This window comes from Phyllostomus hastatus, unplaced genomic scaffold, assembly GCF_019186645.2.
Source record: "Phyllostomus hastatus isolate PE091 unplaced genomic scaffold, TTU_PhHast_1.1 phas_contig_98, whole genome shotgun sequence".
Classification (NCBI taxonomy): Eukaryota; Metazoa; Chordata; class Mammalia; order Chiroptera; family Phyllostomidae; genus Phyllostomus; species Phyllostomus hastatus.
In genome coordinates, this window is record NW_025333999.1 from 1,743,946 (window position 1) to 1,869,829 (window position 125,884).

The following is a 125,884-nucleotide window of genomic DNA, read 5'->3' on the forward strand; positions in this document are numbered from 1 at the left end:
AAACACCACAGAGAGCTGTGGGTGTTTAGAGCAGTCACCCAAGAAATAATTCGTGTGAGCAGTAGAAGGAGGGAATTATTTTCAGTAATTTAGTAAAAAAGGATAAATTTTCAATATCTTTGTATTGCAAGGGTGCCTGGGAGTCTTTTTGGCCATCCCTAGCAGACCCTGTACCCCATTTTCCTATTTTCAGGTTTTATTTTTGTATGTTTATTTCTAGCACGTGTTGTGAAAGAGTGGGGAACAAAAGTAGTCACTGTAAGTTTTTATAAAGGACATAGGAATTTAATATTTTCCTTTTCTTTTTGGAGTGGCAACTTGTAATGGAAGTGTTTCATTTTAAGGGGTACCAAAGGAAGTGGTCTTTTGACATGATAAAATATTTTCCATCTTTTGATCATAGTATTACTATACATTTGTGAGAACTCAGAAGTACACCTAAAATAACTATAAATATATATATACTTGTATGCATATGTTTAATTCTATTTTACAGAAAGTTAATGGCATGTTCACTTTTACATGATAGAAGAATGTTAACTCTCCTGAACCTTAATTTTTACATGCTCAGTTCTTTCTACCACTGTGGGGTCCTCGTTAAGAACTGAAGGACTGGGGATGAAGGGCACGAGGCACAGCTGGCCTTCCGTGCAGCCCTGTCTTGAGAAAACACGCTCTGCAGTTACATGCGACCTCATCTTACACAGGTAACTAGGGTTGAAGTGATAACGATTCCAGAAGCCGTCTTTGAGTTTTAATCAAAGTACTTGGATCTCTGGATGCACTGTGGTTCTAAAACATAAAAGTGCATCCAAAATTCACATATAACCTAACTTGACCTGCATCTGTGGATTCCAGCCACCAACTGATCCTTGAACAATGTGGGTTTGATTTGTGCCAGTCAATGAAACTAGGCAGGTCAGCGGACAAAAATCCATAGAAGGGGTTACGCGTAGCTCAAACACACGTTCTAGGGTCAAAGGAATTTCATCTTGGTCATCCTCCGTCAAACCCCTCTGGCTCACACAATGCAGTTGTGCTGTTTTCAGACCAGTAACACTCACGCATTCATTGGAAGTCAGGGCTACTGACCTGGGCCCACATGCTGTCATTCCACTAACATTAGTGCCAGTCAAGATGTCTCCAAAGCACGTAAAATGTACGTAGCAGACAGCTAATGCTTCAGATGTTTCCTTGAAGGAAAACTCTCTGCAGCCATGGTAGCTGATGACCAGTTTGCTTTGGTCTGTTTATTAGCAGCCAGGGAGAGTTCTGTTCCCTAAAAGGGCTTAACGGCTTGCTGCATGGGGGTAGGCTCCACCAGCAAGGCTCCACCAAAAATACCACAAATAAGACAAAAGAGTAAAAGAAACACTTAACTTTAGTGAAATAATTGATCAGAGTTTGGAAACCACCCTGGTGCACTTTCCTGGATCTCTCCAACCCTCTGAAATAACAGGACTCAAATACTACTGAGGCTTTGTCATTGTAAGTACACATTGCTTGTGGTTTTGACATGGGTTTTCAATTAACATTCAAATTCATTTAAATGAGATGTGGCTTTATTTAGTTAACAAACCTCAGGAGAGAACTTCAATAAAGACGTTGACCTCATTTCTGATATTTGACTCTTAACTGGCTCTGGATACCTGCTCCGCTTGCCTCGCACTTACAGGTAGGTGAGTTACAGAGGGTGACACTGCCTCTCCTCCGTGTCAGACCTGTTTTATTACTGGCATAGCTGCAATTACACCCGCCACCTTAGTTTTTCTACATTTCTCACATGTTCAGTTCTCTACCAATCCATAGCTGTCTTCTGCATTAAGTGAATATTTTCGAGTGTAGCATTTTCTCCACTTTATATAAACATTTTTTAAAGGTTGCCTCGCCAAACATATAACTCAATTTATTCAAATGAGCCTTAGATATATACTAGCTTAATTCCAGTGATACATGGAAAGTTTACATCTATGTAGCTCTCTTTGCCTTAGGAAGATCTGTGCTATTATAATGCAGATTATATCTATTTATGATATAACCCAATAATATATTCCTACACTCACCATCTGTAGTCATTTCCTTAGCTCAATACAGCTTTGCTTCCACCTATGTCCTTTGTGTTTTTAAGGCAAACATAGGGCACACATATTACTGTCCTACATGTTGTAGCCCCTACAGCACATTACAATGTACTATTCTATGCAGTTTCTTTAACAGAAGAAAGGAGGAAATGTGCACTGATTGTGTCTTTCATAATTAAATAGTCACACATGTGTTTTTGTTTACATGGATATGAATTTCCATCTGGAGTCCCTTGCTTTCAGCCTGAACAACAACTTCAGTAATTCTTGGAAGGCAGTGGGTGTGGGGGAGCTTTGCCTGCAGAGCCCGCCCCCCCGTCTGCCACGGATGACCATAAATCTACCAAGACATGATCTGCTTGGGGAGGAAAGGTGGCCGATCTCTCACAGGAGAAAGACCAAGAGCCTTTTCCTCAATGGCTTTTATTGGGTTCGTTTACACAGGAATTCAGGTAAAGCTCATTAATCATTACCAGGAAGTAAGGATCAAATAACAAGGAACTCTGAGGGCCTATTTTGAGTCAGGGTCAGATAGCTAAAGAGCTGTAAAAACTTTAAGGAACATACTTACTTCTTGCTTGGACCCTTATCAGTTAATTGAGAGCATTCTGAACAAAGCAGTTTTCACAGGATTTTACATATTCTTTCTTAGGCCTGATCACCTGGGGAACCCACCCTTTCCAGCAGAGCTGCACCACCCTCTGTCATTGTTTCTGGTTTAGGTGGAGCAAGGGAAGTAAGGCAGCCAAGAGATTAGGAGATTTTCTCACAGACAATGAGGACTCAGGCTATGTTAAAGTCAAGGCAAGGGTCCATCACCTGCTTTTGCTGTAGTCCCCAAAGTCTTTCCTTCGGGGGCCTCCCATGTGATCGTGCCTGTCTTAGATCATTCCCCCCTTGGGGAATCTTACCCGTCATTGGCTAACCAACCAAGCATTGGGGGCCAGGCAGGGTGAAGTAAAAGGAGCAGAAGCAGTGCTCCTGCCAGGGAGATAAGCTTTTGTCTCCTTGGTGGCTTATGGTCCAAGGTTGCTCCCTCAGCCTTAGCCTTGGTGGGGGTAACAGCTTCTGTTACTAGGCTGGGTGGTTCCCAGCATCTCCCCCTTTTTTGTTTTTAAAATCAATTGTGGTTGTTAAGGCTGTGAAATCTATTTTGTTCAGAATGCTCTCAAATGATAAGGGTCCAAGCAAGAAGTAAGTTTGTTCCTTAAAGTTTTTACAGCTCTTTAGCTATCTGACCCTGACTCAAAATAGGCCCTCAGAGTTCCTTGTTATTTGATCCTTACTTCCTGGTAATGATTAATGAGCTTTACCTGAATTCCTGTGTAAACGAACCCAATAAAAGCCATTGAGGAAAAGGCTCTTGGTCTTTCTCCCGTGAGCGATCGGCCACCTTTCCTCCCCAAGCAGATCATGTCTTGGTAGACTTATGGTCATCCGTGGCAGACGGCGGGCTCTTCGGGCGAAGCTCCCCCACATCTGGCACCCGGGACAGGGACCTGAGGATATGGGACCTGCTTTGACCAGAGGCTACGAGTCATCGCCTGGACGGCACACCTAAGAGGACGGAAATTAGTGCTTTCATCCCCCCAGGGACAGGGGCAACTCCAGTAAGGCCCCCAGGTGTGTTACAGATAAGAGGAAAGGTTACTGTTGTGCCGCCCCTTGAGCGGTTTTCTTCTCATTTCTTTCCCCTGCACTCTCTCCCATGAAAGGAAGTCTTGCTTTCTTTCTCCCAAGCATTTGCTGCACTTTGTGGGCACGGGTCGAGCAGTTAAGAGCCACAAGGGCGCTCGCCGCTAGAAGTCACCTCTCACCACAGTGAGAGGTATAAGTTGGGACTGGGCTGGGTCAGAACACTAGGTTTCCTGCCAACTGCAAGAAAAAGCCCACACAAGGAGAGGCACACTGTAAAAGCATTCACAGTCCCATCCCCTGCAGCACGACCCCCACCTAGGATTTAGGCTTGGGGGGGAGAAAGCAAAGACTTTTCCTTTAATCAGCTTTCTTAGTGAGGTATCTGTGAGCGGTTCAGGTTCTTGCTGAGCGCCCCCCCCCCCCCCCCCCCCAAGAAAGGCACTTCCTCCCTCCGGCTCTAGATCTCGGGCGTCCCTATGTGAGTGGGGCCTCACGGAGGTGTCTGAGGTCTAATCTCCGAGATGAGTAGGGGCCTCATAGGAAATTCCATCTCCTGTAATTTGACTTTTGGCTCCTCCAGAGAAGCACAATTTAAGGGTTGGTCACCCAGTGCTCAGCCCTCCCAGCTAGCTGGTCTGGACGGCTGGGAAGAAAAGCCAAGATCCATTAGCAGGATTAGGGTACCCGAAATATTTGGTACCCCTCTCCCAGACCGCCTTCTACCAATAGCACGTTTTTGACCCACTACACTCTCTTCACTAGCAAGGAATAGGAACTGAGGGTGCAGGTGGAGTGAAACGGAAACTAGTTTGGTAATCGCCGTGCTTGAGGCGGGAGGAACTTCAGAAAAGATGTTTTTATTTGTTAAGGAATTTGTCTAAGGGCTTTTACAAATCCTCAGCCATGGGCAGTGGGCTGTCTGAAGAACAAAAGCAATATTTTAAACAAAATCAGCAGCTTCTTAAGGCTTCGGGCTGTAAGGTTAAAAAGCAGAACTTAGTTAACCTAATTCATATTATTAAAAAATATTGCCCCTGGTTTCCCGATAAAGGGTCTTCAGATTTGGAAATATGGGAAAGGGTAGGACAGGGATTGAGGTGGCACCAGGAAAGTGGCACCCCTATTGGGCATCAGAATCTTTTTTCTTGGGGAATTGTCAGGACTGCTTTGACACCCATTCATATTCCTAACCCAGATACGAAGAGTAAAGGGGCAGGAAAAAATCCATGTCAGACGAGGGCGAGGGAGGTCACTTCTATCGCCCCCAGTCAGGAAGATATAAATCCGCCCCCTAAAAACAAGGAGGTACCTTCCCCTCCTCCTACTCCTCCTTCTGCTCCTAGTTGGGAGGAAAACTTTAAGGATCAGGATCCCCCTGCTGACTCTTCCACCCCAACGGTGGCCGCCATTCAAACCCCTTTGCTGGTAACCACCACCGTGTCTCAGTGCCTTGAAGACACAGTCAGGAACAGAGACTGGCAGTCCCTTGCCGCCTTTCCTGTCATTACTCGGCAAGGCAGACAAAACCCGGTGCATGAACCTTTACCTTATGAGATGTTCAAAGACTTAAAGAAAGGTATAAAGGACAATGGACTCCAATCTCCTTATACAGTAGGATTACTAACAGCCATGACAGAAGCATTTCAAATGGCTCCCTGTGACAGGATTGCCTTGGCCAGGACAACCCTGTTTACCAAACATTAAGGTAAAAGACAGAGAATTCCACAGCCTCTTAGAAACAGGAGCTGATGTGTCTGTTATTTCTAGTCAGTACTGCACCCCAGAGTGGCCGTTAATTGAAACAGACATTTCTATAATTGGAATAGGGAGCATATCTCAGTCCCACAAAAGTATGTGGACTCTTAAACGCATTGGTCCAGATGGGCAAGTTGGGCGAACTCAACTTTACGTCCTTCCCGCCCTACTTAATATCTGGGGCCAGGACCTCCTCTCTCAGTGGGGAGGACAAATCACCCTGCTGCCTTTTCCTTAGCGGCCACTGTCCAGGCTTCTCCATTAACCCTCACTTGGTTGTCTGACACACCTGTGTGGGTTAACCAGTGGCCGCTAAAGAAGGAGAGGCTAGAGAAACTTAAAGAGCTTGTACAACCACAACTAGAAGCAGGGCACATAGAACCATCTGGTAGCCCATGGAACACTCCCATTTTCATAGTTCCCAAGAAAACAGGGAAGTGGAGACTTATACATGACCTTAGAAAAATTAATGAAATCCTACAACCCATGGGAGCCCTTCAGCCAGGAATTCCAAATCCAGCGTGCATATCAAAAGAATGGCCTCTTATTGTCATTGACTTAAAAGACTGCTTCTTTACCATTCCCCTAGCGGAAAAGGACCGAGAGAGAGACTTGCCTTCTCAGTCCCAGTACTTAACAACTCCCAACTATTAGAGAGGTTCCAGTGGAAAGTCTTGCTGCAGGGCATGTTAAATAGCCCGACCATCTGCCAGCATTTTGTTCATTAGGCCATTCATCCAGTGTGGTCTCAGTTTCCTCAAACTATCATTTATCATTACATGGATGATATCCTAATTGCTGCAGCCTCTCAGGAAGAGCTAAAGCAAATTTACCTCTGTCTTGAGAACAATGTCTCCTCAGCAGGAAGCAGGACTAGTTATAGCCCCAGAAAAGGTGCAGCATTATCAGCTTTAGCCTTGGGGGGTGGGGTGGGGTGGGAGTTACAGCTTCTAATACCAGGCAGGGCGGTTCCCAACAAGTGGGCTGTCAATATAGTCTCTCAGCTTTTGTTGATCTGAGAAGGTCTTGATTTCACCTTCACTTTTTACAGGGTGGTTTTGGTGAGTGTAGGATTGCTGGTACATTGCTTTTTCCACAGCACACTTTGAAAATGTTATCCCTTTGCCTTCTGATGACCCCTCCCTCCTTTTATTCCTGAGTCACCAGCTGTTAATTTTACTGGTGTTTCTCTGTAACAGTTGCCTCATTTTTCAATTGCTGTTTTGCCCACTGCATGATTTCTAATTTCCTGATTCTTTGTCTCATCTTTTTGTTAAAAACTATACGTTATATGGCTGTAAAATTGAAACATTAAAGAAAAACCACAGACATTTTAGGTAACATTGTATATAGCAGCTTTGGGTACCAAACCCCTTCCTTCTGGGACTTTTTATTGTAATTTGCTTATTTGTTCTGTGGTTGCCTGGATTGTTTTAGCCAAGCTTATTTCCTCCTCTGTTGAGAAGCGGAGCTGGTGCATTAAATTAAGAATGCACACAGTTACTTGTATCTGCTGCACAAGGGGGCACATGCCAGTCACACGGGGTGGCAAGTAGCTCCCTTAGGGTCCAAGCTCCCACTTTGGGGCAGTGAAACTCCAGGGTGTTTTTGGTAAAAGGTGCAGTGTCCTTGGTACACTCCTGAAAAGGAAGTAGAGTCCCAGGATTTCTTACTTACAGATCTGCCAAGTGAGGGGAGGTGGAGGGGTGACGTGAGCCAGGGCAAAGGCGGTCCTCTGCTCCAGGTCCCTAGAGAGCAGGAGACGTTGAGCAGGGTGGCATGCACCCTTTACTTACAAGGTGCTTGGGGAGGGGTCACTAACTTTTTACGGGCTTAGCTCTAAGTGGTTATTTCAAAAGGTGCCCTGGGAAGAGCACAATGGGAACCGATGGCAGAGACCCTAAACTCAAGTCTTTATTGAAATGTCCAGTTCTAAGCACAGTTCTCAAACTGTAAAATGCCTAAGCAGTAACTCAGAAAAATAAATGTTTTTCAAAAAGTTGTTTTTCTCATCACTGTTAACCCCATGATGCCTACACATTCATCTGTAGGGAGAATCATGGGCACTGTCTGGACACTGGAGATAGGAAATAGCACTGGTTACCCAGTGCATAAAATGAGCAAAGCACAAATCCCAGTGAAAAATATCGGTGCACAAGTGATAGTTTGTCCTGTCCGTGACCACCAACCCCACATTTGTTGGGGTCCAGCCAAGAAAATATGTCAAGTCCCTTGGATAACATTAAGGTAAATACTTGATTGAAAACTTGGGTGAGATTATGGAGCACTTGGACCTGTTGGACCATCTTGTGTAAATTTAAATTTGTCTGGAATTAGTAAGAAACACGTAGCAGGTGGTGCCCTTGCAGATACCTCCTTTCTCAGCCGTAAGTAATTTGAAGCATGCAGTTGTCCAAAACTACCTGTGCTCAGGAGTTGTGTTGTTGCATTAAGGCCCAGCTTTGGTGTAACAGCCCTAATTATCATCGACCATAATAGTTTGTTGAGGAGTGCCCAGTGCAGCAGGGCCTCACCCAGTCCTGGGGTGGGGGGGATGGTAGCAGACCTACTCCTAACGTAATAGAGACGAATGCCACCACCGAAAGAGACGGGTGCAGGGGTCAATTGCTTGTATACTTCTCTAATTATCTACTTGGACACACATAATAGACAACAGTGGATGCCTCTCATGGCCACTGGAGCCCAAATTAGTTCACCTTGGCTCACTGCAGGGTCTTGGCCTATAGTTATAGCCCATCACCTCCAGAGTTAACACCCAGTGGGGTCTCATGTAGAGACAAATGGCAAACTCACCCAACCACAGACTGGGTGTCTGCAGGGGAGTCTGACGTTGGCAGCAGCCACAATTTAGGGTGGGAATTTGCAGCAACACTGCAGCCACAGTGCAGGGCAACCTCACGGAGACCAGCAAGCAGCGTTCCTTCCATAGGGACAGAGCAGTCAGGGAAAGGAAGTGAGTGAGCCAGTGGTGGCCCCAGTGTGTGTGTGCTGTGGGGGTACAAACTACACCCATGAGCCCATTCTTGGTGTCAGTTGTGTTGGCTGGTGTATTAAATAATGAACATGTAGATTACGACCTGCTGAATGCCCACATGGAGGCATCAAGTAGCTTCCTCTCCATCTCAGCTCCAACTCTGGGGAAGTAAAAAGTCTGGGGTCATTTTGATTGAAGGTGCAGTGTCAGTGTACTGACACAGAGCAGGTGGAGTCACCAGATTCCTTACTGACAGACCCTAGAAAGGGGCGAGAGGGGTGGGTGGGCACAGTGAGCTGGGGAAAGGGCAGTCCTTTGTCCAAGGTCACATCAGCAGAAGATAGGCAGCAGAATAGCATGCACCTGTTACCAAGAGGTGGTTAGGGAGAAGGTCACAGACTTTTTGCAGCTTGTTCTAAGTGGTTATTTTAATTGGTGCCCTGGGAGGAGCTAATTAGGAACTTGGGGTGGGATCCTAACCTCAGGTCTTTAAGTAAGTGTGGGGACTCGGTGAGGGCAGGGCCGTCACGCTGTACTATGTCTGGGCAGCCACTCAAAATGTTTTTTTTTTTTAATCACAATGTAATCTCTGTTAAACACAGTTTTATTATAGAAACTCTTGGATGTGGAAATAGAGGGCAAGAATATTGACAGTCCTTTTCTGTGATTAACAGTAAAGACTCCCCATAAAGATAGATGTATACACATGGTGCATTTTTATGGTCGTTAACTCTCTTCTGTACATAATATGTGACCATGTGTTTCAACGTGGGTCTCTGGAACTTGAGAACTCTCATTGGTTTGAGCCACAGATATTTGGGGTGTCTTTTCATGTTTAACATCATTTGAGAGGATTTTAATATGTACGTTTAAATTTTAACAAATTGGCATTTTCTTTGTGTTGCTGTTCAGATTGGTGTGCCACATACCTTATTAAATCATGCAGTTCCTCCCAGTTAGAGAAGCCCACATGTATCTGTACTGTACTAACCCATCCTGAGTTTACTCTCTGTGCAGGGTGGTAACTGTGCACGTCCAGTGCGGTTCTTGGTGGAAACTCCAAAAAGAGCTATGGGTGTTTGGAAAGTAATCATGCAGGAAAAAAGAAGGAAGTAATCATCCAAGGAATAATTGAGGTGAGTTGCAGACAGAATGTATCATTTTTGAATAATGTCCTAATTTATTGTAAAACAAGATATGGGAAATTTTAATGTCTTTTTAGAGTGTCTGGAAGCTCTTTGTTTCAGAGATGCACAAATCCTCACAGCCCACTTCCTGCTCACAGGTACATTTCCAGGGGCTCGGACTTCCAGCACATGCTATGGAAGAGGGGCGAGGAGAAACAGGTGCTTTGAGCTTTATGAAAAAACATAGGAAATGCAATCATTGCTATGTGTTTCTTTTTAGTGCTGACTGTGGATGCAAAAGGGTTCTAAGGAGGGTAACCTCACAGGGTGATCTGATCATAGATTCCTTACTGGGCAGGTCATGGAGGGTAGCTGTGTCACAGGCCTATCACTTCTTCAGTAAAAGGCCATCTCTGCCTTAAGTAAGCGCTGCCCATTGTTTCTGTGCATCTAGGTTGGCATGCCTTTGAAATAAGTGTGACCACCCTCAAGACAGCACATAATACTGTTAACTGTCCTGTAGTCCAATCCCCACCTTGTTTCCTCTCACTTCCCTGTAATTTTCTTTATAATTCCTCCTTAATTTTAAATGCATTTAAAAACTGTAAAACTGTTACTCTCCAGTGCATTTGAGATATTGCCTCTCATGATTGTTGTCAGTTTGGCTGAAATAAACTGTTATAAAAATTCTCTGCAGGTTTGGACAGTCGTATGTCAACATGACATGCATCGGAGGGCCTGCACAGAAACAGGCACCGCAAGAGTGTCCTGCTGGGGAGATGGAGTGTTCCCCACCTTTTGGTGGTGGTGTTACTATGCACTTGTGAAAACTCACAACTACACTTAAAATAGTATTTGTGTATATTCAAAATAATAGAAAACAAATGAAAATACCTTCATGTTTTAGGAAAATGTTAAGCTCTGTTGAAGCTTGATTTTTATGTGTTCATGTCTGCTTTCCACAGCTGTGGGACCCTCCTTAAGAAGAGCAGAAGGACTGGGGGAGAGGGACTCAGGCCCCAACACGCCTGTCTTGCAGCCCTATCTTAGCTGAGAAAACAGCCTCTAGGGTTTCCCCTGTCCTCATCCCGTGCACATAAAGTTGGAGTGAAGTGAGAGAGTTCCCAGGTCTGTCTTTGGGGTTAAATTGTGTTTCCCATACAGTTAAGTAGAAATACTGTGGTTTTGAAAGAAAAAGTCATATCCCACAGTTTTCCCCACGTGGAATCTAATTAGAGGCCCCGGTTGTAACCAGTAGGCCTGCTCTCTTTCTCTGATTTTGTGCAATTGTGATTCAGTTAATCCTGAAGAATTTATCCAAACACAATGGGTGGTATTAGCAATGGCACAGATGCCACCTTTTCCTGCCCTACTAGTTTATCATCAAGAGACATCCTGTTACCTAAAACACCTTGAGCAAGTGAATTTGCTTTCTTGAATAGCTGTTGCTTTGGCAATAGATTCAGCGGTTTCCCCTAAAGTTTTAGACAAATTTCTGACCATATATTTATTTGTGCTGATAACTCACCACGGAAGAGAATTATAGGGAACCAATCTGCTTGGCGTGGCAAAGGTAGCCCAGCCCTATTGGAAAATTGACAGGCGCGAGTTGGCACACAGGAGACAAACCCACAGATGGGCTTTCCCGTGGGAAACCAGGCCTGCATTATACTTAGGCTGCATTGAGTCTTGCTCTTGCTAGAACTCCCTCACCCTGAGTTGAAGCAGCAAATGCTTACTGCATGTCTTTAAAGTAACCTCCTGGAATCTGTGCTAATTCTCCCAAGGACAGAGTGTAATCAGACCAATCACTTTTATCATTCCCTTGCATTTGCAACATTTTTCCTTGCTAATCTGTAAGAAGTAATCAGTAATCATTTCCTTTGTTATCTGTAAAAAGTAATCACCTAAAGCATGAACATAATGAATGAGAACCTTCTTTGATGTATGCTGTTAGAAATCAATAAAAGCCTGTCCAGGCAAGGACTGAGGCACTCTCTCTCTCTCAGAGAGTGGCTGTGCCTTCCCTTTTTCTCCACAGGACTTCAGTAGCCTGTGTGAATTTGTTTGTCCTATCCGCAACACTGCAGACACTGCTGGCCAGAGTCTGCATCAAGAATTCTCAAAAATCTCATTCTCACCCTGTCTGGGTAGCTCATCAGTTGGTTAGAGCATCATCCTGATACACCAGAATTGTGGGTTCCACCCCCCATCAGGACACATACAAGAATCAACCAATGAATGCATAAATAAGTGAAACAAAAAACAAAATAGATGTTTTCCTCTCTATCTTAAAAAAATTAATTAAAAAAAATCATTCCTTCACTGTGAGAAACTACCAGGCAATTCTTGTTGTAATATGTGATAGCAATTTAAGAGTGATGTCCAACACTGAGTCTCTTCTTAAATGTGTAATGAAATATGCATAAGCAATGATCTGACGATGTAATAACTTCCAAGTTGATAAGGATTTAAGTAATGTGGCCCCCATAGATATTTCTACTAAGTGCAAGTAAAAAGAAATCCTAATGGGACACAGATCATAGACTTGTGATAACAAGACTGATTGAACCAAGGATCTGAAAAATATGACTATTTAAACCTTGGCTGGTGTGGCTCAGTGGATTGAGCACCAGCCTGCAAACCAAAGGGTCACCAGTTCTATTCCCAGTCAGGGCACATGCCTAGGTTTCGGGCCAGGTCCTCAGTAAGGGGTGCGTGAGAGGCAACCACGCATTGAAGTTTCTCTCCCTCTCTTTCTCCCTCCCTTCCCCTCTCTCTAAAAATAAAATAAACTCTTTCTTAAAATGTGAGCATTTAAGAAGGTAGGTGGAGTAAAATTATATTGGCTTAAGTGGTAAAAGTTGGAAAGAAACAACTGTGGAAACCTGGAATGCTCAGCAGACTTAATGTTCCATATTGCAAATGTTACCTCTTAAATCTCTGCAGGTTCGATCGATTAGGCAAGAAGTTCTAGAAGGAGTCCAGAAAAGTCTCACCTCATATGAAAATTTAATTTTATAATTAGTACTCAGAGTTGGGGGAGGAATGCTGAGAAATTAGTAATTAAATGTGCTAAAGGATTTATAGGTTCCTGAACAAAGAAGGGGTTCCAATGACAAATCCAACAGTGTTAAACTTCCTCCATACATGAGGGGTTGGGATGGGAGGACTAGGCAGTTACCCTTCCGGGGGAAACTAAAAAGAAAAGGGAAACAGTAACTGTTGTAGCAGGTGTTTGGTCTCCCATATTAACAGCTTTTATATTCCTCATTTGAACAATGGAAAGGGGTTGATCAAAATATATACAGAAATAAAATAAGTCCAATAACTAGCATGGTAGTTGTACTCTGCAAAGAAAGGATTGTTGGGGTACATTCCAAAGCCACCAAATACTAAGGTGGACATGTTTTAGTAGGGAAACTAGCATAAGAAAGGCACTAAGGGGTAGTAATACTGAAAAAATTTCCTGAAAGGTAAGTATCTGAATTTTAATACCAACACACAACACACAAGGGTTTTGGCGTCCAGGCTCTTGGACATATGAAGGCTTCCAGGTCAGTTAGCACAGCTACCAGCTTCGTTACTCTGTGTGTGTGGTGAGAATGCTAAAGATCCACTTCTTAGCCATTTATATTCTACAACTCAGTATATGTATATGAAACCATCATATAATCTTTAAATACATGTCTATTAGTCAATGATATCTCAATAAAGCTGTGGGGCAAGGGTTTCCAAGTGCATCTCAAAACTGATCTAAATTAAATTTCCTTCCAGTGTAAACTGCACCTGAGGATGTAATGAACACACTTCACACCCTGTGATTAGACTGAGAAGAGTCCCTGAGCCAAGGCTAGGGCTTCTGGGTTCCAACTTCCCACCAGCGCCAAGTGCTCTGGGAGTCTTACTAAGAGGACCAAATGAGAGGGGATGGGGAAGAGAAGGGTAGAGGGCTCCATGCTGTCAAGAATCAAGGATTAAAATGAGGCCAGACACGTCATTACAGATGGTGAAGTCAGATTGTGTCCATGTTTCTAAACAAAGACAGCTCCAAGAATGACTCATAGCCTTCCACCAAGCCCTTGACCCCTAGGCGACATAAGATGATCTTGTTCTGTCAATCAAATATAAATGAATGAGGAGAATTTGGCTAGAAATAAATAATAAAGATTTATTCAAGGATCTTTTAGTTTGCAACCTGGAGATACAGTCAGGCAAAATCCCAGGAGCATCCAAAGGAGAAAAAAATAATCAAGAGTTCTTAAAAGTCACACAGTGGAGAAAAGTCTGTCCTGTATTCTCAGTCCTAGGTTTGGTCCAGGGGGGCTATCAGTCAGATATCAGGGGGCCTGGGGGAGGGATGCTAGGTGGGCTGGAGGATGGGCGCCAGGAGGTCTGGTGGCCTGAGTCCTTTGGAAGGTAATCCTAGGGTTATCTGCCAGTAAATAAATGTCCGGGTACTGACACAGGACTGGAAAGCTCAGAAGTTTAAGTACCCAGGCAAGTTAAGACAAGAAAAAAGATCATTTCCTCATGTCTCAATCTTCATAACGTTAATAATTGAGCAGCTTGGTTAAAGTGACCCCCATTTGTACTTTTTCTATCTTCCCTCTTTTCCTCGGTTTCCATCAGTCCTGGCCTGGACCACCCTCCGGTCTGTAATTAATCCGTGCATCCGGAAGCTGAATCGGGAATACCCTGTGCACACTGATGCCTCAGCGGGTGACAAAGAGCTGGAGAAGCAACACAAGCAGCCCCAGGCAAGGAAAAACTTCTCTTTCAAGTGTAACGTTCCTGGCTGAGTCCGGTTTCCCCCCACCTGCGGGTGCATGTTCTCAGAAAAAGAGTCTTCCAGCTGGCTGTCAGTCATGCATGTGGGGCGTGGCCTTGAGAACTGTCTAATGAGGGGCGCAGCCGGGGTAGGTGGGTGGGGCGTTGTGCCAGGCGCGCAAGTCCCTTTCTGCTCCAGGATTGCTTAGGTGCTGGTGTCGCCTGTCTTTAATGGTCCCTGGAGGCTCTGCAAAGCCTCTGTCACGGTGTGATCTGCTCTGATTGTGGAGCGGAGGGAGGACTCGGGGACACACAGAAACCTAGACATGGTGAGTGTGCGCGGGCCATGTGCGGAGACTGGGATGAGTGGGCTGGTCAGACCGGCGGCGGTGGCCAGCGGGCCGCCCTGCAGTCACCGCCCTGGTGTGCGGACCTCACTCCCCTGCCGCATGCAGCGTGGCCACTTCGGCCCCAGAGCCTCGCTGGGCAATGCTGCACTCGCAGCCCCGAGTTTCCCCAAATTGTGCAGTGACCACAGGAAGGGTCATCAGGGAACAGTCGGCACTCTGAGGGGTTCGAGTCTTGCAGGAGCTGTCGTCTGTGGGGTGCACAGTCCCCCTCCTTTCTTCCTAAGGGGGACTATTTTCTCCTTTGTTTTCCAAATGTTTGGGTGAGAGGGTCTCAGATCCACGAACCTGTGCCCCAGCCTAGTTTTTCCTGACGGCCACCAAGTCTCTAGTTACTCAAATCCTCCTCACATTCCCAAGCCAACTTTCCCTCTCCGGGTCGCAACGGCATCGTTATGAACTATTTGTCCTCCGGGATACATTTCAAACGAACCCAATATTTTAATATTTTATCCTTTTCCTACAGAGACATTTTCAGAGATTTGTATTTGTTGTGGGTATTTTATATGAGAGAAAGCCTAGAATAACCACCTGGAATACGCTGAAGAATACCGGTTCCTCTCCCCAGGACCGCTCGCGGGCGCAGCCGTCCCTTGGGGAAGCCCCTGGCCTGGAGGCTCCTGTCTGGAATTCCCCTGGGTGCTAGGTCTCGTCAGCCCCGCCCCTCCTGGAATCGCCTCCATTTGTTCATTCATTTAAGTTTACGTTTGCAACAGGGGTGAAACATTTTGAATCGGAGTTTAAAAGACTATATAAAATATCTCCCAAGAGCCAGGAAAGAAGTAAATTTCAGAAAAAAGATCCCAGTACTACATTCCATTTGTACAGAATTCTCCCTTCATACTTCCTTCCCCGAGCACGTGTAGTAAGTTTGTGAGGTCTGTTTTTTGTTTTTGGATGTTTTCAAGTAAAATGCCAGGGCATACAGAAGTGTTCAAATCTGATTAATTATTTAGAAGGCTAGTAATTTCCCTGGAAATAAAAATTAACATCTTTTTCCTGAAAGGGATGGTTATTTGTGTGTGTGTGTGTGATTTAGTTGAACTATTAAAAGTGCTTCACAATTTTCTTTCTTTCCACATAAATGGTGGTTTGAAATAATTTTGCTGGATGGTTCACACACCGGGTTTGTGTCATTTAGAATATCAAACAACTCCAAGTTGGAGCAGAATCCTGAGGTCAGTGATCCAAGCTAAGCCCTAACTCCACACCTTGAGCCTGCAGCGGGAAGTGCTGGAAGGCCCAGTGGTTCTACCTGGGGAGCCTTCCCCTGCAGGTGTCCTACCTGCTCACACTCCCCATGGAAGGAGCCCGTGCACTGAGAAGCTGCAGCCCTAGAAAGCTGGGGCGTATGTGCACATGGGGGAGAAGGCAATGCTCTTTCTGAGGGTTTAGTTGTGGCTCCCCAGGGCCTGTTTCTAGACATAGGGTGGAGTTTGCATCCGCAGTGTGGGTGCGTTCAGTGTAATTCGTGCACATTGAGAAAGTCTGTGAAAGGAGTCTGTGACCTTGGTTAGGGTCTGTGCACTTGGAGTTTATTTGGGTCAGAACCTGATGCTGAATCCAGCTGAGTGTTTCTTTGCTGTGAGCTGAAGCCCAAGGGAGGGAGCATTTCCATTATTCCCCAGGGAGAGGAGGGTGTTGGAGCTCCCAGAGTTCACTCCTGGGGCTGCTCAGGTGTCCTCCTTCCCCTTGTCCCCAGGGACTGGCCCACTTCAGGGGCTCTGACTCAATCTGGAGAGTCTAGATGTGGAACCTTCTGAAAGCGGCTCTCCTCCTGCCCTGTGGGAAGCAGGCTGCTCTTCTGAGCTGACTCCAAACTTGTGTTTTTCCTTTGGATCCTTTATCAACTCTAGTTTCCCTGAGCACTTGGTAATTTTATTCCCTGTGAGGGAAGTAACACTTTTCGTATCTTGGGCTTAAAAATGTAAATTGATTGAGAGGTAAGAGGTAGATGTTCCATGTTCATAAGGCAAGTAAGTAGTGAAACTAAATAGAGTTTTTGTATCTTTAGGCTAGAGAAGCTCAAGATATGAGATGAAAGTATTTAAGCTCTCAGGTCCATTTTAAATTTTTACATCAGTGTTTGTAAATGATCAGAAGAAAACTCATCAAAACTTCTGTAAATCTTTAACAATTTTACTATGTTTAAGTAGTGAAACCCAAACCTGAATTGCATCACAATGTACTGCTTATTTCTGAAAATACTTCCATGTGAGATTAAGGCAAAAAATAAACCAGGATGCAACTTGTCCTTTCAGTCAGCAAGAGGTTTAATTTTTTCACAAGTATGGTTTACACTATTGTATTATTAGTGCTTAAAGGAATTAAATCCTAGAGTGGCTACCTATGAAAAAAAGTTACAATGAAAGAAAGTCTAATAGATGGTAAACCATGGTGTATATACATTTCTTTTTTTATCTTAAATAAATCTGCAAGATAGAAAAGTCTAATTAAAGAAGACTCACTGCCCACATATCCAGGTCCCTCCGGAAATGTTGCTCCAGCCACTCCCAAATACAATTTTTATCATTTCAAGAGTCTCCTGTTAGTGTTTTTTTTTTTTAATTTAAAAACAAGTCATTGCAAGTGCCTATTTTTCTTACCCACGTTTGTCCTTGTAATGAGCAGTCAGACTCACATTGTTTGGTGTTAGCTGACTGCTAAGCCGCCCCCTCCCTGTCCCCGGTGTCTGCACCTGGACAGGCGGATGAGGAAGTCCGTGCTCCCTCCCCTGGCACTGGCTTCAGATTCCAACCACACAAGCCCACGTGTGTGTAGAACTCTTGCCCTGGCCCTGCCCCCAGCCAGGATGCTTTGCTTGACCAAACTGTGTCAGGCTCCTGAATCTTCTCCCAGGGCTATCTTTACACTTGTTGTAAAATCCAGTTTTAGCAGGAACCCCGTGAGGGAGGCGAACCAGAATCCCCCGCCCTCCTATCTGACCACCCTCCGTATCTGACCAGGTTCCTCCTCCTCCACCATCAGGTGACGTCTGATCACCCTGGCCTGTGTGCACCAAGAATCCTGTTAGGTCGGTTTATCAGGAACCCCTAACCTCTGATTCTTCTCTTAGCAATTTTCATGCAGTGGCCCCACCCTGCTGTCTGGCCATAAATTCCCACTTGCCTGTGCTGTTCTCAGAACAGAGCCAGTCTCATCTCTCACCCACCGTGAATCCTGCCACAGGGGTCTCTATACCTACTGCAGCAGTTCTGAACAAATTCTGCAGCGCTTTCTTTGACAAATATTATTGACTATTTCTTCTTTATCACCCTATAGCCACAATAAAACCCCAGGTCCATTCCTTTTTTTTTTCTTTTTAAACTCTGAAGCATTTCAGAGCTGCTTGAGAGGCCACTCTGCTCTCCTCAGAGACCTCAGTTATGTGACTCATAGAGCTTTTTCTACCCTGTCTGTGTGTGTGTGTGTAGGGGGGGCACCTTGCTGGTGACCATAACTGTCGTCTACATGAGCAGCGTGTCCAGACAGGGGCATCCCGGGTCTGTCTTCCCTTACTCGGACTTGCTCACCTGCTGTGCTCCTGCGCTGGGGCTGCTGGGGGCTGGGGAGCTGGTGCTGTGAGCTGTGCTGCCCCGAGGCCTTGCTGGGCCCGCCCCGCCTCAGTGCTGTGTGCTGCCCACCAGAGTGGGCAGGTTTTGGAATTTCTAGGCATTTGGGAGCAGCAATGTGGGACTGGGTCCCTCCTTAAAGTGGTCCTGGGCTGATATTTTTGTTGGGGCCTACCGGTGTGTTAGAGTGAAGCTGTGACAGAGGCTGAGATGGCCCCGACCTGTCCCAGGGATGGGGATGGGAGAGGGAACTACACCCTGTGCAAGAGGTGGGCCCATCCCGTGGTCACTTCCAAAGAGCAGCTGTTTAGAATGAGAGAGAGAAGCGGGGCGGAAAGGCAGCCAGCAGGTGGCGTGCTGAGCCCAGCCTGCTAGGATGCCAAAGGGCTCCCAGGACCTTAAGCAGCTCTGCTGCTGCTGCTGCTGCTGCTGCCCCTGCATCTGCTGCAACACGGATCCTGAGCCGGGGCCACACTGTGGTGCAGCCCAGGGATCAGTTCAAACCTGGTTTCAGCCTAGGTCCTTAAATTCCATAAAGCAACCAGTTTTCATGGAAAGGCTCTTAAATCTGATGCATTGGTTAGAGGCTCTCAGGAGAAAAAAGTTATAAATAGCAGGGTAGAGAGGCACCTCCACCACAGAATTATATACAGAGCCCACTGCTCCCCAAAGCAAGGAAAGAGGAGAAAGGAAACAGGAAAAAAGACAGAAACTAAACTAAGGTCTACAATTTTACTAATTAGAAATCCACAGTATACTAAAAAGGTTTGTACAAGGAAAGAAATGAAAGGACACTGCCTGGTTTGAGGGCCTCCCGCATCTGTTCCGCGTTGATTTCGCCGTTTGCTGTAAGGCACTCACTCCCAAGCCGCATACAAGTCCTCAGCGCCGGGACTCACACTGCAGTTTTGACTGGGACTCTAGTAAGTGCGGTCCTGGTGCCCTGGTGCTCTTAGGGGAGTTGCCCAGTATAACACAGAGGACGAACAGGTTGCTTCACCTTGACCATGAGCACAATTCATCTTCCTTAAATTCCTCATGGGCATAGCACCCATTGTCCTAAAATATTTTACACACAGCAAGGAGGCTCTGAAGCAACGATCATAAACTAAACTTGTATCGTCTTTGCAACTCTCAAACAGGCTTCACAAGAAGCCTCCCCCCACCCAGGGTCTTACCCCCAGTTACTTAGTGTAACGCAGTGTAATGTAACCGGGTCTGGGAAGATTGCAAAGTTATAAAAAGCCTATTTAGGCAGAAGCGATGATCTCCAGTGCTTCTCCTTTAACCACTGGTCTGATCCTAGCCCGGAAAGAATGGACGACATCTCCCACCGCAGCCACACCAAATAAACCGCTATCCCCAGTCCTCAGCATAGTGGACATTACTGACTCCACCCACTCAGCAACTGGTAAATACCCTGCTTCACAGATTTGACTCTTTTTGTTCTGTTCGGTGCCTGTTTCAGCAGTCAGCTGCACTTGGCCTACACCTCTCTGGGGACATGGTGCTCCTTTACCTGGTTACCTGCAGGGATCTCAGCACCACTGTCAGTGCACAAGCCTGTGCAGGCAGGGTCTGAACTGCAGACACCTTTCTTCAGGAGCACAAATGAGACATGGCACCAATGATGTCCTCCTTTGAGGACATTCATTTGACCTCACACAGAACATACAAATATTGAGCAAAGGAGCTTGAAAACGCACACAGTTCCACTGACCTGCCCTTGAGGTAAGGTCTTGACATCTGGGTTCAGTTTCTGAAAATTCTTGGTAAACAAGGGCTCCTCCCTCTCTGACATGTGAAGAAATAGTGATTATCCAGACCTGACTGGTGTGGCTCAGTGGGTTGAGCATTGTCCTGAAAACCAAAAGGTTGCCAGTTCAGTTCCCTGTCAGGGGACATGCCTGGGTTGTCAGCCAAGTCCCCAGTTGGGGGCTTATGAGAGGCAACTGATGGATGTTTCTCTCCCTCCCTTCCCCTCTCTCTAAAAATAAAATAGATAAAATCTTTAAAAACATAGTGATTGTCCCTCTCAGCAAACACGTATCATGGTTGTTTTGGTGCTCTGGAGGCAAGGATTTCTTGTTTACAAACTTTACCTAAGCCCATTTGTACTGTTTTTGCAAACCGGCTCACCTTCAGTAGGCATCCCTGCCACAGGAGGCTCTAGACTGTGTTCACACGGCCGGGCAGCAGGCTCCCTGTAGGTGCCCTCGGAGTCTCCTTCGCTGTAGGGGGCTTACTGACATCTTCTCTCGCCTCCTGGAGTTCCCCACGATGGCCTTAAGTTGTCCACAGGCTTCTGATGTGAGAACGCGCCCTCCTCAGCCCAACAGTATGTGTCAAGAGAACTGGAATTACCACCGCACTGGCCTCTGCTGCAAATAGAGGCTCCCCTGGGCCCCGAGCACGTGAGCCCCCACCTAGCTGCCCGTTTTGTCTTAGGTCCGGAAACAGCACCCACAAACTCATTGAGCTACCAAGGCCTCCACGAGCCATGGTGGAGCCACACCTGAGCACTCTGGCAAAGCCCACCTGGGGGAGGGTGTGCCTGCCCGGTCCTCTGTCCCCTGACAGGTGCCAGGTTCTGGAAGGCGTCACTTCTCACCATTCAGTATGATGTTAGCTGTGGGCTTGTCACATGTGGCTTTTGTTATGTTGAGGTACTCAGATTGGTTCAGAATATTATCATTAAAGAATGTTGAATTTTGTCAAATGTTCTTTCTGCATCTGTTGAGATAAATGTCTTTCGTTTTGTAAATTGAGTAACACATTTAGTCATCTGCATATGTTGAACCATCTTGCATCTCCAGATAAGTCTGATTTGATTATCTGTGTTCTTATGAGGCTCCTGAGCTTTTTCAGAACAGTTATTTATAATTTTTTGTCAGATAATTTTTAACATCATTTACTGTCAATCTTCTAATTTTTAGTGTCATTTTTTGTTTAGATTTTTTTTATGCACCTTGACAAACTCCTATGGTGTGAAATTTGACTGCCACTGGGAGAGAAACACTTTTACTAGTCCACTCCAGTAGAGATTCTGAGACTTTTCCAGATTTTTTTCCTATGGATGTGCCTACTTCATGCCTTTGGGTTTCTCTTTAGGAAAAATTCTTAAGACTATATGCCTTTTTGGGATTGCTCAAAGCCAGGCCAGGTCCTGAGAGTCTCCTATTTGTTCTGCTGAGGGAATTCCCCTGAAATGCTCCAATCCCACTGAGTTTATGTTTTCCTCCAATCCCACAGAGTTGAGCCAGCTGATTGTGTGTGTTTCTGAGCCATCTGGAGCAGGCCCATGCAGCTGGCATGGGTGGGCCAATTGGGAGTGTCTGCAGGGATGGCATGAGTGGGCCAATTGGGAGTGTCTACAAGCATTGCATCCCATGTAGCTAAAATCCAAGCCTCCTGATAGAATCCCCAAGCAGTGAGTTGGGTCTGTAGCCATTGGTTGAGTCCCAAGCCCAGTTGCAGTGTGTCCTTGAAACTCTTCCCTGGTCCCAGCCTTCCAACCACTCAGCAGTGCCAATCCCCTTAGTATTTTTGATGCAGTGGGAAATTGGTGAGCCTCGTGGGTTGTGTCCCTACTGCTGGGGAAACCAGGTGCTTAGTCACAACTGTCTCAATTTCTCCCAGTAGGGAGCAGTGGGCTGAGGGGTGGTGGCAATGGGCTGTGCCACTGCCTTTGTGGGGAGAGGATGCTGGTAAAGTGAAACTGCTCTTCTTACTTTAGTCATGGTGCCTGTTCTCTCCCTCCCTCTCTCTCTCTCCCTCTCCCTCTCCCTCTCCATCCAGTAGTGTGTAGGAACTTCTCCACTGGACCCTCCAACTTCCACAAAAGTTCTGTCTTCCTTGGCTTGTTGTCAAAATCGATGTACTCTGGGTAGATGACTATAGAAAACTCCTATCCAACTGACTTTCTGAAGTCATCCTCTTACTGAGCCATGTATTATTTAAAAGTATGTTGTTTAATCTCCAATTATGTAGAGGTTTTACAACTATCATTGTTATTGATTTCTAGGTTAATACCTCTGTTGTCCCCAATCACATCTTGCATGATTTCTCTCTTTTCCAACTTGTTAAGGTGTGTTTTGTTTTATAGAATGTGTCCTGTCTTGGTGGATATTTTACCGGAACCTGAGAAGGATGTGTATTCTGCTGTGTTTGGATGCTATGTTCCATGGATTTTAGTTAAATCCACTTGTTGGTGGTGCAGTTTACTTTAGCTGTTCCATCCTGATTTTCTGCCTGCTGGAACTCCTCATTACTCGTGGGGGCGGGTGTCGAAGTCTCCACCTCCCCCAGTGGATTCATCGCCTCTGCAGTACTCTCAGCTCTCCCGCGTGCATCTTTACTGCTTGCACTGTTGTCATGTGTGTGCACACGTATGACTGTGTCCTCTCGAACAGCGAACCCCTTTATCATTATGTAATGCCCCTCTTTATCTCTGCGTTTTTCTTGCTATGAATCTGCCTTGTCTGAAGTTAGTACAGCTTTGCCAGCTTTCTTTTGTTCAGCATTGTTGTGGTGTATCTTCTTCTGTCCTTTGCTTTTCATCTTTACTTGTAATGTGACTTTACGTGTGATTCTCATAGATCACTTAATTGTTATTTCATTATTTGCTGTGGCAGTTTTCATCTTCCCTTTGTTTATTTAGACTATTAACAAATTTTAAAAATATGTTGATTGATTTTAGAGAGAAAGGAAGGTGGGGGGGAGAGAAAGAGAGATACATCAACATCAGTGTGAGAGAGAAACAATAATTCGTTGCTTCTTGTAACCACGCTGACCAGGGATCAAACATGCAGCCTAGGTATGTGCTCTGACCAGGGATCGAACCTGCAGCCTTCTGGTGTATGGGATGATGCTCCAACCACCTGAGCCACACCAGCCAGGGTGACCATTGACTTTTTAAGTGGTTATTGATATAGTTGAATCAATCTCTACTGTATGTTTGACTGTTTTGTATTTTCCCCTGTTCTTTGTTTCTTTCTGTTTTCCACTTTTCTTGTGTTATTTTTGCCCTCTATTGAGCATTTTACCTGATTCCATTTTTTCTCTTCTCAGTGTATCAGTTATATATTTTTTTACTTGGGCTCGAGTTCGCAGTATACATTTACAACTAACTCAAATTCTCTCTGAAGTAATACTACACCTCTCTACTGGACATGCAGGGTCCTTGTAACAGTATTCCAAATTCCTGCCTTCCTGTCCCTTGTAACACTGTTGTCCTTCATTTCACACAATCTGTGAGGTGTAATTACTGAGTATGTTGTTGCTATGAATACTTTGAACAAAGTGGTATCTCTTGGATTAAATGAAAACAGCAACATCATTTTATATTAGCTTCATTTATTCTTCATTTATTCTACCTTTATCTTTTACCTTCTCCTAACATTTCTTTTAACTTTTTTTTTTGTAAAGCAGGTGTCCTGGTGACAAATTTCTTCATTTTTGCTTATCTTAGCAGGTTTTTATTTTTCCCTTACAGCATAATTTTCTTCAACACAGAATTCTGATTAATTGGTTATTCTTTCAACACTTCAGTTGCTTACAAAACTGTCTTAGGGCTTATGTGGTTTTTGAGAACAATTCTGATTTCATTCTTATCTTTGTTTCACTACAACTAAGGTTTCCTCCCTCCGCTTTTTCAACATTTTCACTTTGCTTTGATTTTTCTCCAGTTTGAATGTGGTATTTCTAGGTATGTCGTTATCTTGTTTGGTGATGTCTTAGCTTCCTGAATCTGTGGTTTGGTTTCTACCCTTAATTTTGGGGAAATCTCAGTCATTATTAAGTCATTTATTTTTTTCTGTTTATAGAAATTACAGTTTATAGATTAAGTAAAATGTATCACAGCAATGCTCCAAGGAGCCCAGAGGAAGGAATTGTTCCCTTTTTGTTGTGTGTTCCCATATGTGCATGTGACACTTTTTGTGACTGTCCCAAGGCTCTTGGATTCCTGTTCTGCCCTTTTGTTCATTTACTGTCTGTGCATTTCAGTGTAGGAAGGTGGTATCGACATCTCCTCAAGCTCGCCAATTCTTCCCTCACGATTTTCACTGTAGTGATGAGCCTGCAAATGAATTTTTCGTTTCTGTTCTTTTTTTTATTTCTAGCACTTCCCATTTGGATCTTTCCTTGGTTTCCATATCTGCATATATTATGCATCTGCCCTTGAGAGTTGTCCACCATTTTCATTAGAGTTCTTCGCACATCAGCCGTGGTTGCTTTGGACTTCTGGGCAGATAATTCCAACATAGCTGTTGCATCTGAATAATTTTTTTCAGATGTTCTTTTGCTTGTTTGGTTCATGGGACAATGCTCCAATCTGCTAAACAACATTGGCCAGGGCTGCGTCTTTAATTCTTTTAGCGTGTTTTGTAGTTTTTTGTTGAAAAAATCTGTATGATGTACTGTGAAAAAGGAGCTGAGTGAGGTTAAGTTGGCCTTTAGTGTGAGGTTTTATGTTTATCTGACTCAGGTTTTGTCTGCGTTTTCTATTTGATGTCACTGTCAGAGTCGAAAATATCCTTAGGTGTCCTTGGTCTTGTCTCTCTGTTATTTCAGAGTCCTACCGAGGCCTCTTTTATTTTTAATTTTATTGTTCAATTACAGTTCACATTCATCATTGTTTTGTAAGAGTTTCACAGAGGCTTCTACGTAAGTTCTGACACTGCAGCCCTTCCAGGGCGCGCTCTGTGCTCCCCCGGAGCGCTGCCGCTGGAGCGTGGTGCTGTGGGTGGAGAGGCAGCGTTCTGCAGTCCTGTGATTTGGGTCCGTATTGTGATGAGCCTGGGCTGTGACCTTCTGTGGTGCAATGAGGAAGATGGTATATCTTTGTCTATGGTTCCTAGCAAAGACCTACTAAAGCCCTTAGACTTCCTTAGTGATAAATGTGATAGGAGTGTCTCATGTTCTAATGGGGTGACTGTTTGCAGGTCCCTGACAGCTGCATGGGGGTTGGTCACTGGGAAGAAAAAACTTTGATTAGAGGCTTAGAACTTTCAGCTCAGCCCTCCGCCTCTGGGGAGGGCAGAGACTAGATATTGAGTTACTCACTAGTGGTCAATGACTTAGTCAGTTATGCCTGCATCTGGAACTCTGTTCCTACCCTAAACCTCAGGATTAGGAGAGACCCGGGTTGGTGAGCACATCAGTTTGCTGGGGCCAGTGCTATTAGCACAGGGCATGGACACTCCCACCCACCCTCTACCCCCACCCTCTGCACTTCGTTCTGATGACCCTTTCCTCTGGCTGTTCCCGGGTTGTATCTTTTTCAGTGAACCGATACTAATATGTAAGTGCTGTTCTTAGTTCTTAGTCATTCTAGTGAATTAAGAGGCATTCGGGTGTGTCCTGGATTTGTAGTTGGCCATGGAGAAATGTGTGTGGCCTTGGCCTTTATTTATGGCCACTGTATGACAAGTGGGGAGTGTGTGGGACTGAGTCCTTAAACCTTGGACTCTGTTGTTAACTCTGGTTGGTGGTAGAATTGGATTGTAGGCCACCCAGTTGGTGTCAGGGAGGTGGAGAAATGATTTGGAGTTGCTGACTCTGACTGATATGCAGCTTGTAGATAAACAGCACATTTGTGTAAGAGTCCTAGGAACTAACTTCAAAAGACACAGACCCCGGCCTTCTGGCATCTCTGCTCCGGGGGATTTGCTGACCTTCAACCGCAGTGCCAGGATGGCTGAACCAGGATGACACACACCGGACGGTCACTTGCCTTATCGGAACGGGCTGTGCTCGTCTGCACGCAGAGAACTTCTCAGTCTCCTCCCGTGATTTCTTTGCTCTGCTCCCCTCTCCCTCCTTGTAAAAACCTCTCTGCCTAGCCTGAGATGTTGGGAGTGATCCCCCCATCTTCCCAAGGAGATGGGCTTTGTGACATGAGCCCCCATCTTCCAGGTGGCTGGCACCTGAATATAAACCACTTTCCTTTTTACATGAGCACCTGTCTCTGACGTATTGGCTTTTCTAAGTGGCAGGCAGCCGGACCTGCATTCGGTTACAATGGTGTTGTTTTTTCCGCAACCTTCCTTAGACTTCCAGGACAGTTTTGACTAGGACTTGTGAGAGGGGACATTATTGCCTTATTTCTGATCTTAGCAGGAAAATATCTAGTTCTGTCACTAGGTTGTGCCACCACATTATCAGTTCGACTTCTACTGACTTTCTTGGATTCTCTCCAACATGGTACTTGACAAAAAGTAAGCTGAACTTGCCCTGACTGGTGTGGCTCAGTTGGTTGGGCATCATCCCACAGAGCAAAATATCCTGGGTTCAATTCCCAGCCAGGGTACATGCCTAGGCTGTGGGTTTGGCCCCCTGCTGGGGGCATTCAAGAGGCAACCATTTGATGTTTGTCTCTCACATTGCCCTCTTTTTCTCCCTCCCTTCCCCCCTCTCTAAAAATAAATAAATAAATTTAAAAAATAGAAAAGTAGGCTGAAATCATCTAGGAAAAATCAGAAATTCTAGGGTTAGCTAAGCATGCCAGCAGGAGTCAGATAAGGAACCTAAGGACCACCACCAAGAATGGGCTTGCACCAGAAAAATGCAAGATGGCCCCTGAAACCCCTTCTCAACCAAAGTTTTGGCAAACTTTTCTTTATTAGCTTACTAAAAATTGTGCGCAGGGATGGAGATTTCACATTAACATAACACAGGTGATGTATGGCTGGGCGTGTTTCAAGCATATTTGAGAACTGTGTATGCTGCCTTAGAAATCTTTCTACCCTTCCCCAGAATCCCCACCCGTGAACCTGCCTACCTTCCCCCCAACCTTTTAATATTTTCTTAAATTTCCAGAATCTGGGAGAAGGAATCATTAGCATTTGATTATCTTTTTCCATTCCATGGCCAGGGAATAAAGTTTCTGACTTGCTTTACCAAATATGTCTTGTCCTATTGATGTGAGCGGTGCTAGGCAGAACGACGAAGATTTGGGGTCTCAGACAGTTTCTTACCAGTAAGTACATTGTAGATGGGCTTTCTCCTGAAAAAGAGGTTCTCCTCCATTCCTAGTTTGCCATCTTAAACGGATTTGGGTTTTTGTTAAATGTTTTTACATTTTCATTTTCTTCTTTTTCATTCTTGATACGAGTTGTTTCTGTCTCCCCCCCTTTAGCTTTTAGAGACTTCCCTGAATTTTATTAAACTTTTCAAAGAAGCATCTTTTGGTTCTGTTAATTTTTTAATTGATTTTCAATACTTTATTAATTTTAAAGATAATTTTATGTGCTTAGTTATGTGTTTACTCTGGGTTTATTTTGATTTTCTTCTTCTAATTCCATCAGAGAGAGGCTTAGATACTTGACTACAAATATTTTTATTCAATCATATGCCTTCAGTGCTACAATTTCTCTCTAGGGACTGTTTTTGCTGAACCCCACAACTTTTGATAATTTGTATTTTCATGTCTATTTATTACAAAATGATTTTAATTACTTTTGAGAGTTCTTTTGTCCACAAATTTGTCAACATCAGAACATTCAAACCTACTCGGAAAGTTTAATAAATGTTTGTTGGATTTTATTTGAGCCGACCGAGGACACACCTGGGAGCATGGTTTCAGGGGTCCGAGGAGATGCTCTGGGCAAGAGCAGTTCTGCTGCTCTTTTTGTGCATTTTTGGGAAATTTTTGTGACTGATAAAAAGTACGTTAATTTGGAATAATATGCAGGCAACAAGCTCCTGTGCTTCCTTGAGGGGTCTGGAGAAAAGGATTGGTCTGGCATTTTAAAGGTGTGCTAACCTAGATGCACACGAAGAGGGGACAGGGCTTGCTTAAGGCAGAGGTAAAGATTTCACTGAAGAAGTTGTAGGCCTGAAGAGTGATCTGATCATCCTGTGAGGTTACTTTCTGTTGCTGAACTTGTAGGATTTACTACATTAGCCCCGTATTCATGCCCAAGCTGTTTAGGAGTGTGTTGTTGAAGGTTTAAGTAGTTGAGGTTTTCCCTGGAGCCTTGGTTCCTCATACCAGCTGTCAATTTGGCAGAGAGGGAAGGAACATCGATTTCTGCCCAGTCAGGGGCACGGCTGGGGCAGGTGGCTAGGGACACACACATCACAGGCTGGATGTCAGAACTGGCTGGTGACAGCGTGACCCCTTCTCTCATTGGTCCCTGGTGGCTTTGTGCCTCTGTGACCTATCAAGTTCGTGGGAGTCCGGGGACTCAGGGAGACCTAGAAAACCTAGAGTGTGTAGGCCCGGGTTCAGAGATGGGGACAAGGGGAGCCAGTTGGAACCATATGGAATGGCCTGTGATGGGACCACCTTCCCTCCATCAGATCTGGAGTCTGCAGACCCAAGTCCTCCAGGGGCTGGCTCTGCTGAGACCTCGGTCCCCTTCAGCCCACAGCCTGGGGGCTAGGCTGGCAGCCAACCCCTGGTGTCCTGTCCGGTCACTGTGCTCAGTGACGTTGGCTCCAGGCCCACATCCTCTCTGGGCAGCTCTGTGCTTGCAGCCCCATATCACCCAGACTGTACAGCAACCACAGAGAGGGTCATAAGGCAATTAGGACTGGGCCTCTGGCTTTGCATGAGAAAGCAACTGTGGTCTGTGACGTCCCAGTTCCTCCTTCCTTCCCAGGATTTCCCGTTTTCTCCTGAGTTTTTCAAGTGTTCTGGGAGCAGAGTCTCAAATCCATGACCCTGTCACTGCGGTTTAGCTCTTCCTGGGTCTGGATATAAGTATAAAATTCTGGCTTCCTTTCTGCATTCCCAAATATCTGTCTTGGAATCATAATATCAATTCTTGGTCCTCCAGGGTGCATTTCAAAAGGACCCATATTTTAATTGTTTATATATTTTTAACAGTAATAGAATGTTGTCTTTTAATTTTTTTTTTGGTCTGTGAATATTCTACATGAGGAAAAAGTCATAGGATTACTATCTGAAATATTTTGTGTGAAATCCTTTTGCCTGTCCTCCCGGGATCTATCCTCAGCACAGAGGATAGATCCCTTCCTGTGGGAAGGCATTTGAGTAGAAGTTTCTCTTTTTTTTAGAAAATTTTCTGAGTGTTCTCTTTTGTCAGCACTTTGGGCTTGTCACCTTGAAAAACTTTATTGACTGATTTGTCTCATTTTTTTCCCAATAGGAATAAAAATGTATTTAATGAAGAGAGCTTGAAAGCAGTATAAAATAGTTCCAAACAGGCACAAAAGGTGAATTCTGAAAAAATTAAATATTTCAGTATTACATTTTTATAGTGTTCTGTAACTGTTTTTTTCTTGAGAATATGCAGTAAATTTCTGAAGTTTGTTTCACTTTTGAGTTGTGAGCAACAACAACAAAAAGGTTTTGTGGAAAGTTACCTCAAGGGGCGATCTGGTCACAAATTCCTACCTGGGCAGCTCCTGGTGGGTAGTCACACCTCAGTCCTCTGACGTCATTAGTAAAAGGTTTTAAGCCAGCCCTTTTCATTGTTCTTGGGCATCTAGATTAACACACTTTAAAGTGCCAGAATTAGTACTGTAGTCCAATCCTCCCTTGCTTTCTCCTGTCCTCTTGTGATCTTCCTTATATCCACTCCTCAATTTCAAATGCATAAAAGGAGCACTTTAGATCTTGATTCCTGGCAATTGTTTTCAGTTTTGGCTCAGATAAGCTTATAAAATTTTTCTACAGGTTTGGCTGTTTTTTATGTAGACACGGTGTTATAAAATACAATTCCAGCCCTGACTGGCATGGCTCAGTGGTTTGGGTGTCAACTGGCAAAGGGAACAGCTGCCCATTCTATTCCACATGCCTGGGTTGTGGGCCAGACCCCTTGCTGGGGGAGAGCGAGAGGCAACCAGTCAATGTTTCTCTCCCTCTCTTCCTCCTTTGCTTCCCTTCTCTGTAAAAATAAATAAAATCTAAAAAACAAGAAAACAACAACCAAAATACAATTCCAGGGCTTCCTTTTGCAGAGCAGAAGTGTTCAGGTAGTTTCATGAGAAAGCAACTGAGCCCTGGGGCTGGGGATGCAAGCGCAGGGGGGTTGTGTGGTGGTGATGCCCTATTGTTCTTAATGCCTAAATATTTGACATTCAGAGTGTAGTGTGTGCACACTGAGAAAATCTATGAAGATCAGGTGCTCTGTGTGTTGGACAAATGGTTTATGAATTGGAGAGTTCATTTGAGTAAGAACTCAAAACTGAATCAGGCTGAGAGTTTCCTCACTGTGAGAGTGGTTGCCCGGGGGAGGGAGTGCTTCCATGCTTACAGGAGAGGAGGCTGTCGGAGCTCCCAGGGTTCACTCCTGGGGCTGCCCAGGTGTCCCTACCTGCCTTCCTCAGGGACTGACCTGCTCCCCGGGGTTCTAGCTCAGATGGGGGTGTCTAGACCTAAAGTTTGCAGTTATGTTTACCTACCTGAGTGTGGGTTTCCTTGTGAACTGTAGGGAAGCTGGCTGCTTATCTTGATTTCAATATTTGTGTTTCTTTTTATTGAATTCCTTTCTCCGGTGAATATTGCAGCTCTTTGATGTGGTTTCCGTCAGCATCTGGGCTTCTAATGTATAAGTTGATTGAGCAATACCATGTGAGTAAGGCAAGATAATTATGGAATCAAATAGATGTTGGTTCCATTTAGCAAAACCCTCCCCCAAAACCTGAAGATGTGGGATGGGTGTTTTTTGTATTTTGGGGGGTCAGTGTTTGTCCATGTTTCTAGAGAATTTTGATATTGAAAAGGTTTACCATTTCTAAAGCAAATGATCACGTATTTCAAAGGATGTGAGGAAAAAGCAATTGATGTTCTAGTTTCACTGATATGAGGGAAATGCCTCAAAACCTGTAAAAATGTATGAAAATCATAGTTTTTTTTCAGGGCTTCATTGCAAACCCCTAATGCATTACTATATGCTCCTCATTCTTGAAAATACTCCAGCGTCAAATATGAGGTCTCTCCAGAAAAAGCCCAGCCATTGTTAATATAACGACAATGGTTTGCCCAACATGATGCAACCTGGCAGCCAGGGAGAGTGGACTGGAGTGCACCCGTGTGAACAATGCCGACTTCACTGCACTAGTCAGTGGGGGTGGTAGATGCTGTTAAGTGAGCATGTGTGCTGTGTGGCGATCACATTAAAAATGACTGAACGAGTAGAGCAGCGAGTCTGCATCCAATTTCGTGTTAAGCTTGAACATTCCTCTGCAGAAACTATTTGGATGATTCACAAGGCTGCAGCTATGGGCAACTATGACTACATGCCTGCACATGCATCACATCTCATACAGAAGTTTTTGGAGGAACATCAAATCACCTAGGTGACTCAGGTGAGTCACCTCTGTGACTTCTGGCTTTCCCCAAAACTAAAATCACCTTTGAAAGGGAAGAGATTTCAGAACATTGATGAGATTCAGGAAAATATGATGGGGCAGCTGATGGCAATTGAGGGAACTGTGTGAGGTCCTAAGGTTCCTACTTTGTTGGGGACTGAGGCGTCATTGTCCTATTTACAGTGTTTCTGGTATCTTTTTCAATAATTGTCTCTATTTTTCATATTGCATGGCTGGATACCTACTGGAAAGGCCTTGTATAGTGATGGGACAAACTATTATAATGCCTTGTGTCTTTTGTGAGAAAGGGACTGGGAAAGTTTAGATGATCTGCTGTTTTATATCCATTAATGTTTAAAGAATTAAATCTTGGAGTTGTATTCTATGTAGAAAAGTTGAATTAAATTAATTCTATAAAGCAAAGGTTAATTAAACATACTGATTAAGCATAGAAGGTATGGTATATGTAAATATTTTTCATTTTTTAAAAATAAATAGCATATTGGAAGGTTAAATTTCTAAACTAGGAAACTAAAGAAGACTCCCTGCCCACATAGCCTGCTCCACCCTTGTGCTCACGCCATCCTCCCTCAAATAATCAATTTTAGTCCCTTCTAGGATTTACTTAGTGTTTCTTTATATAAAACCAAGCCGGTGAGAATGCACATTTTCCTTTCTTGTATTTGTTCTTGTAATGAGAGTAGATCCAAATGTTCCATGTTTGTTTACTGACAACTTAAGCCTCAGCCCTCCCCCACCACCTTTGTATCTCTCAGGCTGGTAAGAACCTGGCAGCTCCTGCTCTGTGATTGGCTGCCTGCTGGGGAGCCACACCCTCACCTGTGAGCTGTGCTGCCCTTTGTTGTATTGGTGACATCACTGAGCCTGGGTTCTCTGTATGGAGGACTCCGGGTTGACATTTTAGGTAATTCCTTGTTTGTTTGTTTTTTTTTGGTGAGCAGGAGTATGGGAATGAAGCCCTCCTTACAGTGGTCCTGGGTCAATGTCTTTGTTGGAGCTTTTGTCTTTAGTGTGATGGCGTGACTGAGGCTGGGGTCCCCCCAACAGCAGGGCATTCTCAGGGGGGTGCGAGGATGATTGCACCCTGTGAAGGAGGTGAGTTCATCAGATGTTCACTCCCTAAAGAGCTGTTATTTTAGAGAGAAAGGGAGGAGACAGGGAAAGGCAGCCCATAGGTGGCTCCCTGATACCAGAGGGCTCACCAGGTTTCCCTAAGCGCCTCTGCTGCTGCACCTGCCCCGACTGAAGTGCAGATCCTGGCCTCCGGGCTATTGGGGGCCATGCTGTGGTCTCACTGGGGCACAGCAGAGGGCCTGGTGGACCCCACTGAGCCTGAGTTTTCTACACGAAGGATTCTGAGTGTAATTTTTGAAAATCTGTTGTCTTTTGGGAGTAGAAGTGTGGGAATGGGGTCTTCCTTACAGTGATTTTAGTTCGATGTTTTGGTTGGAACCTGTCTGTGCATTTAGAGTGAAGATGCCACTGAGGCTAAGTTCTCCTTGAAATGTGGGTGGGCAATAGGTGGTCACTAGGATAATTATACCCTGGGAATTTGGTGACACCGTCAGATAGTTACTCCTTAAAAAGCAGGCTTTTTTTTCTGTTTTTTTTTGTAATTTCTGATTTATGTATGTTAAAGTATAGTTTATACACTACTATTACGTTATTTTAAGGTGTATAATATTGAAAACTTATATACTTTAGGATTGATCAGCAAATAAGTCAGTAACCATCTGTCACCTTTCAAAGTTATTATAATATTATTGACTATATTCCCTGTGCTGTATATTAAATTCCTGTGACTTTGTTATATAACTAGAAGTCTGTACTTCTTATTTCTCTTCATCTTTTCCACCCATTCCTCTGTTCCTCATTTCCCTGGCAATCATCATTTTGTTCTCTGTGTCTCTGAGTTTGTTTCTGTTTTGTCGATTGGTTTTGTTCTTTTTACGTTCCCCACATAAGTGAAATTATATAGCATTTGTCTGCAAGACACATTTGAGTTCCATCCGTGTCTTATGATTATAACACCTACTCTTCTAAAATATTCCTTACTAAGCAGGAGAACTCCTAAGCAATGATTCATGAATTTAAATTAAATTAAATGCCTTTGCCACTTCCAATGTGGCTGCACAGAATGGGACTTTGTGGCGTTTGCTCAGTACAATGAGATGACCCAGTATAAGTTAAACAGGGCCTTCAGGGATTGCAAACTGTTGTAAGCAACATTTTAGGAAGACTTGATTATCTCCAGTTATCCTTTGAAGAGATGAATTTGGCCTGTGCTTGGTACTGGAAAGAAAGACTAACTCCTCATACTGGGTTCTCTCACCCTTGAGGCTGTGGTCACACCAAATAAACCCCTGCACCCAGTACCCAGCTGAATTTACTAACTGTCCACACATTACAGATTGGCACACATTTTGTAGGTGAGCCTGTTCTGTTTAGTGTCTATTTCAACAGTCTCTCAGCTGCAGTGGGGATTCACCTTGAAGGGACGGGATATCCCTCGACCTGGTCACCCTCAGGGAAGGAACCTCAGCTCTGTCAGCACAGACAGCCTCCACAGGCAGGGTCTGAACTGCCTTTTCTTTGCCTCAGGAGCACAGGTATGACAATGACATTAGTGATGTTGTCCTTTGTGGACATTCATTTGACATATCTAAAAAAAAGTAGATGGCTCGCTGCCTGAAACTTATGAGGCCCTGATTCTTGGGTCACTTAAAAAATTGATTTTAATAAATACAGTGCTACCACATTCCTGACAACATGATGAAATAGGTATAGTATCTCTCAACAACCAGAGCATTGTGTAGATTCTGTGTGTTTGGGGGACAACATATTGCTTATTTACAAATTTTGCTTGAGCTCATTTATGCTGCTACTTGCAAACTGCCCCACCTTTAACAAGTACCAGTACCGCTGAAGATTCCAGACTGTGAACGCTGCTGTGCGAAAGGCACAGCTGGTAGCGTCCTCAGAAACTCCTTCGTTATCAGGCTTCAGCGACCGTCTCTTACACCTCTTGGGTGTGATAGCTGTCTTGCTGTTTTGTTAGTTATTGTGAGTAGATGTTTATCAATTTTATTAATTTTCACAAGTTGCTTTTATTGTTTTATTTTTCTTCATTGATTTCACACAATTACCTTGATTTCTTTTCTAAATGTTGTTTCTTTTTTAAACTAATTGAAGTGACATTCGTTAATAAGATTTGATAGGTTTCAAGTGTACATGATCTGTATATTGCATTGTGTGCCCCCCACTTGGAGTCAAATCATCATCCATCCCCACATATTTGACCCCCTTTACCCTTTATTGCCATCCCCAAACCCCTTCCCTCTGGTGACCACCATACTGTTGTCTGTGTCTATGAGTTTCACTTTTATATCCCATATATGAGTGAGATCATATGATTCTTAGCTTTTTCTGACTTATTTCACATAGCATAGTATTCTCAATGTCCATTCATGCTGTCACAAATGGCAGTATTTCATCTTACAGCTGAGTAGTATTCCATGGTATGTGTGTATATATATATATGTATATATTTTAATTCTGCTGACTTTGAATTTAATCATTCTTCTTTTTATTTTTTGTAGTTGGATGCTCATGTTAATAATTATAGATTTTTTCCTAGCATATTCATTTGACGGCATGAATTACCTTTCAGGGACTGCTGTTGCTGCAGCCCATGACACATGACATGTTTTATTTTTATTTCATGTAGTTCATAATAACTGTGTTTTTGTTTTGAAAGTTCTTTGATTTCATGTGTTATTGAGAACTTGTGTCGTTAAATGTTCACATATTTGGAGGTTTCCCATTATCATCCTGTTACTGATTTCTATATTAATGCCTTTGGTGTAAGGGCATACTGCGTACAATTTCTGTCCTTTCAGATTTGTTAAGGTGTGGTTTATGTCCCAGGATCTGTTCTGTTCTGGTTAAAGTTCCATGTGAACTTGAGAAATATGTGAATTCTGTTCTTGTTGAATGAAGTATTTTATAAGTTACAATTAAATCCAGTTGTTATGTGGCCCTATTGAGTTGATCTCTGTCCTTGGTGTTATGCCTGCTGGAATTTATTATTCATGATGTGGACTGTTGAAGTTTACAACTATAGTAGTGGATGCATCCATTTTTGCTTGCATTCTGTCAGGTTTACCCGAGTATTTTGCTTCTCTGTTGTTGAACACATATATGTGAAGATTGTTATGCCTTTTTGGAGAATGGCCCTGTTTATTATTATTTTAAATTGAAATCTATATTATTTTAAATAAACTCATCTGTTATACTAATTATGCTAAGAAACAAACTATATTTGTTATGCCTTAATTCTTTTTCTAATTTACCACATCATCATTTACATTCTTTCTGATGAATATTTTTTCTTTCAAAGTAGGTGAACTCATGACAAATACCTCAGTTTTTGAATGCTGCTGAAAGACCTTATTTTCCTTTATTTTTGAATGATTTGTTTGACACAAAATTCTGGAAGAGTGGTGTAAAAAATATTTTATTTTACTTCAGTTTCTTTTTGCTTGAATGGTTTCAGGGAAGAAATTTGATTTAATTCTTGTCTCTGTTTCATGGTAACTAAGGCATTTTCCACTTTGGCTTTTTTAAATGTATTCTGTTTCTCTTTGACTTTTACTTGATTTGAAATATTTGGTTATCATATTTAGTGTTATTTGAGCTCTCTGACTTGACAGTTTTCTATTATAATTTTTAAAAATCTTAGTGAAAGGTTACTTCACTGATTTTTTTCTGTTCTTTTCAACCACATCTCCCCCGTTTCCCCTTGTGCCCCACATCTGCACAACGTGACAAGAAAACCTTAGCTCACCCTCTTGTAGTCACAAGAGATTGAATCCATGCAAACTCCTGCCCTTGTGTGTGAATTCTCACCCTAGTGCAGGGGTGTCAAACTCATGTTCACTGGGGGCCACATCAGCCTCACGGTTGCCCTCAAAGGGCAGAATGTAATTTTAGGACTGTATAAATGTAACTACTCCTTAACAGTTAAGCGAGAGCTCGGTGCTGCCGCTGGGAAGAAACAAGGTACTGGCTGGATAAAACAAGGTGGAGGGCCGGATTTGGCCCATGGGCCTTGTGTTTGCCCCCTGTGCCCTAGTGCATTTCTATCCTCAAAAAACAAGTCCGTGAAGTTTTCTTTTTGCTGCTGTTCTCTCAGGCTATTTCATACCTGCTGGAGATGCCTGGCTTGCTGCCTCCAGAGACTGTACCTGTGGAAGTAACGAGCCCTTTCGTTCCCTGTTGGCCATGTGTGCTGTCATCAGCTGAGGGAGTTCCATGCTTAGGTTGAGCTATCTTGTTCCTTTACTCCATGGGCAGGGGTTGGGGGAAGTGGGTTTGGAAATGAAAGAAGAAGGGAGGGCATTCTCTAGAGTGGCTGATGAGGAAAAGCGTCCTTCTAGTTGGGGAATAGAGGCTTTGTGTTCTTTTGAAGGAAAGCACTGCAAATATCTTTATGTAATTTACCGTCATGGGCAGATTCATCATCAGACCATTGTGGACATCAATGGACTCTCTTGTGATCTGCGGCTTTGAACCTGTTCCAGTGTCAGCACATCCCAAAATTGACTGTTATGATTGTGCTAGAAAGAGCACACTGGTATATTTGTGTCTAGTGTGTGTACCCATATGTGCCAGAAATGGGCTGGCAGCAGCCCGGAGGCACAGGAGTACAGGGATTTTGTGTTCTAGCTTGTCCTGCCTTCTTCCTAAGATCTGAGCTCCAAGGTCCAAGAACTGAGTCTATGATAAATATTACACAAGGTAAAAGCAGAGCTTCCCCACAAGAATAATTTTATTCAGCCAGCTGCCTCAGATTGCTGGTGTACCTTGGAAATAGTACAGACCATTGCAATAAAGTGCATGAGTTAGTAAAGAATAGTACAATTTTTTTTTGTTTCCCAATGTATAAAGAAGTTTTATTTATACACCTTAGTCTGTTAAGAGTGCAGTACCTTATGTCTATAATGTCAGTGTAGATGCCTTAATTAAAAAATATTTTATTGCTAAAAAATTGCTCACCATCATCTGAGCCTTCAGGGAATTGTAATGTGTTGTTGGTGGAGGGTCTTATCTTCATACTGATGAAGATGCAATATTTGCCAAGTGCAATAAATCAAAGCTCAATAAACAAGTATTGGAGTCAGAAAAAAGAGCTTCCAGTTTTCACTATGATTTTATTTATTTAAACCTCATGCAGATGAAGTTTATGGGGTACTGTAAATAGATAATGAGAGAAATGAAGGAATTTTTTTCACAAGGAATTGATGGTTTTAAAATAATAATATTAGTTTTATTTGTGTCATTTGTGTCATTTCCCAGCATGCTCTGAACCTTGCCGTTAGAGAAAAATATGGTATAATGTGATCACAGAAAAATGTGTTGATAATTTTTACTTGTTAATAATGGTGTTAATTATAGAAGGAATGAAGTGTTGATAGAGTAAATTTTTGATGATTAATTCATAGTATAAATGTTTAGAGATGATATAATCACATGTAACCTTCCTATAAATGGGATCTCGGTGTCCAGTGCTGTCAGTCCCCAAAATAACATATTCAGGCTGTTTCAGGACTCGGTGGCCTTTGAGGATGTGGCTGTGCGCTTCAGTCTGGAGGAGTAGGTGTTACTGCAGCCTGTGCAGAAGAAGCTCTACAGAGATGTGATGTGGGAAACCTTCAGGAACCTGGCCTCAGTCAGTAAGGATGACAAGTTACCTTCACTTCCTCAATTACAGGACACATATTTCTCACCCTTCAACATTGTTTTCAGATGTGGGATGTGGGAAGGAAGGACACTGCCAAATAAACTGGGTGTGGTCACAGCCCATCATAGATCTAGAAGCTATGATTCTTCTGTGATTTCTAATACTTTGGAGTGATTTCTCTGGGTCTGCATTACAGGTAAAAAATGGACAGATGTTGTTATGGAAGACCAGTATGAAAACCAGGGAGGAAAACAAAGGTGAGTCACACCATGGAAAGCAGGGTCTCATATGAAAAACCTGTTTTGCTGCAAAATTTTAAAAAGAAGCAACCAAAACAACCCTTGCTTCAAGTTAATTACTTCTTGAAAAATTTTCACTGAAGTACTTTCTTATTTATGACATAGGTGTTTACTTTTGCAAACTAGTTCACATGGAAACAGCATTAAGAAACCCTATGAGTGTCACTGTTTTGATAATTGTAAGGTAAAGTTGTTTTTCAGACTTTTCAGTGTAGTCTATTTCAAACATTACTGATAAAGCAAAATATCTACAATTTTGCTACAAAGATGTAGTTCAATTATTCTAATAAATTTAAAATCACTAATAAACAGCTCATTAATAATGTGCTTGCTTCTTGTTTTTTACAGAAGTCACCTGGTAGAGAGACTCCATAAAGGTGAAAAAAGTAGCCAATGTGGGGAAAATGTCAGCTTTATTCCAAATCTCAATGTGAAGAAGAAAACTCTTCCTGGAGGAAAACCCTGGGAATATAGTGTGTGGGGGAAAGTCTTCATAGATCAGTCATCCCATAATGGGGATATCACATGTCACACTGGACACAAACCCTCTGAGTATAAGAAATATGGAGGGAAGACATATAAGTGTAACATGTGTGGGAGAGCTTTCAGGTATCTTCAGTGTTTTGAAAAACATGAACAAAATCACGATGTTGAGAAACCCTATAAATGTGTGGAAATGTGTGGGAAAACCTTCATGTGGTTCAAAACCCTTCAGAGACACATGATCACACACACTACAGATGCTCCTTACAGATGTAAGGTGTGTGCAAAAACCTTCAGTTCTTCAACTTCATTGCAAATATGTGAAAGAACCCACAGAGGAGAGAAGCCTTACCAATGTCAACACTGTGGAAAAACCTTCAGATGTTATAGAAGTTTTCAAAGACATGAAAGAAATCACACTGAAGAGAAACCCTATCAGTGTAAAAAATGTAGTAAAGCATTCATGTATCCCAGTTATCTTCGAATCCATGAAAGAACTCACACTGAAGAAAAACCCTATGAGTGTATGGAGTGTGGGAAGGCCTTCAGATCTCCCAGTTCCTTACAGCCACACAAAAGGACTCACATAGGAGAGAAACCCTATGAATGCAAGGAATGTGGAAAAGCCTTCAGTAATAATAGGTCCTTACAAATACATGAAAGGACTCACACTGGAGAGAAACCGTATGAATGTAAACATTGTGGTAAAACCTTCAGTGCTCCCAATTATGTTCGAAAACATGAAAGAACTCATATTGCAGAAAAACCCTATGAATGTAAGGAATGTGGAAAATCCTTTAGGTTTTCTAATTCCTTGCAAACACATGAAAGGACTCACATAGGAGAGAAACCCTATGAATGTAAAGAATGTGGGAAAGCTTTCAGATATTCTGGTAACTTACAAACACATGAAAGAACTCACATGAGAGAAACCCTACAAATGTAAGGAATGTGGAAAATCCTTCAGATATTCCAGTTCTTTACAAATGCACAAAAGGACTCACAAAGGAGAGGAACCCTATGTGTGTAAAAAATGTAGTAAAACATTCAGATATCCCAGCAATCTTCGAATACATGAAAGAATTCACAGTGGGGAGAGACCTTATGAATGTAAAGAGTGTGGAAAGGCCTTCATATCTTACAGTTCCTTACAAACGCATGAGCGGACTCACACTGGGGAGAAACCTTTTGAATGTAAACATTGTGGTAAAGCCTTTATCTCTCGAAAATCCCTGCAAAGACACATGAAAATTCACACTTGACATATAGCTTTTCAATGTAAGGAATGTGAGAAAGCACTCACTTGCCTTAATTTGTATCCCAGATATAAAAGGTTTTCACACTGGAAAGAAACACTGTGAGTGAAAACAATGTGGTAAAACCTACAGAAAACAGAGGTCCTTACAATGATATGAAAGAACTTATACTGGGGAAAAACCTGTGAGTGTTAGGTGTGTGGAAAAGCTTTTATTTTTAACAAACCCTTCCAAGTCATGAGATGAGAGTGTGCACAACTGAGGAAACTATGCAGATATGAGGCGTGTGGAAGTGCCTTCAGCCATTTCTCCTCTGAAGGAGTGAGAGGACCCGCTGGGTCAAACCTCTCGAATGTGAATAGTGTGGGAAAGGCTTAGTCAGGCCTGTATCCTTACATATAGAACTTCCACACACACAAATATAAAAATGTAAATAATGTATGAAGGCTTGATGAAAATTAATTCACATATAATTTTCTAGAAATTTTTTGACATTAAAGGGTTGATAATAAAATTGTAAATTATGTGTAGGGGGTAGATATAAGGGGACCAAATGGTAATAAAAATACAATAAATTTTTTTTTAAATTGTAAATTATGTTTACCAAGCTTCTTTCTTTTCTTACTATCCAGCGTATCATTGTACAACTTAAGTGGGTCCTCTGCGTGGGTAGATTCTCAGTTTTTTACAGATATTTTAATCCCAGTATAAGTGGACCTGTGCAGTTCAAACTTTTGTTGTTCAAGGGTAAACTGTAATTACTTAATCAGTAATAAGTTCATTATATATAGTTTTCCTCTCTTACTGTATAAGCCCCCTTTTTCCATCCTTATAAAAGTTGAAGTAAATTTTGTTTGTCAAGTTTATGAAAGAATAAAGTTTCATATGAGTTATTATTTTTAATTTTAAAATTTTGTTTTTTCTCTCAACTGGTATACAGTAAATAGTCATTGATTTAAGAAGAGAGACCTGTGATAGGACAAAATGTCTAAGTTGGGGATGTTCTCTCTCGTGATAGCGTTAGAAAGTAGGTTTCCCAGGATTCATTTTCTTTTTTGTTCCATATTAAAATTCACCAATAGCCTCACTTCATGTGATTTGGAAGCTAGAAGCAAAGAAGACATTAGTCAAACGTTAGAGCCACCGCCATGCAGGGGGAGACAGAGATACACCGGGGCTTTGAGGACACCATCTTCCAGCTGGTTTCTTACACTTCAACTCTTTGATTTTCATTTCCTTAGAGGTGTGGTTTTCCTCTGATATCTTCACAAGATCTACATCAAAGACCCATCGGAGTGTGGGTTAGATGTAAGCCCTCTTGTGTTCACCAGGAAACTGATTCAGACTTTTGTGCTTGGGAGTAATCTCTGATTTTCTTCTTCTCTGGGTTATATCAGCATAAGTTTGTATAGGAAACACCTGCTGTCAGCAGTGCTGGTGAGTGTGTTTTCCTGATGGCCCACGTTGTCTGCAGTGGTGTCGCCAGAAAGCAATGAGGGGCGGTGTTTCTCTGCTGCGTGTGCGGTGGCTGCCTTGCCCCAGCGCTTCCACGTGACAGTCAGCACCTCCCTCTGGTCAGGAGGCTGTGGGTGTTTACAGTTACTTGTAGCTGCATGGAACCCCTCAGGACATCTTCAGTCATGTGTGACTGTGTGTGATTAAAACCATGTGCCTATTTTTTCACACTGACACTTATGCAGTTACTTCATAGAAATATTTTATTAACTGTTTTTTGAGCCATAGAATGCTAACATATTGTTCTTGTTATATATTAACATGTTCCATTATAATTATGGAATTGCAGATGAAGTTTGCAATTTTCAATATAGTATACATTATGAGACAACTTTATCATGTGCATGTAATTTCAGGTATTTTTTTCCTCAGGCAAATTTTATTTTTTTCTCTTTTCTTAAAAAATCTTGTAAAGATTTTATTTACTTATTTTTTAGAGAGAGGAGACGGCAGGGAGAAAGAGAGGAGAGAAACATCAATTGGTTTTCTCTCACATGAGCCGTAACCCACACATATATATGCCCTGACCAGAAATTGAACCAGCTACTTTTTGCTTTGCTGGATGATGCCCAGTCGAGCCACACTGGTCAGAGCTATCTTTTATTGTTTTATAGTTACAATTTTTTTCATATAACTAATTTATTTTTCATTCTTAATACCAAAAATGGACATCATGGTTTTCTCAATGCCCTGTTGCCAGTAACTGGCAGGGTTGCACTAAGTCAAAAAAAGGTATAATGAATTCTAATCAGAATGACCACAAACCTCCAAGGACTGTGAGGTATGACAGTAACATGAGCTCAAAAGCACTTATAGGATTTTGGCTTCTTTTAGTTGATTGGAATGCTATTCAAGGACGCAAGAACTTTTCCTGTATTGAGTGCTCTGAGGAAGTAAATTTTATTCTATTGTTGTAATCATAGTCATTTTCTAGAAGGGGAAATAATTCAGTGGAGCTAAAGATAATTCGTAAGACACTTCAGTCAGTAATATTAGTAGAAAGAGGGGAATATTGGTCATTGTTATGATTTGGAAACACATCCTTTACCACTTATAATGATATGGGCACAAAATATGCTTACAAATACCGTGGTGCATCATGGTCGATGATTGCCTTTAATGAAGAAGGTGTATGACATTTCTCTCTTCACAAGACAAGACTGGCCTTACAGTGAGAATGAGGCCAGTTCCTGGTCCTCTGCAGCAGCTTTTGTTTTTCTTACCTTTTATCTAAACACATGTATTTCCTACAGTATTAGATGCAGTTTATCATAAAATATCTTAGTTAAACAATAGTTCACTTCTTAATATACCACATAATATATTTAATATTTCCTTTAGGTTTCTACCAAGGCCTATATGTTTAGGTAAATTGTGAGGAAACGTAAACCTAGCAAAGGAGAAACACTAGACCATTATTATAAACAGCCTTTACTTCTCACAATACATTTTTATGCTAATTTTTTTAAAGATTTTATTTATTTTAGAGGGGAAGGGAGGAAGAGAAACATTGATGTGCGAGAGGTTCTAGAGATACATTATTCAGTTGCCTCTTGCACACTCCCAACCCAGGTCCTGGTCTGCCACCCAGGTCCTGGTCTGCCACCCAGGCATGTGCCCTGACTGGGAATCAAACCAGTGACCTTTCGGTTTGCAGGCCCGCACTCAATCCACTGAGCCACAACAGCCAGGGTGATGGTAATGTTTTAACATCCTTCTTTGCCATGCACTTCAGCGTTGTTGTGCCTAACTTAGCACATATAATCTACACACTGTAGGATTAGGGTTTTTTCTTTTTTGGTTAAAAAACAAAACAAAACAATTTCACACTTGTAAGTAACAATGGGATACAGTACTTGATTGTCCTGGGTCTGCACTTATGTCTGTCTTCTCATCTTCTACATGTGGTGTATGAGTGAGGCTGCTGTCCACCAGCAGCTGTCCACTGAGTCAAAACAAGGGTCAGGAAGGAAAAAGTAGTAACAGGAGTATGTGCAAGAAGGGGGTTTCAGGAAGCACCGGCCTCTGCTCAGCAGCGGCAGAGGTGTGCAGGAAAGTCTTGCCACTCTTATCCAACTCCTGCAGCAGCTCCTGGATCTCATTCTCCCTGTCCTTCATGTGCTGAATGCACTGGCAGAGTTCACAGATGAGGAATGCCCTGGGGATGGAAACATCGACTAAGGCTCTTTGTGGTTGTCCTGGACATCACTGTTGAGCAGGTCTGCTCTCTGGAATTCAGATCTTGAACTATCTGGCAGTACACTCTCTTCACAGGTGAGAATAAGGTCCAACAGGTCTTTGTGTGGGAGGCAGTTAGACGGATGTGAGCAGAGCAAGGACAATGGACCAGGTACAGAAGGTCAACAGGGCAGGAAGCCCTGGGTGCCTAGCAAGGCACAAAAGTGGGAAAGCAAGGACCTCGCCCCCAGGGCAACCTTTCCTTCCCTAGCATATTGCTGGTAATGCAGTTTAGTCCCTCCCCTGACCTTTCTTTCCCTGGCATGTTGGTAGTCATTTGGGTTAGACACCCTTTATAGGGGAACAAACAAGGGAGCTGGAGAATAGCCCTTAGCATTAAGTCTCCAGGATAATGAGGTTTTGACCCACATCAGATACATCTAGGCCTCAGTTGTGTTTCGGCTCCAGGCCCAGAAAACCAGACAGTGACTCCGTGGCTGACCTCAGGATCAGCTGCATTGACTAATGACCCTCCCACCCCAGCTTGATCAATCAGTAGAGACAATCAGGAAAGTACACACCTGGAGAGCTGATAAATATTCTAATGAGATCCTCCTCTGGGACCATCCCTAAAATCCTCACCCTTAATAGCCCTTAGGCCTTCCTGAGTACCTATAAGCCTGCACCTCTCCCGGCCCTCTGCCCTCTGACAAGGAGAGTTACCTTTACCTTTCTTGCTCCAAAGGCCTTTTTGCCTTTGTAGCTTGTTTCCTGAGCCCATTTCATCTATGGCTTGCTTCTTCTACCTCTGTGACTTTTTAAATAATAATAATTATTATTAACTTAATCTTCACCTGAGGATATGTTTACTGATTTTAGAGAGAGAGAGAAGGGAGAGGGAGAAACATCAGTTGCCTCCTGCACATGCCCTGATCAGGGATCGAACCCACAACCTAGGTAGGTACCCTGACCCGAATCAAACCGACAACATTTTTTGCTGTATGGGACGATGCTCCAACCAACTGAGCCGCCTGGCCAGGGCCTCTGTGACTTTCTAAATGAACTTAATCTTACAGTTTGAGTCCTGCCTCTGAATTCTTTCTTAGCCAGAACTCAAGTACCAAGGCTGGCGAACCGAGGTCCCGTCTGACTCCACTAACACCTGGTGCCGTTTTGCCCCCAACAGTAGCATGCTGTTTTCCCTCACGTGTTCATGTTTTTTCTAGTGTTCTTCTTTTTTTAAGGTTCTTCTATCTTTATTTTTGTAATAAACCAAAACAAAACACAAAAAAACAAAGACAATGGTCATCAAGGACATGACAACTCGCCAAGTGAGGTCTTGATGCCCTCCCCTCATGTCCCACATGCCTAATCGACAGTGTCAGGGAAGCAGTGGGTACTGACCTTAGCTTTCCCCAAAGGACTATTACAGACAGGATTGGGGAAGGGAGGGAAGCCTTTGAGATGGGCTTTCATCATTGAGAAGTTGCTTAAAACCAATTTGCTTTCGAAGTGGCATGTGTGAGGTATAGGAAAGGAAGGCCATGTTGTCAAAAATGTCTCCCTAGAAAGAACATGTTGGTCTGGGGGAGGGTCAGGTCGGAGTTGTGTTTTAAGGAATCAGAATGGTTTCATGAGCTTGCTCAACACTCCCGGACCAAAGACCATGATGACATAACTACACATTGCTTGACAGGCTTATTCTGTGGTGGGTCAGGGTCTAGGTCCTTGTTAGTGTATTTAGTGCTGCTGAGAAGCGGGGGCCCTGCCTTGGACACTGAAGTCCTTTAAAGACAAAGCAGGGACAGTGAGCCCCATATGCCCTGTCTCCTTCTGCTGAATGAGGGGGATCAGCAGAAGGAGGTCTCGGCTGTGAGCCTAGTTCCAACCCATGCACATGCTCACTTCAGCCAAACCAGAGGTAGGACCCTGATTCCCCAGGAGTGTTGGGTGAGCCCAAGTCTGATGGTCAGAGAGAAGCAAGTGCAGTCCCTTCTGGGCTGACCCAGAGGGCCACCCTGCACTGTGCCCCGGCCGCAGCCTGCAGCCCCCGAGGTGGGTCTTGGCACAGCTGGTTCAGGCATAGCCGCCAGCCATCTGACTAGTGGCTGCATTGCTGCCTACTCCTCGCCAGGCCTGGAAGCTGAAGAAAGCACTCACTCCACAGGCAATCACCACTGAATAGGCAGAGAAGGAGGCAGCTTCCTGCTGCTTATAAGGCCAGGCGCCTTTCAGTGACGTCTGCTCAACCTCAGCGAAACCAGTGATGAAGGCTGTGATGTAGAGAACGGTGTTGCTCATGTTAAATATCATTAACACCGGCGGCCAGGGCACCATGTACAACTTCATGTGCAGCCGAAACAGGTAGAGGACGAAGATGATGGTCACCAGCCAGAGGAAGACAGCAAGGAGCATCATCACCCAGCCGTGGGCTGGGCACAGGTGGTAGAAGGTGTCGGCAATCAGGGCCCACACCAAGAGCCCCAGCACCACTTGCAGCAACAGGAGCGCTCTGAGGATTGAGCACACGAAGCCCAGCGCCAAGACCTGGGTGCCAGAGCCCTGAGCAGGGCTGCTGGTCCGCATGCTCTCTTTAGACAGGAATTGAACCATCGAGGTCGCTCCTCATCATCTCCCCCCCTCCCGCTGTGGGCACCGGCTCCCGCGCTGCTCCTCCCCTGGTGCCCAGCTCCAGCCGGGGCCTAGTTTTCTTCTTGTGATTGATTTCTGGTTTCAGACCATTGTGGTCAGAAAAGATGCTTGATATGATTTCAGTCTTAAATTTATTGAAACTTGTTTTGTGGCAGAACATGTGATTCACTCTGTGGAATGCTTTGTGTGCACTTGAAGAGAATGTGTTCTGCTGTCTGTGGATGGGATGTTCCGCAACATCTGTCGAGTCCACCTGTTTAATGTGTCATTTGGGCTGAGTTTTCCGTGTTAACTTTGTGTCTGGATTATCTATCCATTGATTTAATAGCTTTCTTAGGTTTATTCATCTATCATTGCTATAGTGTGACTATCTCCCTTTACATCTGTTAATTTTTTCTTTACATGTAAGTGTTCCTATGTTGGGTGCATAGATATTTACAAGTGTTATATCCTCTTGTTAAAGTAATACCTTTATCATTATGTAATGTCCTTTGTCCCTTGTTAAAGTTTTAGTTTTAAAGTCTTTTATGTCTGATATAAGCATTGCTACCCCAGCTTTCTTTTCCTTTTTATTTGTTTGACACATCTTTTTCTGTGCCTTCATGTTTAGTCCGTGTCTTTAGATCTGAAGTGAATCTTTGCAAGCAGCTCTGTTTGGGTCTCATTTTATCTTCATCCCTTCAGCCACCTCAGGACTTATTATTTGACATTTAGTGTACTTACCAGTGTGTTTAAAGTAATTATTGATAGATATGTGTGTGTTACCGTTGTACAATACTAAGTGTTTCCTGGTTGTTTTTATAGTTACTCTTTCTTTTATTTTGCCTCTTGTTTTTTTCTCTCTGGCATTGATGACTTTCTTTAGTGTTATATTTGGATACATTTCTTTTTTATTTTTATTTGTACTATAAGTTTTTTGTTGTGGTTACTATGAGCTTCATGTATGACAACCTATGTTTTTTTTAAAGATTTTATTTATTTGTTTTTAGAGAGAAGGGAAGGGAGGGAGAAAGAGAAGGAGAGAAACATCAAGGCATGGCTGCCTCTCGTGCACCCCCAACCCAGGCGGGCTGGCAACCCAAGTGTGTGCCCTGAGCTGGAGTCTAACTGGCAACTCCATGGTTCTCAAGCCAGCACCCAGTCCACCGAGTCACACCAGCCAGGGTACAACCTATGTTTTATGTCACACCACTTTAAAATCACTACACTTATACTCTCCCTACACATTACATTTATAGTACTGAATTTTATATTTTTGTGCTTACCCCTTAATTATTTAGACAACCCTGATTTTAATACTGATGCCTTAACCATTGTAGTAGCTTTGTAATTAGTTGGTCTACTATTGTACAAAATGTTTGCTTTATTCATTTATTTATTATTATTTTAAATCCTCACTTGAGGATATGTTTTATTGATTTCAGAGAGAGAGGAAGGTAGAGAGAGAGACACACACATCCGTGTGAGAGAGAAACATCAATTCGTTGCCGCCTGTACAAACTCCTACTGGGGATCCACCAGCAACCTAGGTCTGTGCACCGTGTGGGGGTCAAACTGCTGACCTTGAGCTTTGCTGGACAATGTCCAACCAACTAAGCCACTCAGCCAGGGCACAAAATGTTTACTTTTATCATTGAGATTTTTTTATTTGGGAATTTTAAAAATCTTTCCTTTTATTCTGAATAATTTTGTTGGGTGGAATTTTCTTGATTGTAGATTTCTTTCTATTTATCTTTTTGAGTCAATTATGCTGTTTCCTTCTTGAGTGCAAAGTTTACTCTGAAAATGAGCTGATAGTTTTGTGGGTGTTCCCTTGCATGTATCCAGCTGCTTTTCTCTTGCTACTTTTAAGATTCTCTTTTCTTTTTTCTCATTAAACTTTGTTTTAAGGGGCCTCAAAATTCTGTGACAAACTTTTGGTCAAGTTTTCATTGAAAAGTACTGATTTTAAAAATGAATAGCTTAAAAATTGCCAGTGGTCTAGAAAACATTCATTCTTTCCCTGCCCCTACCCCTATATCTCCCGAAGGCTGTAGGATGCATTGTAATCATTAACCAAACTTTACTAGTAAACTTAAATGGGGCTGGAAGGGGGTCCAGGCGGCCTGGCCTCTAGCAGCTGTGCCAGAGAGCACCCAGCTCTCATAGCCGGGCCACCGGGGAAGGCACGAGCCTGCTAAGGACCCACTGGGGACCCTGCCAATGTGCGCCCGCCTGGCCCTTGCCCGGAGCACCTCGGCAACTCGAGCCAGGGGAAGGGAGGCCTGGGCTTCCGCCGGGAAGACTGAGAGACGACGAGGGGTGGGGCTCTGTGGGGTGCGCGGGCACCAGACTGGATTGGGAGCGGCAGAGTGTGCAAGAAATCCCAAATCGCTGTTGTAAAGTTTCAGGGGTCCCATCTCGGGTTCTGGAGTGTCAGGATCCCTGCGCGGGTGTGTGGCTAGAGGTGACGGGAGGGCAGAGGTGAGCAGGGTGGACGGTGTCCCAGTCCCCAGCGGCACCGCCGGGGGCCTACGCGGTGGGGGCGACCTGTCAGAGTGAGGGTGCAGGTGGCTTGGTGTGGCTGGGGGATCCCCAACTCTCGCTGAGAATTGCGGAGGAGGGGGTTAGTCCCCAGGCGTGCAGCAGCGGGAGCCAGAGCACGCGCAGGTGCGGGCAGCCGGAGAATAGCCGCGGTCGCCGCCAGGTGTGGTACCCGGGAACTGGCCGGGCCAGGTCCGAATTTGCCGGGCATGGGGCCTGTGAGGCTGCGAGTGTCCGGGGAGAGAGAAAAGCAAGGCGGGAAACACGCTCATATCCAGTCTGCATGACCGGGCTCACTGGGGTGCGTCTAAGCGACTCGCCTTTGGGGCCCACCCAGAATATCTGCGTAATGGACCCCCGTCCTCAGTACGTTGGACTGGGACTCGGGTTCAGCCACGGTGACCACCACGATAATTTGGGGGCCTAGAGTAACCATCTCCTGGAGAGTTTGGACGATGTAAGAAAGCGCTGTGACTTACTAAGTCAAAACCACGAATAAGCCTCTCTGCCCTGCCTGCACGCCCCCCAACCCCCGGAGCCCCGGCCACCCACCCCTCTCCACAGGGAAGGGGCTTCAGGCGGAAGCCCACGCAGGGCTCTCCGCTGACTCCGCCATTGATCACCACGCCCATGCTCCGCGCGTGCACCTCCCCGAGTCCTCGCCCCGAGGGCTGGAGGCCTCTCCTCCGCATCCTCCCACCCGGCTCCTTGCCCGCTCAGCTTCGCGGCGGCGGAGGCGCCATCCCCACAATTACGATCTTTGCAAAGAACAAACGAAAGTGAGTTTGGAGGCGCCCAGCTTCAGCGAGTGCGACAGCGGCAAGCCCTCAGCAGGCAAGCGTGCCCCGGGCTGGTCTCCCTGACGCCCCCGAGGCCGGCGCCAGTCCAGGCACGGACCGCAGCCGGTGCGAGCCAGAAGCCCCACCGGGTGTTGGAGACGCAGGAGAGCTCACAGCGAGGCTGGAGCGTGCGTCCGCGGGAGCGCTAGAAGCCGAGGCAGGATTGAAGACTCCGCGCAGCGGACGGTGGGGGCTTCTGGAGGTGTTTGCCCAGGTTAAGCCTCTGCCTGGACCTTGGAGATACGCCTGGATCTTGCAGGGCTTGGACTGTGCATTTGGCTGTAGGAGGGACGGCCCGCTCACGGTCAGCCCCCATTGGAAGCAAGGGACAGATGCCCAGGCCGGCAACGGAACCTACAGAACCCGACAGCACGAGCCACCCAAGGCGCCAGCCAAATACACCAAAAGTTGAAAGAGTGCCCTGCGGAGGACCTCGTTGCTGCTCCCGACACCCGGACCCTGCTCTGCCCACACCTAACCACCGCCCCCGCCCCCCGCCCCCCCCCCCCCCCCACACACAACCGGGAGAGGACCCTGGAGCGGCCACCTGAATCCCAAATACCAGCTCTCAGACACTGAATGCACCCCAGCCTTGCTGAGACTCAGCTCCTTGTGAAAGGGGGGATGGAACTAAAACCGCCTGTGGGGCTCCGAACTCTGAGGAAACGTGTCTGACACATTTGACACATGGGGAGTGTGCCAGTGGACGCCGACCATGCCTGTGGGCTGAGTCTGGCTGCCGGCTTCAGCTGTGAACGCGTGGGGACTACCTGGGCCAGAGGCTGCAGCAGCTTGCCTCGGGGCTGGCTTCGAGGGCAACTCTGGCCTGCTTCTGCCTGGGCCTCCGCTTGGGCTACTGGTCAGGCTGGGCAGGGCGCTCAGTCGGCAGAGGTGCAGGGCCCTGGAGCTGGGGGCTGGAACGCCCCTTCTTCTCCAGGAGATCAGCAGTGACTCTTCCGCCCCTGGGAAAGCACACGGGTGATGTTTTTAAATAATAAATATTCCCAAACCAGAGTCCTGGGCCCCTCCTCTCTCCTGTCTGTTTGGTGGGGAGGCATGCGGGTCACCTTGTCAGAGTTTGGGTGGTGGCTTCTCGCCTGTCACTCTGGCTGCTGAGCTCTCCCTTTGCCAAGGACAGGGCAGGGGAAGTGGCCTGCAGCCCACCTAGAGCTGGGCTTTGCAGCTGCTAGGCCTGCGAAGATGTCCATTGAGGGGCAGGAGACTCTGTTGAATGGGAGACCCTGCCTGTGCATGGGAGTGGGGGCTGCACACACAGGGCCTGTCTGAGGGCATTGTAGCATATAATATAAAAACCCTCCCCTCCACTCCCCAACAATCCCACCTTGGATGGAAGTGAGGAGGGGACCAGACACAAAGCAAAGGACACAGCTCTGCACTAGGAGGGTAGGCAAGGGCGGAGGAAAGTGGGCTTCTCTGTGGTAATGACCCTCCTCCCCACAAACCCTACCCTGGATGGATGGCAAGCGGAGCCTGGGACCCCTGTTGGAGGGGAGAGAAATGGCCTCTGCACCAGTGCTAGTTCTGTGGACACACGGGCCACACGGAGAACTGGGCACGCTGTCAGGTAGGGAGAAGCTTGACTTCACGTCTGGTGGTGGGAGTCAGGGACACTGCCCCTTCATCGTGGTGGGCTCCAGTACCACGTGGGTCTCTCTGATGTGGTCAGGAGGTGTAGAGCGGGGAATACAGGAGAGCTTGACTTTTTAAATGGTATTTAAAAAAAAACTTAAAAAAGAAAACCTGAAATAGCCAACTGAGACATAGTTTTGAGACAGTTTGTCCACCCTGATTAGACCTGAAGTGGCAGGTATTGGGGATAATATTTACTTAGCCTTCTGAGCTTCCTCACAGATCTGGTGACTTTTTCAGTTCCAGCTGCCTTCTTGCCCACCACTTTGAGGACACCAACAGCAACTGTCTGTCTCCTGTCATGAACATCAAAATGGCCCATTTTGGACAGTCAGAGAAGCCCTCAACACACATGGGCTCGCCAGGAACCATATCAATGACGGCAGCATCGCCAGATTTCAAAAACCATGGGCCACCTTCCAGCTTTCTTCCAGGGTGATGATCAATCTTCCCCTTCAGCTCCACAATCCAGCACAAGTGCATAACCAGCACTGATTTCACCTGGGTGGTTCAGTATAATCTCCTGAGCTGTGAAGCCAGCTGCTTCCAATGGTAAGTAATTTTTTTTCTCTCATCAGCTGCATTGCCATGATGAACATCTTTGATGGACACATTCTTTACATTGAAGCCCTCGTTGTCCCCAGGAAGGGCTTCATTCTACGCTTCATGGTGCATTTTAATATACTTCAGTTGTAATGCTGACTGGAGCAAAGGTGACCATGGTGCCAGGTTGGAAAATTCCAGTCTCCACTTGGCCCACAGGGACAGTATCAATACAACCAATGTTGTAGACATTTTGGAGGGCCATTGTAAGTCCTTGTCAGTTGGACGAGTTGGTGGCAAGATGTAATCCAGCACTTCAAGCAGAGTGGTTCCACTGGAATTTCCATATTTATGGCTGACATTCTATTCCTTGAACTAAGGCACATTGGCACTTGGCTGCAGCACATTGTCATCATTCCAACCAGAAATTGGTACAAATACTACTAGTCAGGGTTAGAGCCAATTGTTTTTAATATAGGTGCTGACTTTCTTAACAATTTCCTCATATCTCTTTTGACTGTAGGGTGAATCAGTGGAATCCATTTTGTTAACACTATTAATTGTTTTACACCCAGTGTGTAAAGTCAGAAGGGCATGCTCACAGGTTTTCCCGTTCTTCAAGATAGCTGCTTCAGACTCACTATTAGCAAGAGCAACAATCAGGACACAACGTTCAGCCTGAGATGTACCTATAATCATGTTTTTGGTAAAGTCTCTGTGTATTGGGGCATCAGTGATGGTCACATAATACTTGCTGGGCTTGAATTTCTACAGGGAGATATCTGTGGTGATAACCACACTAAATTTCAGCTTTCAGTTTATCCAAGACCCAGGCATACTTGAAAGAGCCCTTTCCTATCTCAATAGCTTCTTTTTCAAAACTTTTGATGGTTCCTTTGTCAATCCCACTACATTGTCAGATGGCCAGTACTGGTAGACTTGCTCAAATCTACATGTCCAATGACAATGAGATTGCTATGAGTTTTCTTTTTCCATTGTGGCTTAGATTTAGTGTTGGGTTTCACGACACTATTTTTATGACAAAACATATGGTAAAAAAGAAGAGATTCTGTTTTTATTTTGAACTTTTGTCATTTTAATTATGTTGTATCTTGGTTTGGGCCTCTTTGAGGTACCCTTGTTTAGCATTCTCTATACCTCCCAACTTGGATGTCTGTTTCCTTCATCATGTTAGGGACATTTTTCAGCAATTATTTCTTCATATAGGTTCTCTGTGTCTCTCCTTCTGGAAGCCCTATGCTGTGAAAGTTAGTATGCTTAATGTCTCACAGGTCCCTTAAACTATTCTTGTTATTTAACAGTCCTTTATCTTTTTTTCTGTTTCAATTGTGTAATTCCCACTATCTTTCCTTCTGGATTGCTGATTTTTATTCTGTGTCATCCAATCTGATGTTGAATGCCTCTATTGTTTTCTTCATTTCAATTATTGTATTCCTCAGTTCTGATTGTTTTTTTTTCTTATGTTTTTTATCTCTTTGTTGGCATTCTCATTGAGTTTATCTGTTTTTCTATGATTTTGTTGAGTATTTTTATAATCATTGCTTTGAATTCTTTATTTGGTAGATTGCCTGTTTGTTTCTTTAGTTCATTTTCTGGTGTCTTGGGTCAACAGCTGCATGTGTCAGGTCTAAGGCCACATAGGAGGGACCACAATGAGAGCGAAGACTGGCAGCTGTGTGTACCATTGTTGGGGCTGCTTGGAACAAGGTGTGTTGCAAGCTGATGATGACTGCCATAAGCAGTGAGGCTGAATCTACCTTTGGGAGTAGTGCTATTAGTGTGATGTGATTTTAAAATGGTCTTCAGTAGATGTCTTTCCTGGAACCTGCAAAAATCTTAAGAGTCATAGATGCTGGGGTTGCCCTGGCAGTAGTAGGAGGGTCATAGGAGGAAATGAGGAAGATGTATTTTGTGAATGGGGTACACCTATATAATGGTTACCTTTTAAATAGCAGTTATTTCAGAGGAAGAAAGAGAAGAGCTCAGGAAAAGCAGCAAATAGATAGTGGGCTCAGTCCACTCTGCTAATACCAGAGATCTCACCAGAGCCCTTAATTGCCTCTGCTGCTGGCAGCTTTGCATCTACTGCAACACAGATCCTGCCTCTGTTTTGGGGGACAACATTTACACTCTGTGGCACAGCAATGGGATTAGTTTGAACTAGACTCAAGCCCAGGGTCCTTAAGTCCTATGCAGTAATTATTTCCATAGTAGAGGCCTCTAAACCTGGTGCTACTGATTTGAGACCCTTGGAGGAAAAAGATTTTGAGTAGCAGAGTTGGCAGATTACACACTCCCTTGATATTTATATAGTGGCAAAAAATAAAAAAATAGACAACAGCATGAGAAAAGAAACAAGAATTAAAAAGATAAACAATTTGCTCCAATTGAAAATCCAAACTATACAGAAAGAATTTACAGATAAAAAATAAAGGGCACTTTTTGGATTTTGAGTCTCTAAGAATAATTTTGACTTGTTAACCATCTTGTGTTACACAGTAATACACAATCCTTCATACAATTCAATGTTGGGTCTCAAGTTATAATTATAACTGGGATCTCAGTAAATTGAAGCAGGGTACCCTGTGATCTTAGGGGAATTACTGAATTAATATGAAGGAGAAAGGGTTATACTTTATTTTAAACATCAAGAGTCTGCTTTGACTGGCTTATGGTCATATAACCCACTCTCTTAAAATACCCTTAGTGAGCAAGAAAGCTCTGAAACAATACTGTCTAAATTAAAATTTGATTAAATTAAGTCTACCACTTTAAATTGGCTTCACAAAATGAGACTCTATGGTCCTTACCATTTACTAATGTTAATTAGTATGGCCCAATGTAAATTAAACATGGCCTTCAAGAATTGAAAACTGTTATAAGTAACTTGATAAAAAGAAGTGATTTTTCTCAGCCCTGGTTGGGTAGTTCAGTTGGTTGGAGCATCATCCCGATACCCAAGGTTGTAGGTTTGATCCCTGGTCAGGGCACATACAAGAAACAACCAATGAATGCATACTCCTACTGCAGCAGGCTCCAGAATGTTTAAATTGTCACACAGCAGGCACAACTGGTCATGTCCTCAAAGACTCTTTCATTATAAAGTTTAAGTGACTACTTCTCACACCTCGTGGAGTTACCCATGGCGGGTGATGGCTTTATATTATAATTACTCCTGTAATTCCTTTATATTGTAATCCCTTCCCTCTTTTCTTAGTTATATTTAGTAGCTGTTTATTCATTCAGTCAAAGAAACAGTTATTTTTCTTATAAGTTTTAAATCAACCTCCCACAATTACATCAATTACTTTTCTGATTTCTATTTTACATTGCTTACTTTGGGTTTAATTAGCTTTCTCTTTTATAATTTTCTATGTTGGATGTTCATATTAATGACTATAGGTTTTTTCTTTGCTGGTGTATTTGGTGACATAAAGGAACACTGGGCATTATAGCCTTTGTGGTGTCTCACAAATTTTGATGTATTTTTCTTTTATGGAGTTCAAAGTAACTTTTTAAATTTCTCTTGAGACTTCTTTTTGAATTCCATATATTATTTAAAAGTGTCCTGTTGTATGATCACAAATTTGAGATTTTCCAGCTGTTCTGTTATTGGTTTCTAGATTAATGACTCTGTGATGTGAGAGCAAATCCTGTGTGATTTTTGTGCTGTTTTGCTGTTTATTATGTTTAGTGTCATGTGAGCTTCCTCGATTAACAGTTTTCTGTCTTGAATTTTTGGAAAATTTCAGTGATTGGGACTACACTGGTTTTTTTATTTTTGTCTTTTTTTTTTTTTTAGCTATTCCCATAATGTGTTTTTACTGAATTGTACACCTTAAAGGGATGCATTATATGGCATGGCTATTATACTTCAATAAAGCTATTCAAATATATAAATAATTATGTGCAAGGTAGAAACATAAAAAATGTTCCTGATAACACTCCACTGAAAGGCAATGATCATTAACATTTTGGTGTACAATAATTTGGTGTGTAAATTTTTAGAATTAAAAACTCAATGAACAGAAAAAAACCCCAAATGTATAAATAACTAGAAGCTTTGAACCAATGAGTTTTCACATACATCCCATTTTCCAAAATCTTTTATTGTTTTTATGTTGGTGAAAATAGAAATTCAGTTGCCTTACGGATATCATAACCATTTACACTACAAAATCTCTAGGCACACACTCAAAAATTATGAAAAATAAATGTCCCCTACTTTAAAGTGCACACCTGTAAGTTTTACTGAACACAGCTCAAGCTTATGATTGTCCACAGAAGAGTGCCTGTGTCCACGTGGCTCTGCCTGGTTCAAGTTCTCCACCAGATCCAAATGTTTGGGAAGCCATGGGACTCTAGCTAAAATACCTCCACAGGTGTGGAGGTGGAGATGGGCTGGGTGGAAGTCTAAACACTGTCAACAAACATCAGAATTGAGCCAGACTCTTTATTGTATATGCTAAAGTAATTTTTAAGTGTTTGTAAACATTTTTTGTTTGACAATTATTATTTTTTAAAAATATATATTTATGTAGAGGGGAAGGAAGGGAGAAAGAGAGGGAAACATCAATATGAGAGAGAAACATTGACTGGGTTGCCCTTCGCATGCACCAGGGACAGAACCTCAACCCAGATGTGCACCCTGACCAGGAATTGAAGTTGCTTCCTTTTGGTTTGCGGAACCACGCCCAACCAGTAGAGCCACACCGGCCAGGGCTCACACTTCCTTTTAATTTAGCAATATATCATGAACGTCTTTCCAAGCCATAGACATTTTTTGTGTGTGGGGGGAGGGGGATAAATGTGGTTTATTTTGGAGTGATCCTGGCAGGCAGAAGTGACGGAGTGGGGAGAGTGAGACAGGAATGGAAGGAAGGCCAGATGTACCGCCGAGGACCCTGCAGGAGTGTGCGTAGGGTTAACATTTTTAAGTGTGTTTGCCACCCTCTGACCCAGGGAGGACTTCCCTCCCTCTGGTACCAGTCTGGCTTGGCCTGGGTGGGCCCTTTTGCTGAGGAGAAGAGCATTGCAACATCTGGAATTCCCTATGCGCATCTGTGTCCCCGTTCAGAATAAGCTGCAGGAAGACATCACTATTTCTTTAGAATCGGGAAGAAGTTTTGTTTAAAAGCAAACGATCCTAGGGTTGGTCACAGTCCAGTCCTTGTCTTGGCGCTAGGAGAACCTTTGATAGCTGAGCCTGCTCTTTCTGCCCCGAGGCAACTACCAAACCCCAACAAACGCAAATAGCGCATGAGCAGATCTAGTGCTCAAATACTTCCACGAACACAATGAGGACAGGAATGTAATGTCACGCAAAGAACTTTTGCAAACAACTACCCCAAAGCCGTCCAATGTCTGAAGAGGGGTGGAGGAGACTCGGTGTCCAACAGGCTGTGCTGGGTTCATGGCATGATTGATGAGCCAAAAACACATACCTGTCTCTTTACACGACCTCGTCCAAAAGATCAACAAAATTGAAGTATACCTGGGGATCGTCAATTACATTCTTTTCCAAATTTAATATATGGTAGTGTTCAGTGGGTATTTGAAAAAATATACAAATAGTTCATACCTGTGTGAGAGCTGTATTCACAGCAACAGAGATCAGTTAACTGCAACTGCAAGTAGGTTACTGTAAGGAGTTTAACATAAAATTCCTTCTAGTCACTTTTTCTCCTCATAAAAGTGCGTGTTTGACCATAACTTTACTTTTGTTAGTTCGTATGTTGATTTAAAAAAAAAAAAAAGGAAACGTCCCTGGAGAGGATGATCCCACCCACTAGCGGAAGCTGGTTCTGCTTAGCCATCTGAGCCGTTTCCTCAGTTGTCGCTCAAGAAATATAGGGGGTGGGTCCTTGAGAATTGTCCAATCAGGGGCGGAGCAGGGCAGGTGGCGCAGCTCAACAAACCTGTGGACTTTCCTGGCTTCCTTGGGTCGAGTCTCTACTGGGCATGAACGGTGTAGGCACCTCTGCTGCAACATCAGTCCTGCTGTGACTGGTGCCCACCGCGGGAACGGAAGGGACCATGCAGGGAGATCCCAGAAGCTGGGAAATGGTGAGTGTGCCTGGCTGGGGTCCTATGCTGGGGACGAGGGGCCCCTTGGAAACGTCCGAGGCACGACCCGTCTTCCCCGTGATCAAAAGTGGAGATTGCTGACGCGAGAGTGACCTGGACCCGGCTCCGACTTTGGTTTCCGGGATTCCTAAGCCGGAGGAGCTGCGGTCTTCTTTTTACCTCTGGGATAACAGTTTCCCCCACCCTGAGTTTTCAAACTGTTCGGGAAGCATTTCTCAAATCCAACATCCTGTTCTCCCACGCTGATTCTTCCTAGAAATGGCAATACATCTCCAAATTTCCAAATCCCTCCTCAAATTCTCAATGCCATGTATAGGTCTTGGAGTCACAGTTTGACTTTTCAAAAAATAGTAAATACTAATCAAAAAGAAGTAATTTTTAACAGTTTATCTTTGTTGTGGACATTTTACACGAGAGGAAAGCGACAATAACCATTTGGAAGACATGGATGAGATCTTAGTTGGTCTTCCCCTAGGACCTCCCCTGGGCACAGACATCCTCGGGGAAGTCCTTCGGGTCAAGATTTCTCTCTTTGGAAACTTTCCTGGCTGTTCTCCCCTGTCAGCACTGCCCCTCCCTGGCTTTGTCACTGAAAACATTTAGTAATTTAAGCATCATTTATTTTCAATAAGGGTAAAGGTAATTAATAGAGCTTGAAAGACGGCATAAAATAGTTCCAAACAGGCACGAAGGGTGTGAACTCAGAAAAAATAAAAATATTGCAGTGCATCAGTTCTATTTTTGTAGAATTCTTTCACTCTTTCTTTCTGAGCATGTATATAGGTTTCTAATGTTAGTTTTATTTTCGGGGTTTTAATATATAATTCCAGGGCTTTGTCTTGCAAAACTGAGAAAGGCCACGGAGCCTGGAAAGTTGGGCATGCAAGGCAGCTGGGGAATGGGAAACAGCCCAGATAGGGGTGGGGAAGGGGGTTAGTGATAATGCCCTTTCTAAGGTCGTAGTTATGGCTTTTTAGGCTTTAGATTTTGTTGTTTTGCATTCAGATTATAGTTTGTGCACATCGAGAAAGTTGAACATCAGGTGTTTTATCTCATGGACCAATGGTTCATGAAATTGGGGTGTAATTTGGGTCAGAATCTTAAACTAAAACAGGCTGGAGTTTCCTTACTGTGAGAGTGGATGCCTGGGGGAGGGAGCGCTCCCTTGCTTACAGGACAGGGTGGAGCTCTGAGAGTAGGTCCTGGGCCTGCTCAGGTGTCCTGGCCCTCCTTCCCCACCCACTGACCTGCTCTCCGGGTTTTGTCTCAGCTGGGGTTGTCTGAACCCCAAATCTGGTGTTAACATAAAAGTGTTCAAAGTTGTAGAAAAATAATTTGTTTGGCTTAAATCCAGAATAGGCCTGGAAGCAAGATCCCAACAGACTAGAAATTGCTCCTGAGAATGACAGTTCACAGGTCTTTTACCACTTTTGATATTAAGGAGGAAACACAAAGAAGATTACATGAAGGTGAAAGACAGCAAGGCCAGGACTGGATTACAGGAAGCTGATTAAGATGATGTGCTCCCTTGAGGGTCGTTACAGCTCAGGGGTCTGAAAAAGACCTCTCACATTTCAAAGGTGTTCTAAGCTTGTAGTAGGGCTATGAGGCCTGAGGCTGGATGACCCTTCCTGACACACCCAGTTACAAATTTGTGATCGGATCACCGGATCACCATTGAGGTGACTTTCCTCACTGAGCTTTGCCCAGGACCCTTTTCATTCACATCGGGAATAGATTCAATTTTTTTAACATGGGTTTTTCTTCTGACCTCTAGGGAAACAGACTGATGTATTTTGATTCTGAGGTCTGGGTTTCTTTTCTTTGGATTTTTTTTCTCCATTGAACATTACAGCTCTTTTCTTTTAGTTTACCTTAGCATTTAAGCTTTTAGTGTGTAAGTTGAGAAACACCATGTAAAACAAGGGAATTCTGTAATTGATAGAATTTTAGTTCTTGATAGAATTTTGGTTCTATTTAGGCAAGAGAACCAAAAGATGTGAGATGAGTGTCTCAGATGCTTTTCCCATTTTTTTGGTTATTATTTGTATGTTTATATCTCTAGAAAAGTTTGTTAAAAGGTCATACTAATTTTAAGGCAAATGAATTCCTATCTAAATGGATATAAGGAAAAGCAATTTCTATATTGAATTTCTATATTCTTTGATTTTAGGAAAACACTTCAAAACATGGAAATCTTTGGAATTTCTAATTCATTTTGGGGGAGGAGTTTAATTACAAACCCCTAATGCAGGTAATCATTATATAACTATCTTCAGAGTTAAATATATTAGAATGTACCTCATTTTTTTTTTTTATCAGAAAGATTTGTAAGATTCTGATGCTCTGCAGTAGTGTATTCTTAAATGATTAAAAGATTGAATTTGGGAGTGGTTTTCTTTGTCGAAAAGTTAAATTAATTTCATTTTTAAAGATTTTATTTATTTATTTTTAGAGAGGGTAAGGGAGAAAGAGAGGAAGAGAAACATCAGTGTGTGGTTGCCTCTTACGTGCCCTACCAGGGACCTGGCCCACAACCCAGACATATGCCCTGACTGGGAATTGAACAGGCGACCTTTTTTGGTTTGCAGCCTGCACTCAATCCACTGAGCCACATCAGCCAAGGGCAAAAAAGTTAAATTAATTTTAAAATGTAAATGTTAAATATGGTGATTAGTGATTATAAGATATGTCATATATAAATGTCTTTGTTTTAAATAAATAATATATGGAAATATCTAAGTTAGGTATTGGTTACTTTTTAGTTTGACGTCTTCTCATTTGATTATTTTTGCTCTTGTCCTTCCACGAGGAGACACATCCAAAAAAAATTAAGACTGGTGTCAAAGAGCTTACTGACTATGTGTCCTTCTTGGAGTTTTATCGTTCCAAGTTTTACATTTAATTCTTTAATTCACTTTGAGTTTATTTTTATATATAGTATAAGAATGTGGTTCATGATCAGTTTTTTGCATGTGTCCATTCAATTTTCTTAACACCACTGAGTGAAGACACTGTCTTTGCCCCACTGTATATTCCTGCCTCTTTTATTGTAGATTAATCGACCATATATATAAGCTTGGGTTAATTTGTGTGCTTTGTATTCTGTTCTATTTCGTCAGCGTTTGTGCCAGTATCATAATGTTTAAGCACTAAAGCTTTGTAGTGTACATTAAATCATTGAGACTGATACTATAGCTTTGTTCTTCTTTCTCAGTGTTTCCTTGACTATTTGGGGTCTTTTGTGTTTCCATAAATTTTAGAACTATTTGCTTTGTTTCTTTGAAAAATGCCATTATTATTTTGATAAGGATGTAGTGAAGCTTTGGGTGGGATAGACACTTAAACATATTAATTCCTCCAATCCATGAGTGTGGTATATCCTTATATAAATGTTTGTTGTGTTCAAATTCTTTTATCAATACCTTATTGTTTAAGATTTGAAGCGTTGCCTCCTTGATTTAATTTATTGCTAGTTATTTTTATGCGGTTGTAAATTATGTTGTTTTCCTTATTTCACTTTCCGATCATTTGTTATTAGTGTGTAGAAATGCCTTTGGTTTCTGTATGTTTTTGTACCCTGCAACCTTGCTGAATTTATTTAGTCTAATAGTTTTTTTTGATAGTTTTTAGGGTTTTTCTATAAATAGTATTAAATCATCTGCAAATAGCAACAATTTCACTTTATCCTTTTCAATTATGATGACTTTTATTCTATTTTTTTTTTTCTTGTCCAGTTGCCATGTCCAGGACTTCCAATACTTCGTTGATTACAGTCATGAGTGTGGGCTTCTTTGTCTTATTCCTGATCTTGGGGGGAAAGCTATTAGGTTTTCACAGTTGTGTATGATGGTGCCTGTTTGTCTGTCATTAATGGCTTTTTTATATTATGTTGAGGAATTTTGCATCTGTGTTCCTCAGGCATATAGGTTTGTGTTTTTTTTTTTGTAGTATCTTTAGTTTTGATATCAGGGAATTGCTGTCTTTGTAGAATAAATTTAGAGTATTTTTATCTTCAATTTCTTGAAATAGTTTAAGAAGTATAGGTATTCTTTAAAAGTAGTAGAATTCATTGGAGGAGTTTTTTTTTAATACTACATGTTCGATTTTGTTACTAGTAATTGTAATGTTTAGATCGTCTATGTCGTTCTGGTTATTTTTTGGACGATTGTGTGTTTCTAAGAATTTATCCTTTTAGGTTGTCCAGTTTGTTGGTGTATAGTTCATAGTATACACTAGGATCCTTTGTATTTCTGTTATGTTGGTTGCAACTCTCTTTCGTCTTGGATTGTACTTATTTGGGTTTAGATTTAGCAATGATTCTCATGACACTGTTCTGGTGGCAAGGTCTTGGCGTAAAGAAAGGAGATTCTAGCCCTGGCTGGTGTAGCTCAGTGGATTGAGCGCGGACTGCGAACCAAAGTGTCGCAGGTTCGATTCCCAGTCAGGGTACATGCCTGGGTTGCAGGCCATGACCCCCAGCAACCGCACATTGATGTTTCTCTCTCTCTCTCTCTTTCTCCCTCCCTTCCCTCTCTGAAAATAAATAAATAAAATCTTTAAAAAAAAAAAAAAGAAAGGAGATTCTGTTTTGTCTCTAACTTTTGGCATTTTAATTATATTGTATCTTGTTATGGGTCTCTTTGGGCTTCTCTTATTTAAAGTTTTCTGTACCTCCTGACTTAAATGTCAGTTTTCTTCACCAGGTTAGGGACATTTTTAGACAATATTTCTTCACATAGGTTCACTGTCTTTTTCTTCCTTCTCCTTCTGTAACCCCTATGATGCAAATGTTAGTATGCTCAATGTTATTTCAAGGGTCTCTTAAACTATCTTTGTTCTTTAACATTCTTTTTATCTTTTTACTATTTTGATTGTATGAGCTCCAGTATCTTGTCTTCCAGATCACTGGTTTGTTTTTCTGTATCATCTAAACTGTTCTTGATTCCCTCTAGTATTTTTTTTTTAATTTCAGTTATTGTATTCTTTAGTTCCAATAGTGTCTTTCTTATGTTTTTTATCTCTTTGTGAGCATTCTCACTGAATTCATCTATTCTACCATGATTTTGGTGAGCATTTTTATGTCCATTGCTTTGAATTCTTTAGTAGATTGGTTGTTTCTGTTTCATTTAGTTCATTTTCTGGAGTTTTTTCCTTTTCTTTAATTTGGAAAAGTATGCCATTGTCTCATTTTGCTTATTTCTGTTTCTGTGCATTATGTAGATCAATTATGTTTCCCATGTTTAAAAGAGTGGTTTTATGTTGAAAGTGTTATATGGGCCCCCTGGCATAATCCGCATTTGTCACCAGAGACAGGTGCTCTACTGGTGTCTCCTGGGTGGGTTCTGTGTGCCTTTCTGTCTTAGTTTGGTGGGGATTGGTGTAGGTACTATCATGAGTGGGACTTTTTTTATGCTGATAAAACTGGTCATGATTAATGTGCACAATCTGCTGTGTGGGGCTTGGCCCCAGTGGAGCAGCAGCTGCTAGGGAGGTCTGGTGCTCACTGAGTCTCCCCTTCAGTGTGTCCCTTATGGGGTAACTTGGGTGTGGCACTCCCATGAGACAAAGCTGGTTTCCAAGTATGCCAACTCCGAAGCCTCTTTGGAGTGGCTGGCTGTGGGCTGAGGCCAGATGCAGGTTGTGGGTTGGGGAACAGTGATTTTAGCCAGGGTCAGCTGCTGCAGTTTATCAGACCTGGGTTGATTAGAAGGGACTATGATGAGAACCAAGGCTGGCTGTTGTGTGTACCATTGTTGGAGTAACTCGGGGCAAGGTATGGTGCAAGCTGATGATGACTGCCACATGTGGCAAGGTTGGATCTACCTTTGGGAGTAGTACTGTTAGAATGGTGTAATTTTAAAATGATCCTGGGTGGGATGCTTATGTTGGATACTGCCTTTCCTCAGAGTGAGGCTGTGACAGAGGGTGGGGTTGCCTTGATAGCAGGAGAGGATCTTAGTGGCCAAAGAAATATTGTATGGTGTGAATAAGGTATGCATATCTGATGGTCACATCTTAAAGAGAAGTTATTTCAGGGAGAGAAAGAGAAGAGACTGGGAAAAGCAGCCCGATGATAGTGGGCTCAGTTTACTCTCCTAATACCAGAGAGTTTAGCAGGACCCTTAAGTACCTCTGCTGGCTCTGTTTCAACTGCAATGCAGATCCTGACTCTCTGGTTATTGGGACAACATTTATAGCATGTCTGTGGCACACAGCAGTAGGATTCAGGCCCCAGGTCCTTAACTCCTACATAGCAATCATTTTCATAGGCGAGGTCTCTAACCCTGATGACACTGATTTGGCCCTCTGAAGGACAACTTTAATGGATACCAGGCCAGAGAGACTGCACAATCCTCTGATAGTTTCCTAGTACCTAAAATATAAAGCAGGTAGGGACTTGAGCAAAGGAGCAAGAGGAGAAAACATATTGAAAATGGTAGAGAGTTTGACTTAATTAGAATTAAAGAAAAATGATTAAAGGACACTCTTTGGATGTTGAGTCTCTAAAAATAATTTTGGCCCTGACCTGTGTGGCTCAGTTGGTTGAGCACTGTTCTTCTAAGTGAAGCATTGCTGGTTGATTCCAGGTTGGGTCACAGGCCTGGGCTGTGGGTTTGGTCCCCAGTTGGGGCATGTGTAAGAGCCAGCTAACTAATGTTTCTCTCTCACATTGATGTTTCTCTCCCTCTTTTTCTCCCTCCCTTCCCTTCTCTCTATAAATAAATAAATAAATGTTTTTTAAACAATAAAAATAATTTTGAATTGTTAACCATATTTTGTAATGCAGTAATATACAACATTTAATGGAATTCTCAATGCTTGGTCTCAAATTACAGTTATATCTGGGATCTAAATAAATTAAAGCAAGGTACCCAAAGGTATAGGGGAATTACTGAAATAAAATGGAGGAGAAAGGTGCACCTCATGTAAAAATCAAAAGTCTGCCTTGACTTATGGTCATAAGACCCATTCTTCAGAAATATCTGTAGTGATCAGGAAAGCTCTGAACTGATAATTCATTAATTATAATTTAATTAAATCAAGTCTTCACAACTTCCAAATTGGCTTTAAGAAAATTCTACTGTGTGGTCCCTACCATTAGTAATGTTAGTTAAGATAACCCAGTATAAATTATAACTTTGTCAGTTGGATGCTCACATTAAATATAGATTTTTGCTTTTGCTAGTGTATATCTTTAGTGGTATAAATTTCTTTTTGGGTATTACTTTTGCTGTATCCTACAACTTTTGATGTTGTCTCTTCATTTTGTGGAATTCAAAATTGACATGGATCCTGGCTCCTGGGGTCCATGGCATTATGGATGAGACGAGACAAATTCCACACGGATTACTGAGTCCTGTGGAGGAAAAGGGATGGCATGGCTTCTCTCTCATGAAGGGAAAAAGCCTCTGAGTGCCTCGGCCACCCTCTCAAGAGGATAGTGTCTTGACCCTTGCCTTGACAGGCTTTTATTGAGTTTGATTTGAATAGGAATACAGGGTGTATATGTAAAGCTCATCAATCATTGTCAGGCAGAAATGATTAAACAATAGATAACATTCAAAGAACTCTGATGGCTTATTCTGAGTCAGGGTCAGATAGTTAAAGGCCCATAAAACTTTGGGGAACAAACTCACTTCCTGCTTGGACCCTTATCATTTAAATTGAGGGTATTAGCAAAGTAGGTTTCATAGGATTTTATGCATTCTTTCTTAGACCTGATTGCCCTAGGGAACCTACCCTTTCCAGCACAGGGCCCCACCCACCTCCAGCATTGTTTCAGGCTTAAGGCATTGTTTCAGGCTTAAGTCAGGCAGGGGAAGTAAGGCAGCCAAGAGACCAGGAGACTTCTTGCAGACAGAATGAGGACTCAGGCTATGTCAAAGCTGAGGGGCAAGAGTCCATCACCCCCTTTTTCTATAGCCCCCCCAAGACCTTCCCTGGGAGCCCCTTTGAGACCATGCCTGTCTTAGGTTGTCCCTCTTTTGAGGAATCTTACTCGCCATTGGCTAATCAGTCATCCGCCCAGGGCCAAGCAGGGTGAAGAGAAAGGGGGCAGAGGTGGTGCTCTTACAAGGAAGATAAGCTTTATCTCCTAAGTGGCTTATGGTCCCAATGTCTGCCAGGGTCCAGCTTGGTGGGTCTTAGGGTCCCTGAAGGAGGAACGGCTCAGGTTAAACAAGACACCGGGTTATGTGCCAGAGGACAGCCAGGCCCTTTAGACCTGGCTGACTCTCCGAGAAAAATCAATTTTCATTTTTATAGGGGAGGTTATACAATATTTAATACATAATATGATTATTAAAGCAGAAATGGTTACCATAGAAATAACTTTGAAAAGTACAGAAGATTTTACAGATTAATTATGTTAAACAAAGAAATAACTGAAAAGTACAGGAAGTCCCACAGATCAACCATATTAAACAAAGGTTATTTTGACCAAGAGGGTTATTAATCAGATAGCCAACGAAGCCATATGAGCACAAACTTTCAAATGCTGATTATAATTAAATATCTACTAAGTTTCTAAAGATTGGCCTAAATCAAAGGGGTATAAGGAGTGATTTAAAAATTAATTATTGTTTATAGAAATTAGATGCTCTAAATTAAATAAATGATTTTTTTGCCTAGATCTATTAACTACATATCGGGGGGGGGGGGACATATTATGTTTCCATGTACTAAGATTATTATATTTAAATTAAAAGTCCTTCCTCCTCTACTTACCTGGTCCCATTAATAACCACTCCTGCCCAGGGCATGGGAAAGGCAGTGGTTCTAATAAATCTTGAGCTTTTGAATGGTGACTCCTTAAACATTCCTAGCAATGTCCTCCTCCAGCATTTTGGCAGCTAGTCTGCCCATAGTTTAATTCTATCCTTAACTTTCTAGGTGAGGGAAACAGGCAATATTAGGGTTGCTAGGTGTCTCTATTCTGTGGTTAACGAGTCATTTCACGCAGAATTAGAGGTATCATGCAGAGTTTTTTGTTATAAAGCACAGGTGTCCAAAAATCTCATCACCTAATGCTAATAGGGACAGGCATATGGGAGGAGATAGACAGGAGACCCAGCCACAGCCGCTTCTGCTGTGCAGACATGTCTCACCCGACCCGACTGTGTCAAAGGTCAGCTGTTTGTCGGCTCCTGACAAAGGTCCTTTACTCAGCCTTAGCCACGGGAGTTATGGCTTCTGAAACCAGGCAGGGCAGTTTCCAACACAAAATAATTTTTTATTTCTCTTGAGACTTTGAAAAAAATTCCGTATGTTATTCAGAAAAATCTTTTTGAATGACCACACATTTGGGAATTTTCCAGCTATCCTGTTATTGATTTCTAGAGGAATGCCTCTGTGATGTAAGAGCATATTTTGTATGATGCCATTCTTTCAAATTTGTTAAGGTGGGTTTATGTCTCAAGAAGTGTTCTGTCTTGGTGAATGTACCATGTGAACTTGAGAAGAATGAGTATTCTGCTCTTATCAGAAGAAGTATTTCATAGATTACAATTAAATCCATTTGTTACATGGCATGATTGAGTTTATCTCTCTCCTTGGTGTTGTTCTTTCTGCTAAAATTTATAATTCATAGTAAGGGGTTGTTGAAGTTGATAGCTATACTAGTGCTTTTATCTATGTCTTTTAAAATTCTTTTTACCTTACATAGTTTGATTCTCTGTTATCATGTGCATATGAAGAATTGCAATCTCTTCTTGGGGAATTGACCTTTTATCACTATTTAAAATTTAAGTCTATATTGTTTTAAACAATATGTCATCTGTTACATTAATTATGGTAAGGAAAACAAAACATATTTAACTTTCATTCATTTTTAATTGACAAATGTAATCATTTATGTTATTTTTGATGAATTCTTGACTTTTTATTTTTAAGAATATTTTATTTATTTATTTTTAGAGAGAGGGGAGGGGCGGGAGAAAGAGAGAGAGAGAAACATCAATGTGTGGTTGCCTCACTTACACCCCTACTGGTGACTTGGCCTGCAACCCAGGCATGTGCCCTGATTGGGAATCCAACCAGCAACCCTTTGGTTTGCAGGCTGGCACTCAGTCCACTGAACCACACCAGCCAGGCCTTGAATTTTCCTTTAAAGTAGGTGTACTCATGACAAATTTTCTCAGTTCTTATCTCAGAACATTCTTTCCTTTATTTTTGAAGGATAATTTTGCTTGACACAGAATTCTAGGAAAATTTTTGTCTTTCAAAATTTATATATATTTTTTCTTTCAAAATTTAAATGTATCATTTTATTGCTGTCTTGCTAGCATATTTCACGAAGTGACATTCTAGATTTAGTTCTAAATTTTATTTTCTATATGTAAGGTATTTTGTCCTCTGGCTTCTTTCAATAGATTGTATTTGCCTTTGATTTTTTTCCAATTCAGTGTGAAGTATGGGTGTGCATTTTTGTCGTGTCTCATGTTTAGTGTAACATGAGCTTTTTGCATTGACAGTTTGCTGTCTGTTACTAATTTTATGAAAATTAATTGGTACTGCATTGGTTTCTTTCTCCCTTTTTTAAAAAAAGGCATTCTCATGATGTGTTTTTAAATTTCCTGTTGAAAGCTGGTTTGCCGAGGGTTAATGGATATTGTGTTCTTGTTTGTTCTCTGTTGTTTCTGCGTTATTCTTCACCAAGATAGATTTTTTAAAGTAATGCTTATGTTTAGAACAAAATATTTGGGCCATACTTCAAAATACTGTGTACATTTTCTCTTTCCAAAGTTTGGAAACACCACGTTTCCCTGTGCCCTAAATTATCTCATGGATTAAGAATACAAGTTAATTTCCAATTTTTGTGCTTTTTTTCTGTGAACAGGGAAATGATGTCTTCTAAGTTACTTATGCTCTAGATCAGAAACTTGAAGTCTTTGATTCCAATCATTGATGACTGCTGACACCCTCAATACTTCATAATTTATTTTCTCCTTGTCTTCATGTGCATCCATGGCAACAAGAGAGCCTTAGTGCTCCATCCTATAGGGTAGTAAGAGGTTGACTACATGCTAGCTCCATCCTTGGCGTATGAACTCTCACCTTAGTTGACTTTCTACTCAATAAAACATATATTGCTCTCTCAAGCTATTTTATGCCTGCTTGAGAGGCCTGCCTTCCTCTTCCCAGAGATCCCAGTTGTGGAAGTCATCAACACTTTCATACCCTATTGGCAATGTGTGGTGTCATCATCTGAGGGATTTCTGTGCCCAAGGGTTGATATCATTCTCCTTTTTCCTCTTAATTACATTTTATTGATTATGCTTTTACAGTTGTTCTCATTTCCCCTCCCCCCACTTGGTCCCTCTCCACCCAGCTTGGGGTTCTGGTATGGGGCTGGGACTCCTCGCCCCTGAGATATCCCTCCTGAATTTTTATCCACCACACATGTGGGCATGGGACCAGCCTGTTCCATGTCTGTGCCCTTCCTACCAGTCTGGATGGATGTGGTTTCTTTAATTCCATAGTTGTTAGTCATCCATTCAATTAGATTTCTGATGGTCCTGAGTGATGGTTGTCTATTTTAGTTGTAATTTTGATGTGGTTGTGTGAAGAGGTGAGCCATGTCTGCCTATGCCACCATCTTGACTGGAAGTCGTATGTCATGCTCCTTTAGTCAACAGGGGAACTTAGAACTGACAGAAGGGAAGGCACTATCTAGATACACTAATTACTCTTGTATTACAGTTGCCTACAGTGTTCAGTACAGTAATGTGTTATACAGGCTTATAACCTAGGAACAATCTATGAAACCACATAGCTTAGGAACATGGGAGGCTCTGCCTACCATCGAAGTTCGTGCATGTACACTGTATGATATTCCTACAATGACAAATTCACCTAACAGCACATATCTCAGAGAGTGCCCTTGTGTTAAATTGCACACGATCAACATTTTAGCTTATCTAATCATACAGAAAGAGAAAGGAAGAACTGAAACTGGTAAATATTACACAAGGTAAAAGCAATACTTCTCCATAGAACATTTTTATTCAGCCAGATGTGTCTGACAACTTGTCGTGTCCTTGAGGACTTGAGTGAGACATGGCCTGCTGCACCTCGTTAGAACTTGGGTTACCAAAGACCACACGGGCTTGTCTTATATTTGGTGGTCAGAAAGCTTTAATTTCTTAAGTAAATATTATTCATTGAATACAGATTTCACATCCCGACTTAGGAGTGCTGTACATTGTTAATAATAAGAAAGGAGCTGAATGAATTTTTACAAGGCATTGATGTTATTAAAATAATGATCATTTCATTTGTATAGATTTTGTCATTTCTCAACATGTGCTGTATCCTGCTGTTAGAGAAATAATGATGTAATGTGATCACAGTAAAAATATATAAACAATTTCTCTGTGTTCTTGATGGTATTAAATTTATGAGGAAGTAAGTGTGGAAAGAAAGTTTCTTTGATCAAGACATATAATAAATGTTTGGAGGGAATAGATCATAGGTAACCTTCTTATAAATGGATTATGGATGTTCAGGCTTTCAGTTCCACAAATTTTACTCTATGCATTTATGGAGTGTTTTAGGACTCAGTGATCCTTGAGGATGTGGCTGTGATCTTTACCCTGGAAGAGTGGGCTTTACTGAATCCTTCACAGAAGAAACTCTACAGAGATGTGATGTGGGAAACCTTCAGGAACTTGGCTTCTGTAGGTAAGGATGGCAAGTTCTTTTCACTTGGTCAATTAGAGCACACGTGTTTTTTATTCATGAACATACTCTAACCTGTATAATGTGGGAAGAAAGGACATTGACAAATAGTCACAACTCATCATAGAAGTAGAACGTACTAATTTTTAAATAATCTCTAATACTTTGGAATTGTTTTTCTGGGTCTGCTATTTTAGGTAAAGTATGGGAAGATCATGACATTGAAGATCAGTATAAAAACCAGAAAAGAAAACGAAGGTGAGTCATACTCACAAGAGAAAGCAGTGTCTCATGTGAAAAACCAGTTATCGTTGAAATTTTAAAAAGAAACAACCAAAACAACTGCTGCTTTAAATGTATTACATCTTAGAAAGTTTCACCAAATTGCTTTCTTATATATGACATAAATTATCAGTGCTTAAAAAAAGAGTAGGAAACAGCATTTATTAAACCCTCTATATGAGAGTCACTATTTTATTAATAGCAAGGGTAAACTTGTCTTACAGAGCCTTCAGTATATTAAATTTTGAACAAATCGAGAAAAACAAAACCTGCACTTTTAGTATAAATCATAAAAATATAGTTCAAATATTTTACTAATAAATATAAAATCACTAATAAAAAGCATTAGTGATGTGTTTCTTGTTTTTTACAGAAGACATATGTCAGAGAGAATCTGTGAAGGGAAAAATGTTGGTCAATGTGGAGATAACACCAACCTTATTCCAAATCTCAATCTGGAGAAGAAAACTCTTCCTGGAAGAAAATCATGTGACTGTATCATGTTTAATGAAGTCTTCCTGGATGGCTCATCCCGTAACAGGCACACCCAATGTTACACTGGACACAAGTTTTCTGAGTATCAGAAACATGGAGAGAAGCCATATAAATGTGGTATATGTGGGAGAGCCTTCAGCTACCTCCAGTGCTTTGAAAATCACGAAAGGACGCACAATGGAGAGAAACCCTATAAATGTGCGGAATGTGGGAAAACCTTCATGTGGCTCAAAACCCTTCAGAGACACACGATCATACACACTGCAGATGCTCCTTACAGATGTAAGGTGTGTGCGAAAACCTTTAGTTCTTCAACTTCTCTTCAGACATGTGAGAGAGCCCACACTGGAGAGAAGCCTTATCCGTGTAAGAAATGCAGTAAAGCCTTCATGCATCCCAGTCAACTTCAAATACATGAAAAAAGTCACAGTGCAGAGAAACCGTATGAATGTAGGATGTGTGGAAAGGCCTTCAAATATTTCAAGTCTTTAGAACCACACAAAATGACTCACACAGCAGAAAAGCCCTATGAATGTAAGGAGTGTGGAAGAGCATTCAGACACTACAGTTCCTTAGAAATACACAAAAGTTTTCACACCGGAGAGAAATCCTATGAATGTAAACATTGTGGTAAAACCTATAGTTATCCCAGCTCCCTCAAAGGACACATGAAAATGCACACTGGAAACACTCCTTATCAGTGTCAGCAGTGTGGGAAAGCATTCACTCTCCTCAGGTCATACCGAAATCATGAAAGGTATCACACTGCAGAGAAGACCTATCAGTGTAAAAAGTGTAGTAAAGCATTCATGTACCCCAGCTGTCTTCAACGACATGAAAGAACTCACAATGAAGAGAAACCCTATGAATGTAGGATATGTGGGAAGGCCTTTAAATATTTCAGATCCTTAGAACCACATGAAATGACTCACACAGCAGAAAAGCCCTATGAATGTAAGGAATGTGGAAAAGCCTTCAGATATTACAGTTCCTTAGAGATACACAAAAAGTTTCACACTGGGAAGAAATCCTATGAATGTAAACATTGTGGTAAAGCCTATAGTTATCCCTGCTCCCTCAAAGGACACATGAAAATGCACACTGGAAACACTCCTTATCAGTGTCAGCAGTGTGGGAAAGCATTCACTTGCCTTAGTTTGTATCAAAGACACGAAAGAACTCATACTGGGGAGAAACCCTATGAATGTAAACAGTGTGGTAAAACCTATAAAGATCACAGTAACTTACAAATACATGAAAGGAATCATACTGGAGAGAAACCCTATAAATGTAAAGAATGCAGAAAAGCCTTCACTTGTAACAAAAACCTCCAATTACATGTGAAAAGGCACAATGGAGACAAACCACATAAATGTGAAGAATGTGGGAAAGCCTTTGTTGACCGCTCATCCTTACGAAGGCATAAGAGGAGTCACTGAATAAAACCTAGTGAATGTAAATGATGTGGGAAAGATTTCAGTTATTCCTCTCCTTTCCAGAGACATCCGAGGACTCACTGGGTAAAACCTCATGAATGTTAAGTGTGTGGGAAAAATCTCAGCTGGTCCACATTTTCGTATGTGATGACTTCCACTAAAGGGAATAAAAATGTAAATAACCTGATAGAGCTTGATGGAAATTTATATATATATATATATATATATATATATATATATATATAATGTTTCAGAAAACTTTCAAGAGTAAAGAGTTGTTTTTAAAATTGCAGATAATTGTGGTTTCCCAGTCACACATTGAAATGACCATTTGCCCTTTAATGTCGAGTGTTTGAACTGCTGTGTAACAGTGGACCCTGTGGTCAAACCTGTGTGGTTCAGGGGTCAACTGGTTTCTTTCAGAAATGAGTATTATAGTGTGATAATTCTGGGGCATGTCTTTCAACAACATGACATAACATTAATAACCAGTTATTTTTCATTGAGTCATTGCTGACTCTTTGAAGCCCGTTAATGTGTGAGTTCCAGTATATTTCTAATATGGAAACAGATTTTTTAAATGATATTTTAGCTTATGTTAAAATGGCATTAAAAGTTGCTATTTTTTTTATTTTGCTATTTGGATTTTTTTTTACTGGCCATGTGAAATGTGATGGACAATCCTAGTGCAGTATATATATGTTATATATATATCAAATATATCCCTTTATTACTGACAATGCCTTATGCAGTGGGGGTAATTGGTATAAGAGGTTTTCCCCCATGTTCCTTAGCAATAAATGGAATAAATATTTATGTGTGTTAAGTTTATGAAAGAACATATTTCCATGTGAACTTACTTTACTGTTTAATCTTGTGATTTTTTCCCTCCTGACTAGCATGTTAGATATTTTGATTTAAGAGGAGAGACCTGTGATGTGACCAAAAATCAATGTTTGGAGATACTCCCTTGTAAGTAACGTTAGGAACTAGATTTTCCAGAATTTATACTGTGAGATTCCATATTAGACTTTACCAGTAGCCTCACTTGATGAGATAGAGAAGGCCTATCTCAAAAACCCGTTAGTCAGCTTGTAGAGCCACCACACATGGAAATGGAATGATACATAGAGGTTTAACATAGGGCACCATTTTCCAGGTCATTTTTTGGATTCTTTGCCCTTCCAGTCAAGAGTATCTTCAACTATGGCCTGTTTGATTTCTTAGAGGTGTAGTTTACCAGTGATTTCTTCACAAGATTCACACCAGGGACCCATCAGAGTGGCTTTTGCTTAAGCTTTCTTGTGTCCGCCTAGAAGCTAGTTGAACTTCTCATGCATGGGACCATCGTCTGATTCTTTGGTTCTCTAGGTGTTATCTGTATAAGACCTACTTTGTACAGGGAACAGCTTGTGCTGTTGATAGTACTGGAAGGTATGTTTTGTTGATCCGTATTTACAATGATGCATTGGATAAAAGAACATGGAGTTTGTTTCTCTACTGCATTGTGCAGTAGTTGGCTCGATCTGGTCTTTCAGCGGGATAGTAAGCACCTTCCTCCTGTCAGGAATACTGGATATTTGTTGTTACTTTTAGGTAAATGTAAGCTCTCAGAATGTTTTCATTTATGTTTGATTGTATGTCATTAAAACTGCAATCTTTTTGTCAGCAAATATTTCTACAGTCATCTCATACAAATGTTTTATTAACTGTGTTTTAAGCAATAGAGTGCTAAATACTCTGTTAGAGGGTGTGATTTCTATTTAAGGAAACAGACCTTTTCTATATTGAATCCTGTGAAGCGGTAAACTCTGTCCTGCATCACCATTCACAGTGTTTGTTTTCTATAAGTTAAAAACAATATAGTGGTGCTAACCTTAATTTGTAAGAGGCTCTAGTCAGGGATATTAATATGAAGTGGGGAATATTCTTACTTGGAACTATCTTTTACCATTTTTAGAGATATGTTATGAAATACTGCGATAAATGTCATGGTCTCCCTGTCTAACTAACAGTGCTCCTTGTGGGGGATTCTGGATATAAATTTTTTTGAGGGGACCAAGTCTGAGGGAAGCTTGGCTGCGTCTGAGCAAAGCAGGGATTGCCTTTCCAGAGGGGCCTTGCAGGTGGGTGCAGCAGTGTTTCCCAGAAGTGCGTGAGGCCAGAGGGCTGGGGACTAGACCAGAGGCTGAACTTGGGATCTGTCAGGATGGCTGGGCTGCCCTGCTGGGTTATCAGGAAACCCAGAGTTTGCTGGCAGACCCAGATGACAGCCACACCCCTATTTTCATGTGGTCGTTGTTGCCCCCAGGATTCCCACTTTGAGGGAGGAACTTTTAAACTTGAACTATTTCTTTCAGAAGAATACCCAATGGCAGCATCTAAAGTATGTTTCATGACCAAAATTTATCACCCTAATGTAGACAAGTTGGGAAGGATGTGTTTAGATATTTTGGAAGGTAAGTGGTGCCCAGCACCGCAGATCCCCGCAGTTCTGCTAGTGATCCAGTCTCTGTGAAGCGCTCCCAGTCCAGACGATCCATGAGCTAACGATACAGGGAGCAGTGGAGGACCAACGACGCCCAAGGCTGGAGACAGCCAGAGCATGGACTAGGCTGTACGCCACGAATAGCACTTAAACCGATCTGGTCATCACGTGTGCATCGCTTCTTCTGTTCTGCCTGGACTTCTTCCTTTTCTGTTTACATTTAATGGACACAGCCTTAGAAATATTACAGAATAAAATCCCAGGCATCTTCAGTCCTTTGGTGATGAGGTGCACATCAGCAAATCTATGTCTTGTCCTGATTCACTGCTGTAGAGATGAGCGGAGGCTTGGGGTATCATCTGGGTTGAGGTGAAATGTTTAAAAGCTGTGGCCCCTCTTGCTTTTATTCATTTCCCCTGTGATGGTTTTAAGTATAAAGCACTGTGGATGAAGGTAGTTGTCAAGGTTAATTGCAGGGGTGTGGGTGTTTATTATTTTATTTTATTTTTATTTATTTATTTTTAGAAAAAGGGAGAGAACTATTGATGTGTGAGAGAAACATCAGTTGGTTGCCCCTCACATGTGCCCCAGCTAGAAACCAGGCCCACAGCCCAGGCATGATCCCTGACCAGGAATTGAACCAGCAACCCTTTGCTTTTGTGGATGATGCTCAAGCAACAGCCATGCGGGTCAGGGCTAGGTACTATAATGCATTTTAAAATGCAACAAGTTAAGGCCAACATTTGCATTGCTTTAATATAATGAGAGAAGATGTTATGCTAGTACTGTACCATATCAAATTGCAACATACATATCATATTGCCCCCTGCTAGTCTGATACTGACATGGTAGTGATGTTAGGTGGCGTTCCTTCTTCCACTGATTTTTATTTCCTTTTAAAAAATATATTATCTTTATTATATTTTTTCCATTACCATTTAGTCCCCTTATGTCCCCCTCCCCCTAGCAATCCCTCTGATTTTTCTTTTTCAATCTTGGAAACACCAGGCACATCTTGGGAAAGTTCACTTAGTATTTTTTGATAAAGAGAGTTTTTGAGAAAGGATTTCTCTACATTTGTGAGAATCAATTACACCCTCTGATTCTGCAGACTCATCTTTCTCTGCAATTGTTGCTACCTGAGCAGTTTGTATCTGGGGCTACTGAATAACCAATGGCTGTGGTGTCTAAATTATTCCCTGTGATGCCAGGCGGCAGCCAGGGAGGCCAGGAGAGTCCTCCACCTGATACCAGTACAGGGGTCTAGGTTCTTGTCACCGCACAGGAGAGGATTTGAGAGCACAATGAAAAGATTTAATAAGGCACTTATTAAAGTCAAAGTACGCACTCAAGAAGTTAGAGTGGAAGCCTTTGGGAAATGAGAGCCTCGACAGGGCCTCGGTGGAAAGTTTTCATTAAATGTAGGCAAGGAGAGGGGATGGGGGGTCCCTGGCTTGTGATGCTGGTGGGGTGATTGCTGAAGTGGCTCATCCATGTCCCCTTTTACCAGGTAGTGATTTCTTTTTTCTGTTCTCCCAGAACTGTCATGGTAATTTGGGGGACAGAGTAGTCCTGAAACCAAAATGCTAATTTCTCTTTTTAAAAAAGATTTTATTTATTTTATTTTTAGAGAGGGAAAGGAAGGAGAGGGCAAGAAACATCAATGTGTGGTTGCCTCTTGGATGTCCCCTACTGGGGACCTGGCCCACAACCTAGGCATGTGCCCTGGCTGGGAATCAAACCTGTGACCTTTTGCTTTGCAGGCCTGCACTCAATCCACTGAGCCACACCAGCTGGGCACAATGTCCTAATTTTTTAAATAATATCTGCAAATAAATAAGAAGGGGTCTGAGTGGACTTTGACTTTTGTTTTAATTTTGATTTTCCATCTTATTAGGGGTGTCTTAATGGTTAGTATACTAGTATAAAGCTATAACAATGTAAACTTTGTTACATTTGTCTTTAATATGTCCTTTTCTCCTTTCGTCCTTTTGATTTAAACTGGCCTCACCCAGCACCGCTTCCCCCCTTGCAGAACCACTCCCTTACTCCTTCAGCTCTCGGGACAATAAGGTTCTGATCAGCATCAAATAATCTCAGGAACGTAGTGTTGGGTCTGTTGGCCTCAGACACAGAGTTTTCAGTCAAACTAGAGATGACATCCAGGTCTCAGCTGTGTTTCAGCTCCAGGCCCAGAAAAGTAGCGAAACCAGTCAAAGCGATGCTATGGCCAACATCGGGCCAACTACCTCCTGCCCTAGAGCCTGGTAATCAGTAGAGACCACGACCCTGGCCACAAACCTAACTTTCTGAGTTACTGTGATTAATAACTTTTCCCCTAAAAGCCATCGAGGATTCAGGTCTTTGAGCATTAGCTAACTTGTTACCAGGCATGGCCCACTTTTTCAACTAATAAACTCCTACTTTGCTGCAAAGTCCTGTTTGTGTCTTATTGGGATTTGATGCATGCAGGTAAACAGACCCCTTTTGTCAGGTAATGTTGATGCCAAACGGGAGGCCCCCTCTTGCCTGGGTTTGTTGGCCCCAGGCACAGGGCTTGCCCCCAGGCCCCCACCAGCGGCTGCTCAGACCTGTTGTCTTGGAGGTGGAGAGATGGCAGGCCATGACCCAGGGCTGTCGACCTACAGTATTTCTGTTTGCAGCATAAGAAAGGAGGAACTGAAATGGCCTAGATTTCAAATTTGCTCTGGTTTTTGAAATTGAAGACTTTTTCTGATAAGGTTTCATGGGTGATGACCCTAGAAAGATCACTCTCCTCTAAGGTTCAGGCAAACTCAAATGGAAACAGGGAAGGATGTGGTTCCTGAGAAACCTTGGTTTGTCTGCTCTCCTTCCCCCAGACTGAGAAACTTGTGGGGAACCAAGAGGGAGAAATCTTGTGTGTCTGATCTAGTCTTCTTTCACACTTGAGAAACCTGGTGGGAACCAAGGGAAAGAATTTTATTTGTCAGTCTGCTTGAGGCTGTACTTGTTGCCTGTTGAGTCTGTGTCTCATCTTGTGGGAAGGGGGCCAATGCTGACCACATTTCAGTAAATCTCGAAGGAGTGGTCAGCAGTAGCTTGTTCTGGTCTGACTCAAGGCAACTGTTCATCTCATCTTGACTGGACTGAGCAGAACTCATGTTTGTTTCCTCGAGGGAATAAAACTCAGGGTTGACATGTAGTAAGAAGTGCGGGCCACCCAGCTTCTCCAACTGTCTTGTCTGTTGTATCTGACTTAGTACCATCTGAACTTCAGAAAGATGGAAGGGTTGCTGAATTATTGTTAGATATTGTAACTGCTTGTTTCTTGTTTGTTCTTTTGTGTCAACTGTTTAATTGTAGGACTTATTTAAGATCGCTCAAGCTGAAAATAAGTAATTACCTTTGAAAGCAAAAAAGTCAGTATTTGTGCTGCCTGTCACCACCAGAACCAGTAAGTAGAGACAAGGATTAAATCTTTATGGGCGCTCTATTCAGATACCAATGATCTGAGAAGGTGGTGGGTTATGTACCCTAAGAAAATGTCTTAACATCTTATCTTAAGCCAACCTTTTTATAACGAGAAGGAAAGGGTAGGTAAGGGGTTTGGAAAGAGGTTAATCAAATAAGAGTTGCAGTCTGGAGGTGACTTTCCTGGAATTTTTTTATTTTGTTTTTTCCACATTTTTCATTGTTATTCAAGTACAGTTGTCTCCATTCTTCCCCCTCCACCATGTCCCCTGACCCCAGCCATCCCCACTTCCCACCCTTGATCCTACCCCCCTTTGGTTTTGTCCATGTGTCCTTTATAGTTGTTCCTGACAACCCTTCCCCCATTTCTCCCATTACCTCCTCCTCCCTCCCTTCTGGTTATTGTCAATTTGTTCTTAATTTCAACAGCTCTGTTTATATTTTGCTTGCTAGTTTGTTTTGTTGATTAGGTCCCACTTATAGATGAGGTCATATGGTATTTGTCTTTCACTGCCTGGTTCATTTCATTTAGCATAATGCACTCCAGATCCATGCACACTGTTGTTGAAAAGCGTAGGAGCTCCTTTTTTTCTGCTGTGTAGTATTTCTTTATCTACTGATTAACTCAGATAATGTAACATCAGATTACTTGCAGACCCCCTGGGGCAGGTTGGATTACTTGCCAACCTGGAGTCACTTAGTCAAGTACTCCATTTCCTGGAATACCAGCTTTCCACATGCATTAATCACTTAGGCCTATCAACTTTAACTAAAGCTAAAATCTTTAACTCTTGAGTTCCCCTATCATTTTGATTGATAAAGACCTTAGTAACATGGGTAATTCTGTATCTGTACCCTTGGTAGCTTTCTGGGCTGTATCATACAGAACTTAAGTACATTTAGCTACAAACCTATGAAAGGAAAAATTGGGTGAAATACAGTGGTACCTCAGTACTTGTTAATTTGTTTTGGAACTTGTGACAAGTGCCAAAACTGACAAGTACTGAATGAAGTTTTCTCATAAGAAATTTTCTCTTGTAGGGCAGTGTTTTGACTCATACAAGTTCTAGCAAGTGTGACCAGACCCGAGCAAGCTCCAAGAGCTAAAATATTTTTTTCTAATCAGAATGTGATGAGTACTGGGTTTGATGAGGTCTGAAGCCATTGAGTACTGAGGTATGACTGTAAAACTGATATTAGTGGGGTTAAGACAGAGGTTTTAGTACAGGAGTACCAAAGGCTATATGGGGCCAAAGTGACCCTCTGTTGGCCCTCTAAGGCTAAAGGGCCCCAAACAAGTCTGCTCTATTTACCCCAGTGTGAAGAAATTTAAAAGACTGGAAAGAAGAGATTACAATGAGAACCTGATCAGCATTCACTTGGTGCATTTGTGAGGCTGGTTAAATCAAGTTAAAGATCAATCCTCACTGGAGATGTATAGAGAGATCAGATCAGATCACTGGGGAGGAGTAGGGAGTGGTGTAGGAGGGGGTTGCCAAGGCAATGGTAAACAGTCTAGGACAGGACTGGCTGAGAAGCTGAATGCCTCTGGAATTATAGGCCACACAATGTAAAATAAAAGGAGGGCAGAGACTGGCTCTCTGTGGCTCTCTCCGGCTCTCTCCGGCTCTCTCTTCCTCAAGGATGCCTGGATGATCGGCTGCAGCTGCCTGCATTTCCCAAAGGACAGTATTTTGGATGGAAGAAGAAACTTTGGGCACAGCCTAGGATTGGGCTGGCCTGGCAGAGAGTGGCAGGATTATTCCCCCTTGGGTGTTCTAGAGAGGACAAGCTGTGAAGCAGAAGGATGCCATTCCTCCAAAATTGTGTAGTTTTTGTTATGTCATTTTAGTTTGTAAACTAATCCTATAGAAATAAGATAATTAAAAACTAACGGGGGAGTGATGGGGAACTCAGGAGTTAAAGATTTTAGCCTTAATTGATTGGCTTAAGTAATTAAAGCTGTAACTAAAGAGTTAAAGAGTTTAGTCTTAATTGATCGGTTTCAGTGATTAAAGCTATAACTAAAGAGTTAAAGATTTTAGCCTCAATTGATAGGCTTAATTGACTAATGCCTGTGGAAAGCTGTTCTTCCAAAATTGTGTAGCTTTTGAATAAAGACTCCTTTCCTCTATCACCAGCCCGTTGCCCCTGGAATTTTGCCTAGGGAGCAGCAGAGGGCAGCGGGACCCCACTTGCTGTTTGGTAACAGGAACACAAAGACTTTACTCTGCAGTGGGTAAAATGACCAGGGGGTAGAAAAGAGAAGTTTCCAGGACTCCTTGAGACTGAAACTCCTGAACATTGGTGCAAAAACTCATTGGTGGAGTCCTGACTCGGGCTACAATTAGATTAAAGAATATTAAAATGTAAAGGTTAATGAGATTAGAATAACTGGAACATTTAAGCAGGCTTTATGTTAAAGTAATGTCAACCTCAGTTGATTACATCTCTCTTACCTGATTATGTTATAGAAATAGACATCAGAGAACAGTTCTTTCCCTTTGGCTGACCCTCAGAACCTGTCTCCAAGGCCCCCTTTCCCTGACTTCTCAGTCAGCCAGTGCAGCCCGCCTCCACTCTCTCCTGTTGCTTCTCTGTTCTAACTCCTTCCTTGTTTCACTGACCCCAGCTTTAACAAACATGCTCTCAAAAATCAGAAAAAGAAAGTAAATGCTTAAGTAAGTTAAGAAATTAAAACTATCCCAAATGTTTCTTCACGATCATTGTGGTCTTGATATTTGTCAAAAATATTTGATATTAAAGCTGGTTTAAGTTTGGTTGATGTCTCTTAGAGTTATTAACATAAATATATATTCATTTTGCCTAGGTTTAAAAAAGCAAATGTTATTACTATTACAAAATTTGCCAATAAAATTGGTTGGATTATAATTGACAATTTCATAGAGTTGTTAAGAATTAATAAATAGATGTAACTAAAAGGAAGGGTTAATTAATAATTATATATATAATTAGGTGTGTGTGTGTATGCCTAAATGTAGTGCTGTAACATCTGTTGGTAACTTGAAACTTTAGAGTTTTTCTAAGTTAAATGATAAAAATTCTTGAATATATAAATATTTGAAGTCACATGAGATACTGAAACATTGATGGCTAGACAAGTCTTAAGTTCACTTACTTTTTGGCTTTTTGTTTCAGAGAAGCTAGAAAATAGGTCTGGAGCTGTTGATGAACATCTCTTGAAAGTGTGAGTGTGTTTGCCAAGTTTCTAGAAGTTATGAAGTGTATTTGCCAATCTAAATAATGCTAATTGCTGACATTTTAGTTTTCACTAGAAATTAAGGTTTCTAAGAGTTAAGAATTCTAATTAAGCTTGAAAGGAAATGTATGGTTTTGGTAATAGAAGGTGTAAGGTATGGAGATACTTTTTGAAGGGAAAGAAGAAAGTGAGTTGTTTTAAAGTTGGTTATTTTTCAATGAGATGAGAAGAGGTAAACTAAAAGAGACTGGAAAGTTGTAGAAAGTTTGTGAAGAGAAATCTTGAGAGGAAATTGTATAGTTAAGCTGAATAATGAATTTAATTAAGTAAATGAATTTAAATATCAAAACTAAGCTAATACAGAGTTGGAGTTTGGTTCTTTTTCATTCTGTTAAAGGGACAAAAATTTTCCTTTTGCTTCCCAGATATGAGGGAACCTATTTTTCATAAAACAACTCGGTAAATATACCTTTATAAGCAACGTTAAAGCATTTGTATTTTTCTTCCTATCTGCTCCCTCCAGAATTTGGAAACTCTTAATAAGTGAATATTATGATTTTCATGGCAATATGTTTGTTTGCATGAATCCAAAAGAATTTGATCTCTCTAAGAGGACAAAATTGGAAACTGGTCTTAGTAACCAAGACTTAGATTGGAATGTTATGTTTGAGAGAGACATGCCTAGACCCTGGATGTTATCAGAAAGCTTTAAGGAATTAATATTGACTTTGGAAGCTTATAAAAGCCCCTTGGAAAATCAGCTGGGTACCTTGCTCATTTACGTGGTTCATGGCAGTCCTTCCCGGTGAAGCATGAAGATTGCTTTCCTGGGAGATGGCAAAGAAAGAGCCTCAAGATATTTTGGGGGACTTCAAGAACTTGAGGAATTCCCCCAACCCTAAAGGAATTACAGGCAAAGGCTGGTGGCAGCTATGTGGCTTGGGTTCTTTACCCTGAGGGGTTAATTAAAGTTCAGTCTGGAGATTTCTTATAAGATTCCAGCACAGCAGATTTAAAAGAGCCTATATGATCAGTTACTATTCTTGTTGTGTTTATGCAAATAATCAAGCCAAATTAAAACTGGACTTAATGCAGTAAATAAACTGGTCTTAAATTTAGGTCTTTAATAAAAATGAGGGTGATTCTAGGGAGGAAATTGTTTCCATAGAATCTGTAATACACACTTGTGGGTATGTTAGACTCTAGCACTGTTAACTGTCTTCAAAGTTTTATTTTTCACCTATAGACTGAACTGGATTCTGAATATTTTTAGTTTTTTAAAAATATTTGGCTACAACTCTCCAAACTAATGTTTCATTTTTCTCCCATTTTTTGAGTTGGAATTATTGAGAATTAAACTTTTTTCAAAGCTTCACAATAGCAAATTACAGCCAAAAGTGGTTGATAGAAACTTAAAAAAATTGCTACAACAGCTTAAAAAATCTTAGTGGCTGATGCTTTGTAAACCACACAGGATTTACCTGAGCACCTGATGATATCACCAGAGATATTACTTATTAGTCAAGGCAAACAACATTTGCAATGTTAGTCAGCCAGCCTGGGGCCCTTGGTATCCTTACCTGGATACTCCTTTTTATATTTGTCATAATTCTTGTCGGTCTAGCTTTTGCCCTAATATTAAGATTTATAAGACAGTTTGTCTCTATCAGGTGACAAGCCTTGCTTATGCCCCAGGAATACCACCCGCTGCTGACTAGGCAGCAGCACAACCGCCTTCCATGCGCAGGCCTCACTGTCCCTCTGATGCAGAGCAGGGATCACTTGGCTCTGAAGAAAAACTCCATCCCTCTTCAGCAGAAAGCAGATACAGAGAACACCCTACACTTCTTTCCCTTAAAGAATTTGGAGGCAATAATCCTTAAAGGGGAATGATTTAGTAGGCTGTTAGCCAGGCATAAGCAGAATAGGAACAATAGGCCAGATACAAGAGGTCACCAGGGTGGAAAGTCCTGGGTGCATTGCAATGGGCAAAACTAGGGAAGCAAGTATTGTAGAGAGGGACCTTGTTCCCTGGGTGACCTTTCCTCCCCTAGCGTATCACTGGTTGTGCAGTTTAGACCCCCTGACTTTTCATATCACTGCTCATGCAGTTCAGCCCTCCCCTGGCATGTCACTAGTCATGTGGTAGACCCCCTTCAAGGAGGAACAAGGGGGTCAGAGATAGCCTCATATAGCTCCCACATAAACCTTTGCATGATAACTCCTTTTAGCATTAAGCCCTCAGGACGATGAGGTTCTGACCTGCATGAAATAATCTCAGGAACAAAGCCTCGGGTCTTTTGAACACAGAGACAGAGTTTTGGTCAAACTAGAGATAACATCTAGGCCTCAGTTGTGTTTTTGCTTCAGGTCCATGAAAGCAGCAAAAACAGATGCACTGGCGCCACTGCTGCCTCAGGACCAGCTGCAGTGACTAATGACCCCTGCCCTGGTGCCAAACAAGCAGTAGAGACCACAACCCTGAAAGGACGCATCTGGAAAAACTGATGAATATTCTACTGAGATCCTCCACTGAGACCTCTCCTAAGATTCCTGCTTTTGGAAAGCAGGTAAAAACTCTCAAAATGAAGGACCCAGCATTTTATCTTTCTGTCTGTCTATCCCTCTCTTTCTCCTCACCCCCCTCCCCGTCCCCTGGAACATGCCCATGTCTCCCTCTCCCTCCCTCCCTCTCTCTCTCTCTCTCTCTCTCTCTCTCTCTCTCTCTCTTTCCCCTAGGTACGTTTTCTTTGCTTTTCTTTCTCCCAAACTCCAAGGACCTCTTTTTGCCTCTGTAACTTGTTTCCTGGATCCACGCAGCCCATCTGGCTCACTTTTTCTGTCTGTGACTTTCTAAATCAACTTTTGCTGGTATTTGAGTTCTTGGCTCCGAATTCTTTCTTAGCCAAACTCAAGGACTGAGGTGTAACTCTGTAGGTAGTATCTGGTGCCATTCGCCATTAACAAGACCCTTCTCCCTCACCACCTATGAAGATGTTCAGAGACGAAAGTCTCTAAGGGTGGAATGAGGCAGGATAGAAAGAAGTCAGGGAAAAATTCTGGCATGTGGAATGTAGGAGCCCACATCTTGTCGCCAGCATCCCCACCTCTGGGCATGATCAAAGAGAGAACGGTTTATGGCAGGAAAACCCTGGTTGTGGGTGTGGAAGTCAAAAACAAGGATTGGCTAGAACCAGATCTTTCCAAGATGGAGGAAAAATTGACCAGAGACCAACCCCAAAGCTCGTATGATGAAAACGGACACCACAAGTAGAAAGAGGACCAGAGGGGACAAATACCATGACACTTATGGAGTGGACAATGTCAGGAATGAGGCTGCCTCCCAGCCAGAAGGTGCAGTCAGAATTTGGCACCACAAAGACAAAGCTTGGAGACCACCCCCTGCCCTGGACACACCTGCAATCCCAAGAACTGACTGACAGAGTGCCACAGGTATTTGAGTTCTTGAGTGGCCCATAACCGCTTGGACATGTACTTTTTGCTTCTTTCACAGCAGCACCTGTGCCCTGGCCTCTTTACCTAAATAAAATTTGCTTTATTCTCACTTAGATTTGTCCTTGAAATCTTTCCTGGGTGAGTCACAGACCAGAAGGTCACCTGACACGTGGAAGGCCCTGGACTGGGCCAGGGTAGGGCCAGCCCCCAGCGCAGAAGCAAACCAGTAACAGAGCCACATTCAAAAAATTGTGCTATGAGGAATTACATTTTTAGAAATTATTAAATTTGTCATAAATGTATTCATCTAAAGTATACTAATTTCTTACTTTTTAGTTGTAACTGGAAATTGAGGTTCCTAAGAGTTAAGATTTCTATTTAAGATGGAAAGAAACAAATGTTTTTAGTAATACAAATTGTATGGAAATTTATTTTTTGAAAAAAACTAAAAGAATGAGGTTGGTCCTAAAACGAGTTTGGTTATAGTGTGCAAGGAAAGACAACCTAGAGGAAGGACTTTGAAGAAAAATTCTGAGATTTTATATATAGTTAAGCTGAATAAGATTGAATTTAATTAAGTAAATGAATTTAAATATCAAACGTAAGCTAATGTAGAAAGCCTGGTTCTTTTTCACTTCCATAAAAAGAAGAATTTTTATTGCATTTATTCTACTCTAGATGTTATAGAAGGTTTCTACTTAGAAGGCAGAGATTCTATGTTTTATTTTAAAATTATTTTTAATTTTTTGCACTGGACAGCTGTTGTGTTGGCTGTTATTTTTATTTGACAATCTGGAGGAAAAGAGGTCAGTGCCTCTAACTAAATTATGAGGCAATATTGGGTATATAAGATTTTTTTTGGACAAAGGGGAAAGGGGGAAATGTGGTATTATGTTTCAGAAGGGAGAATGGGCCGCTTTCAGGTTGTTAAGACAGAACAGAACACAAAGAGCAGGGGAATCCTCGCTAGGTGACTCAGAAACAGTGGGACTCAAGGGGTGCCTAGATGACAAGTTCCTGCCTAAAGCCCTCTTATTTACTGTACTTAAGTTGAATTAGGCTAAAGCAGCATTCTAAGATCTCCTCCCTGAAATAGGTTTCTTTGGCTGATACTCTTGGGCAACAAAAAGAGGGAGAGCCAAAGTTTCATTGAGTCTTTTGTTTCTTAAGAAACAGTTTAGCCCTAGCTGGTGTGGCTCAGTAGATTGGGTGCTGCTGGTTCGATTCTAGGTCAGGGCATAAGCCTGGGTTGTGGGCCAGGTCCCCAGTTTGGGGTGTGGGAGGGGCAGCTGATTGATGTTTCTATCACACATTGATGTTTCTCTTCCTTTTTCTCCCTTCCTTCTTTCTAAAAATAAATAAATAAAATCTTGAAAAATAAAGTTTAAAATCAATATCCTGAAAAGACGGCTTCATAGTGGCAGAATTTTGGTCTCTTCATAGGGTACTTTGAAGCTGCTTTGTTCCTCTGAAAGCAGATGAATCTCTCGTGTGAAAGGTGCCTTCATGCGCGGAAAGAGGAGACTGCAACCCTGTCATCAGAGACAGAGACTTGGCGCTGAGAAGGCTGAATAAAAATACGTATATCTTCACCATTTAGTGCACCTAGCCTAAACTTTTTGGCCTTTTCCACTCTTCCCAAAGTTATTCCTTCTTTGTCCAAAAGGTGTAAAATCTTTCCACTATGGTCACTTCTTTGAGTCTTCTTTTTTTTTTTTTATTAATGTCCCATATATAGGAGATTAATTTTTTGGTTGTTTTGCTTAGTTAATTAATTAATTAATTAATTAATTTTTTGGTTATTTTGTCTCACATCATTTTACTTATTAGACCAGGCAAAGACTCTAAAAAGAAAAAAGGAAAAAAATGCCTGTCCCTATTACCAGAAAAGGGACTGGGCCCTAAGAGGGCCCACCTAGGACTGGCTGGCAGTGTGTGGGCTCTTGACTTCATGAAGGGAAGATTTCACAATAAGAGTCTGTTAGAAATGCACGATCCAAGTGCCTTTTGTTTGATGTGCTGAGAGGTGGGCTGAGGCGGGGGAAGGCGAGAGTGGGGTTTTTAAAAGAAAAAGTGCAGGGCTTGTGAGGGGATAGGGGAGGGGTTAGTCTCTTGTTCTTCCAGGAAGCAGGCTGGGACAATGGGTAGGTAAGGGGCAGACTGTTCTCAAGTCCAGGAGAGTCAGTCTGACCACTGGCCACTGTGGCTGGCGCCAGATGTCTATCGTGCGCAGTGGGAGAAGAGTTTCCATAGAGCCGCAGGCTATCGAGCAAGTTGGGATAATTGAGTCATGGGTAGTCCAGCGGGTTGGAAAACTGGCCTGACTGGGTCATGAGCAGTCTGGCGAGCTGGGAAACTGGCCTGACCCTTTCAGAGTCCGGGTGATTTTGAGAGTGAGTTTATTCAAGCTGGGGACAGTGAAACAAGGGCCTGACATCGAAGAAACTGCAGGAGAGAGCCATGGCAGGGCTGCTTTGGTTCATTGAGAAGTCAGAGAAAAGGGGGCCTTGGAGAGAGGTTTAGGGGACTGCCTTGGGATGAGCTGCCACTGCCCACTGCTCCCCTGGTTACAAGTCTGGTGGGGCCCCTTAGAGTTTAGGAGATGAAGGTCTGAGAAGGAAGAAGAAGGGGGAAAAGAAAGGTACAGGTGTGCTCCTGGAGGGCGGAGTGCATGAAGGATTTTTTGTGACGAGTTTTCAAAGGCTGGGAGTTTAGGGGAGGATTTCAATAGAATATTCATCAGCTTTTCCAGGTGTGCATTTTCAGAAGAGGTCATTTCATCGCCCACCTGGTTTTGCTGTTTTTCTGGGCCTGGAGTTAGAATCCAGCTGAGGCCTAGATGTTATCTCCAGGGAGGCAACTTTCTGTACCTGGCTGTATTCAGCTCTCTCTCATTTTCCCCATTTTACTTGTGAAGGAATTTTTCTCACTTCTTACTATTCTGCCTTATCCCTATGTTTGCATGTAGAAAACTCTAAGGAATTTACAAAAAAAAACTATTAGAACTGATAATTGAGTTGTGCAGTATTGTAGGATACAAAGTCAAGATATAAAAATCAGTTGTATTTCTGCAATGAACATTCTTATAATGAAACAAAAAGCAAAGCATTTACAATAGCATTAGAGGAATCAAATACTAAAAAGTAAATTTAACAAAAAAAAGTACAAAGAAAATATTTTGAAAAGTACAACATTATTGAAAGAAATTAACAACAGTGTAAATATTTTGGAAATCATCTAAAGTATTTGGGAAAATTTCCAACTTCATAAATCAAGAGACTTAACTTCCATGAAATGGTGCTGCTGCTTCTCAAGATAATCTGAACAGTCAGCACAGTACTTTCAATACCAGACAATTTTCTTATAGAAATTGGCAAATGGGTTTATAAATTTATATGGAATTGTCCAGAATCAAAATAGCCAAACCATTCTTGAAAAAGAGAAGCAAATTTGTTGGACTAGTGTTTTTTGACTTCAAAACATTGCACAATGCAATGGTAATCCAGATAGTGTGGCACTGACACAATGAGAGACATACAGATTTACAATATTGATTGAGATTTGAGAAATAAGCCCCCACATCTATGGTCCAGTGACATTTGAAAAAAGTGTCAAGGGCCAAGAATGAAGAAAGAATATTCCTTATATAAACTGGTGCTGGGCCAGGTGGCTAGCAATATGGAAAAAAAAAAAAGGTGGTACATTATCATACCAAACAAAATAATTTTCCAAAAAGGATCAGACTTAAATATAAGACTAAACTGTAGCACACTTAGATAAAATATAGGAAATAAACCTGATCATCAGTGTGACAAAGAATTTTCAGATGTAACACTAAGAGTGAAATCAGAAGAAAAAGTTAATTGTTATTTCATCCAATTAATGGTTTTGTGCTTTAAAAGAGAAAAACAAAGTGAAAACACCCATTGGAACCTATGTACACTATTGCTGGGAGTATAAAATTGTGTTGCAGGTGTGAAAAATTTGTGGCAGTTTCTCAAAAAATTAAGAACTGTGTTACCATCTGATCTATCAATTCTGCGTCACGGTAAGCAGCTGAAAGATTTGAAAGCAGGAAAGCAACCAGTTATGTGTCCACTCATATTCATAGTAACTTTATTTACAATAGTCGTCAAAAGGTGGAAGTAACTCAAGTGACCAAAACTATTTGGTGTACGCACAAAACTGAGTAGTTTAGCTTCCAGAAGAAAGCAAATCCTGACACGTGGATGAACCTTAAGGACATTAGGCTAAATTAAATTATTCTGTTAAAAATGTCAAATATTATATGATTTCACTGGTGTGAGGTACCTAGAGTAGTGAAATTTATAGAGACAAAAAGAAGAATTGTTGGTTTTAGGCACTGGGGTAACGCTTGGATGTGGAGTTGTGTCTACTGAGATAGATTTTTCAGTTTTGCAAAATAAAAATAGTTCTGGAGACTGAGACACTTCACACTACTAAATTATACAGTTGAGAATGTTTACCGAGGCTGTGACCAGTGTGGCTCAGTTGGTGGGGCATTGGGCAAAATGTTGCTGGTTTGATTCTGGTCAGGGCACATGGCTGAGTTTCTGGTTCCATCCTGGATTGGGTGTGTACAAGTGGCTGTTTTGGATGGCTTTTTTTTTGTCTTTTTGAAAAGATTTTATTTATTTATTTTTAGAGAGAGGAGAGGGAGAGAGAGAGAGAGAGAGAGAGAGAGAAACATCAATGTGTAGCTGCTCCTCACGTGTCCTCTACTTGGGACCTGGGCCACAACCCAGGCATGTGCCCTGACTGGGAACTGAACTGGTGACCCTTTGTGAAGTGCTCAGTCCACTGAGCCATACCAACCAGGGCCATGGATGTTTTCCTTTTACATCAATGTTTCTTTCCATCCCTTTCTCCCTCCCTTACTCTCTCTCTAAAAATAAATAAATAATCTTTAAAAATAGTTAAAGTGCAATGTTTGTTGTACCTGTATATCACTACAATGTAAAGTAAAAGTCTTTGGCAAGGGAGTTAAAACAGCCCACAGATAGATGAAAGATAATGCAAATCATAGCAGATAAGAGACTTGTGTAGAAAATGGCTAAAGACCCTTTATAATTTAAATATAAAGCCAGATAGTCAAACTAAAAATGTTAAAAAGTATGAATACACATTTTCCAAGGAAGTTATGCAAATGGCCAAGAGCACATGAAAATATGCTTGACGTCATGTCATCAGAAAATGCAACTCTGCCTGGACCACACAGTGTTTGGAGTGTCATCTGGATACACCAAGGTTGCTGGCACACATAAGAATCAACCAATGAATGCATAAATAAGTGGAACAACAAATTGATCTCTCTCTTTCAAAATCAATATATAAAATTAAAAAAAAAAGAAAATGGAAAATGCAAGTCAAGCCCCCAATGAGACATGACTTCACAATCACTAGGATTACTAGAATAAAAATGTGAGATAATAAATGTTGAGTATATGTGGAATATTTGAACCCCTATATACCGGTGGTGCAGTATATAAAATGGTGCAACCATTTCAGAAAACGGTCTGGCAGGCCATCAAAAATTAAGCCTGAAATACCGTATGACTCATCAGTTCCTCTTCTAGGGATATATATGCCCTTAAAAAAAAAGAAAACAAATGTTTGATCAATATTTGTACATGAATTTTTTATTATTAAAATTTTATCAAAATATAACTACTGAAGCTAACTGAAAATAATGGTAAAACTTTTTTTACATCCCCTTTTTTAAAGTTTAAATTATTTTATTGTTGTTCAATTAAAGTTGTCTGTATTTTCTCCCCACCTCTCCCCCCAACCCTCTCCAAACCCACCTCCCTCCCTTGCTTCCACCCTCCCCCTTGGTTTTGTCCATGTGTCCTTTATATGAATTTATAAGTAATGTTATTTATACTAGCTCCATCGGGAAGCTCATCGGGTGTTCCCTGTGCACATCTGTGCCCGCGTGTTCACAAATTGCCGGGAGAATACAGAACAGTCGGTTCCAGGTCAGGAAAAAGTTGCACTGAAAGTGCCAAGCAAAGAGCCTCCCAGGGGCCGAGTCTGGGGAAGCTCCTTCCCGCAGAGTCCTTTTTCGCTCTGTCAATCAGGCAGGAGGGGAATGTGCGTTGATTTCTGTCCAATCCCGATCGCCGCGGGGACAGCCACATGCCGCACAGGTGGAGACATCCGAGCTCCGCTCCAGCCTGGGTGATAATCGTGTGTTCCCTGCTGCCAGCGGTCCCTGTCTTGCTGTGATCACAGGTGGTTGGAGTGGCAGGAAGGACTCTTTGAGACCCAGGAGACCTAGAAATGGTGAGTGTGCCAGGCCAGGTGCACCGGGAGGAGGAGATGACAGGAGTCGGCTGCGGCAGGGACCTGGTCCCCCGAGGTGAAGGACAGAGTCTGTGCACCCCAGTCCCCCTGGGGGAGCCGTTACAACGATGTCCCCCTCTGACTCGCGCGTAGTTGGGGGGTGGGGGCGGTGGCCGTTAGCTGGGACTCCGGGCGTCCCGTCTGTTCTCTGCGCGGAGACTTCAGCCAGGACCCTGTCTGGGCTGCTCTGCGCTCGCAGCCCCCGCGGCTCCCCAGGTGGTGAGGCGACAGTAAGGAGGGTCCCTGGGAACAATCGTGATTCACCCTTTGGGGTTCTCGTTGGAGCTGCTGTCGTCTGCAGTCCCCAGTCCCTCCTTTCTCCTCAGGGAGACCCATTTTCTCCTGAGTTTTCCAAATATTTGGGAAGCGAGATCTCTAGTACACGACCCGGTCCTTCCAAATTGGGTCTTACTAGGACTGGCAACAAGCCCCTAACTTTTTAGATTCCGTCACCAAATCCCAAAGCCAAATAAATATCCCTCTTTGAGTCACAGCATCACCAATTATTTGTCCTTTGGTGCATTTCAAATGGACCTGATATTTTAATAGTTGTCTCTTTAAAAAGAGTAATGAAATGCTCTTGTTAAGGATTTATGTTTGTCGTGGACATTTTAGATGAGAGGAAAGCTAGATAGTAACCACCTGGAAGATGTTTGAAATCCCTGTTTCTCTCCCCTCCTGAATCTTCCCTGGGCACAGACATCCTCGGGGAAGTCCTTTGGGCAGAGGTTTCTCTTTGGAAACTTTCCTGGGTGTTTTCTCCTTTCAACACCACCCCTTCCCTCCATCTGACACTTGAAAACATTTATTGATCTAAACCTCATTTTTTCAATACAGGAAAAATGTATTTAATCAATAGAGCTTGAAAGACGGTATAAAATAGTCCCAACCAGGCATGAAAGATATGAACTTAGAAAAAAATTAAAAACTTAGAATGCAGCATACATTCTATTTTTATAGAATTCTTTCACTCTTTCTTCCTGAGCATGTGTAGAAACCTTCCTGAGGTTTGCTTTATTTTCAATGTTTTAAAATGTATTTTTAGGGCTTAGTCTTGCAAAGAGGAATTGTTCAAGTTAGATTTATGAGAAAAGCCACAGAGTCCAGAAAGCTGGGGATGCAAGGAGGGGTAGGGAGTGGGGAAGGTGACAGGGAGGTGGGGGCGGGGCAGAGATGATGCCCTTTCGGAGGTTGTAGTTGTGGCCTTTTAGGCTTAGACATTTTTAGATTTTATATAGTTTTGCATTCAGATTATAGTTTGTGCACATTGAGAAAGTGTGAATGTCAGGTGTTTTATCTCATGGACCAGTAGTTCATGAAATTGGGGTGAATCTGGGTCAGAATCTTAAACTAAAACAGGCTGAAGTTTCCTTAGGGTGAGAGTGGATGCCTGGGGAAGGGAGGGTGGAGCTCCAAGAGTAGGTCCTGGGCCTGTTCAGGTGTCCCGGCCCTCCTTCCCCACCCACTGACCTACTCTGGGGGTTTTGTCTCAGCTGGGGTTGTCTGAACCCCAAATCCAGTGTTAACATAGAAGTGTTCAAAGTTGTGGAAAAATAAAAAGAGTTTATTTGGCCTAAACACAGAATAGACCTGGAAGCAAGATCCCAACAGACTGAGAAAATGCTCCTGAGATGATAGTTTGCACTTTTGTTTTTTTAAAAACACTTTTGGAATTAAGGAGGGAACATAGAGAAGATCATGAAGATGGCAGCAAGGCCAAGGCTGGATTACAGGACACTGATAAGGTTATGTGCTCCCCTGAGGGTGGTTACAGATCAGGGTCTGAAAAAGACCTCTCACATTTCAAAGGTGTGTTAACCTTGATGCTCCAGAACAGGGACAAGACTTGCCTAAGGCAAAGATAAACCTTGTAGTACAGAGTTATAGGCTGAGGCTGATGACCCTCCTGGACCCACCGAGTTAGGAATTTGTGATCAGGTGACTTTTCCTCACTGAGTGCTGCCAATTTATTATGGAGGCCATTTTTATTCATTTTGGGAATAGGTTCAAATTTCTTATTGTGAGTTTTTCTTGTGAACTCTAGGGTAGCAGACTGCTATGTTTTGATTCCAAGATATAGATTTCTTTTCTTTGGATTTCTTTCTTCATTGAATATTACAGCTCTTTGATTTTACTTTACATCAGCATTTGGACTTTTAACATGTAAGTTGATTGAGCAATACCATGTGAGTAAGGCAGGAAAATTGTGGAATTAGTAGAATTTTGGTTGTATTAGGCAAGAGAACCTGAAGATGTAAGATGGGTGTCTTTAAATTCTCAGATGCTTTTTCTATTTTTTGGTCATTATTTTTCTGCTTATATCTCTAGAGAAGTTTGAAAATTAAAAGGTCATACTAATCTTAAGGCAAATGAACTCATATTTTAACGGAAACGAGGAAAGGCATTTGAATTTCTGAATTCACTGTTATTAAGAAAAAACCTCAAAACATGGACATTTTTGGAATTTCTAGTTCATTTCCTGCAGGGGGTGTGAGGGTATTAATTACAAACTCCTAATATATTATAATATAATAGTTATTATGTAAATATCTTCAGTGTCAAATATATTAGAATGCATTTTTTTAAATAAGAAAGAGATTTGGAAGTTTTTGATGGTCAGCAGCATTATATCCTTTAATGTTTAAAGGATTAAAGTTTGGAGTGGTTTTCTTTGTAGAAGAGTTTAAATTAGTTTTAAAATGTAACAGTTAATGAAATATGGTGATTAGTAATTGGAAAATATAGTGTATATAAATATCTATGTTTGTTTTAAATAAATAATACATGGAAATACCTAAGCTAGGACACTAACTGAGAAAGACTTAATGCCTACACATCCCAGACCACTCCTGGCCCCTTACTCTAGCTACGCTGAAACAACCAGTTCTGATTACTTGTAGAAGTTTCTGTCAGTGTTTCTTCATGTAAACACAAGCCCGTGAGCATGCCCTTTTTTCTTGTGTTTGTGTTTGTCATGAGTACTTTGAATCCATGGGCTTGATGTTTGTGCACTGAAAACTTAAACCTCAACCCTACCATTTCCCCTAGCGCTTTTTTTTTTTTTTAAATTGAAACAGTATTTACTGTTTCTTGTTAAAACAGGCAACTCTGATGAGAAGAGAGTATGCAAAGAGAGCCCTCCTACTCCCTGGGCATTCTCATGGATCACAGCAGGCTGGGAGTGTCCATTCAAAACTCTCCTCACTGTGTAGGACAGAAAGCTCTCCACCTTCTTTTGGGAAATTAGAATACTTCAATTTTCATTACTTCATGCCTAAAAAACCTCCAAACCAAACAATCCTACTGTTACCAGGCTAGCTGCCCTTACATGGGCCTCAAGTCCACATCCCACTGTGCCATCCAGGATAGGATGGTACCCTGGAAATCTGGTGGGTGTTTCTGGCTAAGGATCAAAGTAGACTTCAGCTCCAAGTCAGCTTCTTAGAAACTTGCACAGTACCTCCAGCAAAAGGCTGACACTTTCACTTTTGGGTATAGTAGGGCCAGTGGTCAACCAATCAGTAGATAGTACTCTGGCCACAGGTGGTGCCTGGTCTAAAAGCTGCTCACTCCATCTCCAAATTCTCTTTAAGTTGCTTAAACTGACAAGAGTGAATTCAAATTTCAAAGTGGCACACCAAGTTTTATACCAGGTAGAGGATGTCACCTGAGGTAAATGATCTCAACAAGTCCCTGTGCAGAGCTCTGATCCCACCATCCCCCTCCCCTCACCCTTTAGGATGGCCCAGTCCTTTCTGCTGCGCCTCTATGGTGATAGTTCCCAGCATCCTGAATCTTTGAGCAGCCTTCAGCCTTACAAATTGGGGGTGGTTGAATTAAGGAATTACATGGCAACTTCAAAGCCAAGGAAACAGGCTGCATTGGCTGAGAAGGCTGGGATCATCACTGCATTGAACACTTTGTACAAGGATATGACTCTTTTGTCCTGCATCAGCTCCTTCAGCACATCTGAAACCATTAGGATATGTCCCAGGAGGTGCAGTCTGGACCCCATCATGGCTCAGGGGATGGCCACAGCCCAGCTGAAGATCACTGTGATGCACAGGTCATCAGGATCCCAGGAACACTGAGTTCACTGACACTCTTCCCCTCTGAAGTGAAGATATTTTTCACCACCTGAGTGTCATGAAATACACCCCACTGGCTGGAACCTCTTGAATGAGGACAGGCACAGACCCCTTTTAGGTGCCTAGAATCCCAGACTCCTGGTACAGCTTCTCTGCAAAGTCTCTGGTACCAGCGTACATACTTGGTTTCCCCTCAAGAAGCCTTAATCTGTAACAAGCATTTGATTCTTTCTCCAGGTCTCATATTTCCTGTGGTGAATATGTCTAATAACAGCAGTGAATAGTTGGGGGTAACTGAACACATCTTCTGGGTGTTTCTGTTGCATTTTCATACCCAAAAGAAACCCAAAGAAGCACACAGCAAATATGGGGGTGACCCAGATGACGGGGGTAAGCTGTGCCTTGATATAGCCCCATGATGTCCTCTCTAATAAGTCTTCCCGAAACAATTAAAGGTCCCAGAGTACATGGGAAGCTGTGCAAACTCAGGGGCTGTATTTGCAGTCAGACCTTAACCATGTCCAGTGGGTGCCCCACGAACACCAGGCACATGCTTCCAAATCTGCTGACCAGTGGGTCCTTGAGGGGGCTGATAGGCTTCACTCGGTCTGCCATGGTTTATCCATCAGTGTGTCTGCATGTTTCCTGCTGCCTAGCTCCATTGCCTCCCCTAGCACTTCTTATCTGGACAGGCTGATAAGAAAGCTTGGAGAATTAGGGATTGTGGACTGTTCCTTTCTGGGGCACTTCTGTGAGCCATGCTGCCTGTGTTATATTGTTGACACTGCCAAGCCTGGGTTCTGTATACAAGGGAATCTGAGATGTAAATGTTGATAATTTGTTGTATTTTGGGAGCATGAGTATGGGAATAGGGCCCTCCTTGCAGGTTTTGAGTTGATGTGTTTTTTAAAATTGAATTTATTGGGTAGACATTGGCTAATAAAATTTTATAGATTTTAGGTGTACAATTCTACAATACATCATCTGTATATTGTATTGTGTGTTCACCACCCCAAGTCAAGTTTCCTATCACCAAATTTCCCCCTCTACCCTCTTCTTCCTTCCCCCATCCTCTTTCCTTTGGGTAAGTACTCAACCCCTCTCCCCTCTGACAGCTGTCATTCTGTTGTCTGTATCTATGAGTCTGTTTCTATTTTGTTTGTTAGTTTATTTCATTCATTAGATTCCACATATATGTGAAGTCATATGGTACTTGTGTTTCTCTGACTGGCTTATTTCACTTAGCATAATACCCTCTAGGACCATCCGTGATGTTGCAAAGGGTAAGATTTCTTTCTTTTTTTTTTTACAGTGGAGTAGTATTCATCGAGTAAATGTACCACATGCCTTTCATCCACTCATCCATTTGAGTTGATATCTTGATTGGAACCTCTATCTGTGTGTTTGGAGAAAAGTTATAAGGAAAGCTGAGTTCTCCTTGACATGATATTGGGTCTTTGGGACGGGGTTGGGAATGGTACTAGGATGATATACCCTGTGAGGTGAGTCTATCAGTCTGTCACTCCTTAAAGAACAGGAATTTTCTTTACTCAATTAAAGAAATTCTTTGAAATTTATCTTTTATTAAAGTGTATTTGATATATATTATTTTCAGGTGTATAACACAATGACTTGCATTTATTCACCTTATGATGTGACCACCACCACAATAAGTCTAGTAACTGTCTGTCACCGTACAATCCTCTGGTATTCCTGATGGTGTGTTATCTGTGCAGTACATTACATCCCTGTGATTGATTTCATCACTGGAAATCTGTACTCCTTATTTCTCTTCACCTTTTCCATCCATTCCCCTTGCCCTCATTCCCTCTTGCAGCCATTAGTTTGTTCTGTGTTTCTGTTTTGTTTTGCTTATTAATTTTTTATTTTTATTTTTTGGTTCCACTTACAGTATTTGTCCTTGTCTAACTGATTTGTTTCACTGAGAATAATGCCGTCCAGGTCTTTTCATGTTTCACAAATGGCAAGCTTTCATTTACCTTTTTATGGCTGAGCAATATTTCATTATATGTAAATATCAGATCTTCTTTATTCATTTATCTATCTGTAGACACCTAGGTAACTTCTGTCTTGGCTATTGTAAATAATTCTGAAATAAACCTAGGGGTACACATATATTTTTGAATTTTCATATGTCTGTGCTTATCATATGACTTTGTAGAAATGTCTATTCAAATTCTCTTTTTTTTTATCTGGTCTGTTTTTTTCATTGGATTTTTTTGATGTTGAGTTGTATGAGCTTTTATATGTTATGAATATTAAGCCCTTATCTAACATATCATTTTCAAATATTTTCTCCTATTCAGTAGATTCTTTTTATTTTGTTGGCTTCCTTCACAGTGCAGAACTTTTATTTCATGTCTTCCCATTTGATTATTTTTGCTCTTCTTGCCCTTGCCTGAGGAGACACATCCAAAAAAATATTGCTAAGACTGATATCAAAGAGCTTACTGACTATGTGTCCTTCTAGGAGTTTTATGGTTTCAGATTTTACATTTAATTCTTTAATCTACTTTGAGGTTATTTTTGTATATGGTGTAAGGAAGTGATTCATCTTCAATTCTTTGCATGCATCTGTCCAGCTTTCTTAACACCATTGATAGAAGGCACTGTCTTTGCCCCGTTGTATATTTCTGTCTTTTTTTATTGTAGATTAGCTGACCATATAAGCTTGGGTTAATTTTTTTGCTTTCTATTCTGTTTTATTTATTTCTCAGCTTTTGTGCCAGTATCATACTGTTTTGATTGTGAAAGCTTTCTAGTATAAATTTAAATCAGTGAGCGTGATACCTAAGCTTTGTTCTTTCTCAAGGTTTCTTTGACTCTTTAGGGTATTTTGTGGTTCCATCCAAATTTTAGCATTATTTTTATTTCTTTGAGAAATGCCATTATTATTTTGATATGAATGAATTGCATCTGTAGATTGCTTAGAGTACTATGGACACTTTAAACACATTAAGTCCTTCAATCTGTGAGCATGGCATATTATTACACATATGTGTGTTGTCTTCAATATTTTTCTTCAGTGTTTTATAGGTTCCAGAGTACAGGCCTTTTGCCAATTTGGTCAAGTTTATTTTTAGGTCTTTTATTTTTTTATGTAATTGTAAATAAAATTGCTTTCTTAATTTTCCTTCTGATCAATTGTTATCAGTGTGTAGAAATCCACTGATTTCTGTATCTTGCAATTTTACTAAATAGATTTCATAATTCTAGTAGGTTTTTTTGGTAGAACTTTGATAATGTTGGGAACTGGAAATACAGTTTATTTGCTATGAATATACCCTCAAGGTTGCAGGGATCCAGTGTGAGGAATCATTCATTCTTTCCAGATTGCAGAACAGGACAAATTCAGCTGTTCATAATATAAGTGGAAATAGTCACTACTTCCCAAAATGTTACTTACAACAGTTTTCAGTTTACACTGGGCCATACTGACTATTATTACTAAGGAATAAGGACCATGTAGTCTCATCTTATGAAGCCAGTTGGGAAGTGGTGAAGACTTAATTTAACGAAATTTTCATTTATGCATTATTGGTTCAGAGCTTTCCTTCTCACTATGGATATATTAAAAGAATGAGTTTTATGACCATTAATCAAGGCACACTTTTGATTTTAAGGTGAAATATATGCCTTTCTTCTCTTTTATTTCAGTAATTCCCCTAAGATCATGGAATACCTAGATTCAGTTAATTGAAATTCCAGGTATAATTGTAGCTTGAGACAAAAGATAGTTGTTAATTCAAAATTATTTTTAGAGACTCAAAATCCAAGGAGTGCCCATTAACTTTATTTTAATGTAAAACCTTTCTATGTATTTTGGAATCCTAATTGGTTCAAACTGTATACAGTTTTTCAGTACCTTTTTCCCTCTTGTCTTCTCTTGTGCCCTTACCTTTTTAATACTTTAGGTAAATACATAAACATTGAGACAGCATATGATTTCTCTACCTTGGTATCCATAAGCTTTTTTCCTCCAAAGGGCCTCAAATCAGTGCCATCAGCATTAGGACTCTTCCCCACATTCACACCTGGGTGTGTCCTCAGAGACCCTTCATGGTAAGGCTGCAGTGACCAGCTCTTATACCTCCTGGAGTTACCCATGATGGATGATGGTTTTATGTTGTAATTCCTGCCTCCCTGTTTTCTTAGTTATGTCTATAAATATTGTTCATCTGGTCAAAGCAGCAGCTATTCTTGTTTGTACTTTCTTCATTGATTTCCCAAAGTAACCTGACTAGTTTTTAAATTTTTATTGTTATTTTATTTTGCTTACTTTAGGTTTAATTAGCTCTTCCTTTTATTACTTTGTATATTAGGTGTGCACACTAATGATTATATATATATTTTTTTCTATTTTGCTGGTGTATTTGTTCAGTGGCATAAATTTCCCTTTGGGCAGTTCCCTTGCTGCATCCCACAACTTTGAAGTTGTTTTTTTATTTCATGGAGTTTAAAAGAATTTTTAAATTTTTTGAGATAACTCTTCTGAATTTTTATACTATTTGGAGTATCTTTTTTTTTTTATTAATCATTGTTCATATACAGTTTTCTCCTTTTTACTCCCAATCCAGTCCCCCCTCCCACCCTCCCCACTTCCCTCCCATTACCACCCTCCCCTTAGTCTATGACCATGTGTCCTTTAAGTTTGTTCCTGTGAACCCTTCCCACTGTCCCCTTAAATTCCCTCTTCTCTCCCCTCCGGTCACCATCAGCCTGTCCTCTATTTCAGTGTCTTTGGTTACACTTTGCTTGTTTCTTTGTTTTGTTATTTAGGTTCCTGTTAAAGGTGAGATCATATGGTATTTGTCTTTCACTGCCTGGCTTGTTTCGCTTAGCATAATGTTTTCCAGCTCCATCCAAGCTGTGGCAAAGGGTAGGAGCTCCTTCTTTCTTTCTGCTGCATAGAATTCCATCATGTAAATGTACCATAGTTTTCTGATCCATTCATTTACTGATGGGCATCTTGGTTGCTTCCAGTATCTAGCTATTGTAAATTGTGCTGCTATGAACATTGGGATGCATAGGTTCTTTTGAATTGGTGTTTTAGTATTCTTAGGATAGAGTCCCAGCAGTGGAATTGCAGGGGCAAAAGGCAGATCCATTTTTAGTTTTCTGAGGAAGTTCCATATTGCTTTCCATAGTGGTTGTACCAGTCTGCAGTCCCACCAACAGTGCACTAGGGTCCCCTTTTCTCCACAACCTCTCCAACACTTGTTGTTTGTTGCTTTGTTTATGATGGCCATTCTGTCTGGTGTGAAGTGCTATCTCATTGTGGTTTTAATTTGCATCTCTCTGATAGCTAGCGATATTGAACATCGTTTCATGTGTCTTTGGATTTTCTGTATGTCCTCCTTGGAGAAGTGTCTGTTCAAGTCCTTTGCCCACTTTTTAATTGGATTCCTTGTCTTCTTAGAGTACAGTCGTGTAAGTTCTATATATTTTGGAGATTAGACCCTTGTCTGAGGTGTCATTGGCAAATATGTTTTCCCATACAGTTGGTTCTCTTTTAATTTTCATACTGTTTTCTTTAGCTGTGCAGAAGCTTTTAATTTTGATGAGGTCCCATTTGTTTATTCTTTCCTTTATGTCCCTTGCTCTAGGGGAGACGTCATTAAAAAAGTCTCTTCGTGAAATATCTGAGATTTTCCTACCTACGTTCTCCTCTAGGACTTTAATGGTGTCATGTTTTATATTTAAGTCTTTTATCCACCTTGAATTTATTTTTTGTATATGGTGTAAGTTGGTGCTCAAGTTTCATTTTTTTCGCACGTGGCTGTCCAGTTCTCCCAACACCATTTGTTGAAGAGGCTATTTTTAATTCCATTTTATGTTGCTGCCTCCTTTGTCAAATATTAATTGACCATAGAGACTTGGGCTTATTTCTGGGCTCTCTGTTCTGTTCCATTGGTCTATGTGCCTGTTTTTATGCCAGTACCAGGCTGTTTTGATTACAGTAGCCTTGTAATATAGTTTAGTGTCGGGTATTGTGATCCCTCCTACTTTACTCTTCTTTCTCAATATTGCAGCAGCTATTCGGGGTCGTTTATAATTCCATATAAATTTTTTGAAGTGTTTGTTCTATGTCTGTGAAATATGCCATTGGTACTTTAATAGGAATTGCATTGAATGTGTAAATTGCTTTGGGTAGTATGGACATTTTGATGATCTTAATTCTTCCAATCCATGAACACGGTATATGTTTCCATTTGTTTGTGTCTTCCTTGATTTCTTTCTTCAGTGTTGTGTAGTTTTCTGAATACAGGTCTTTTACCTCTTTGGTTAGGTTTATTCCTAGATATTTTATTTTTTCTTTTTGCTATTTCAAATGGGATTTTTTTCCTTGATCTCTGCTTCTGCTGTTTCATTGTTGGTGTACAGAAATACCTTTGATTTCTGGATATTGACTTTGTATCCCGCTGTTTTGCCAAATTCATTTATTAGGTCAAGCAGTTTTTTTGGTAGAGTCTATAGGATTTTCTATGTATACTATCATGTCGTCTGCAAACAGTGATAGTTTTGTTTCCTCCTTTCCGATTTGGATGCCTTTTATTTCTTTTTCTTGTCTGGTTGCTGTGGCTAAAACTTCCAGTACTATATTGAATAGATGTGGTGAAAGTGGACAGCCTTGTCTTGTTCCTGATCTTAATGGAAAAGGTTTTAATTTTTGCCCATTGAGAATGATGTTGGCTGAAGGTCTCTCATATACGGCCTTTATTATGTTGAGGAATGCTCCCTCTATTCCCACTTTGCTGAGTGTTTTTATCATGAATGGGTGCTGTACCTTATCAATTGATATGATCAATTGATATGATCATGTGGTTTTTGTATTTGCTTTTGTTTATGTGATGTATTACATTTACTGACTTGCGAATATTGAACCATCCTTGCATCCCTGGAATGAATCCCACTTGGTCATGGTGTATAATCTTTTTAATGTATTGTTGGATGCGGTTTGCCAGTATTTTGTTAAGGATTTTAGCGTCAATGTTCATCAGTGATATTGGCCTGAAGTTTTCTTTCTTTGTTGTGTCTTTATTTGGTTTTGGAATTAGGATGATGTTGGCCTCATAAAAAGAGTTTGGAAGATTCCCATCTTTTTGGATTTTTTTGGAATAGTCTGTGAAGGATAGGGGTTAGCTCTTCCTTAAATGCTTTGTAGAATTCTCCTGTGAAACCATCTGGTCCCGGGCTTTTGTGTGTTGGGAGTTTTTTTGATTACTGCTTCAATTTCTTTTGTTGTTATTGGTCTGTTCAGGCTTTCTGCTTCTTTTTTCATTGAGTTTTGGAAGATTATATTTTTTCTAGAAAGTTGTCCATTTCATCTAGGTTTTCAAATTTTTTGGCATACAGTTCTTCGTAGTAATTTCTTACAATCCTTTGTATTTCTGTGGTATCTGTTGTAATGTCTCCTCTTTCATTTCTGATTGTGTTTATTTGGGTCTTCTCTCTTTTTTTCTTGATGAGCCTGCTTAAAGGCTTGTCGATTTTGTTTATCTTTTCAAAGAACCAGCTCTTGGATTCATTGATCCTTAGAATTGTGCTTTTAGTCTCTATGTCATTTAATTCTGCTCTGATCTTGGTTATTTCCTTCCTTCTGCTTGCTCTGGGCTGCCTTTGTTGTTGTTCCTCGAGTTCTTGTAGACGTAGGGGTTAGGTTGTTTGTTTGGAATGTTTGTAACCTTTTTAGGTGGGCCTGTATTGCTATGAACTTCCCTCTCAGGACTGCCTTGGCTGTGTCCCATAAGTTTTGGGTTGTTGTGAGTTCGTTTTCATTTGTTTCCAGAAACCTTTTGATTTCTTCCCTAATATCATTCTTGACCCATTCATTGTTTAATAGTATGCTATTTAATCTCCATGATTTTGAGTGTTTTTGGTTTTTTTCCTTCGGGTTGGTTTCTAGCTCCAGTCCCTTGTGGTCTGAGAAAATGCTTGGTATGATTTCAATTTTCTTGAAATTCTTGAGGCTTGTTTTGTGTCCTATCATGTGGTTTATCTTTGAGAATGTTCCATGTACATTTGAAAAGAATGTATATTTAGCTTCTTTGGGATGGAGGGCTCGGTATATATCAGTAAAGTCCATTTCATCAAGGGTATTGTTCAATGCCACAATATCTTTGTTGATATTTTGTTTAGAAGATCTGTCCATTTTTGATAGTGGGGTGTTAAAATCTCCCACTATAATTGTGTTGCTGTCCATATCTTTCTTGAAGTCCTCTAAGATTTTCTTTATGTATTTGGGTGTTCCTATGTTGGGTGCTTATATATTTACAATATTTATGTCTTCTTGATGGATTCTTCCCTTGAGTATTATGAAGTGACCTTCTGGGTCTCTCTTTATGGACCTTTTTTGGAAGTCTATTTTGTCTGATATGAGTATTGCTACCCCAGTTTTTTTTTCCTGTCCATTTGCTTGGAAGATTTGTTTCCAGCCCTTCACTTTCAGCCTCTGTAGGTCTTTTATCCTGAGGTGGGTCTCTTGTAGACAGCAGATATGTGGGTCATTTTTTCTTATCCAATCAGCTATTCTATGTCTTTTGATTGGAGCATTTAATCCTTTTACGTTTAAGGTTATTATTGATAGGTACTTACTCATTGTCTTTTATGTACGTGTGTTCCTCTCTCTCTCTCTCTCTCTCTCTCTCTCTCTTCTCTCCTCCTTAAAGCAGTCCTTTTAGAATCTCTTGCAGAGCTGGTTTGGTTGAGGTGTATTCTTTTAGACTTCTTTTGTCTGGGAAGCTTCTTATTTGGCCTTCAATCTTGATCGAGAGCCTTGCTGGATATAGTAGCCTTGGTTGCAGACCTCTGGTTCTCATTACCTGAAGTATTTCTTGCCATTCTCTTCTGGCTTGAAGTGTTTCCATTGAGAAGTCAGCTGTTAGCCTTATTGGGGCTCCCTTGTATGTTATTTCCTTCTTCTCCCTTGCTGCCTTTAAGATTCTCTCTTTGTCTTGAAATTTTGTCATTTTAATTATGATGTGCCTTGGGGTGGGTGTCTTTGGTTTCCTCTTGATTGGGACTCTCTGTGTTTCCTGGATTTGTGTGACTTTTTCTCTCGTCAAATTAGGGAAGTTCTCCTTCATTACTTGTTCAACCAGGTTTTCGATCCCTTGCTCTTCTTCTTCACCTTCTGGTATCCCTATTATACGGACATTATTACATTTCATATTGTCTTGCATTTCTCTTAATCCCTCCTCATTCTTTCTGAGCCTCTTTTCCTTTTCTTGCTCTTTCTGGATGCTGTTTTCTACTTTGTCCTCCAGCTCGCTAATCCGATCTTCTGCTTCATCGATCCTGCTTTTCATTCCTTCTACTGTGTTCTTCAGTTCAGAAATTGTATTCTTCATTTCCTCTTGACCTTTGTTGAGAGTTTGTATTTCCTTTTTCATGTTTATATAGTTTGCAGTGAGATTGATGTAGTTTCCCTCTAATTTCTGAAAGCTCATTGTGAGTTCATTCAACTTCCTGGTAATCATTGTTTTGAACTCACTATCTGATAGTTGGGTTGCCTCTATTTCATTTAGCATTTTTCCTGAGGCTTCCTCATTTCCCTTCAGTTGGGGGGTTGTTTCTTTGTTTTCTCATTGTTCGTGGGTTTCTTCTTTGTTCTTCTTGTTTGTTAATTTGAACTGTTCTGATTCCCTGTAATTATGGTGTGAACTTCTGTGGTAGAATTTTTGTGTGTTTCAGTGGTGCAATCTCCTTCGTGTATCCTGGTGGTCACAGCTTCCCCCTACTCTTTTTTGGGATCAGTTGGAGGAGTAAGGCAAAATGGTTTAAAACAGCAAGATAGTATACTATGATATTTACTTTAGCAGCCAGTAGAGAAGAGATGGGTTATCCTTTGGCTCCTTATAGTGTAGCTGTGATCCTCCACCCCACTATCCACATTTTAGAAAGGATGGAAAGAAGGTAAGACTCTTATTGGGGCCGAGAGGATTGTTAGTTGGATCTAGAAAGCTGTGAGGCTGTGGGAGGTCAGCTTCTAAGGTAGGGTTGGACTAAAGATTAGTATATAGGAGTAGTGAGTAAAAGAATAGAGACAACCCCCACAATAGTATAGTTCAGAAAATTGCAAAGTGGGTTGAGATCAGGTAGGGGTATTGAGAAGCATTTATACTTGTATAGACTAGGTCTTACTAGCAGTAATAGTAAAGTGACAGTCTTGTGGCAGAATCGATGAGGTCTAGATAACAAGAATAAAGAGTATAGAACCTTGAGAAGTGTATTAATGGAGCGCAGATGAAGGATAGTAACTTATCAACACCTTGTGACTGAGATACCAGGGGGAACCTATCAAATGACAGTATAACCAGCCAAGCAAAGAAGATTATACAGAAAGAAAAAGAATACGAAAATATTATTAAAATAAAAAATGTCGTAAAAGTGAGAAAAAGATAATACAAATTTACAGTAACTTGCAAGATTAAAACAAAAGGAAAGAAAAGCAGAAGATGTGGTGCAGGAAAGATAAATTTGGAGTGGAAAGAATAATATTAGGTTGAATGGAAGAGAAACATAAGGGATTGCGAGATAAAAATAATGAGAATTGAAAAAAAAGTCACATAAAACACAAGATAAAATCAATCAACCAACAACAGCCAGAGAAACCAATAAAAACCAAACAAAACCAAAAAACAAACAAACAAACAAACAAACAAACAAACAAAAAACCTCTTGTTGGTTTCTAACTGGCCAGACCAGTTTTTCTGATCTTGCTAGCTAGCTTCAGCTGGCTGAGGGGCCTTTGAAATGCTTCTCTGTCTCACAACCAGAACTCAGCAAGTCTGTCAGGTACCCGGGGCACTCCCGAAAACACTGGTGCGAGAGAGTCAGTCTTCCCGATGAAGGTGTGGGATCCCAGCCGTTTCCAGCTCCGTGTTCCCTGCCGAACGGCTCTCCGATGGAATGTTGGCGCCTTTCCCGGCTCTCCTGGTCAGGCTGGCTGGAAATCTCTGGGCCACCACTGAAGGAACGCACCCAGCCCCTCGTCCCTCCTGGGATCGCAGCGCGCGATTCCTGCCTCCCTATGGGGCGCGAACAGAGCACGGCCGGCTTGTGCTCTCTACCGCTCTGCACTTCCACCGGGCTAGAGATGCCCCTGGTCCTGTTGGCTAGAGGCTCTCACTTCTCGGCCTCTGGGCGGGATTTCCTATTCCCTGGGCGATTTTTTCTCAGTCCAACTGGCCAATCTGTTCCTTCTAGCAACCCGTTCTCCCCTGGAGTTGCTCACCCCCGTATTCGGGGGAGGGAGGGAGCAGCGACTTCCCTCTCCCGGGATCCCTGGGGCAGACCCTGGAGCACCGGGCGGGCCTGGGGTCTGCGCACCCCCAGACCCCGCGCTGATCCCTGGGCCCCTTTTGTCCTGTAGCCGTCTTCTTACCGTCTGGTTTTCCAGTGAGTGCAATAATTTCTGATGTCCTGCTTTCAAAAGTGATTCGGCAACCCAGCCCACTTGCTCTGCCTCTCCACCAATCCGCGAGTTTCCCCCCTCTTCACAGAAGCCGAGAAAAATGCTGCCTACAGTAAAGCCGCCATCTTCCTCCAGATTCTGGAGTATCTTTTAAAATGACTATACATTTGGGGATTTTCTCACTACCCTGTTATTGATTTCTAGAGTAATGCTTGTGTGACATGAGAGCATATTTTGTGTGATTTGCATTCTTTCAGATTTGTTAAGGTGTATTTTATGTTTCATGATCTGTTCTGGCTTGGTGAACTCAAGAACGAGTACCCCTCTCTTGTTGGATGAGTATTTTACATAGATTACAATTAAATCCATTTGCTACATGGTGGGGTTGAGTGCACCTCTGTCCTGGTGGTGTTCTTTCTGTTACAATACAATTCATGGGAAGGGGTTACTGAAGTCAATGACTGTGCAGGTACTTGACCCTTTGTCTGTTTGTTTTTGCCCCATGCTTTTTGCTTTATTGTTAGGCACACAGAAAAGAATTGCTATTTCTCCTTAGAGAATTGACCTTCTATTGTTATTTTAAATTTAAGTCTACATTGTTTTAAACCAAGTGTCATCTGTTATATGATGATACAAAATATAAAATATTTATCTTTTTAAATAAAAGATATCTTTTAATAAAAGATTAAATAAAGATATTTAATCTTAATTTGTTTTTAATTGCCAAGTATTATTATTTATATTCTTCTGATAACTTTTTGAATGTTTCTTTTAATGTAGGTGTACTCATGTCAAATTCCCTCAGTTTTTATCTCATAATATCCTTATTTTTCTTTTTTTTTAAGATTTTATTTATTTATTTTTTAAAGGGAGGGGAAGGAAGGGAGGAAGAGAGGGAGAGAAATATCAATGTGTGGTTGCCTCTCATGTGGCCTCCACTGGGGCTCCAGCTTGCAACCCAGGCATGTGCCCTGGCTGGGGAATTGAACCAGCAACATTTTGGTTTGTAGCCATGCTCAGTCCACTGAGCTACACCATCCATGGCTATTTTTATTTATTTTTCAAGGATAATTTTTCTTTACACAACTCTAGCATAGTGTTTTTTTCTTTCAAAATTTAAATATGTCATCTTATTCTATTGCTAGCATGATTTACAAAGAAAAGTTTGATTTAATTCTAATATTTTGTATATGTAAGGCATTTTTTCCTCTGGCTTTTTCCCCCCAATGCACATTGTTTGTCTTTAATCTTTGTCTAATTTAATATGAGACTTGGGTGAGCACTTTTGTTGTTTGTGATGTTTAGTGTCCTGTGGCCTTCTTGAATTTACTGTTTGGTGTCATTATTAATTTTAGGAAAATTTTAGTGATTGCTACTGCACTGATTCATTTAATTTTGTCTTTCTTTTTAAAAAAGTATTCTTATTATGTGTTTTTAAACTTTTTTTAAAAGAAGGTTGTCCTAGGGTTTATGGATATTGCCTTATGTCTTTTTGGTTATTTGTTGTTTTTGCATTATTTTTCACTGAGATAAATTTGAGTATTGGTCATGTGTAGAACATAATATTTGGGCCATATTTTAAAATGTCAGGTTCATTTGCTCTTTCCCAATTTTTGAAACATCAGGTACCTTTTTATGTAAATTATATTGTGGAGCTAAGAACAGAAGTTCATTTTAACTTTCTGGAATTTTTTCCTGTATAAGTAGAATGACATAAGTTACTTAAATTCCAATCCAGAAATGTAAAGTCTCTGACTCTAATTATTGATGTTTGGCTGCTGACAGCTTTAAAACTTTGTAACTTTCCTCCCATTGTCTCCACATTGATCCCAGGAGTCAGGAAAGCCTTAGTACTTGGTCCTTTGGGGTAGGAAAAGATTGACTACACCCAAGCTCAGCCCTTGTGTGTGAACTCTGATCCTAGCCCTCTCCCCTATCCCCAAGTTTAATAAAACAAGTCCATGTACATTTCCTTGCTCTCTAAGCTACTACATGCCTGTTTGAGGGGCCTGCTTACTTTCCCCAGAGACCTAGATTATGCAAGCAATAAATCTTTTCATACCCCTTGTAGTGTCATGGGCTGAGGGACTTCTATGCCCAGGGGTTAAATTATCCTGCCCTTGTACCTTGCAGTGGAACTAGGAAATGGCAGGAGAAGAAAAGGTATTATCTAGATACACAAATACTTACATTTATGTTGCAGTTGCTTGCAGTATTCAGTACAGTAACATGCTGTACAGGTCTGCAGCCTGGGAATAATGTGCTGTAGCATCTGTCCTTGGTGTGTGGTAGGCTATGTGCTCTAAGTGTGTGCGTGCACACTGTATCACATCCCCGCAATGACAGATTCGCCTAACAACACATTTCTCAGATTGGTTCTTTGTCATTAAGTGGCATGATGAACATTTTAGCTCATCAAAGCATAGAGAAACATAAAGGAAGAACCAAAACCGAGGTAAATATTACACAAGGAAAAAGCAATTGTTTCTCCATGGAATATTTCCATTCAGCCAGATGCATCTGACAACTTGTAGTGTCCTCGAGGACTTGAGGGAGATATGGTCTGCTGCACCTCGTTAGAACTTGGGTTACCAAAGACCACATGCCTGTGATGTAAATCACATTTGACGGCCAGAAAGCTTCTATTTCTTAACCAAATTTTATTCATTGAATGCAAATTTGACCTTCTGTGAGTAATAAAGAAGAAAATTAATTTTCTCACAATGCATCGATGGTATTAAAATGGAGGTATTTGTTTATTTATATAGCATTTCTGTCATTTCCCAACATGATCTGAACTTTGCTGTTTGAGAAATAAAAATGTAATGAGATCACATTAAAAATGTGTAAATAATTTCCATGTGTTTATGATGATGTTACATTAATGAGGGAGAAAGTGTGGACAGAGTAAGTTTCTGATGGTCTAGTCATTGAATAAGTGTTTGGAGATGACAGAATCATATGGAACCTTCTCTTAAATGGGTTATAGGTGTCCAGGGCTGTCATTTTACTCTACATATATTTGAACTGTTTTAGGACTCATTTGTCCTTGATGATGTGGCTATAACTTTCACCCTGGAGGAGTGGGCTTTACTAACCCCTTCACAGAAGAAGCTCTACAGAGATGTGATGTGGGAAACCTTCAGGAACCTGGACTTCATAGGTAAGCATGACAAGTTACCTTCAGTTCCTCATCTGGAGGACAGGTGTTTCTTACCCACCAACGTATTCTAAGATGTGTAATGTGGAAAGGAAGGACAGTGGCAAAAAGCCACAGCTCATCATAGAAGTAGAATGTACTCAATTTTCTATAATTTCCAAATTTTGTAATTATTTTTCTGGGTCTGCATTTTTTAGGTAAAAAGTGGGAGGATCATGACATAGAAAATCAGTCCAAAAACCAGGGGCCAAAACAAAGGCTAGTCTCCCTCATAAGAAAAAGCTGTGTTTCAGGTGAGAAATCTGTTCTCTATGAAATTTTAAAAAGAAGCAAGCAAAACAACGCCTACTTTAAATGTATGACCTCTTAAAATATTTTCACCGAATTGCATTTTTATATATGTCATAAATAGTCAGCATTTGCAAGATAGATCACAAAAAATCAGCATTCTTAAACCCTGTATATAAATATCAGTTTTATTAATAGCGAGGAGGAACTTGTCTTGCAGAACCTTAATTATATTAAATTTCCAATAATTCAGGCAAAACATAAAACCTATACTTTTAATATAAATCATAAATATATTCAAATATTTTAATAATAAATATAAAAGAACTAATAAAAATCATTAATAATGTGCTTCCTGGTTTTTACAGAACTCTTGTGTTAAAGAAAATCTGTGAAGGGGAAAAGGTTAGTCAATGTGGAGAAAATGTCAGTTTTATTCCAAATCCCTTATTCCAAGAGAAATCTGAACAAGAAATCTCTTCCTGGTGGAAAACCATATGAATACAGAGCATATGGGGAAGTCTTCATGGATCATCCATCCCATAATAGGCAAATCAGATGTCACACTGGAGATACGCTGTCTGAGGATCAGAAATGTGGAGAGAAGCCATATAAATGTAACAGATGTGAAAGATCCTTTAATTCTCTTCAGTGCTTTGAAAAACATGAAGGAACTCACAATGGAGAGAAACTGTATAAATGTGAGGAATGTGGAAAAGCCTTCATGTGGCTCAAAATCCTTCAAAGACACACGGTAACACACACTGGAGAGGTTCCTTACAGATGTAAGGTGTGTGGGAAAGCCTTTAGTTCTTCAACTTCTCTTCAGACATGTGAGAGAAGCCACACTGACGAGAATCTCTGTAGGTGTCAATACTGTGGGAAAGTCCTTAGAAATTATAAAAGTCTTCAAAGACATGAAAAATGTCACACTGAAGAGAAACCCTATGCATGCAAGTTATGTGGGAAGGCCTTCAGATATTACAGCTCCATAGAATCACACAGAATGACGCACATAGCAGAAAAACCCTATAAATGTAAGGAATGTGAAAGAGCATTCAAACAGTACAGGTCCTTGCAAAAACACACAGAGATCCACACAGGGCAGAAATCCTATCAATGTAAACATTGTGGTAAAGCCTACAGTTACCTCAGCTCCCTTCAAGAACACATGAAAATGGTCACTGGAAACACTCCTTTTCAGTGCAAGGAGTGTGGGAAAGCATTCACTCAACTTAGCTGGTATCAAAGACATGAAAGAATTCACACTAGAGAGAAACCCTATGGATGTAAGCAGTGTGGCAAAGCCTACAGAAATTCTGGTTCCTTACAAGTACACAAAAGAAAGCATACTGGAGAGTAGCCTTTTAAATGTAAGGAATGTGGGAAAGCCTTCACTTGTTACAAAACCCTTCAATTACATTTGAGAGTGCACACTACAGAAGAAACATTTAAATGTGAAGAACCTGGGAAGTTTTTATCGATCAGATCACTCCTCTTTAGGAAGGCGTGAAAGGATTCACTGAATAAAACCTAGTGAATATCAATAGTGTGGGAAAGACTTCAGTTTGTCCACATCTTCACATGTGAAAACTCCCACTGAAAGAAATGAAAATGCAAATAACCTGATAAGGCCTGATGAAAATTAATTTCTATATAATGTTCCAGAAGACTCTAAGGTGAAAGAGTTATTAAAATGATAAATAATTATTTCCCAAGTTTCTTTAAGTATGTTATTGGAATGTGGATTTCTACTGTATTGTCCCTTGAACGACGTGGGGACTAGAGGCACCAATCGCCCACATAGTCAAAAGTCTTTGTATAATTTAAGCCACTTCTCCATGTGGTTTCTCAACCACGAATGAAAACTGTACTTTATGCTTTAACAGCAAGGGTTTGAACTGCTGCTGATAAGTGAACCCATGCAGGCCAAACCTGTTGTAAATACTTTCAGAAGTGAGTATTGTAGTGATATAATTTTGGGAGTTGTCTTTTAAAAATATTACAAATTAATAAGTAGTGATTTTTTATTATGTTAATAATGTCTATTTACTTTTTGAAGTCTACTGGATTTAAGTTGTCTGAATTCAAGTGTATTTCTACTATGCAATTCATTTATTTTTATAATGTATTATTTGTTTTGTGCTAAGGGGACATTGAAAAATGGCAGTTTGTTATTTTTGACTTTGCCGTTTGAATTTTCCTACTGGCTTTGTGGAATGTTGTGTGTATCTCTGGTGCATTATATATGTTCTCTTTTCTTACTGACAAAACTTTTCAGAAGGTTGTGGAATAAAAGGTTTTTCTGATCTTTCTTACCAATAAAAAGTTGGAGTACATTTTTATGTATGTCAAGATTATGAAAGAATATATTTTTATATTTATTACTTTTATATTTAATCTTGTACTTTTGGATTTTTTTTCCTGAGATGCATGTTGGATATATTTTGATTTTAGGTGAGATACCTGTGATATGATAAAAAATCTAGATTTGAGGATATCTCCCTGTAGGTAATGTTAGGAACTAGATTTTCCACAACTCATTTTCTCTGTGGTTCCAAATTAGACTTTACCAATACCTTACCTGCATTAGATTCAGGCGGCAGATGGAAGGACGGCATTAGTTCCGTTGTGGATCCACCATGCGGGGAGAGAGACCAGTATACAGGGGCTTCAAGGACACCGTCTTCCAGCTCATTTTTTTGGACTCTTTGCCCTTCTGGTTAAGAGTATTCTCAAAGTGGCTACAATCTGTTTGATTTCCATATTCTTAGAGGCATAGTTGCCTCTCCACTGGTGTTTTTAAAAGATTAACTTCTAAGATCCATTAGAGTTTGGCTTTTTCTGTAACTTCTCTTGTGTCCACCAGGTCATGCACGAGACAATTGTCTGATTTCCCTCACTTCTAGATTATGTCCATAGACAGTCTAATATGTACAGTCATCCCTTGCTATATTTCAGTTCACTTATTCCAGCTTCACTGAATTGCGGGTCTTTAAAAAATATATATATATCTAATTCTGTATCACGGAGTTTTTGCTATATCTCGGGATTTTGCGGTATACTGTACCCATATAGAATTTTATATGTTGTTAAAATTATGTAGGTGTAAGAGTGTAGAAAGTGTTTAAGAGCATATGTAGTGTTTATAAGAGTGTGGGAAAGGTTCATAGGAGTATGGGAATGGTTTATAAAGCCTTAAAATATATATAAATAAAAATAAATATAATGCCACTACTTTGCGGATTTTCACCTATTGCGGGGGTCTCTGGAATGTAACTCCCGCAGTAGTTGAGGGATCACTGTATAGGAAGCAGCCTATGCTGTGAATAGTGCTGGTGGCCATGTGTTCTGCATTCACCATGACATCTACAATTGTAAATTGAAAAAAATCATAGGAGTTTTTTTCTCTACTGCATTTTGCAGTGTTTGGCTTGATCTGGTGTTTTAATAGGACCATAAGCTCTTCCCTTCTGTCAGGAATGCTGGGTATTTTCCATTACTTATAGCTCAATGTAATCCCTCAAAGTATTTTCACTTATGTTTGATGGCATGTGATTAAAAGTACGCATTCTTGTCAAACATTTCTCTTGTTATTTTGTACAAACATTTTATTAACTGTTTCTTGAACTGTAGAATGCTAACAAATATTGTATAAGAGGTTATAATTTCTATTCAAGGAAACAAGACATTTTCTGTGTTGAATACTGTGAAAAGGTAAACTTTATTCTGTCATTACCATTCATAATATTTGTTTTCTGGAAGGTAGACACAGTATAGGGGAGCCAATCTTAATTCATAAGAAGCTCTAGTCAGTGATATTAGCATGAAGAGGGAATATTGGTCATTATTATGATTTGGAACTATATCTTTTATCATTTTTAGGGATATGGTTATAAAATACTATTATAATTTTTGGTACATCCTGGTCACTGATTACCTTTGATGAAGGTGGTATGTGATGTTTTCCTCTTTGGCAAGAGCTTCCAAGATAGGACTTGCTCTTGCGAAGGTTTCAGGCCAGGTACTAACTAGTCTTCTGCAACAGCTTTGTTTTTCTTATTTAAATGCAGATGTATTTTTTATGGTACATTAGACACCATTTACTGTAAAGTACCTCAGTTAAAAATATAAATTTATTTCTAAGTGCAGTGCACAGTATATTTACTATTTCTTTTATGACTCAACTAAGGCCTCTGTGATTAAATTAAAAAACCACAAACCTAGCAATGGAGAAAGAGAAGAACACTATTTCAACCAAACCTTTTGGTATTCCTGATTATATCATGCACTTTATCTTTCTTTTATTTTTTCCATTACCATTTACTGCCCCCTGCCCCCGTATCCTTTTCCATCTCTGCTCATAGCCCACAATCACCACACTGTTGTCTGTGTCAATGAGTTCTTTCTCTCTCTTTTTTTGCCCAATCCCTCCGCCCCCAAGCCCCCATACCATGCACTTTAAAGTCACCATTTGCCATTCAACACAGATAATCAAGGCACTGTCAGATTTGGAAATATTGGCATGATATAAGTTCTTTTAGTCCTTATATTTTTGTGGAAGAGAAAGGTGGGCAACAAATGATACCTACCTTTATAAATGAAAGGACTGTGATAGAATATAAAAAAAGAACAAAACATAATAAGGAGTCTGGGGTGTATATAACTTTTCCACGTGAGTATGTAACCAAAATGCAGGTTCGGCTGCCTGCCGCAACAAAAGCTAAATTCGTGAGGCAGGTGCTGGTGCAAAAGGAAAGAGGTTTATTCAGGTGCCACGACCTGGGTGAACATTGGACTCCTGACTCAAAGACCATCCCCGCTTCCTGCTCTAGCCTGCAGTTCTTATAGGGGTAGGAGAGGAGGGAAGGATTTTTTCTATCCAATTATCTTGCTAGTATACATAGGCCAAGCAGTGTTACAATTAAAAGCCAATTCCTGCCCTGGCTGGCGTAGCTCAGTGGATTGAGCGCGGGCTGTGAACCAAAGCGTCGCAGGTTTGATTCCCAGTCAGGGCACATGCCTGGGTTGCAGGCCACGGCCCCCAGCAACCGCACATTGATGTTTCTCTCTCTCTCTCTTTCTCCCTCCCTTCCCTCTCTAAAAATAAATAAATAATAAATCTTTTTAAAAAGCCAATTCCTTCTTAGTCATTGGATCATAGCTTTATATGGACCAATCTGCTAAAATTCGGCCCAGTCGGCTCTTTTCAGGAGTTGAAACAGAACAACCCCTGAGGGCACAAAAGCACCAACCCAAGATCATGACCATAGAAAGACCCCAGACAAAGTAGGAACATATGAACTAAACTTGGATCCATAGTTTCTTTAGTCCAAATGCACTCCCACAAGCAAGTCCTAGCATCTTATCTCCTACCAACTGATACTGCAAGCAGTCCTGACCAGACCCAAATGGCATGAGCCCAGGCTGCACAAAGCCCAAGTGGCAGGGATAGAATCCCTAGTGTGTACCCTGGTTCAACTTACCCAGTCTTGAAGTCTGTCTGCTCCCCAGAAACCCATTTTCTTTCACCAGCTGAGCATTTCAGGCAGCTGATGCCTTGAGAAAAAATGCAGAGAAATTCTGCAAGAAAAGCTCTTGGCAGCTGCTGGGAAGTTCCCACAGCCCCATTCTTGAGATAGGCCTGCCACAGGCAGCGGAGACCCTCACCTAGGTCCTTGGAGACTTACTAAGGTTCATGGTATTCCAACTGAGTTGCCGAAAACTGTAACAAAAACAAGTGGGTTTGGCTGCCTCCCACAACAAAAGCCAAACTTGTGAGACAGGTGCTGGTGCAAAAGGAAAGAGGTTTATTTAGGTACCTCGACCTGGGAGAATGGTGAACTCCCATCTCAAAGACTGTTCCCCCACTTCCTGCTCAAGCTTGCATTTCTTATAGAGGTGGGCTTCTTTTCCTGTCCATTCATCTTTCTACCTTTTGGTATGCTCAGTGTAAGAACCTCCCCCTGCACCATCTTGGTCAATGTGGGAGACTCCCCAGTGTTCCCTGACTGTCTACAGTAGTGGGGGTGGGGAGCTTGCTGCAGGATCCACCATCAGGAATTCTCGGGATACCATAGCTCTCAGCTCACCTCCCAACACTGGACACAGAGTTTGCACATCTGAGGGAGAGGGTTGGAGTCCACAGGGTACCCCGTGTCCTCTGTGCCCCTCCAAAGAAGACAACCAGGCTCATTCTCCAACTGTTGGCTGCCTATGGTAACAGGCAGACGTTTCAGTGAGTGATGATGTCATCACAGATCAACTGAATTTCTACCATCTCAAACACAGTTTCAGGAAATGTATGGATGTGAAAGTAAACAGAGCCCAGCAATATGGAAAGTCCTGTACTTTTGTAATTAACAAGAACGACTCCCCATAAAGATGTAGACACCTTTTAGCTTAATTTTAACACTTGATATACATTTTTGTAAAAGTAGGAAGAGATTGTCACTGCAGATTTAAAAACAAGCCATGACATAAATATATGCCATTTACACCACAGTGTGGATTTAAAGATACAGATTGAAAGTAAAAACATGGGAAAGATATATCTGTGAATAGCACCTACAAGATAGATAGTGAGATGATATAAATATCAGCAAAATAGACTTGAAAACAAAAAATATTACTAAAGATATTGAGGGTCATTATATAAAGTCTAAAATGGTTAAAGATTGTGTCTTGCTTCTAAACAGAACATGAAAAATAATTGTAAAAATTAATACCAATTCTGGAAAAAAAACTCTTAAGTCCATAACTTAACCTTTTTATTAAGCAGTCTTGGAAAGATAAGTTACTATATCCAAAGCAAGGAGAAAAAGAAATACTTAAATTTGAGCAGAAATTCATGAAATGAGGAATAGAAAGTCAAATGCAGAAGTAAGTTCTATGGAAAGATTAACAAAATAAACAAATCTCTAGCTAGATTGATCTAGAGAAAAAGGGGAATGATTCAAATTCATACAATCCAGAAGAAAGTGAATATGACTACTGAAATTGCAGAAATGTAAAGCATTATAAAGGAATTAAGTGAACAATTCATGGTAACAAATTAGGTAAATAAAGAATGGAAGAATTCCTAGTAAGACCAAAATTAATGAAACAAACTTAAGAAAGATGGAAAACATGAATAGAAACTATAGCAAGTGAGATGGTGGAATTCATGACACTCTTTAAGCAAACCTAGGTTTACTTGACTGATTTATTCAACAAAGTCAAGTACCATTTCATGATTAAAACACTGAGCATACCAAAAAAGAAGGAAAAATTTTAATTTTATGATGGACAAGCACCGATGGAAAACTCACACCTAATACTATATTTAATGGTAAGACTAGAAGACTTTCCCCTGACATAAGGAATCAAAGGAGAATGTCTGGTCTTGTCACTTCTATTCTAAAATGTATTAGAAAGTTTAGCCAGAACCATTACACAAAAATAAATAAATAAATAAATAAATAAATAAATAAATAAGTAAATAAATAAATAAATAAAATGCATACAGTATGTTAGGAAGATGAAAAATTATCTCTACTTCTGGATGAGGGGTCTTGTGTTGTCAATATTGCACCCCAAGACATGGCATGTGGGCACATTATTTTGAATTAAAAGCACTTGAGAAACAGTTAGTTCAAGTAGGGCATTCTGACCAGCCTTTGTCCTTCTGAAAGCAGATGAATCTCCCATGTGAAACATACCCATTATGCAGCAGACAAGTAGACAGCTTCTTTATCATCAGAGAAAGACAAATTTAGCATGAGAAGGCTGTATAAAGCAATTCCACTTCTGGATTGCTTTATACACTAATTTGAAAGAACATAAGCACCCCTATGTTAATTGCAGCATTATTGGCAATTTACAATAGCCAAGGTGTGGAAGAAGCCCAGTGTCCATCAGTAGATGAGTGGATAAAACAATTATGGAACATTTACACAATGGAATACTATTCGGCCATAAAAAAAAAGAAAATTTTACCCATTGTCATAGTATGGATGGACTTGGAGAACATTATTCTAAGTGAAATAAGCCAGTCAGAGAAAGACAAGTGCCATATGATTTCATTCATATGTGGATCTAATGAGCACACTGAAGTAACAAGGAAAATGGGGACAGACTCATGGATGGAGAGCAGGTGACAGCTATTTTGGTGGTGAGGAGGTTAGGGCATGGAGATATCAAGCAAAAAGGAAAAAGGACTCATGGACATGGACAATGGGGAGGTGATTGTGGAGAGGAGGAGAGTATAAGAGGACTAAATGGTAATGGAAAAAATACAATTATTTTTTTTAAAAGTCCTTATTTCTTCATCTTTCAGTGCCCCTCTCCTGAACCCCTGTGCCCTGTCAATTCATCCCAAAGTTATTGTTTCTTTGTCCAAAAGGTACAGAAACTTCCTGCTCTGGTCGCTTCCTTGAGTCTCACATTTTATGGGTCTCCCATATATAGGAAATTAACTTTTTCTTTTTTTATTCTGTCATATCATTTTAGTTATTGGACCAGGCAAAGAAAAGAAGGAAAAATTTATCTGTACCTATACTTCCATAGAGAAAACTCTAAAGAGACCATAAATGAACTATTAAAACTGATAACTGAGTTGTACAATGTTATGATACAAAGTCAAAATATAAAAAATTAGTTGTATTTCTATACACCTGCAATGTAGAATCTGATAACTGAACTCAAGAAAACAAGTGCATTTACAATAGCATCAGAGGAATCAAATACTTATAAGTAAATCTAACAATAAAAAGGACAAAGAGAATTCTGTGAAAACTACAAAGTCTCTTTCTGTCCCTGTTTTCCCCCATTTGCCCACCTCCACAAGTATTCTACCACACTTTCTTCTGGCTGTCACCACATTGTTGTCGGTATTATTTTCTTCTTTTTTTTTTTACAGTCACATAGTATTCCATTGTGTAAATGTATCACAGTTTTTTATCCACTCATCTGCTGATGGACACACATTATTTCCAGATCTTGGCTATTGTAAATAACACTGCAATGAACATAAGGGTGCATACTTTTTTTAAATTAGTGCTTTGGGCTCTGGCTAGCATGGCTCAATTGTTTGGGCATTGTCTCACAAAGCAAAAAGTCACTGGTTCGATTCCCAGTCAGGGTATGTATCTGGGTTGTTGGCTCAGTTGGGGCACATGCAAGAAGCAACTGATTGATGTTTCTCTTACACATCAATGCTTCTCTCCCTCTCTTTCTCCCTCCCTTCCCATAAACAAACAAATAAATAAAAATATTTTAAATTAGTGTTTTAAGTTTCTTCAGATATATTCTCACAAGTGGAACACTGGGTCCAAAAGCAGTTTCATTTTTAAATTTTTGAGGAAATTCCATACTGTTTTCTGTACTTGCTATACCAGTCTGCATTTCCACCAACAGTGCATGAAGGTTCCCCTTTTTTCACATCCTCACTAGCACTTGTTGTTTGTTGATTTATTGATGGCAGCCATTCTGACAGGTGTCAGGTGATATTTAATTGTGGGTTTAATTTGTATCTCAGATGATTAGTGACATTGAGCATTTTTTCATGTCTCTTGGCCATGTGAATGTCTCCTTTGAAGAAATGTCTATTTAGGTTTTTGCCCATTTTTAAAATTTGGTTGTTTGTCTTCTTGGTGTTGAATAGCATAAGTTGTTTTTTAAATTTTTTATTTTATAGATGAGAGAGAGGAAGAGAAGGGGAGTGAGAGAGAGAGAGAGAGAGAGAGAGAGAGAAACATCTCTTTGTTGTTCCACTTATTTATGCATTCATTTTTTGCTTCGTGTATGTGCTCTGACCAGAGATTGAATCCACAACATTGGTGTCTTAGAGCAATGCTCTAACCAGCTGAGCTACCAGACCAGGGCTTATAAGTTCTTGATATATTAATATTTTGGAAATCAACCTTTTATCAGATGTATCATTGACAAATATGTTCTCCCATTCAGTGGGTTCCCTTTTCATTTTGTTGATGGTTTCTTTTGCTGTGCAAAAGCTTTTTAGTTTGATGTAGTCCTATTTATTTTTTCCCCTTCTTTTTCTTGCCTGAGAAGATATATCTGCAAAAATATTGCTGTGAGAGATGTCTGAAACTTTACTGCCTATGTTTTCTTCCAGGACTTTTATGGTTTTTTGACTTAAATTTGTCTTTAATCCATTTTGAGTGTATTTTTGTGTTTGGTGTAAGTGATGGTCTAGTTTCAATTTTAAAAAAAATTATTTTATTGTTGTTCAATTACAGTTATCTGCATTTACCTATTACCACTCCCCTGCAAAGCCCACCTCTCTCCCTTGCTTTCACCCATCAGCAGGAAAATCTTAGACATTCCATGCTGCAATATCTTCACTGATATGTCCCCTAAAGCAAGGGACGTAAAGGAAAGAATAAACAAATAGGACCTCATCAAATTAAAAAACTTCTGCATGGCTAAAGAAAACAGCATTAAAATGAAAAGAGAACCAAATATGTGGGAAAACATGTTTGCCAACGATACCTTGGACAAGGGTTTGATCTCCAAAATATATAAAGAACTCACATGACTCCACTCCAGGAAGACGAACAACCCAATTAGTTTCAATTTTTTGCACGTACCTATCCAGTTTTTCTGACATCATTTATTGGATAGACTGTCTTTACTCCATTGTATATTCTTGCCTCCTTTGTCAAATATTGACCATAAAGATGTTGATTTCTGTGCTCTCTATTGTGTTCCAGTTATCTATATGCCTGTTCTTGTGCCAATAGTATTCTGTTTTGATTACTATGACCTTGTAGTATAGTTTAATATTAGATAGTGTAATACCTCCGACTTTGTTCTTCTTTCTCAAGATTGCTGAGGCTATTCTGTGTGTGTGTGTGTGTGTGTGTGTGTGTGTGTGTGTGTGGTTTTGTTACAGGGTGCAGCCAAGAGGGGGGCCCCCAAATAGGGATTTGGAATGGGGTCCAGAACTCAAGGTATCCAGGAGATTTTAGGATGTCCTCACCACCCCCAACCAGGTGTGGGTTGGGGGAAGGGACAAGTGGAGCAGGGCCATTGAGAGCTGTTTCACATAGCCACAGCCTTGCAGCTAACCTCTGGCGTGGTCATCTAACATATCTATAGCCTTTGGCTGGTTGCTTAGATATGTTATATAGCTGTGGCCATGCTCTGAGCCAAGGGAATGGAAGTAACTTCCCCACCAAGATGTAACTGGGGGGCAGGTTCCCCGAGTTACAGCGCCTGCGCGGGAGCTTGGAGATGATTAGCTCCATGACATGAGGCCACATCTGCCCAGACTCATGATGGCAGCCCAGTAAAGTTGGAAGGATATGAGTGCTGGCATGTGTAGCCGATTGTAGGAGGAGTCGGAAATGGGACTGCAGAGGAAGACTGGTGCAGGGATTTAAACCCAGAGGCGGCAGCCACTGAGGGAGAGAGAACCACACGGCTTCAACAGAGTGGAGACTCCCGCAGCCCTGCGAGAGAGAATCACCATGTGGCTTTAGCAGAGAACTGCCACTTGGCTTTGGCCGAGTGGCGACCCCCCCCCCGCCCTTCTTGCAGCCATTGCACAGAGGGAGAAGTATGCGGTTTTGGCTAAGTAGGGACTCCTGTGGCCCTGGGAGAGAGGACCACATGCCTTTGCCAAAGTGGGGCCCCCGCAGCTTTAGAAGGGGGAACCACCACCTGGCTTTAGCAGAGATCCTGGCGACTCAGCTGAGGATACCGAGAACTCAGGGAGGTCTCCCAGTCAAGATGGAGTACTAACTGGGAATAACCAGAGGACTGCCTGAGCCATGGACTTTTATTTCCTTTCCTGAGATATGGTACTCTGGACTGGGCAAAGGGGGAAGGAAGGACTGTGTCTGTTTGTTGGTGTTTTAAAGGGACTTTAGGATTTTTGATAAAGACATTAGGTCACTACTTTAAGTTTGTATAGCATAAAATAAACATTCCCTTTTCATGAACCTCTGGCATTGAGAGATGGCTTTCCTCTGGCGGCGGACATAACGGACCTGGGGGCTTCTTTCAATAATAGTATATTGTCCCAGGCCCCCCCTTGTTTGTTTTGTAACAGTTTTATCTAAATTTTTGAAATATTTGTTCTAAATCTGTGAGATAAGCCATTAGTATTTTAATAGGAATTTGTGCTGAATCTGTAGACTACTTTGGGTAGTACGGACATTTTAATGATGTTAATTTTTTATTGGTATATGTTTCCACTTATTTGTAGCTTCCTTAATTTCTGTTTTTCAGTATCTTATAATTTTGCAAGTACAGATATTTTACATCCTTGGTTAAATTGATTCCTAGGTACCTTGTTTTGGTGCAATAGTAAATGGAATTGTTTTCTTAATTTTTCTTTCTGGTAGTTCATTATTGGTGTATAAAAATGCCACCAGTTTCTGAATATTAATTTTGTATTGTGCTACTTTGCTGAATTCATTTATTAGATCTAGTAGTTTTTTGGTTCTCAGGCCAGCATTCAATTTACTGAGCTGCACCAGCTAGGGCAGATCTAGTAGTTTTTTGATGGGGTCTTTAGGGTTTTCTAAACATAGTCATGTCATCTATGAGTAATCAAATTGCCAATTTGGATGCCTTTTATTTCTTCTTGTCTGATTGCTGTGGCCAGTACTTCCCATACTATTTTGAATAAGAGTGGTGAAAGTGGACATCTCTGCTTTGTTCCTGATCTGAAGAGAAATGTTTTAGTTTTACTTGGAAGTTGATGGCTTACTTTGTAGTGGAGAAACTTTAGTTTGAAGTAGTCCCACTTGTTTATTTCTATTTCTATTGCCTTTGCTTTTGTTGTTAAATTCAGAAAAGTATCACCAATGTCTATGTCAAGGAGCTGTGGCCTACTAGCATGTTTATAGTTTCCTGTCTTAACATTCAAGTCTTTAATCCATTTTCAATTAATTTTTGTCTTTGGTGTAGATGGTGGTCCAGTTTCATTCTTTTGCATGTAGGTGTTGGGAACCACCCTGCCTGGTGTCAGAAGCTGTAACCCCCACCAAGGCTAAGGCTGAGGGAATGACCTTGGAACCATAAGCCACCAAGGAGACAGACTTATCTTCCTGGCAGGAGCACCACTTCTGCTCCTTTTACTTCATCTATAATTGGCCCCCAATGCTTGGTCGGTTAGCCAAAGACAGGTAAGATTCCCCAAGGGGGGAACGATCTGAGACAGGCAGGATCACATGGGAGGTCCCCAAGGAAGGACTTTGGGGGCTACAGCAAAAGGGGGTCATGGACCCTCGCCCCTTGGCTTTGACATAGCCTGAGTTCTCATTGTCTGTGAGAAAATCTCCTAATTTCTTGGCTGCCTTACTTCAGTTGCTCCACCTAAGCCTGAAACAATGACAGGGTGGTGCTGCCCTGTGCTGGAAAGGGCGGTTATCCGGGTGATCAGGCCTAAGAAAGAATATGTAAAATCCTGTGAAACCTGCTTTGCTTAGAATGATCTCAGTTGAATAATAAGGGTCCAAGGAAGAAGTAAGTTTGTTCCTCAAAGTTTTACAGTTCTTTGACCCTGACTCAAATTAGGCCCTCAGACTTCCTTGTTATCTATTGTTTGATCCTTACTTCCTAGCAATGAGTAATGAGCTTTACCTGAATTATTATGCAAATGAAACCAATAAAAAGCCTCTCTGGCGAGGGAATGGGGTGCTCCCCACTAGAGAGAGTGGCCATTCTGTTCCTACTTCCCCACAGGACCTGGTTGTCTCTGTGTATGTTTTTCTCATGTGTCGATGAGCCATCCGCAGTATTCCGTGGTCACTGCTGGTCAGTGATCACGTCATGTAAGTGTCCACCTTTCCCAACATCATTTATTGAAGAGACTGTCCTTTGCCTATTGTATAGTTTTGGCTTTTTTGTGTGTGTGTATGTATGTATGTATGTATGTATTTTTACATTATCTAAGTTTAGTTTGCTGCAAAGATCAAGGCAGCACGATGGAAGCTGGTGGCTCCTGTTTCACATCATTCACAGCACTCATTCACTTCATCCCATTTGCTCACCCATGCAGAAAAACTCTGGTATACACACAGCGATGTCTGATGTTTCTTGGTTTCCACAGTATAATAGGAAACTTGACATTTCAATTAAAAAGGTAAAATGAGGATATTTATCATCAGACTACAAAATTCCCCTTCTGGAAGAGGGATACTATGGTGTTTGAAGAAATGTTTTGGAAAAGTCAAATGCAAAGTAAAAGGAGCACCATTTCAAGAGCAGTAGGACTACATTAAACTTAAATAAATTCCAACACTGATAGTAGACAAATCTAGCCTCAACAAAAGTTCCAATAAGCTAAAATTATCTTAACAGGCATGAACAGTGTAAACACTGTTAATGGGCACCAAGTTTAATAGGGCAGACAATAATTGCTTCTACATTCACACTTATTCTTTTTTTAAGTACATTTTTTAAAAAATGGTGCTGCTTAAGCTATGAATATTTTACAAAAAGTCTTAATAAATATGGTAAATGCTAAAAATCTAGCCAGATTATCATGTAAGATATTATATAACCAAGACAAATTTATAATAAACAGAACTTGCATTCAAAATGAACTCTACACTTATATTTTATTAAAAGGGTGTGCAGGCCT

The 125,884-nt window shown here is 41.3% G+C and overlaps 4 protein-coding genes and 2 pseudogenes across 7 annotated transcripts; 3 read left to right on the forward strand and 3 right to left on the reverse strand.

Moving 5' to 3' along the window:
- Nucleotides 1-14,593: 14,593 nt before the first annotated feature.
- Nucleotides 14,594-40,544, forward strand: LOC123828409 (zinc finger protein 14-like). Its single transcript, XM_045853347.1, is given in 5 exon segments — nucleotides 14,594-14,695; nucleotides 38,258-38,384; nucleotides 38,589-38,649; nucleotides 39,040-40,098; nucleotides 40,100-40,544. Coding segments are annotated over 4 exon segments (1,491 nt in total). The 5' UTR covers nucleotides 14,594-14,695; nucleotides 38,258-38,350; the 3' UTR covers nucleotides 40,437-40,544.
- Nucleotides 40,545-46,199: 5,655 nt separating this feature from the next.
- On the reverse strand, nucleotides 46,200-46,736 carry LOC123828600 (plasmolipin-like). Its single transcript, XM_045853643.1, has one exon. It carries the CDS (start codon nucleotides 46,734-46,736, stop codon nucleotides 46,200-46,202), a length of 537 nt encoding a protein of 178 aa, XP_045709599.1.
- An 11,546-nt stretch (nucleotides 46,737-58,282) lies between these two features.
- On the forward strand, nucleotides 58,283-76,104 carry LOC123828604 (zinc finger protein 709-like). Of its 4 annotated transcripts, none has more exons than XM_045853649.1 (5): nucleotides 58,295-58,417; nucleotides 60,612-60,692; nucleotides 70,988-71,122; nucleotides 71,317-71,377; nucleotides 71,775-76,104. In XM_045853649.1, the coding sequence occupies exons 3-5, from the start codon at nucleotides 71,089-71,091 to the stop codon at nucleotides 73,333-73,335; spliced, it is 1,656 nt and encodes a 551-aa protein (XP_045709605.1). In that variant the 5' UTR covers nucleotides 58,295-58,417; nucleotides 60,612-60,692; nucleotides 70,988-71,088; the 3' UTR covers nucleotides 73,336-76,104. The 4 variants fall into 4 exon arrangements, with proteins under 4 accessions (XP_045709602.1, XP_045709603.1, XP_045709605.1 ...); XM_045853648.1 differs by having other exon boundaries at nucleotides 70,996-71,122; XM_045853646.1 differs by lacking the exon at nucleotides 60,612-60,692 and having other exon boundaries at nucleotides 58,283-58,417; nucleotides 70,996-71,122.
- A 490-nt stretch (nucleotides 76,105-76,594) lies between these two features.
- On the reverse strand, nucleotides 76,595-92,651 carry LOC123828530 (annotated as a pseudogene).
- Nucleotides 92,652-96,129: 3,478 nt separating this feature from the next.
- On the reverse strand, nucleotides 96,130-97,018 carry LOC123828178 (annotated as a pseudogene).
- A 14,694-nt stretch (nucleotides 97,019-111,712) lies between these two features.
- On the forward strand, nucleotides 111,713-112,651 carry LOC123828531 (zinc finger protein 791-like). The gene has a single exon (XM_045853583.1). The coding sequence runs from the start codon at nucleotides 111,713-111,715 to the stop codon at nucleotides 112,649-112,651; it is 939 nt and encodes a 312-aa protein (XP_045709539.1).
- The last annotated feature ends 13,233 nt before the right edge of the window (nucleotides 112,652-125,884 follow it).

Coding starts and splice junctions, on each gene's coding strand:
- LOC123828531 (XM_045853583.1), top strand. CDS start 111,713: ATGTCAGTTTTATTCCAAATCCCTTATTCCAAGAGAAATCTGAACAAG.
- LOC123828604 (XM_045853646.1), top strand. CDS start 58,388: ATGCAGGGAGATCCCAGAAGCTGGGAAATG. Junction 58,418..70,995: donor ATCCCAGAAGCTGGGAAATG/GTGAGTGTGCCT, acceptor GGAGTGTTTTAG/GACTCAGTGATCCTTGAGGA. Junction 71,378..71,774: donor AACCAGAAAAGAAAACGAAG/GTGAGTCATACT, acceptor TGTTTTTTACAG/AAGACATATGTCAGAGAGAA.
- LOC123828600 (XM_045853643.1), bottom strand. CDS start 46,736: ATGGTTCAATTCCTGTCTAAAGAGAGCATGCGGACCAGCAGCCCTGCT.